Raw genomic sequence first — 144,179 nt, 5'->3', positions numbered from 1 at the left:
ACCAATTCTATTCAACATTGTGCTGACGGTTCTAGGCCAAGCAATCAGGCAAGAAAATAGAAATAAAATGCATCCATATTGGAAAGGAAGAAGTAAAACTATCTCTATTTGCATAATATAGAATCTTAATATTTAGAAAACACTAAGGAATCCACTAAAAATCCATTGTAACTAATAAACATGTTCATCAAGACTGCAAGATATAAGATCAATATACAAAAATCAATTGTATTTCTATACAGTTGCAATGAACAATCAAAAACTGAAATTAAGAAAACAAGTGTACTTCCAATTAGCATCAAAAAGAATAAAATACTTAGGAAAAAATTTTAAAAGAAGTGAAAAACTGGGGCACCTGGGTGGTGTAGTCAGTTAAGCATCTGACTCTTGGTTTCGGCTCAGGTCATGATCTCAGTGTCGCGTGATTGAGACCAGCATCAGGCTCCATGCTTGCTGCAGAGTCTGAGTTTCTTTCTCTCTTTCCTTCTTCCCCTGCTCCTCCCACCCATTCATTCTCTCTCTTTCTCCCAAATAAATAAATAAATCTTTTTTTTAATTAGAAATGAAAAACTGATACTCTGAAAAACTACAAAGTATTGTTGAAGGATATTAAAGATCTAAATAAATGGGAAAACATCCATGTTCACAGATAGGAAGACTTCCTATCATAAAGATGGCGATATTCCCCAAATTAATCTGCAGATTCAACATAATCTATCAGAATCCCAGCTGACATTTTTGTAGAAATTGACAAGTTGATTCTAACATTAATATGGAACTGCAAGCTTCCCAGGATAGCCCAAACAACCTTGAAAAAGAAAAAAGTAGGAGTACTCACACTTCCTGATTTCAAAACTTTACTAAAAACAACAGTAATCAGGACAGTATGGTAGTAGCACAGGATAGGCATATAGATCAGAAGAATAGAATCATGAGTTCAAAAATAAAATCATGTATCTAAGATCAACTGATTTTCAATAAGGGTGCCAAGACCATTTAGTTGGGAAAAATATTCCCTTCAATAAATGATGCTGGGACAGCTGGATAGTCATAATGCAAAAAGAAAAAAAAAAACCACACCTCACATCTTACACAAAATTGACTCAAAATGGATCAAAGACCTAAATGTTAGAGCTAAAACTATAAAACTCTCAGGATACATAGATGTAAGTCTTCATTACCTCAGATTTTACAAAGAATTCTTAGGACACCAAAAACATGACCAACAACAACAACAAAAAATAATGTGGACTTCATCAAAATTTAAAACTTTTGTGCTTCAAAGCATACCATGAAAACAAGCAGAAAAAAGAACAGAATGAATGCAAATATCTGTAAACTATATATTGAATAAAGACTTGTATCCAGACTATAAAAAGAACTCTTACAAATCACCAATAAAAAGAAAAATAACTCAACTTAAGATATGGCCAAAAGGGGCGCCTGGGTGGCTCAGTGGGTTAAGCCACTGCCTTCGGCTCAGGTCATGATCTCAGGGTCCTGGGATCGAGTTCCACATCGGGCTCTCTGCTCCACAGGGAGCCTGCTTCTTCCTCTCTCTCTGCCTGCCTCTCTGCCTACTTGTGATCTCTGTCTGTCAAATAAATAAATAAAATCTTAAAAAAAAAAGATATGGCCAAAAGATCTGAATAGACATTTCTCCAAAGAAGATACAAATGGCCACTAAGCACATGAAAAGATGCTCAACATCATTAGTCACTAGGGAAATACAAATTAAAATCACAATGGAACACAAAAAATAAAATTTAATTTAAAAATAAATAAAACAATAAGATATCATTTCATACCCACTAGGATGGATATAATAATAAAGATGAACAAGGGTGCATGGCTGGCTCAGTTGGTACAGCATGTGATTCTTGATCTCAGGTTTGGGAGTTTAAGCCAAAGATTGGGTAAAGAGTTTACTTAAAGATAAATCTCAAAGTCCATAGTCTCTCATTGTTCACCTCCCCTTCCAATTTCCCCCAAATGCCTTCTCCTAATTCCCCATGTCCTCCATGCTATTTGTTATGCTCCACAAATAAGTGAAACCATATGATAATTGACTCTCTCTGCTTGACTTATTTCACTCAGCATAATCTCCTCCAGTCCCATCAATGTTGCTACAAAAGTTGGGTATTCATCCTTTCTGATGGAGGCATAATACTCCATAGGGTTTGAAGAGGTGGCGGAGTGGGAGGTTGGGGGAACCAGGTGGTGGGTATTAGAGAGGGCACGGACTGCATGGAGCACTGGGTGTGGTACAAAAAAACAATGAATACTGTTATGCTGAAAATAAATTTTAAAAAATGATTAAAAAATAATAATAAATCTCAAAAAAAGATGAATAGTACTAAGTGTTTAGGAGGATGTGAATTAAGTGGAAACCTCATAGATTTCTGATGGAAATGTAAAATTGTGCAGCCACTATGGAACACCATTTGGCAATTCCCCAAATAGTTAAATATAGTAATCATATGACCCAGCAATTCATAATTATATACCCAAGAGGAACCTAAACATATGTCCACACAAAAGCTTTCAAACAAATGTTCATAGTAGCACTATCCATATAGCCCAAAAATGGAAATACAAATGTCTATCAACTGATGAAAGGATAGCCAAATTCGTATATCCATATAATGGAATATTATTCAGCCATAAAAAAGAATGAAGTATTGATATATGCTATAACATGAATCAAACTTGAAAACATTGTTCCAAATGAAACAACAGTTATATTGGACATACTGTATGATTCCATTTATATGAAATGTCCAGAAAAAGCATATTATAGATTACTAATTGCTTAGGATTGGGGCAGGGAGAAAGGGTAAATAGAGATTGGCTACTAATGGATATGAAATTTTCTTTTAGAATATGAAGTTTCTTTTAGTAGAGTGGCTACTAATGGATATGAAGTTTCTTTTAGAATGGAAATTCTAAAATCAAATTGTGATGATGGTTACACAACCCTGTGAATATACTAACAACAATTGATTGTAAAATTTAAATGGGTGAATTGTATGATATGTAAATTATATATGAATAAAACTGATATCATGAGTTGAATTGTATCTCCCCCCAAAATATGTAAAAATCCTAACCCCTAATACTGGTAAATAGGACCTTATTTATAAATTTAATCAAGATTTAATCAAGTTAAGATGAAGTCACTACATTGGTCCCTAATTTAACATGACTGGTGTCCTTATGAAAAGAAGAAAATTTTAACAAAGACACAGAGGGAAAATGCCATGTACAACAGAAGTAGAGATTGGAGTAATGCATCTGCCAGCCAAAGAACACCAAGGATTGATACCCGCCACAAAAAGACAGGAAGAAGCAAGGGATGATTCCAGCCAGAATCTCAGAGGGACCGTGGCTCACTGATACCTTGATTTCAGGCTTCTAGCCTCCAGAGATGTGAAACAATAAATTTCTATAGTTTTAAGTCACCCAGTTCGTGGAATTTTGTTATGATACCCATAGCAAAACAATACAGCTATTTAAAAATAAATAAAACAACCCAAAGTGTTTCAACTTGTAGGAGATTTCAAAAATAATTAAGAGAGCTAAATTTCTTGTCCCAATTCTCTCCTGACTCACTGGATGACATAAGGCAAGTCACTAGCTCTCTCTGAGCCTAAATTTTACCATTTATAAAATAATGCAGGAATTGGGTTACATAATCACTAATGTCCTCTCAAGGATGACAGTCCCACTGTTAATAGAACTAATTAACTTTACAGTTCTGAAATGTCAGCATGGGGCCCCAAATTCAAGTAACACTAATAAAAACTAGGGAAATATTTTGTAAACAAATCAACTTTGTCCATCTTGAAGCTCTTTTGTTCATCTTAAAATCTTGCTGGAACTAAAATCACCCCCATTTCTTCTTAGCTCCTACAGGAACATGAAATCATTCCCCAAGCCTTGTAGGGACTATGAACTGAGACATAGCATAGTTTCTAAGACACAATACAGTTGTGAATTAAACTCCATTTGTTCTCTTACACTTTATAAATGCAGAACATTCTTTCTAGCATTGTATTAATATAACTTATGTGATGCCAACAACTAAGCCTCATTTAACCAAATAAAGAGCATTGTCCTAGTTCTTGTTCTGGCTTGTATTCAAAGATACTTTATGTAGTTTGTAAACCATTGGTTTTGATATACATTAAAGAAATCTCATGCTGACATGCCCTTCGTTATTAAAAATGTACAGGATACTTACATAACACAGAATGTGTTCAAAATAGTTTCCCAATCCCCTTTCTATGTTTTAAAGATTTGGAACATAAAAGCCTTTCCTTTATGCTTCCTTTATGCTTTTTTTAAACTATTTTTATCTCTCCTGTGGTCCTTCCTCTTTGCAAGAAAAGTCACTTGACCCTCTTGACACTGGCAAACTCCTTTGTAGCTCAAGAAATGGAGTATGTATCAGTTGCTGAATTGTGCCCCAGCCATAAAAAGTGTCTTTTCTTCAATACATAGCCTCATGTGAAGTTTAAATTACCTTCCCAGATCATCACAAACCAGCAGAATGCTTTTTCATAGGCTGAATATTCAGGAAACAGTTTTTTATTTAGTTTCAAAATAATGAACTCTTCTAAGGGTCAGTCATTGTCTTTTTGGCAACTCATGATGGTTTCTATTTAATAGCCTGCCTTTGCACTTAAGGTTTTCTAACTTACTACTGCTAATATGTATCAAAACGTTTTACCCTGTAGGTTTTAATAAAATGGCATTTTTAATTTCATGCTACAGTAGTGAGTTTTAAATTTATTTTAAAGTCACTCATTCATTGAGCAAGTATTTGTTGAGTGTTGTGCAAAGCTAAAGAGATACAATTTTTACAAATTAAACCACATTTCAATATAATACATGAGTTGTTATTTAGAAGAAATTTAGAGGGGAACCTTCTGTCAAGTAAGTAATCATTTGGTAAAGAGATGCCTCTAACTTAATGTATGCTGCATTGAGTTTATTTAAAATAAGGACCTTATTAGTTGAACATAGATGGAGCATTAATATTCCTAAGGGGGCAAGAAATGTGGTCTTAAGCCCACATAAGACAGAAAACTGGAATTGAGACTCCTCTTTAAAATTAGGATCCTCAAAATCTACTCATTCTTTGTAAAAGAGATTGGAACAATTTCACCCATCATCTCAGGGAAACATCATCAAGGACACTTACGGGCTCCTGGGAGCTACAGATTGAAAATAAATTCCTCCATCAGAAGTAACATTCTGAGTATGTGGCACATTTTTGCATGGGTGTGCCCCCATTAACATTATTCACATAGAATACAACAATAAATTAACGTAAAATTTGGTCCACACCTGGTAAGATTCTTATGGTAAGGTTCTTATGGAATTGAAACCAATTACTTAGAAATACCTCCACACCACATGGTATGAAACACCCAAGAAAAGACAACCTTGAGTTTATAATAAAAACATACAGACTAGGGGCACCTGGGTGGCTCAGTGGGTTAAGCGGCTGCCTTCAGCTCAAGTCATGCTCTCAGGGTCCTGAGATCAAGCCCCACATCATGCTCTCTGCTTTGCTTCCTGCTGAATGAGGAGTCAGCTTCTCACTCTTCCTCTGCTGCTTCCCCTGTACTTGTGCTCTCTTGCTTAAACACCCTCTCTCTCAAATAAATAAAAATCTTTAAAAAAACAAACATGTTTGTATATGCATTAAAAGCTTTTTAAAAAAAAAAACAATGGGTCATAGTACTTGTTTCAGCCTATAGGTCTGATAGCTCAAGTTGACTACTTTCTGAAAATGAAAGAATTTGGGAATTAAAGATAGAAGGGCTGAAATAATGACAATTAAAATAATAGCTACTTTATATTATTTATCAACTTACACATGCCTATTTAAACCTTAAGTTACACGTGTTGATTATTGACTTTCATTTTGTGAGGTCAAATCACTGTGTTCATCTTACTGGATCAGTTTTTGCATCATCTAACACAATTTTTCAGAGCACATCATTTCAACTTCCAAATAGTAGAAGAAATATACAATGGAATATTATTCAGCCATAAAAAAGAATGAAAACTTGCTGTTTGCTAGACAAGGACAGAGCTAGAGAGTATAAGCAAAATAAGCCTGAGAAAGGCAAATACCATATGATTTCACATATATGTGGAATTTAAGAAACAAAACAAATGAGCAAAGGGGAAAAAAGAAAGAGAAAGATGTAAATCAAGAAACAGACTCTTAACGAGAGAGAACAAACTGATGGTTACCAAAGAGGAGGTTGCTGGGGAGGGGAGAGGAGATGGGTGAAACAGATGAGGGGGATTAAGGAGTACAGTTGTTGTGATGAGCACATGGTGATGTATGGAAGTGCTAAATTACTATATTGTACACCTGAAACTAACATAGCACTTTATGTTAACTCGAATTAAAATTAAAACTTAAAGAATTTGGGGGTGCCTGGGTGGCTCAGTGGGTTAAGTCTCTGCCTTCAGCTCAGGTCATGATCTCAGGGTCCTGGGATGAAGCCCTGCATCGGGCTCTCTGCTCAGCAGGGAGCCTGCTTCCGCCTCTCTCTCTGCCTGCCTCTCTGCCTACTTGTGATCTCTCTCTCTGTCAAATAAATAAATAAAATCTTAAAAAAATAATTACTTTACATGTAAACAAACTAACTGCTCCAATCAAAAGACATAGTGTGACTGAGTTGAATAAAAAAAGAAGACCATCTATATGTTGCCTGGAAGAGACTCACTTTAAACCATACATACTGAACTTAACAGAATGGAAAAACAAATATGATCCAAATGGAAGTTAAAAAAGAACCAGCTGAGGCAGCAATACTTATATCAGACAAAAGAGACTTCAAAACAAAGATTGTGGCAAGAGACAAAGGGCACTACATAGTGATAAAGAGATCAACCCAACAAGAGGACACACAACAATTTTAAATATCTATGCACCCAACATAAGAGCACCTAAATACACAAATCAAATATTAACACACATAAAGGGATAAATTGACAGTAATACAATAATAATAAAGAACTTTAACACCCCACTTACATCAATGGATAGATCAGACAGAAAATTGAGAAAAAAGATCAGTGGCTTTGAATGACACATGAGGCCAGACGGACCTAACAGAGACTATTTCATCTAAAACCAGCAGAATACACATTCGTTTTAAGTACACATGGAATACTTTCCTTACATGTCAGGCTACAAAACAAGTCTCAATAAATTTAAGAAGACTGAAGTCATATGAAATATCTTTTCCGGGGGAGGAGTCAAGACAACAGAGAAGTAGCAGGCTGAGATGACATCAGCTAGCAGGAGATCAGATAGATAGTTTATCAAACCATTCTGAACACCTATAATTCCAACAGGAGATCAAAGAGAAAAAGAGCAGCAATTCTAGAAACAGAAAATTGACCACTTTCTGAAAGGTAGGACATGCGAAGTGAATCCAAAGCAACGGGAAGATAGACCACTGGGGGAGGGGCTGGATCCCAACAAGTGGAGGAGCAATGGTGCACAAAATCAGAACTTTTAAAAATCTGCTCCCCTGAGGGACATCAGAGTCTACGCTGGAGTGAAGCGCACGTGGGGAAAGCAGGGTCTCAGGGCCCAATCCAGAGGTTAAGTGGGGGTGGACCCCTTGTGGGGACAGTGTGGTCTCAGGTCCCGTGGGGTCATAGAAGGATCGGGGGTGTCTGAGTGTCACAGACCTCGCAGGTATTAGAGCAGGGAAGCCGGCTACAGAGACGGAGCTGAGGAGTGAGCTCTCAACTTGAGGTTACCTTAAAGTGTGATCCATGGCACAGTTAGGCAACTGCTCTGTGAGCAGAGACCCCACAAGATCCAGGGAGACCCCCCTGGAAGAGTGCAGGGATATGCTGGGTTTGGAGACTCCAGGCAGGGCTGTGTGCCAGAAATAGAGATGCTTGGTCATAGGCTGGGTGAGCTCAGAGCACAGACAGAGGCCAGGAAGACAGGAGTGATTGAGCGCTTTTCTCTAAGGGTGCACTGAGGAGTGGGGCCCCGAGCTCTCGGCTCCTCCGGGCCAGAGATTGGGAGGCTGCCATTTTCATTCCCGACCTCCAGGGCTCAACGGAAAGCATTCAGGGAACAAAAGCTCCCCAAAGGGAAACTGAGCAGATTACTTAGCCTGGGCCCTGGTAAGGGCAGTGGAATTCCGCCTCAGGCAAAGACACTTGAGAATCACTATGACAGGCCCCTCCGCCAGAAGATCAGCAAGAAATCCAGCCACGGCCAAGTTCACTTACCAAGGAGAACAGCAGAATTCCAGAGGAGGAGAAAGCAAAGCATGGAATTCATGGCTTTCTCCCCATGATTCTTTAGTCTTTCAAAGTTAATTAAAATTTTTTTAATTTTATTTTTTTCCTTAAGCTAAAATATTTTAACTTTTACACTTTTCTCTTTTAACATTTTTTAACTAGTTTATCTTAACAATACCTTTCATTAAAAAAATCTTTTCTGAAACTTCATTATTAAAGTCATATTTTATGCTTCATTCTATCTAACTTTATTTTTTGTATACACATAGGGATTTTTTCTAAAAAATTTGGGATACAACTTCTTGTAATAGATCAAAATATACCCTAAAACTAGCGTAGGACTTTGTTCTAGTCTACAGCCTAAGCAAATTCCCTCCACTTTCTTTTTCTTTATTATCCCAAACAACTTATCTCATCAATTCATCTTTTAGAAATATTTTTTAAAAGTTTCATCTTTATAGTCATATTGCATCCCCTCATTGTGTTTACTCTTATTTTGTGTGTGTGTGTGTGTGTGTGTGTGTGTATTTTTTTCATTCTTTAAAATTTGGGGAGGTAGTTTCTTCTAAGAGACCTAAATACTCCCAGAATTAAGTGGGTGACTCTGTTCTAGTCACCAATCTAATATATATATATATTCTTTTTTATATTTTTTCTTTATTTTTCCTTTTTTAATTCTTTTTACAACTTCTTTTTATCCCCTTTTGTACCCCACAATTTGGGTCTCTTCTGATTTAGTTAAAGCACATTCTCCTGGGGTCCTTGCCACCCTTTTAGTATTTTATTTGCTCCTTCATATATTCTTATCTGAATAAAATGGAAAGGCTGAAAAATTCAACACAAAAAAAAAAAAAGAACAAGAGGCAGTATCAAAGACTAGGGACCTAATCAATACGGACATTAGTAATATATCAGATCTAGAGTTCAGAATGATGATTCTCAAGGTGCTAGCTGAGCTCAGAAAAGACATGGAAGATATTAGAGAAACCCTTTCTGGAGAAATAAAAGCCCTCTCTGGAGAAATAAAAGAACTAAAATCTAACCAAGATGAAATCAAAAAAGCTATTAATGATGTGCAATAAAAAATGGAGGCTGTTACTGCTAGGATAAATGAGGCAGAAGAGAGAATTAGTGAAATAGAAGACCAAATGACAGAGAATAAAGAAGCTAAGCAAAAGACAGACAAACAACTACTGGACCACGAGGGGAAAATTCAAGAGATAAGTGATACCATAAGATGAAACAACATTAGAATAATTGGGATTCCAGAAGAAGAAGAAAGAGAAAGGGGAGCAGAAGGTATATTGGAGCGAATTATTGTAGAGAATTTCCCTAATATGGCAAAGGGAACAACCATCAAAATCCAGGAGGCACAGAGAACACCCTCAAAATCAATAAAAATAGGTCCACACCCCATGATCTAATAGTAAAACTTACAGGTCTCAGTGACAGAGAGAAAAATCCTGAAAGCAGCTTGGGACAAGAAGTCTGTAACATAAAGTGGTTAAAATATTAGATTGGCAGCAGACTTATCCACAGAGACCTGGCCGGCCAGAAAGAACTGGCATGATATATTCAGAGCACGAAATGAGAAAAAAATGCAGCCAAGAATACTACATCCAGCTAGGCTATCACTGAAAATAGAAAAAGAGATTAAAAAGCTTCCAGGACAAACGAAAACTGAAGGAATTTGGAAGCATCAAACCAGCCCTACAGGAAATATTGAAAGGGGTCCTCTAAGCAAAGAGAGACCCTAAAAGTAGTAGACCAGAAAGGAACAGAGACAATATACCTAATAGTCACCTTACAGGCAATACAAAGGCACTAAATTCATATCTCTCAATAGTTACCCTGAATGTAAATGGGTTAAATGCCCCAATCAAAAGACACAGGGTATCAGAATGGATCAAAAAACAAAACCCATCAATATGATGTCTACAAGAAACTCATTTTAGACCCAAAGACACCTCCAGATTGAAAGTGAGGGGGTGGAAAACAATTCACCATGCTAATGGACATCAAAAGAAAGCTGGGGTGGTAATCCTTATATCAGATAAATTACATTTTAAGCCAAAGACTATAATAAAAGATGAGGAACGACACAGTATCATACTCAAAGTGTCTCTCCAACAAGAAGATCTAACAATTTTAAATATCTATGACCCTACCATGGGATCAGCCAACCATATAAACCAATTAATAACAAAATCAAAGAAACACATCGACAATAATACAATAATAGTAGGGGACGTTAACACTCCCCTCACTGAAATGGACAGATCATCCAAGCAAAAGATCAACAAGGAAATCAAGGCCTTAAATGACACATTAGACCAGATGGACATCACAGATATACTTAGAACATTCCATCCCAAAACAAAAGAATACACATTCTTCTCTAGTGCACATGGAACATTCTCCAGAATAGATCACATCCTCGGTCCTAAATCAGGTCTCAACTGGTACCAAAAGATTGGGATCATTCCCGCATATTTTCAGACCACAATGCTCTGAAGCTAGAACTCAATCACAAGAGGAAACTTGGAAAGAACCCAAATACATGGAGGCTAAAGAGCATCCTTCTGAAGAATGAATGGGTCAACCAGGAAATTAAAGAAGAATTGAAAAAGTTCATGGAAACAAATGGTAATGAAAACACAACAGTTCAAAATCTGTGGGACACAGTAAAGGCAGTCCTGAGAGGAAAATATATAGCGATACAAGCCTTTCTCAAGAAACAAGAAAGGTCTCAAATACACAACATATCCCTACACCTAAAGGAGCTGGAGAAAGAAAAGCAAAGAAAGCCTAAACCCAGCAGGAGAAGAGAAATCATAAAGATCAGAGCAGAAATCAATGAAATAGAAACCAAAAAAGCAGTAGAACAAATCAATGAAACTAGGAGCTGGTTCTTTGAAAGAATTAATACGATTGATAAACCCCTGGCCAGACTTATCAAAAAGAAAAGAGAAAGGACCCAAATAAATAAAATCATGAATGAAAAAGGAGAGATCACAACCAACACCAAAGAAATACAAACAATTATAAGAACATATTATGAGCAAATATATGCCAGCAAATTTGACAATCTGGAATAAATGGATGCATTCCTAGAGACATATAAACTACCACAACTGAACCAGGAAGAAATAGAAAACCTGAGAAGACCCATAACCAGTAAGGAGATTGAAGCAGTCATCAGAAATCTCCCAACAAACAAGAGCCTGGGGCCAGATGGCTTCCCAGGGGAATTCTACCAAACATTTAAAGAAGAATTAATACCTATTCTCCTGAACCTGTTCCAGAAAACAAAAATGGAGGGAAAACATCCAAACTCTATTATGAGGCCAGCCTTACCTTGATCCAAAAACCAGACAAAGACCCCACCAAAAAGGAGAATTACAGACCAATATCCTTGATGAACAGAGACGTGAAAATTCTCACCAAAATACTAGCCAATAGGATCCGACAGTACATTAAAAGGATCATTCACCATGACCGAGTGGGATTTATTCCAGGGCTGCAAGGTGGGTTCAACATCCGCAAATCAATGGGATACAATACATCAATAAAAGAAAGAACAAGAACCGTATGATACTCGCAATAGATGCTGAAAAAGCATTTGACAAAGAACAGCATCCTTTCCTGAACAAAACTCTTCAAAGTGTAGGAATAGAGTGTATATACCTCAATATCATCAAAGCCATCTATGAAAAACCCACAGCGAATATTATTCTCAATAGGGAAAAACTGAGAGCTTTTCCCCTAAGGTCAGGAACACGGCAGGGATGTCCATATCACCACTGCTATTCAACATAGTACTAGAAGTCCTAGTCTCAGCAATCAGACAACAAAAAAATTAAAGGCATCCAAATCGGCAAGGAAGAAGTCAAACTCTCACTCTTTCCAGATGATATGATACTATATGTGGAAAACCCAAAAGACTCTACTCCAAATCTGCTAGAACTCATACAGGAATTCGGTAAAGTGTCAGGATATAAAATCAATGCACGGAAATCAGTAGCATTTCTTTACACCAACAACAAGACAGAAGAAAGAGAAATTAAGGAGTCAATCTCATTTACAATTACACCCAAAACCATAAGATACCTAGGAATAAACCTAACCAAAGAGGCAAAGACTCTCTACTCAGAAAACTATGAAGTACTCATGAAAGAAACTGAGGAAAACACAAAGAAATGGGAAAATGTTCCATGCTCATGGATTGGCAGAACAAATATTGTGAAATTGTCTATGCTACCTAAAGCAATCTATACGTTTAATGCAATCCTTATCAAAATACCATCCATTTTTTTCAAAGAAATGGAACAAATAATCCTAAAATTTATATCAAACCAGAAAACCCCCAGAATAGCCCAAAGAATGTTGAAAAAGAAAGCCAAAGTTGGTGGCATCACAATTCCAGACTTAAACTCTATTACAAAGCTGTCATCATCAAGACAGTATGGTACTGGCACAAAAACAGACACATAGATCAATGGAACAGAATAGAGAGCCCAGAAATAGACCCTCAACTCTATGGTCAACTAATCTTCGACAAAGCAGGAAAGAATATCCAGTGGAGAAAAGACAGCCTCTTCAACAAATGGTTTGGGAAAATTGGACAGCCACATGCAGAAAAATGAAACTGGACCATTTCCTTACACCACACCCAAAAATAGACTCAAAATGGATGAAGGACCTCAATGTGAGAAAGGAATCCATCAAAATCCTTGAGGAGAACACAGGCAGTAACCTCTTCAACCTCAGCCGCAGCAACTTCTTCCTAGGAGCATTGCCAAAGGCAAGGAAAGCAAGGGCAAAAGTGAACTGTTATGACTTCATCAAGATAAAAAGCTTTTGCACAGCAAAGGAAACAGTTAACAAAACCAAAAGACAACTGACAGAATGGGAGAAGATATTTGCAAATGACATATCAGATAAAGGGCTAGTATCCAAAATCTATAAAGAACTTATCAAACTGAACACCCAAAGAACAAACAATCCAATCAAGAAATGGGCAGAGGACCTGAACAGACATTTCTGCAAAGAAGACATCCAGGTGGCCAACAGACACATGAAAAAGTGCTCCACATCACTTGGCATCAGGGAAATACAAATCAAAACCACAATGATATACCACCTCGCACCAGTCAGAATGGCTAAAATTAACAAGTCAGGAAATGACAGATGCTGGCGAGGATGCAGAGAAAGGGGAACCCTCCCACACTGTTGGTGGGAATGCAAGCTGGTGCAACCACTCTGGAAAACAGCATGGACGTTCCTCAAAAAGTTGAAAATAGAGCTACCCTATGACCCAGAAATCACACTACTGGGTATTTACCCTAAAGATAGAAACATATTGATCCGAAGGGGCACATACACCTGAATGTTTATAGCAGCAATATCCACAATATCCAAACTATGGAAAAAACCTAGATGTCCATCAACAGATGAATGGATAAAGACGTGGTATATATCTACAATGGAATACTATGCGGGCATCAAAAGAAATTAAATCTTGCCATTTGCGACATGGATGGAACTAGAGGGTATTATGCTTAACAAAATAAGTCAATCAGAGAAAGACAATTATCATATGATCTCCCTGATATGAGGAAGTTGAGATGCAACATGGGGGGTTTGGGGGACAGGAAAAGAATAAATGAAACAAGATGGGGAATCCCATGTGGCTCAGTCAGTTAAGCATCTGCCTTTGGCTTGGGTCATGATCCCAGGGTCCTGGGATCATATCCCACATTGGACTCCTTGCTTGGTGGGGAGCCTGCCTCTCCCTCTGCCTGTTGTTCCCTCTGCTTGTGCTCTCTCTCTCTCTCTCTCTCTCTGATAAATAAATAAATAAAACCTTTAAGGAAAAAAAAAGAAACAAGATGGAATTGGGAGGGAGACAAACCATAAGAGACTCTTTTTTTTTAAAGATTTTATTTATTTATTTGAGAGAGACAGTGAGAGAGAGCATGAGCGAGGAGAAGGTCAGAGAGAGAAGCAGACTCCCCGTGGAGCTGGAAGCCCGATGCGGGACTCGATCCCGGGACTCCAGGATCATGACCTGAGCCGAAGGCAGTCGTCCAACCAACTGGAGCCACCCAGGCATCCCCCATAAGAGACTCTTAATCTCACAAATCAAACTGAGGGTTGCCAGGGGGAGAGGTTAGTGGGGTTATGGACATTGGGGAAGGTATGTGCTACGAAGTGTGTAAACCTGGCGATTCACAAACCTGTAGCCCTGAGGCTAATAATACATTATATGTTAATAAAAAAAATTTTTTTAAAGAAACATCTTTCCAACCACAATGGTCTGAAAACAGAAATCAATTACAAGGATAAAAAACTGGAAAAAAAACACAAACTCATGGAGGCTAAACAACATGCTACTGAACATCAAATGGGTCAATGAAGAAATCAAAGAGGAAATTAAAGGAGTACGTGGATACAAACAAAAATGAAAACACAATGGCCCAAATCTTTAGGAGGCAGCAAAAGCAGTTCTAAGAGAGAAATTCATAGCAATACAGGCCTACCCAAAGAAACAAGAAAAATCTAACCTTACACCTAAAGGTATAAGAAAAACAAAGCCCAAAGCTAGTAAAAGGAAGGAAATAGTAAATATAGTAGCAAAATAAATGAAATAGAGACTAAAAAAATAAAAAGGATTAATGAAACCAGGAGCTTGTTCTTTGTTAAGATAAACAATATTGATAAACCTTTTTTAAAAGATTTATTTATTTACTTTAGAGAGCATGCACCTGTGAGTGGGGTATAAGGGGCAGAGGGAGAGGGGGAGAATCTCAAAGTCTGCCTGCTGCGTGCAGAGCCCAATGCTATGAACCCAAGATCATGACCCAAACTAAAATCAAAAGTTGGACACCTAACTGACTGAGCCAATCCAGGTGCCCCAATAAACCTTTAGCCAGAGTCACCAGGAGAAAAAGAGAGAGGACTCAAATTAGCAAAATCAGAAATGAAGGAGACATAACAATCAACACTATGGAAATAGAATTACAAGAGAATGTTATGAAAAATTATATGTCAACAAATAGGACAACCTAGAAGAAATGGACGACTTTCTGGAAACATATAATCTTCCAAAACTGAAACAGGAATAAATAGCAAATCTGAACAGTACAATTACAGTAGTGAAATACAACTGGTAATCAAAAAACTCCCAAAAATCAAATATCCAGGATCACATGGTTTCATAGGGAATTTCTACCAAACATTTAAAGAAAAGCTACGAATTCAGTAAAGTTGCAGGATAAAAAATTAATATACAGAAATCGTCAGCATTTCATACACTAATAATGAAGTGGGAGAGAAATTAAGAAAATAATTACATTTGTAATTGCATCAAAAAAGAATACCTAGGAATAAACTTAACCAAGGGGTGAAAAACCTATACTTCAAAAAGTATAAGACATTGTCGAAAGAAAATGAATACAACAACAACAAAAGAAATTGAAGACATCATAAATGGAAAGACATACCATGCTTGTGGACTGAAAGCATTAATACTGTTAAAATGTCCACACTACACAAAGCAATCTACAAATTCAATGCAATCCCTATCAAACTACCAATAGCATTTTTCACAAAACTAGAACAAATAATCCTAAAATTTGTTTGGAACCACAAAAGACCTCAAAGAGTCAAAGCAATCTTGAGAAGAAAGAACAAGTCTGGAGGTATCCTAATTCCAGATTTCAAGATATATTACAAAGTGGTAGTAATCAAAACAATATGGTACTGGCACAAAACTATATACATAGACCAATGGAAGAGGATAGAGAGCCCAAAATTAAACCCACACTTAAATGGTCAATTAATCTACAACAAATGGGGCAATAATGAATAAAAGAGGTTTTTTATTTTTTCAATAAAAAACTGTGGAATTTAAGAAGTTAAACAAATGGCATGCCTGGGTGGCTCAGTCAGCTAAGCATCTGCCTTAGGCTCAGGTGCCTGCTTCTCCCTCCACTTCTGCTGCTTCCCTTGTTCATGCACTCGTGCTCTCTTGCTCTCTGGCAAATAAATAAAATCTTAAAATAAAACAAATAAATAAACAAACAAAAAACCCAAACAGGGATGCCTGGGTGACTCCGCAGGTTAAACCTCTGCCTTCGGCTCAGGTGATGACCTCAGGGTCCCAGGATCAAGACCCACATTGGGCTCTCTGCTCATTGGGAAGCCTGTTTCACCCTCTCTCTGCCTGCTGTTCTGCCTACTTGTAATCTCTCTCTCTCTCTCTCTCTCTCTCGAATAAATAAATAAATAAATAAATCTTTAAAAAAAAAAAAAAACAGACTCTTAAATACAAAGGACAAACTGGTGGTTACCAGAGGGGATATTGGTGGGGAGATGGGCAAAATAGACAAAGGGGATTAAGAGGTACAAACTTCCAGGTAGAAAATAACTAAGTCATGGAGATGGAAAGTACAACACAGGGAATATAGTTGATAATATTGTAATAACATTGTATGGTGACAGATGATGACTGCACTTATGGTGAGCACTGAGTAATTATAGAATTGTTGAATCAATATATTATATATCTAAAAGTAATATAATACCATATGCCAATTAGTAGTAAGAATTCTTTCTCCTTAAATAAATAATGAAAATTACTTATATGATAATAAAAATTACTATACATATATTACTTATATGACATTCTGTATTTAAAAAAAGTTCCCAGGCAACAAGTATGTATAGGCATAACGTGCATAACAGTCCATTTTTTCCCACTAATAATTTAACACAGTGATTAAAATATAGTCTCTGGAGTTTAACAAGCTAACATCTATTGAGGACTTACTAAGTGCCAAACCTATTCTTCACAATAATGCTGTGAAGTAAAGTGTGACTTAGCGCCATTTTTTAGATGATGGAAACCAAGGCTCTGAGAATCTGAATTATCTACAGCTAGAGAGGTTCTGATGGTAAAGCTCAAGTGTCTCTACTCTAGCTGCTCCTATCAAGAGGATTATCTACCCAGAGACATGTTATGAAATTAACCACAAGAAGTCTGGTAGAAGGGGAATGTTGTCCACAATCCTTGTCAATGCTGTCAGAGCAAAATCTTGTTTTCAGTTCAACCAATGATTTCAAGTAATTTTGACAACAAGAATTCCAGAGAATTGAGATGTCTTTCCCTGAGCTTTTCAGATTGCTTAAATGTTCAAACTACCCAAAGCAATTGACAGATTCGTTGCAATTTCTATAAAACTTCCAACGGCATTTTTTACAGAAATAGAAAAAACAATCCCAAAATTCATATGGAACCACAAACGACCTCAAATAGCCAAAGGAAGTTTGAGAAATAAAAGCAATTTTAAATAGCATCCACAGAGAGACTCTGATATTACATCCCTAAAACAAGGACAAAATGCTATGACAAAGGACCAGAGAAAAAGTTTGTGTATACTTAAAATGTTATTTCCAGGTGTGCCTGGGTGACGCAGTCAGTTAAACATCTGATTCTTGGTTTCAGCTCAGGTCATGATCTTGGAGGTGATGGGGTCGAGCCCGCATCTGGCTCTACACTGAGCATGAAGTCTACTTAGAGTTTCTCTCTCCCTCTTCCTCTGACACTCCCTCTTATACTCTCTCACTCTCTCTCTCCTCTAAAAATAAATCAATCTTTAAAAACTAAATAAAAATAAAGTGTTACTTTCAAAATAAAATTTACTGACAAGTTTGAGCATAAAGCTGAGGAAATTTCCCAGGAAATAGAAGAGAAAAAGAGATAGGAAATACGAGCAAGAAGATTAGAGACATAGAGAATCAACACAAAAATTCCAAATTTGATTAACAGGAGTTTCATAAAAGAGAACTGAGAAAGGAGAAGGAAAGAAAATTACCAGAACAAAAAATACAAGATAATTTTATGGAACTTTGTGAAGAACAGAGTTTCTATGTCAAATGGTCCCCCCTCCCCTCAATGTTGGGTGCAATGAATAAAAAACACTCCAAAACAGGCCGCATCATTGTGAAATTTCAGAATGCCAAAAATCAAGAGAACTTGCTAAATGCATCCAAAGATTACAAAACTGTTCATCTACAAAGGTACAAGAAACACACTCACATTATATTTTTCATCGGCCACATCAGATGCTCAAGAAGACAACTGAACCATGACTCCAAATTCTGAACAAATTCTCAAATGAGAATTCTGTTTCTACAAAGTTATCTATCAAGTATAAGAATAGAATGAAAATAGTGTCTTTTTTTTTTTTTTTGGGCTTACTACTTTTTCTTGCTGGAATAGATCCTCAGGTAACTTCCTAAGAAAGAATGTGTGAGAGATAAACTTTGAGTTTTACATATCTGAAAATGAGATCCAAGTGTCTCCACCCAAGAACTTCAGTGAAGAGAAGTCCTAGGATGATTGCTGTTCTTTAGAACTGGGGAGCAATCAAGTCAGATTGCAGCAAGGTGAAGGGCTCCAGAAGTGAGATATCCATGGAATCAAGAGATGTTGTACTATCTTTAAAAAACAGGAACAACCTAAGGAGAGGATTAAGGCAATAAATGCCTGGGGATTAGGAAGGCAACCAAGCTAGCAGTAAGTAATATAATGCCCACAGACCATTCTGGAAAGAAGTACTTAAGGATACAATACATTCAGGCAAGAAATATACAAAATAAACTTATAAATAGACATTCTTGTTAAAACGTACTGGTGGTCCAGGCATTAAATCAATGTAAATATAAAGCTAAAATCAAGCAACTATGGAAACTGAGGTTATGGGGACTTCCTACCTCAGGTAATATGGTGAGTAACAACACTACATTTATTGGACTCCCCTAGAGATGGCAGGGGCCTGTGGCAGGCAATGAAATATAAATGGTATTTGGGGCTTCTAAAAGAGTCTTTTTTGGGGCAGCTGGCTGGTTTAGTCATTAGACCATGAGACTCTTGATCTCAGGGTCATGAATTTAAGACCCACATTGGGCATACAGATTACTTTAAAAAAATTAAGACTATGAAATAAAGCACATTTTGTTTAAAAGGGTCTTTCTTACCTTATTCCACCTTCTTCCTGCTTCTTGCTTGGAGTATAAACACAAGGACTAGAACTCCAGAAGCCACCTTATGACCTTGAAAATGAAAATCATATACTAAACATGGTAAAGGAAGAAGATAGAGGAAACTAAGTTCCTAATGAGTTCATGGAGCCCTGCCCATGTCATGACCCTTACCTCCAATCTTCCTTTAGATGTGAGACTAAATCTTTATGTGTTTAAGTCACTATAGTCAGGTCTCTAGTAACTAGCAGTCAAACACAATTTCTAATAAATTACTAGAACATGAAATAAATGTATAAACTTGACATTGTGATAAATTTTATTATATAAAGCATAAATTATGGAAGGGGAGAAGAAAAAACAGAGAGTCAATCAACACTATTAAAATTAAAACAAGGTGAAAAAAGTAACAACCTCTTGATGTTTTTTAACATCAATTTTTTCCCCTCAATCATACAGGGATCTATTAGAAACCGATGTACCTTCTAGGGAATAAATATTTTTTGGAAGTGTATAGTTTCTTCATTTTCTTTGTATTGCATTAATTTCTAGTAACAGTACATTGAGTAATTTTGATAAAAATATGTATAATAGGATACAAATTTTTTTTAAAAAATTGATTCTGTACATCTATCACCTATCTATCCACAATGAGATATTTAGAATGCTGTTAACCTCACATTAATGGTGTGTGTATCAGGGTGGTAAGAATTCAGGTGGTTGTAGCCCTCAACTTTTTACTTTGAACTGTTTAAATTTTTTAAAATAATGAACATGTTTCATTTTTAGAAGAACAATAAAGTCATTTTGAAATGAGATTCGGCTCAAAGGTCTCCAAAAATCTCCAAGCTCTATAAGTCTATGATGTAATATTCTGTGAAGCAAACATAGATTCATAATTCAATGATAAAAGTCTCTAGACTTTTTTAAAAAAATGTCTCACTGAATCTTCTAGCCTCCTTTGATCACTGATCTTTGTCTAGGCACAAGCCAAATAGAAAAGAACTAAAGGACCTCAAATAATTAACCTTAGAAGACAGTGTGTTCTCATCAACTAAAAACAATTTTTTGAATATAAATGAAATTTTTAAAACAGGAAGCTTCCAGAGCACCTGGCTGGCTCAGTCAGAAGAGCATGTGACTCTTGATTTCAGGTCATGAGTTCGAGCCTCATGTGGAATGTACAGATTACTTAAATTAATCTTTTTCAAGAAACTAAAAAAATAAAATGAAGCACGCTATCTAATCCCAGAACAATGAAGAAACATTAACTTACACAAAAAGTTATTCTAGTATTTAACTGTAATTATGGTAAACTGTTTAGAGGGGTTGTAAATACAGCTTCCATTGGCATCCTTTCTTCAAACAAGGAGTACAAACAAATGATCTGGCAGGAATATTCACTATTCCCCTTATCTCCCACTCCTGCATATATCTTCGTCTTTATACACATCCTATAGCTTCCTCCTTCATCTGTAATTTGGACAAATGCCATTTGCCTGGCAAAACTCAGTCCTTCCCACCATTTTAAGCCTATAGCTTTTGGCTACACTATATATTATACTCTGTTGTAACAGTTCTCAGGGCCATAGTATATAACTGTGCAGTTTGTGCACTGCATAAAGGCACACAGAGTGGAGAGTAACTGGGAGTTGAAGTCCATCCTGAGTTCAGCTGCCAAGCTAGGCTGTACCTGCCCAGAAGAAATCTTTCTTATTAAATTTGCACAAAGGAAACTTACAGGTTCACATTAACTCTTAAAACTGTTGGGTTGAAATCAGAGTTTATTCATCTATTGTTCTTCCTAGATGGTGAACTCATCAAAGACCCTTCACAGAGTAGGAATTTAACGTTTGCTTAATGGAACCTGAATAAATATAAGATATAAACAGTTCCCCTTACTCTCTTAACATCACAGTAAAAACAAGTGTCAGGCATTTTCTCTTCCTTTATTTAAGTTGAAAAACATGTTTTTTAAAACTTCTATAGAAAAAAAGGAAGAATATAAAACTAAAATTTCATAAGTAATTGTATTTTAGGAACTTCACATATATTTCACTTGATGTTCTCAATAACCCTACCAATTGAGGCTTATTCAGAGTAATAGCCAAAATATTTAACAACCGGTACTGTATGGGCATCCATCCGTCAGAGTAGACATTGGCCCAATCAGAACAGAGTCCAGCAATAAACAACTGCTCCACTCATGCTGGCTAAGTATCAGCTGAATGTCAGCCCTGAATAGATCATCCCCACCTTACTGATGGACAAATTAATGCTCAGAGAGGTTACCCCCACATAGCTTGTAAGTGGTAAGTGGAGAAACTAGGACTAGACCCTGGATGATTCTGAGTCCCAAAACCAGTGCTCTTTTCACTATACCATGATGCTTCTCCCTGTCTCCAAAGCCCAGGAGTGTGGAAGTTGAGTCTGAGTTTCCTGAGTTCTAATCAAATGTCTATTCACTAGACTACTTACTTTCCCCAAAAGGAATAACCATTGTTTATGACTCTAGAGTAATCACCCTCATTCCACAAGTCACATACAAAAAATAGTCGTGTTGCTTTAGAGTCACGCTTCATATCATAATAAATCTGAGTAAGACATTTTTATTACTTTATATATTGAAGGGGTCAGCAAAAGGAGACAATTCTTGAATAATGTTCCTGACTCCCTCTGAATTACTAAAAGTCTGCATTCTTTGAATTTGAACTACATAATGTAGTTTCTTTCAGCAAACACACTTCAACTACTGAAGAATAAACCAAATGTAATTTTGTTCTGAGAAAGTTCAGGGCAATACTTTGCATCCTACACATTTTAGTATCAGCCGAATTCTAGCTTAAGACCTAGTATGTTCTATGAACATATGTTCATTCTGAATCCTGTTATTTACTTAGTCCTTGGATCAGCACTGCATAGCATGATGGCCAGACACTATACATCATGCTAAATCCCTACCAGGAATGAAAAGATTCAACAATGCTTTGTTTACTTTTAGGTTGTTTTCCATCACAGCCCTGTAGGAGATTCTAATAAATTTGTTTCTACTGTGAAATCAGTTCTTCTCTGTAAAGGAAAGGGGATTTTCCCCCCCATAGGTCAATTTTACTAGAATATAATACTAACTTAGAGGCTACCAACTCATTCTGATTTGTGACCAAAATTAATTTTTCTGGCAATAGAAGAGTGAACCTAGGGAAAGAGTATCACTTTAAAAATGCTTTTTTAAAGACCTGATTTCTTCTTTTTTACATAATAAGTGGTGAACATTTTTAAAAATGCAAAACTTAGAGAAAGACACATTGAAATTGCTTTGAAATAAATCAACTGAACTACAAAATGTGTTACAACTATATTTACACAAGTACACAGAGAAAATACTGTACATGTGCCTTCTGCAATATGGATTTTGAATCCTCTTTCCTTGCAAGTCACAGGAGTAGCATTCAAAATATTTAATAATCACTGTGGCACTAGGCCAATCAAAATGAAAGCCAACCCTAACCCTGGGACAGAAGCCTGAAGTCCTCTGCTATACCACAAATTAACTCTTTAGTTGCTGGGTAGTAAGAAGATCTTGGCGTTCTGAGAGAGAGGTCAAGTCAGCAGGGGTGGGAGAAACACTGAAGAGGCTCAGAAAAAAAACTACTTATCACTAGGAGGTATTCAGTATTTTTTTTTGGTATTCAGTATTTTAATAATCAGTACAGCTGTACCAGCTAGAAAATAATTACCATTAATATATTTTAATGTACATTATATTTTAATATTTTATTAAATATTACTATATTATTGAAAAATAACCAGTATCATAGGTAGCATCTGAAAACTAATCCTGCCAGTCAATATTCTATACTTAAAATATCCATTAGTGCCTGCCACAACCCAAGTCACTGGCCTAACTACCCTACGCTTAAACCCTGCTGCCCAGTCTACCATGTTATATACCATATGACTCAGACATTCACTGGTTACAGCCACCAAGACAGACCATAGCCAGTGGGACTCAGTGTGGACTCACAATCCAAGGACTGAAAAACCAGAGGCCAGCCAGCAACGCTTTTTGGCCTAACACAAAAAGATAACCTGGCCAACCAATCAGATTCCCAGTCTTAGGATTTTGAGTTAGGAAACACAAAAAGACTGATACAAGCAGGAGTAAGTCCTTTCCTGGCAGGAAATGAGAATGGGAAAGATGATGACAAAGTTATCATTACATACACAAAAGAAGGGAGCAACTAGGGTTGGACAGAAGTGGCAGCAGTTAATCGCAGAAGGGAGTATGTGCATCACAATCAACACATGAAGAACGCTGGTGATCCAGGTGCCAGGAGGGACAGAATACAGAGAGACCTCTGTTTGGGGCTTACAGATGGAAGGCTTCCAACAGAACGGAAAACTCAGAAATAAAGCCACAATTATAAGGTCAATCAATCATCAACAAAGCAAGAAAGGATCTATAATGGGGAAAAGTCTCTTCAATAAATGGTGCTGGGAAAACTGGACAGCAACATCCAAAAGAAAGAAACTGGACCACTGTCTTACACCATACACAAAAAGTAAATTCAAAATGGATGAAAGACCTAAATGTGAGACCTGAAACCATAAAAATCCTAGAAGAGAACATAGGCAGTAATTTATTTGACATCAACCGTAGCAACTTTTTTTCTAGATAGGTGCCCTGAGGCAGAAGAAACAAAATAAAAAATAAACAATTGAGACTACATCAAACTAAAAAGCTTCTGCACAGCAAAGAAAACAATTAACAAAACTAAAAGGAGAGAGGGAGGAGCAAGATGGCTGAGGAGCTTTGATGATATTTAGAAATCCTAAATATCATCTGGTCCCGGAGTTCAGCTAGATAGTTATCAAACCATTTTGAACAGCTACAAACTCAACAGGAGAGGGAAGTGAAGAAGAGCATCAATTCTAGGAACAGAAAATCGACCACTTTCCAGGAAAGTAGGAGTTGCAGAGAAGTGAGTCCAAAGCAACATTTGGGAAGATAGACCATCGGGGGAGGGGCTGGCTCCTGGCAAGTGAGAGAGCAGTGGAGCACAAATTCAGAACTTTTAGAAGGCTGCTCCACCGAGGGATGTCGCTCCAGAAGCTAAGCAGGGGGTGGAGCCCTTGCAGGGACAGTGTGGTCTCAGGACCCGTGGGGTCACAGTAGGATCAGGGGTGTCTGAGTGTGCAGAGCTCCCAGATATCAGACCGGGGAAGCTGCTTGCAGAGTTAGAGCCTAGCAGTGGGCTCTCAGCTCAGGGTTACTTTAACTATGATCTGCAGCACAGTCGGGCCACTGTTCTTCAAGCAGGGACCCAACAAGCAGCAGATCTGAGGAGACTCACCTTCCTCTTCTGGGACAAGTGGCTCAGGAGCACACTGCAGGAATTTGCTGGGTTTGGAGACTCCAAATGGGGCCATGTGCCAGAGATAGAAACACTTGGTCAGAGGCCCAGTGAGCACGGAGCATGGCCAGAGACCAGGGAGACAGGAGGGATGGACTGCTTTTCTCTGAGGGTGCACTGAGGAGTGGGACCCTGAGCTCTACACTCCTACAGGGCCAGAGATTGGAAGGATGCCATTTTCATTGCTGTCCTCCAAAGCTATACAGAAAGCATTCAGGGAACAAAAGCTACTGAGAGCAAACCCAAGCAGATTACTTAGCCTGGCCCCTGGCAAGGGCAAGGCAGTTCTGCCTTGAGCAAAGACATTTGAGAATCATTGCAACAGGCCCCTCACTTAGAAGATCAGCAAGAACATCCAGCCAAGACCAGGTTTACTGATCAAAGAGAACTGCAGAACTCCAGAGCTAGTGGAATGCAGCACATAGGATTCATGGCTTTTTTCCCATGTTCCTTTAGTCTTTCAAAGTTAAATCTTTTTAATTTTATTTTTTCTTATTCTATTTTTTAAAATTGTTCCTCTTTCCTATTTTAATGTTTTTAACTATTTTATCAATACCTTTTTAAAAATCTTTTTAAATTTTCATTGTTATACTCACATTTTATCCTTTCATTGTATTTAACACATAGAGATTTTTTTTTTCTTTAAAAGTTTGGGATACAATTTTTTCTAAAAGATTAAAATGTACCCTAAATCTAACACATGACTTTGTTCTGACTCCAGCCTGATCATATTCCTTTCTCCTTTTCTTTCTTTTCGTTTCTCAACCAACTTCTTTTCTTATGAATTCTTTTTAGAATCTTTTTAAATTTTCATTGTTACAGTCATATTCCAAAACTTCATTGTGTTTACCCTTATTTTGTGTATGTATGTATATATATATATATACATATGTAGGTATATATATAAGTTTTTCTTTCTTTAACATTTTGGGAGGTAGCATCTTCTAGAAGACCAAAATACACCCCAAATCAAGTGTCTGTCTCTCTTCTATTCACCAGTCTAGTATGGTTTTTTTTTTTCTTTTCTTCCTCCTTTCATCTCCCCCCAGTTTGGGGTTTCTCCTGACTTGGTTAGTGTATATTTTTCTGGGGTTGTTGCTACCCTTTTAGTATGTTGTTCTCTCATTCATCCATTCTTATCTGGATAAAACAAGAAGGCTGAAAAACTCACCAGGCAGAAAAGAACAAGAGGCAGTACCGACAGCTAGGAACCTAATCAATATGGATATTACTAATATGTCAGAACTAGAATGATGACTATCAAGGAAATAGCTGGGCTCGAAAAAAGCATGGAAGATATTAGAGAATCCCTTTCTGGAGAAATAAAATCCCTTTCTGGAGAAATAAAAGAACTAAAATCTAAACAGGTTGAAATGAAAAAACCCTGGGGTGCCTGGGTGGCTCAGTGGGTTAAGCCTCTGCCTTCGGCTCAGGTCATGATCTCAGGGTCCTGGGATTGAGCCCCACATTGGGCTCTCTGCTCAGCGGGGAGCCTGCTTCTCCCTCTGCCTCTGTGATCTCTCTTCCTCTCACTCTCTCTCAAATAAATAAATAAAAATGTTTTAAAAAAAGAAATGAAAAAACCTATTAATGAGGTGCAATAAAAAATGGAGGCTCTTTCAGCTAAGATGAATAAGGCAGAAGAGAGAATTAGCGATATAGAAAACCAAATGATGGAGAATAAAGAAGCTGAGCAACAGAGAGAGAAACAACTACTGGACGATGAGGGGAGATTTTAAGAGACAAGTGATACCATAAGACAAAACAATATTAGAATAATTGAGATACCAGAAGAAGAGAGAGGGTCAAAAGGTATATTGGAGCAAATTATAGCAGAGAATTTCCCTAATTTGGTGAAGGCAAGAAGCCCCAAAATCCAGAAGGTACAAGAACCCCCCTCAAAATCAATAAAAATAGGTTAGGTCCACAATCCATCATCTAATATTAAAACTTATAATAAGTCTCGGTGACAGAGAGAAAATCCTAAAAGCAGCTCAGGACAAGAGGTCTCTAACATACCATAGTATAAATATTAGATTGGCAGCAGACCTATCCACAGAGACCTGGAAGGCCAGAAAAGACTGGCATGAAATATTCAGAACACTAAGTGAGAAAACTATATGGCCAAGAATACTATATCCAAGTAGGCTGCCATTGAAAATAGAAAGAGAGATTAATAAAGCTTCCAGGACAAACAAAAATTAAAAGAATTTGCAAACACTAAACCAGCCCTACAGGAAATATTGAAAGGGGTCCTCTAAGCAAAGAGAGAGCCTAAAAGTAACATAGACCACAAAGGAACAGAGACAATATACAATAACAGTCACCTTACAGGCAACACAATGGGAATAAATATATCTTTCAATAGTTACCCTGAATGTAAATGGGCTAAATGCCCCAATCAAAAGACACAGGGTATCAGAATGGAAAAAAAAAACAAGACCCATATATATGCTGTCTGCAAGAAACTCATTTGAGACCCAAGGACACCTCCAGATTTAAAGTGAGGGTGTAGAAAAAAAATTACCATGCTAATGGACATCAAAAGAAAGCTGGGGTGGTAATCCTTATATCAGATCAATTAGATTTTAAGCCAAAGACTATAATAAGATGAGGAAGGACACTATCTCATACTCAAAGGGTCTGTCCAACAAGAAGATCTAACAATTTTAAATATCTATGCCCCTAACATGAGAACAGCCAGCTATATAAACCAACCAAGAACAAAATCAAAAAAGCACATCAACATTAATAAATAATAGTAGGGGACTTTAATACACCCCCCAACTGAAATGTACAGATCATCTAAGCAAAAGATCAAAAAAGAAATAAAGGCTTTAAATGTCACACTGGACCAGATGGATATCACAGATATATTCAGAATATTCCATCCCAAAACAAAAGAACAGAGATTCCTCTCTAGTGCATATGGAACATTCTCCAGAATAGATCACATCCTGGGTCAAAAAACAGGTCTCAACTGGTACCAAAAGACTGGGATCATTCCCTGAATATTTTCAGACCACAATGCTTTGAAACTAGAACTCGACTACAAGAGGAAAGTTGGAAAGAACTCAAATATATGGAGGTTTAAGAGCATCCTACTAAGAATGAATGGCTCAACCAGGAAATTAAAGAAGAATTGAAAAAAATTCTGGAAACAAATGAAAATGAAAACATAACTGTTCAAATTCTTTGGGATACAGCAAAGGCAGTCATGAGAGGAAAGTATATAGCAATACAAGCCTTTCTCAAGAAACAAGAAAGGTCTCAAATACATAACCTAACCCTACAACTAAAGGAGCTGGAGAAAAAAACAGCAAAGAAAGCCTAAACCCAGCAGAAGAGAAACAATAGAGATCATATCAGAAATCAATGAAATAGAAACCCAATAAAACAGTAGAACAAGGGCACCTGGGTGGCTCAGTGGGTTAAAACCTCTGCTTTCAGCTCAGGTCATAATCCCGGGGTCCTGGGATCAAGCCCTGCGTCAGGCTCTCTGCTCAGTGGGGAGCCTGCTTCCTCCACTCTCTCTCTCTCTCTGCATGCCTCTCTGCCTACTTGTCATCTCTGTCTGGCAAATAAATAAAATCTTAAAAAAAAAAAAACAGTAGAACAAATCAACGAAACTAGGAGCTGGTTCTTTGAAAGAATTAATAAGATTGAAAACCCCTGGCCAGACTTATCAAAAAGAAAAGAGAAAGGACCCAAATTAATAAAATCATGAATGAAAAAGGAGAGGTCACAACCAACACCAAAGAAATATAAACAATTATAAGAACAAATTATGAACAACCATACACCAGCAAATTTGACAATCTGGAATAAATGAATGCATTCCTAGAGACATATAAACTACCAAAACTGAGCCAGGAAGAAATAGAAAACCTGAACAGAAGCACAACCAGTAAAAAGATTGGAGCAGTCATCAAAAATCCCACCCCCAAAAAAAGAGCCCAAGGCCAGATGGTTTCCCAGGGGAATTCTACCAAACATTTAAAGAGGAATGAATACCTATTCTCCTGAAACTGTTCCAAAAAATAGAAATAGAAGGAAGCTTCAAACCTCATTTTATGAGGCCAGCAATACCTTGATCCCAAAACCAGACAAAGACCCCACCAAAAAAGAGAATTGCTGACCAATATCCTTGATGAACAGGGATGCAAAAATTCTCATCAAAATACTAGCCAATAGGATCCAACAGTATATTAAAATGATTATTCACAACCAAGTGGGATTTATTCCTGGGCTGCAAGGTTTGTTCAACATCCACAAATCAATCAATGTGATATAATACATTAATAAAAGAAAGAAGAAGATCCATATGATACTCTCAATAGATGCTAAAAAAGCATTTGACAAAGCACAGCACCCTTTCTTGATTAAAACTCTTCATAGTCATACAGCAATTCAGCGACGTGGCAGGATACAAAGTCAATGTACAGAAATCAGTGACTTTCTTATACACTAACAATGAAAATACAGAAAGGGAAATTAGAGAATCGATTCCATTTACTATAGCACCAAGAACCATAAGAAACCTGGGAATAAACCTAACCAAAGAGGTAAAGGAACTGTACTTGAGGAACTACAGAACAACCGTGAAAGAAATTGAAGAAGACACAAAAAGATGGAACACCATTCCATGCTCTTGGGTCGGAAGAATAAACATTGTTAAAATCTCTATACTGCCTAGAGCAATCTATACTTTTAATGCCATTCCGATCAAAATTCCACCGGTATTTTTCAAAGAGCTGGAGCAAAGAATCCTAAAATTTGTATGGAATCAGAAGAGAACCCGAATCGCTAAGGAAATGTTGAAAAACAAAAATAAAACTGGGGGGATCACGTTACCTGATTTCAAGCTATACTACAAAGCTGTGATCACCAAGACAGCATGGTACTGGCATAAAAACAGACACATAGACCAGTGGAACAGAGTAGAGAGCCCAGATATGGACCCTCAACTCTATGGGCAAATAATCTTCGACAAAACAGGAAAAAATATACAGTGGAAAAAGGACAGTCTCTTCAATAAATGGTCCTGGGAAAACTGGACAGCTATATGTAGAAGAATGAAACTCGACCATTCTCTTACACCGTACACAAAGATAAACTCAAAATGGATAAAAGAGGGGCGCCTGGGTGGCTCAGTGGGTTGAGCCGCTGCCTTCGGCTCGGGTCGTGGTCTCGGAGTCCTGGGATCGAGCCCCGCATCGGGCTCTCTGCTCGGCGGGGAGCCTGCTTCCTCCTCTCTCTCTGCCTGCCTCTCTGCCTGCTTGTGATCTCTCTGTCAAATAAATAAATAAAATCTTTTAAAAAAAATGGATAAAAGACCTCAACGTGAGACAGGAATCCATCAGAATCCTAGAGGAGAACATAGGCAGTAGCCTCTTCGATATCAGCCACAGCAACTTCTTTCAAGATATGTCTCCAAAGGCAAAGGAAACAAAAGCAAAGATGAACTTTTGGGACTTCATCAAGATCAAAAGCATCTGCACAGCAAAGGAAACAGTCAACAAAACAAAGAGGCAACCCACGGAATGGGAGAAGATATTTGCAAATGACAGTACAGACAAAAGGTTGATATCCAGGATCTATAAAGAACTCATCAAACTCAACACACACAAAATAGACAATCATATAAAAAAATGGGCAGAAGATATGAACAGACACTTCTCAAATGAAGACATACAAATGGCTATCAGACACATGAAAAAATGTTCATCATCACTAGCCATCAGGGAGATTCAAATTAAAATCACATTGAGATACCACCTTACACCAGTTAGAATGGCCAAAATTAGCAAGACAGGAAACAACATGTGTTGGAGAGGATGTGGAGAAAGAGGAACCCTCTTACACTTTTGGTGGGAATGCAAGTTGGTGCAGCCACTTTGGAGAACAGTGTGGAGATTCCTCAAGAAATTAAAAATAGAGCTTCCCTATGACCCTGCAATTGCACTACTGGGTATTTACCCCAAAGATACAGATGTAGTGAAAAGAAGGGCCATCTGTACCCCAATGTTTATAGCAGCAATGGCCACGGTCGCCAAACTGTGGAAAGAACCAAGATGCCCTTCAACGGACGAATGGATAAGGAAGATGTGGTCCATATACACTATGGAGTATTATGCCTCCATCAGAAAGGATGAATCCCCAACTTTTGTAGCAACATGGACGGGACTGGAAGAGATTATGCTGAGTGAAATAAGTCAAGCAGAGAGAGTCAATATCATATGGTTTCACTTATTTGTGGAGCATAAAAAATAGCATGGAGGACAAGGGGAGATGGAGAGGAGAAGGGAGTTGAGGGAAATTGGAAGGGGAGGTGAACCATGAGAGACTATGGACTCTGAAAAACAATCTGAAGGTTTTGAAGGGGTGGGGGGTGAGAGGTTGGGGGAACCAGGTTGTGGGTATTAGAGAGGGCACATATTGCATGGAACACTGGGTGTGGTACAAAAACAACGAATACTGTTACACTGAAAAGAAATTTAAAAAAATCTTACCCAAAAAAAGGAAATATAAAAAGAAGAAAAAAAAACTCTTCACAGTGTTGGGGTACCTGGGTGGCACAGTGGGTTAAGCCTCTGCCTTTGGCACGGGTCATGATCTCAGGGCCCTGAGATGGAGACCAGCATCGGGCTCTGATCAGCAGGGAACCTGCTTTCCCCTCTCTCTCTGCCTGTCTCTCTGCCTCCTTGTGATCTCACTCTTTCTGTCAAATAAATATATAAAATATTTTTTAAAAATAAATAATTTAAAATTTTTAATTTTTTTTAAAAACTCTTCACAGTGTAAGGATAGAGGGTACATACCTCAGTATCATCAAAGCAATTTATGAAAAAGCCACAGCAAATATCATTCTCAATAGGGAAAAACTGAGAGCTTTTCCCCTAAGGTCAGGAACACGGCAGGGATGTCCATATCACCACTGCTATTCAACATAGTACTAGAAGTCCTAGTCTCAGCAATCAGACAACAAAAAGAAATTAAAGGCATCCGAATCGGCAAAGAAGAAGTCAAACTCTCACTCTTTGCAGATGATGTGATACTTTAGGTGGAAAACCCAAAAGACTCCACTCCAAAACTGCTAGAACTCATACAGGAATTCAGTAAAGTGTCAGGATATAAAATCAATGCACAGAAATTTAGTTGCATTTCTTTACACCAACAACAAGACAGAAGAAAAGAAATTAAGGAGTCAATCCCATTTACAAATTGCACCCAAAACCATAAGATACCTAGGAATAAACCTAACCAAAGAGGCAAAGACTCTCTACTCAGAAAACTATGAAGTACTCATGAAAGAAACTGAGGAAGACACAAAGAAATGGGAAAATGTTCCATGCTCATGGATTGGCAGAACAAATATTGTGAAAATGTCTATGCTACCTAAAGCAATCTATACATTTAATGCAATCCTTATCAAAATACCATCCATTTTTTTCAAAGAAATGGAACAAATAATCCTAAAATTTATATCAAACCAGAAAACCCCCAGAATAGCCCGAAGAATGTTGAAAAAGAAAGCCAAAGTTGGTGGCATCACAATTCCAGACTTAAACTCTATTACAAAGCTGTCATCATCAAGACAGTATGGTACTGGCACAAAAACAGACACATAGATCAATGGAACAGAATAGAGAGCCCAGAAATAGACCCTCAACTCTATGGTCAACTAATCTTTGAAGAAGCAGAAAAGAATGTCCAATGGAAAAGAGAGTCTCTTCAAAGATTGGTCGTGGAATAATTGGACAGCCACATGCAGAAGAATGAAACTGGACCATTTCCTTACACCATGCACAAAAATAGACTCAAAATGGATGAAAGACCTCAACGTGAAACAGGAATCCTTCAAAATCCTTGAGGAGAACACAGACAGCAACCTCTTCGACCTCAGCCGCAGCAACTTCTTCCTAGAAATATCGCCAAAAGCAAGGGAAGCAAGGGCAAAAATGAACCATTATGATTTCATCAAGATAAAAAGATTCTGCCCAGCAAAGGAAACAGTCAACAAAACCAAAAGACAAGCAACAGAATGGGAGAAGATATTTGCAAATGACATATCAGATAAAGGGCTAGTGTTGAAAATCTATAAAGAACTTATCAAACTCAAAATTTACCTCACACCAGTCAGAATGGCTAAAATTAACAAGTCAGGAAACAACAGATGCTGGCAAGGATGCAGAGAAAGGGGAACCCTCCTACACCACTGGGGGGAATGCAAGCTGGTGCAGCCACTTTGCAAAACAGTATGGAGGTTCCTCAAAAAGTTGAAAATAGAACTACCCTATTACCCTGCAATCACACTATTGGGTATTTACCCTAAAGATACAAATGTAGTGATCCAAAAGGGCATGTACACCTGAATGTTTATAGCGGCAATGTCCACAATACCCAAACTACGGAAAGAACCTAGATGCCCATCAATAGAGGAATGGATAAAGAAGATGTAGTATATAGATACAATGGAATACTATGCAGCCACCAAAAAAAACCTTGCCATTCTCAATGACATGGATTGAACTGAGGGTAGTATGCTAAGTGAAATAAGTCCATCAGAGAAAGGCAATTATCATATGATCTCTCTGATATGAGGAATTTGGGGGGCCAGGCAGGGGTTAGTGGGGGGAAGGAAGGGAAAAATGAAAAAAAAAATGGACCAGGGAGGGAGACAAACTATAAGACTCTTCATCTCACAAAACAAACAGAGTGTTTCTGGGGTGCAGGGGTAGGGATAGGGTGACTGGTTTAGGACATTGGGGAGGGTATGTGCTATGGTGAGTGCTGTGAAATGTGTAAGCCTGATGATTCACAGACATGTACTTCTGGGGCAAATAATACATTATATGTTAATAAAAGAAAACTAAAAGGCAACCTACTGAATGGGAGAAGATATTTGCAAATGGCATATCTGAAAAAGGGTTAGTATCCAAAATCTATAAAGAACTTATCAAACTCAACAAAACAAATAATGCAATTAAAAAATTGGCAGAAGATATGAACAGATATTTTTCCAAAGAAGACATCCAGATGGCCAACAGACACATGAAAAGATGTTCATCATCACCTACAATCAAGGAAATGCAAATTGAAACTACAATGGGATATCATCTCACACCTGTCAGAATGGCTAAAATAAAAAACACAAGAAACAACAGGTTTTGGCAAGGATGTGGAGAAAGGGGAAACTGTCATGCACTATTGGTGGGAATGCAAACTGGTACAGCCACTCTGGAAAACAGTAAGGAGCTTCCTCAAAAAGTTAAAAATAGAACTACCCTGTAGTCCTGCAATAGCAGTACTATTTACCCAAAGAATACAAAAATACTAATTCAAAGAGTTACATGCACCCTTATTTTTATATCTTTATTTACAATAGCCAAGATATGGAAGCAGCCTAAATGTCCACTGATTGATGAATGGATAAAGAATATGTGGTGTGTATATATACACAATGGCATATTATTCAACCATAAAAAAGAATGAAATCTTGCCATTTGTAATGACATCAATGGAACTAGAGAGTATAATGCTAAGTGAAATAAGTCAGAGAAAGACAAATACCATATGATTTCCCTCATATCTGGAATTTAAGAAATGAAACAAATGAATATAGGAGGGGGGGAGACAGAGAGAGGCAAACCAAGAAAGAGACTCTTAACTATAGAGAACACACTGATGGTTACCAGAGGGGACTGGGGGTGGGGGCGCGATGGGTGAAATAGGTGATGGAGATTAAGGAGGGCACTTGTGACAAGCAGTAGGTAATGTGTGGAATAGTTGGATCACTATATTGTACACTTGAAACTAATATAACACTGTATGTTAACTGACTGGTATTAAAATAAAAACCTAAAAAAAAAAAACTTAAAAAGCCAAAACAAAATTGAGGGTTCCCAATAACACGACTGACAGATATCCTAGAGAAATTCTCCTGGATTGAAACTACCAACAAAACCCCACTTCTGCTTGACAACTAAAGACCTGATTTAATCACCCTAGAATAGGGGGTTTTATTTAAAGTGTGGTTCCTGGACCTTCAGCATCAACATCACTAGGGAACCTGTTAGAATGCAAATTCCCACTGAAGCAGAAACTCTGGGGGTAGAGCTCAGTGCTCTCTGTTTTAATAAACCCTCCAGGTGATTCCAATCCAAGCTCAAGTTTGAGAACCAACCCCTCAAAGCTGGCTTTGCCCAGAGTGCCAGTATCACCTGGAAGTGGACTACTGCTGCTCATAAAGCATGTTAGGGGTAATCTTCCCAGATGCAGATTCTCCAGTTGGTCAGATTTGCTGACCAAGGAATGCACTTTTGTGCAATAATGTATGCCTACTGATAGCAGTATATAATTCACCACACCCAAGCAGCTGCAGTATGAAATATATACTCTGAATAAACAACCATAGGTAGGCCCAGGAATTGAAGATTTGAAGATTATGAACACTGGGTCTGATAAACAACATTTAATGTGATCTTTTCTCATTACTTCTAGATAAAACTGGGTTGTCTTTCTCCTGCAAGTGGGGGAGCAGGTGTTTGTGGTTGAGGCATAACTGGTAGACTGTTTTAGGCAAAGACAAATTTGGCACAGCATACAGGAGGAAGGTTAATATACCAATGGGCAAGAACCAGACTATAAGGAGATACAAATCACAGCCAGCCTGCAACCTCTGCTGCTCATGCTGCCGAGTTTAACATCACGTGACCTTGCCCTTAGCCACAGGGTATGCCTCTGCCCCAGGTGCAGTCAACTCAGTTAAACCAGTTACCTACAATGCGACCTGATGCAGAAGATGATCTATACCCCTACAATTCTCCCACTTAAAAATCTGAAGACTGTAGTTAGAAATGACAATCATCACTTATCAAAAATGCCCTGAAGGAGAGAAGGATCTATGGAGGACCATGGCAAGGCAAAGCAACAACAAAAGCAGAAATATACTGGACAGCATGGAGTTTCAAGAAATAATATCAGTAGGCCATCCAATGAGGCTAAGACACGTAGAGAAGCAGAGATACTGAGAGGGAACGACAAGGACAATGAGAGACTTCATGTAGTCCTGAAGAAAGATGGAAAGCATAACTGCCTGGATTCCTGCTGGCTGGTGTCCTTACAAGGCCTGAGGAGAGTGCTATTTAAATTAGTTTGAGTATAAAAGCAGGTGAGGACTTTAACAAGATGAAAGAAACACAGTCAATGAGGGAGACAAAGATAATGACAGAGAAATATAGATCAAAAGAGACAGAGAAAGACAGTCCTAGTGATGCTAAGCTTAAAGGGCATTCTATCAGAAAAGCGGTCAAGGCTACAATTCCTTCTCCCAGGAGTTTATCCTAACGTCCAAATAAGTGAAGAATAAGTGAATAAAGGCACACATGAATAAATAATAAATATATTTTGGATAAATACAGTAAGTTAATGACATTTGTCAGAATTTCTTTGACTCTGGTCAAAGCTCAGTGGCAGAAAGAGCAACAAAATTTCAGAGATAAAATCACTATGAGAGTAGAAAGAGATGGCACTGGTGAGCCAGCCCTTGCCCCAAGCCAGGTAGTCAGAGAGAAACAGGACTGGATCTGTGCAGTGGCAAACCCAGCAACCAATCACACGTCATCTCTTCTGGTGTCCTGAAGAAAAGTTAATGTTTCTAAAGAGCTCAAGTGTTTTAATTCCAGACCAGTTTTTGCTAGAGCACTTTTACTCAGTGGTGGTCTGGGTTGGACCACAGTAAGAGGCCAGAGAAGTGATGTGAGCGGGAGTGTTCTGCCCTAGACCAATCAATTCTGTCATAACAAGTGACAATGCCCAGTCCAGTAAGGCAATGGCAACAGGAGCAATCATGGGATCAAAAACCTTGCCAAGTTCAATGACAGTAAAAGGGGCATAAAAGCCTGTCCTGAAGCAAACAACTTAGGGTAGCCAAGGTGGAAGTCTGCAGCCTTGATAAGGCTTGCCTGGGTTCAGAGCCAGTGCCAAGAGAGGAGTAGCAGAACCAAGCCCTGAACCTGCATAAATATATAGGACTTGGGGGCATTCCCAGAGACACAGGACATTTTGCTCTCACTGCCTATTTTGACCCGGAGAACATTTTTCCTCTGTATTTTGCTCTTTCGTCCACCCAGAGTGGAGCCATTCACATTAGAACTCAACTTTGCTAGGAATTTAATACCTCTACTTCAACTTATAAGAAATTCCTTTGAATGTATAAATAGGGATTTGACACCTTGAAAGTAGCTGAGCCCATGAGAGGAAAAACACTGCATGCTGATCTTCCCACTTATAGGGTTGGCACACGTTGCATTAAGGCTTCTTCTCAGAATACTCCTGTTTTGCTAGTTTATAGCAATGTCGACCTGAAGTGTGGTGCCTGAGAAAGAAAAAAGCCATCTCCTGAAATCCAAAAGCTGGTTTGATGGTCACAGCTAAGTCATGTTATTCTCCCATTGGACATTAACGATTTCTTGTATCAACTCCGAAAAATGTTACTTTGAGAACATGAGAATATGAGAGGAAACAAAGCCACTTCATAATTTTGTCTTAAGCACAAAGTCAAGGTCACTGTACCCCCAGCAAAATACTAACCACCACTCTCCCTGGCTAAAATGAATAATCGCTACTTCTTTACCAAATACAGCTTTATCCTCTCTCTAGTCCATCCTCTCTATAGATAGATAAGATTTTACTGAGGAACCTAGTTTTAGAACCATCCCTGATTTCTGAGAGCATCCCATCTAGAAGGATCCCTCATTTCCTTAGACCCTCCCTAATCACCTAACCAAAGCTCAAATCCCATAATAGATTCTTCCTACTATCCTCTCAGTGAGAGACCCATGGTTCCCCATGGTTTGTATTTTCTCTCCCTACAAGTAATAATAAGCCCAACTTGTTAATCTACAGGTGTAATCACGGTGGACTTCAGTTGAAGGTCATTGACACACCCCTAAAATGTATTCTTTCAACTGATTTATTTTATTTCCATAGTTGTATGTGTGTGTGCTGCATTAAAGGTTGAAGGACATAAACTTTCAATATCATACTGATGATTGGGGGGGGGTGGTAACAGAGTTTTACACATTGAAAATATAATAACTGCAAAGAGTTTAATAGCTATAATTATATTATAAGAAACTGCTTAATTAGGTTGTATTATGAGTAACATTAATTATTAAACCACTTGAGTCCATTTTAATGGAAATTTGTGGTGTTTTAACAAACTTGATGTCAATTTGGGGGGTTGGGGTTTTATGACATTTTCTCCTATTTAAAGTAATGGTAGGGAAGAGTTAAGATGGTGGAGGAGTAGCAGACTGAGATGACATCATGTCGCAGGGCTTCAGCTAGATAGTTATCAAACCATTCCGAATACCTACAAACCCAAAAGGAGATCGAAGAGAAGAAGAGCAGCAATTCTAGAAACAGAAAATCGACCACTTTCTGAAAGGTAGGAAGTGTGGAGAAGTGAACCCGAAGTGACAGGAAGATAGCCTGCGGGGAAGGGGCTGGCTCCCAGCAAGCGGTGGAGCAACGGAGCACAAAATTCGAACTTTCAGACGCCTGCTCCACTGAGGGACATCACTCCAGAGGCTAAGCAGGAGTGGAGCCCTGTGGGGACAGTGTAGTCTCAGGTCCCATGGGGTCACAGAAGGATTGGGGGTGTCTGAATGTAGCAGAGCTCGCAGGTATCAGAGCAGGGAAGCAAACTACAAAACAGAGCCAAGGAGCGATCTCTCAGCTCAGGGTTACCTTAAACTGTGATCTGTGGCATACTCGGGCCACTGCTCTTTGAGCAGAGAACCCACAAGTGCCAGATCCAGGAAGACTCACCTTCATCCACAGGAAAAGCAGAGCAGCAGGAATCTGCTGGGTTTGGAGACTCCAAATGGGGCTGTGTGCCAGAGACAGAAACACTTGGTCACAGGCCAGGTGAGCTCGGAGCACAGCTGGAGAACAGGGAGATGGGAGTGATTGAGCACTTTTCTCTAAGGGTGCACTGAGGAGTGGGGCACTGAGCTCTCGGCTCCTCCGGGCCAGAGATTGGGAGGCCGCCATTTTCATTCCCTTCCTCCAGAGCTCAACGGAAAGCGTTCAGGGAACAAAAGCTCCCGAGAGTGAACCCAAGCAAATTTCTTATCTTGGCCCCTGGCAAGGGTGGGGCAATTCCACCTTGGGCAAAGACATTTGAGAATCACTACAACAGGCCCCTCCCCCAGAAGATTAGCAAAAACATACAGCCAAGACCAAGCTCACTGATCAAGGAGAACAGAGGAATTCCAGAAGAGGAGAAAGCAAAGCATGGAATTCATGGCTTTCTCCCCATGATTCTTTAGTCTTGCAAAGTTAATTTTTTTAATTTTATTTTTTTATTCTAATTTTTTAAACTTTTCCTCTTTCCTCTCTTAACGTTTTTTAAGTAGTTTATCTTAACAATACCTTTCCTTAAAAAATCGTTTTAAACCTTCATTATTATAGACATATTTTATCCTTCGCTGTATCTACCTTTATTTTTCGTATACATATAGGGTTTTTTCTTCTAAAAATTTTCGGAATACAATTTCTTCAAATAGAAACAAAATATACCCTAAATCTAGCACAGGGCTTTGTTCTATTCTCCAGCCTGAGTAAATTTTCTCCACTTTCTTTTTCTTTCTTTTTCCAACCAACTTATCAATTCCATTTTTAGATTTTTTTTTCATAAATTTTCATCCTCACAGTCAAATTCCATCCTTTCATGGTGTTTACCCTTATTTTTGTATATATATATTTTTCTTTCTTTAAAATTTTGGGAGGTAGTTTCTTCTAAGACACCAAAATACACCCAAAATCAAGTGGATGGCTCTGTTCTATTCACCAGTCTAATATATATATTTTTAGGGCGCCTGGGTGGCTCAGTGGGTTAAGCCGCTGCCTTCGGCTCAGGTCATGATCTCGGAGTCCTGGGATCGAGTCCCGCATCGGGCTCTCTGCTCAGCAGGAGCCTGCTTCCTCCTGTCTCTCTGCCTGCCTCTCTGCCTGCTTGTGATCTCTCTCTGTCATATAAATAAATAAAATCTTTAAAAAAAAAACATATTAATATATATATTTTTAAAATTTTTTTTAATTTGTTTAAACTTCTTTTTCCCCCACTTTTCTCCCCCCAATTTGGGGTCTCTTCTGATTAGGTTAGCATACATTTTTCTGGGGTCTTTGCCACCCTTTTAGTATTTTATTCTCCTGTTCATATACTCTTATCTGGAAAAAATGACAAGGCAGAAAAATTCAACACACACAAAAAAGAACAAGAGGCAGTACCAAAGGCTAGGGACCTAATTGATATGGACATTGGTAATATGTCATCTAGAGTTCAGAATCACGATTCTCAAGGTGCTAGCTGGGCTCTAAAAAGATATTAGGGAAGATATTAGGGAAACCCTGTCTGGAGAAATAAAAGCCCTCTCTGGAGAAACAAAAGAACTAAAATCTAACCAAGATGAAATCAAAAAAGCTATTAATGATGTGCAATAAAAAATGGAGGCTGTTACTGCTAGGATAAATGAGGCAGAAGAGAGAATTAGTGAAATAGAAGACCAAATGACAGAGAATAAAGAAGCTAAGCAAAAGACAGACAAACAACTACTGGACCACGAGGGGAAAATTCAAGAGATAAGTGATACCATAAGATGAAACAACATTAGAATAATTGGGATTCCAGAAGAAGAAGTAAGAGAAAGGGGAGCAGAAGGTATATTGGAGCGAATTATTGTAGAGAATTTCCCTAATATGGCAAAGGGAACAACCATCAAAATCCAGGAGGCACAGAGAACACCCTCAAAATCAATAAAAATAGGTCCACACCCCATGATCTAATAGTAAAACTTACAGGTCTCAGTGACAGAGAGAAAAATCCTGAAAGCAGCTTGGGACAAGAAGTCTGTAACATAAAGTGGTTAAAATATTAGATTGGCAGCAGACTTATCCACAGAGACCTGGCCGGCCAGAAAGAACTGGCATGATATATTCAGAGCACGAAATGAGAAAAAAATGCAGCCAAGAATACTACATCCAGCTAGGCTATCACTGAAAATAGAAAAAGAGATTAAAAAGCTTCCAGGACAAACGAAAACTGAAGGAATTTGGAAGCATCAAACCAGCCCTACAGGAAATATTGAAAGGGGTCCTCTAAGCAAAGAGAGACCCTAAAAGTAGTAGACCAGAAAGGAACAGAGACAATATACCTAATAGTCACCTTACAGGCAATACAAAGGCACTAAATTCATATCTCTCAATAGTTACCCTGAATGTAAATGGGTTAAATGCCCCAATCAAAAGACACAGGGTATCAGAATGGATCAAAAAACAAAACCCATCAATATGATGTCTACAAGAAACTCATTTTAGACCCAAAGACACCTCCAGATTGAAAGTGAGGGGGTGGAAAACAATTCACCATGCTAATGGACATCAAAAGAAAGCTGGGGTGGTAATCCTTATATCAGATAAATTACATTTTAAGCCAAAGACTATAATAAAAGATGAGGAACGACACAGTATCATACTCAAAGTGTCTCTCCAACAAGAAGATCTAACAATTTTAAATATCTATGACCCTACCATGGGATCAGCCAACCATATAAACCAATTAATAACAAAATCAAAGAAACACATCGACAATAATACAATAATAGTAGGGGACGTTAACACTCCCCTCACTGAAATGGACAGATCATCCAAGCAAAAGATCAACAAGGAAATCAAGGCCTTAAATGACACATTAGACCAGATGGACATCACAGATATACTTAGAACATTCCATCCCAAAACAAAAGAATACACATTCTTCTCTAGTGCACATGGAACATTCTCCAGAATAGATCACATCCTCGGTCCTAAATCAGGTCTCAACTGGTACCAAAAGATTGGGATCATTCCCGCATATTTTCAGACCACAATGCTCTGAAGCTAGAACTCAATCACAAGAGGAAACTTGGAAAGAACCCAAATACATGGAGGCTAAAGAGCATCCTTCTGAAGAATGAATGGGTCAACCAGGAAATTAAAGAAGAATTGAAAAAGTTCATGGAAACAAATGGTAATGAAAACACAACAGTTCAAAATCTGTGGGACACAGTAAAGGCAGTCCTGAGAGGAAAATATATAGCGATACAAGCCTTTCTCAAGAAACAAGAAAGGTCTCAAATACACAACATATCCCTACACCTAAAGGAGCTGGAGAAAGAAAAGCAAAGAAAGCCTAAACCCAGCAGGAGAAGAGAAATCATAAAGATCAGAGCAGAAATCAATGAAATAGAAACCAAAAAAGCAGTAGAACAAATCAATGAAACTAGGAGCTGGTTCTTTGAAAGAATTAATACGATTGATAAACCCCTGGCCAGACTTATCAAAAAGAAAAGAGAAAGGACCCAAATAAATAAAATCATGAATGAAAAAGGAGAGATCACAACCAACACCAAAGAAATACAAACAATTATAAGAACATATTATGAGCAAATATATGCCAGCAAATTTGACAATCTGGAATAAATGGATGCATTCCTAGAGACATATAAACTACCACAACTGAACCAGGAAGAAATAGAAAACCTGAGAAGACCCATAACCAGTAAGGAGATTGAAGCAGTCATCAGAAATCTCCCAACAAACAAGAGCCTGGGGCCAGATGGCTTCCCAGGGGAATTCTACCAAACATTTAAAGAAGAATTAATACCTATTCTCCTGAACCTGTTCCAGAAAACAAAAATGGAGGGAAAACATCCAAACTCTATTATGAGGCCAGCCTTACCTTGATCCAAAAACCAGACAAAGACCCCACCAAAAAGGAGAATTACAGACCAATATCCTTGATGAACAGAGACGTGAAAATTCTCACCAAAATACTAGCCAATAGGATCCGACAGTACATTAAAAGGATCATTCACCATGACCGAGTGGGATTTATTCCAGGGCTGCAAGGTGGGTTCAACATCCGCAAATCAATGGGATACAATACATCAATAAAAGAAAGAACAAGAACCGTATGATACTCGCAATAGATGCTGAAAAAGCATTTGACAAAGAACAGCATCCTTTCCTGAACAAAACTCTTCAAAGTGTAGGAATAGAGTGTACATACCTCAATATCATCAAAGCCATCTATGAAAAACCCACAGCGAATATTATTCTCAATAGGGAAAAACTGAGAGCTTTTCCCCTAAGGTCAGGAACACGGCAGGGATGTCCATATCACCACTGCTATTCAACATAGTACTAGAAGTCCTAGTCTCAGCAATCAGACAACAAAAAAATTAAAGGCATCCAAATCGGCAAGGAAGAAGTCAAACTCTCACTCTTTGCAGATGATGTGATACTTTAGGTGGAAAACCCAAAAGACTCCACTCCAAAACTGCTAGAACTCATACAGGAATTCAGTAAAGTGTCAGGATATAAAATCAATGCACAGAAATTTAGTTGCATTTCTTTACACCAACAACAAGACAGAAGAAAAGAAATTAAGGAGTCAATCCCATTTACAAATTGCACCCAAAACCATAAGATACCTAGGAATAAACCTAACCAAAGAGGCAAAGACTCTCTACTCAGAAAACTATGAAGTACTCATGAAAGAAACTGAGGAAGACACAAAGAAATGGGAAAATGTTCCATGCTCATGGATTGGCAGAACAAATATTGTGAAAATGTCTATGCTACCTAAAGCAATCTATACATTTAATGCAATCCTTATCAAAATACCATCCATTTTTTTCAAAGAAATGGAACAAATAATCCTAAAATTTATATCAAACCAGAAAACCCCCAGAATAGCCCGAAGAATGTTGAAAAAGAAAGCCAAAGTTGGTGGCATCACAATTCCAGACTTAAACTCTATTACAAAGCTGTCATCATCAAGACAGTATGGTACTGGCACAAAAACAGACACATAGATCAATGGAACAGAATAGAGAGCCCAGAAATAGACCCTCAACTCTATGGTCAACTAATCTTTGAAGAAGCAGAAAAGAATGTCCAATGGAAAAGAGAGTCTCTTCAAAGATTGGTCGTGGAATAATTGGACAGCCACATGCAGAAGAATGAAACTGGACCATTTCCTTACACCATGCACAAAAATAGACTCAAAATGGATGAAAGACCTCAACGTGAAACAGGAATCCTTCAAAATCCTTGAGGAGAACACAGACAGCAAACTCTTCGACCTCAGCCGCAGCAACTTCTTCCTAGAAATATCGCCAAAAGCAAGGGAAGCAAGGGCAAAAACGAACCATTATGATTTCATCAAGATAAAAAGATTCTGCCCAGCAAAGGAAACAGTCAACAAAACCAAAAGACAAGCAACAGAATGGGAGAAGATATTTGCAAATGACATATCAGATAAAGGGCTAGTGTTGAAAATCTATAAAGAACTTATCAAACTGAACACCCAAAGAACAAACAATACAATCAAGAAAAGGGCAGAGGACCTGAACAGATATTTCTACAAAGAAGACATCCAGGTGGCCAACAGACACATGAAAAAGTGCTCCACATCACTTGGCATCAGGGAAATACAAATCAAAACCACAATGAGATACCACCTCGCACCAGTCAGAATGGCTAAAATTAACAAGTCGGGAAATGACAAATGCTGGCGAGGATGCAGAGAAAGGGGAACCCTCCCACTCTGTTGGTCAGCCACTCTGGAAAATACATGGAGGTTCCTCAAAAATTTGAAAATAGAGCTACCCTATGACCCAGCAATCGCAGTACTGGGTATTTGCCATGAGAGACTATGGACTCTGAAAAACAACCTGAGGGTTTTGAAGGGGCGGGGGGTGGGAGGTTGGGGGAACAAGGTGGTGGGTATTAGGGAGGGCACAGATTGCAATGAGCACTGGGTGTGGTGCAAAAACAATGAATACTGTTATGCTGAAAAGAAATAACAATTTTTTAAAAAAAGATACAAATGTGGTGATCTGAAGGCACACATGCACCTGAATATTTATAGCAGCAATGTCCACAATAGCCAAACTATGGAAAGAACCTAGATGTCCATCAATAGATTAATGGATAAAGAAGATGTGGTATATATCTACAATGGAATACTATGCAGCCATCAAAAGAAATGAAATCTTGCCATTTACAATGACGTAGATGGAACTTGAGGGTATTATGCTGAGTGAAATAAGTCAGAGAAAGACAGTTATCATATGATCTCCCTGATATGAGAAATTGGAGAGGCACAGTGGGGAGTTTGGGGGTAGGGAAGAAAAAAATGAAATAAGATGGAATTGGGAGGGAGACAAACCATAAGAGACTCTTAATCTCACAAAACAAACAGGGCTGCAGGGGGAAGGGGGTAAGGAGAGGGTGGTTGGGTTATGGACATTGGGGAGGGTATGTGCTATGGTGAGTGCTGTGAAGTGTGTAAGCCTAATGATTCACAAACCTGTACCCCTGGGGCTAATAATACATTATATGTTAATAAATAAATAACGTAATGGTAATTACAACTTTGACTTAGGATTGCACTAAAAGAGACTGCCAGAATCAGATCACTTATATTTATAAGTATGGATGTGCAATAGCACAAATCTAGTCTGAAGAATGGGAAAATTCTGGAACATCTGAGGGGAGTTGCTCACAAATTCCTCATGGAATCACCAAGAAATTAGTATCAATTTCCAAGTCATAAAAATATATCACATAGAGGGGCGGGCGCCTGGGTGGTGCAGTTGGTTAAGCGTCCATATCTTTTTTTTTTAAAGATTTTATTTATTTGACAGAGAGAGACACAGTGGAGAGGCAACACAAGCAGGGGGAGTGGGAAAGTGAGAAGCAGGCTTCCCGCCGGGCAGGGAGCCCGATGTGGGTCTCGATCCCTGGACCCTGGGATCATGAACTCCGCTGAAGACAGATGCTTAATGACTTAGCCACCCAGGAACTCCCAAGTGTCCAACTCTTGATTTTGGCTCAGATCATAGGATAGAGCCGCACATCAGGCTCTGAACTCAGTGTAGAGTCCACTTGTCCTTTTCCCTCTGCTCCTCCCCCCACATGCTTTCTTTCTATATACCTCTTAAATAAATAAGATCTTTTAAAAATATATAGCAGGTAGAACTAACCAACACAAATACAATGGTCAATGTCTAAATATGCACATAGTAAAATTTATTAGAAACATAAAACTAAAAACTACATGTCATTTATAACATTGGCCACTCTGAAAACTGACCTGAGAAAATGTAGATTTGGTGGAAATAACCACCATAGAAAAACATGAAAAGTGGTGAAACTGCACATGATAAATTTTGTTATTGGCTGTAATTTTACAGAAAAATCACACATTCTTGAAAAAATAAGATCTGTAAATTTTGACTCAGGGAAACCAGACCTTGATGAAAATCATATCCACAAATCAAAAATTTACAATGCCAAGTAAAGTTTACTATGAAAAAGAATTTATTGATAAGGCAAACCCTTACTATAAAGTTAAGACGAAACTAAGCAATCCCAATGAAAATATATTCAGTAGAATAAAATTACAAATGGAAAAAAGTGGAAATCGTTTACCTTACAATTTAGAAAATTCATCAAGGACTTTAGTTGGCTTAAGGGAGTTTGTTTCAACAAAAGCTTGCTCAATAAAATATCATCAATACTGGGGTATTAGGATAGAGTTCCATATACTAATAACAACAAAATGTAAGACAGCGCCTTAAACAGATGGAAAACTATTTCTCAATATAAAGGAGTCTGGAAGTGGGGGCACCCCAGGACTGGAAGGCTGTTCCATGGTCATCAGGGACCCAGGCTCCTTCTATACAGTTGCTACACCATCCTTGATGTGCATTCATATAATTCAAGATGGTGGCTTGAACTCCAGCCATCAAGTCCTCATCCCAACCAGGAAGAAAGAAGAAAGGATGAAGAAAACTTCTTTTCAGGACACTTTCCAAAAGTTGCAATGTTACTTGTCTTTACATCTCATTGGTCAAAACTTGTATGTCTTAAGTTAAAATTTGTATGTTTTACCTCACTACAAAGGAAGCTGGGTAATGCAGGCTTTTAGCCAAGTGGCAGTGTGGAAAAACTGAAAATAGATGTTCTTATTACTTAGCAAGAAGATATATATTGGGAAGCAACTAGCAGTCTCTATCTCTGTTAGCATGATTGTGATAAAACTGCTTATACTCAGAAACATGGAGTCCAAATATTCTTGGGACCAAAATAGATGGGGGGTCCAAACTGCTAGATCAAAAAGACTACTAGTTTAAAACAGAGTCAAAAATAAAATATATCTGTACCCTTCAAAAACATATCAGGAAGGAAGGCTCTAAGTGATAGACTCTGGACTTTTCCACTGAGCTATGCACACCAGGACTCAAATGTTATCATTTGGGATACTACTAGAGGACTGTAAGTCACACACTAACTATAAATCAGGACACCTTAACAGAAGGAGCCTGTGATAGATTCCCTTTCACACTCATCTTATATCCAGATCTTCTGCAATGTAATTTTGCAGCATCTCCCATCTAGAAGTAGAATCAATTTCTCTATCCCTTGAATCTGGTCTGGCTTTATGATTTTCTTTGACCAAAAGAATGTAGTAGAAGGTGTGTGGAATCTAAGCCTGGGTCTCAAGAGACTTGCAAGTTTTGCTCTTTCTGTTAGAACCCTGCCAGGCTACCATGTGAACAAGGCCAAGCTAACCCACTGGACAATAAGAAATATTGTCTTACCCCCACTGACCAAGCCAACAATCAGTCAACCACCACAACCAGTGTCACCTAACTGATCAAAATTTAACCAAAGACACATGAGTGAGCCCAGTCAAGACGAAAGAACTACCTACCTGAGCCCAACCCAAATTGCCAACCCACAGAATTGCAAGTTAAATGGTTGTCTTGGGGCATGTGGCTGGCTCAGTTGGTAGAGCATGTAACTCTTGATCTTGGGGTTGTTTGGAGTTTGAGCCCCATGTTGGGCATGGAGATTACTTAAAATAATAAAAATAAAAATAAATGCTTGTTTCAGGCCACCAAGTTTTAGAGTGATTTGTTATGCAAGAAAAGTTAACTGATACAGAACCTAAATAAAACCAAGATTAGTTGTCTTCAAAGGCTGCAGCTGACAATTCTGAATATACTTCCAAATGTTTCCTTCAGTGTATTAATTCTAAAATCTGTATCCTGGGAGAGACAATCACTAGTTCCAGTTCTACAAGGCTTGGGCAGTGCAGCTTGCTATGCTCCAGCACCTACATAACATTGTGGAAGATTTCCACGTGAGGAAAATTATGGCAGGCAAATTATTCACACACAGTTTACACTGTTTTTTTTTTTTTAATTACAAAATAAAAATAGATTTTTAAAAACATAATCCGGGGCGCCTGGGTGGCTCAGTGGGTTAAAGCCTCTGCCTTCGGCTCAGGTCATGATCCCAGGGTCCTGGGATCGAGCCCCACATCGGGCTCTCTGCTCGGCAGGGAGCCTGCTTCCTCCTCTCTCTCTCTCTGCCTGCCTCTCTGCCTACTTGTGATCTCTGTCTGTCAAATAAATAAATAAACAAAATCTTAAAATAAATAAATAAATAAATAAAATAAAAATAAAAACATAATCGATGCATATTCAAATTTTAGCAGTAAATGTGCATTTATAATAGCATATGAAAAGCATCACTTTTTCTCCTACTATCATGACTGGCAAACATGACCTTTCTCCCAGAAGAGAAGACTCAAAATACTGTGACACTGTTGTATTGTAAACGATTATTCACTGACAAATTTTGTCTCACCAATAATCACAAAATATGATAGGTGATAAGAAATCCCACATAGGTGGTACGATTCTTGTTAGAAGTTACCAAGTTTGCATTCTGTAACGGTACCACTTCTGTAACAGTACCTCTTGTAATACTTTTTGTATTAGTCAATGTTCCAGCCATGTATCAACATGTATCAACCACAAGCTGTAGGACTTGACCTGACTATAGAAGTTAAGCATTGAAACAGTATAAGTATAGTGTTCATACTGGCCTCCAGGGGAAGGGGTTCAAAGCTCCTCTGTGATCCTCTCCCTATCCTCCTACACAAGTAGGAGGAGCGCTGAACTGATGGGTAAGATTCCCAAACACTTTTTGAACCAGAGTTTCTAAATGGGTAGAGCTTTGGGAATCTAAACAATCCCATAGAGAAAGAAAGCCTCTTTCTGGATTCATTCCCTCTGGAGTTGGTAGTTGTGACATTTTTTCCTCATTGGAATGGCAAATTTTGAGATTTGATTTTGGCTTAAAGGAAATGCTAAACAATTCACTTTACTTTGGTTCTGAGTTCCAGGCAGCCTCTACCCTAAATCTCCTTGTGCTCAAGCACACCTCAGTAGCCTACTAAACTGGGGTTTGGAACCAAAATCCCAGTTAATATGCTACTTTGTTTCTTTTCTTTTTATGTACATAAATCCCTTGTGGAACACACTGAGGTGGTAAGGTCAAGGCAGAATTTAAGTATTCCTGAGTCCCCCTGCCTATGACCATCATAATTTCATCCCTTAACAGTACTTGCCTCTCACCTCCACCCCTAACATGGGCATGATCTCAGCAGACAAAGCAAGTATGTGTCCCAGGAACTGACATTTGGAGAGCAAAGTCCCTCTAAAGAGACTGAGGTTCAGTCCTCCACCTTGAAGTACTGCTTCTGTAGGCCCAGAATATAATTTCCCATGTGTAACAGGCAGGTGCTGGTATTGGCGCAAATATTCACTTTAGGAGCTAGGGTAGACTTCAAATTACAGGAAGAGCAAGGTCCTAAAGTCTTCCTAAAATAAGCATCTTTGGCCTATTGGATTGGTAGATATAAATAGTCACATGGCCAACTAGATGGCAGGCCCAAACTCTCTTAATCATGTTTTAACCTGCATCCAGGGATAAAGAAAGAATGACAGCAAGATGAAATTCTGGGGTGCCTTCTCTAAAGTTTTCAGAGTCCCTTCACCACCATATGTTCTCATGTTGACTCTGATTTGAGCAATATCTAAATCCTACTCTACAAATTTGTGGAAAGAAGATAAAGGGATAGAGTAACAAAAATAACCCTTAGTCATTTGCAAGGCTTATTCAGGAGAAAATACATTCCTTGAAATGGCTTTCCTGATCTGGTATCTTCAGCGAGCTCTGGTCAAATGTCTAATTATGGTTTTGGATTTCAGAGGCTTCAGAGTGTGGATACAATCACTGCAGGTGATTTTATTTATTTATTTATTAGTGAATTAAATTAGAATTTATTTATTTATTTATCAGTGAATTAGAATTCACTAATAAGAAAGAAATTGAGGCCTTTGCTTCACAGTGAAAGTAGACTTTCTGAGGTGGAGAGGAAAATGTAGTGAAAGAAAAAAGTCAAAAAGATATTAAGTAATGCCTGTACCCAGAATGCCTTGGCTTTGAGAAATGGGTTGGCCTGGAAATAGTGGTAGGCCCTTAGTCAGCAGGTACAATAATTACAGGGTATTTTAAAACTCTTAACCAGGAGATACTCTGAGTTTTAGTTGTGATGGGGGGGCAACCTAGGAAAGAATTAAGAAATGAAGAGAAAGAATAAAACTTAAGACCTTAGAAACCAGGATAGATACATGAAGGAAAAAAGGACATACCTACAAAAACATAACCAGATGTAATTGTAATCATCTCTCACAAAGGTATGGGAGTCCATCTACCTAACCATGAACAATATACCCAACACATACTGAGAAAGAGTAGATTGAATACTTGGTGATCAGAAAAAAATGGGTAAATTATCATATTTTAGCAATGCCCTCATATGGCCAGTACAAAAACTAAATGGCATTTGGAGACTTATAGTTGGGTTCTAGGAAAGAATTGAATAAGGTATCAATCCCAACTGATGATGATGATGATCACATATCAAATATTCTAGATAAGACAAGACCTGATGCAAAGATCTTTACTGTCTTAGATATAGTAAACAGACTTTGATCTCTATCACTAAAGGAAATATATTAGCTCAAAACTGTATTCATGATGGGAGGTAGATAACTGCACCTACATGACACCATCAATTTTCCATAAATAGAAATCCTCAAAAATGAACCACAAAATTTGGTAGTACTATTTGAACAACTTCTAAAATCTATCTCATGGGAACATGATGAGAAATTAACAAAGCATGTCTTGGCAATATGGAAGACAAGGCTGAAAGCCAGGGAAAATACACAGCTTGAATCTGACCACAATGGCCTAGATGAAATTCTCCCCAGTAGGGAAGCAATGTATCAGGAAATGGACAAATCATCCGGTCACTAGGCCAACAGGTGAAAAAGCCTGGTACCACCATACTGTTGTACTGGCTATATGTCATAGTGTAGGGAGAAAGGGCAACACTTGGTCCAATTATCTAAATGGACCACTGCTACAGGAAAGGGACACCAACTAGCATGGAGAACACTTCCAGAGACCATAGACTGGGCACTAGCTTTGGCCTTACCAAAAGCTTGGGAACCCTTTAACCTCTGCCTAATGATAATTCCCAATGCCATAACTGTTGGTTATATGAGAAAGTTTCCTTTGTTTACAGAGAGAAATCAGAACCCAGCACTTTGTACCAGGGTAGAATATCTTGATGTAATCCTATCACCTACTAAGTGTCCACAGAGGGGTAGACCTTCTAAGAACAGATAAATGATATACTGTCATTACTCTCCTTAAACACTCTATACCTTTTAATGAAATAACTGAAGGATAAGAACTATGTACACAAGGTGAGTGTCTTAATTTGGGTTTCCCCAGCCTATCATACATAGGGTAGAAAAACCTTCCAAGGCCTCTGATGGAGTCCTCAGACAAAGCCCTTAGACAAAGAGATACTGGCAGTTCAAATCAGCTAGAGTACACAAAAATGATAAGGCTGAGGGATAGGGGACATGACAAACAGCATTAGCTACATGTATTTTAACCACAGGAAAAATTTTATCCCTTGTCAATTGGGGAGGATAGCTTAGGCAGACTAAATGAAGGAGACATGGAATAGAATACTGATAGAAGTTTAAAATTTGATGACAACTTGAGTTCAGGATTTGGTAAGAACAGCTACAGAGAAAGTGATGTGGACACCAGCACCGCCATGGGCCTTGAAACTGGCACAAGAATCCGAACTGGCTACTGCACCAGAGAGGAGGGACACACAGACCACAGTGGGGACCTTTGTCAGTAACTGGGAAAGAACAGCACTTTATTTTGGTGACAGTAGATAGTTTCACCAGTTGAGCTCAGGCTTTTCAAACCAAACACCCAGCACCTAAGATAGCTGCAATACCTTCTCTTGACTGGGAGGTCTCAGACAATGAATCAAGTTTGGGGGCATATTTCAAGGGAGAATTGTATAATGCAACAAGTACCCAGATTTTCCATATAGCATAACCACTCATAGGCCAGGGAGCCAGCAGATAAAGCAGCTGTGCAATTAAAGACTGAGACACAAATGGCTATTAGGCAAATGAGAGATTACTGAGCTCACCACCTTCTTTTGGTTCTAAGGAAATCAGAGCCTGAGTACCCAGTGGATCAAGACAGATGCTTTCCAAGTGCCTCTGTGGGAGGATTACTGAAAAACCTATTCACCTCTTGTCCTCTACAGAGGTCCTGAGTGAAGAAAACCACTCAGGGTCCCTGTTCTTCTACTCACTTCCATTCTTGCACATTCTGCAAATAAGGAATCAGGTAGGGTCGGATTCTCATACAATGATTGGACCATTTTTGCTGGTGGGCTGGATCATTATACATTTGCAAGACTGTCATGAAAACAGCACACTCTTCTGCTTCCCCTGGCCTCCAAGCAGCTGGTAAACTACATGTCCTGCTTTTTCTCCCCAACAGGGCAGTTAGGTCTAGGGCTACTACCCCATCAGTCTCAGTCCCTTGTTTGAAATGGGATTTCTTTCCCAGGACTTTTGAATTGTCTATCATACTTTAATTTCTCTGTGAGAACTGACAATAAGAGGTTTCAAATACAGACTCGGGACATTCTGTATCCCCAACATTGTATTATTTGGACTGTGCTATCATCTGGTGTTCACTGCATGGGCCTCCTTGGTAGGCTATGTTCAACAACAATGCTGTACATAATCTAAGATAAGGAATAGAGTAGGTGGTGAATTTTTCACTAAATATAGTACGATCTTTATGTTAATGTCCTGGATAAAACCATTTCACAAGTTTCTGAGGACGACACCAGAGGCATTCATTGAACATCCTGGAGAGTCGAATTTCACTTCTCTTTGGTCCAAGAAAGTCTCCTAAGAGTCATGATACAGATCAGGAAAATGGCCCCATGAAAAGGCTGGAAGAACTTACCTTCAGATTTTCTCTCCTAAAGCAGATAGTGACATACAGCTTAGCTATTAACCCCTCTGGGTTAACAGGGAAAGAACAAGCAGAGATTGTCAAATTTCCACGAAAGAAGTTTAAAGATCCTAATTGTATCAGCTCCCACCCTACATCTTAATTCCTAAGAAAAGAAATGCTGAGCTGATTGATCAGAGTCCACACTTCTCACTTTTCAGTACATAAAACTTGGGGGTTTCAGTAAAACCCTCTCAGGTATCATTTTCTCTAGCCCAGGTAACTACACCATTTAAATCTCATTGAGTAGAAAATTCCAAGGTTTTATTTTGGGCTTAAGAGCTCTGGATTGAAGTTTGGAGTCAAAGCACCAGGTACTGCAATATTACTTTGCTTACCTTCACCTCTTTGTGGACCTTACAGAAAGGGTAGTTAAGACAGATTTGGGTAACTCTTGGTCCCTTGACCTAGTATCATCCTGACTTCATTGCCTAATAGCAACTCAATTTCACCCCAACTTCCAACAGAGTATAAGACTCTAAGTCCTAAGAATAGAAACAGTAAAAGGAATCCAACCAGAAGCATGGCAGTAAGAAATATGAAATCTAGACAATGAATGAAGACTTGGAAGAGTCCAGCAGACAGTGGATTATCATTCTAGATCGATTCCTAGGTGTCAGAACCCCTATGAGAAGACTGAGGGTGTGAATTTCATGGCTACCCAACTTTTGCCGGAGATAGAATCGGATAGGAAATGTAAAGGATTTTGGTAGAGGGTGCGAGCAACTCTTTAGTGATCCAAACGTTGTTTTGATAATTAAAATCACTGTCCTGCATTCCCAACTTTGCTTATTTGCTATGTGTTTCACACTAGATTCCAATCCATTTTCCCTGTTCCCTTATAACCTGACCTTGATTTTGATTGATCACATGCTAACAGTTCCATGTGAGAGACACAGGTTCTTTCCTGAGCCAACAGGCCCTGTGGCAGAGGCAGTAATGTAAAACATTCCGCTTGTTCCCCTACATTTGCCAGCCATCTTTCACACACACAGGACCATGTGACTACTTTAGGACGATGAAATATAAATAGATGGGACATGTGTCACATGTCCCATGTCTGGGCCTAGGTAATGAAGAACCTACATGAGATTCTTCAGCCTTTCTCCTAAAGCAGCAGCGGAAAAGGCCACATGTTCCAGATGGTACAGCAACAATACAAAACGTTGAAGCCTCAGTCAGCCTGGAACCTTGAGTGACTGGGTGGAACAGGTCTTCTCCCATTCTCATATCCTTTTGCCCTGTGTGGAATCTGTAGTGTGAGCAAGAACTAAATTCTTGGTGTATAAAACCTCTGACACTTTGAAATTGTTTCTTATCCGAGCATAATTGTATTCCTATAGAAGCCAGACCCCCTTCTTCTACATGCATAGCACTTATTTTGTACTCTTAACTTAGTTGTTAATAAATCTACATGTTACACCCAGACTCCTCCGAACTGGCTCTATGGGACAGAAGATCATGCACAATTCAGCAAGCAAAGCTTTAACTTTCAACCAAATACACAGTAGTGAGCAATGCAATTCAATAAACACAACTATGTTTCTACTGCACAAAACACAGGAAATAATTAAATTTCTTATAGACATTTCTTTATTATATTTTCCCACTTGAATATTTAGAGAATAATTTAAATGTAATGCATACTGACAGCAAGCACAGTATCAAATATTAGGGGTTTCTTTTTTTAATATTTTTCTGTTCTCACCCTTTATTCCTTTAGGAAAAAAATATTTAGATGACCTCAAAAGAAACAATTATTATGCTAATCACAGTATGCAGTAACACATACAAGCCCATACTCAATAGAAAAGAAAGCAACAAAGAAGTGAAAAAGTCTTTCTCCTCAAATCATTTTAATTCATTTTTCCACAGCCATATAAATTTAAAGTATGAAACAACAATAATACAGCTATAGAATCTAGGTTCTCTTTCAAAGCAGCGGCATATAAAACATAGAAAAGCTAAAACCTCAGCACAAGCTTCAAAAAGAACAAGGACTGAGAGGATTTTGATGAAGACATGAAATGCACAAAATACAGTACACAAAAATACTAGAATGCATAAAATATAAAGCTACACATTTCAGGTAGAAAGCATTGTAAAATATATAAAATATGCAAGAAATCAAAACCAAAGAGATTTTTCTTAGAGTACCATGAATACACTGGAACTGGCAATTAGCATTTGAAGATGGGAACAAGAAAATAGCAGTTTCCCATTTAAAACTTTATTTCTAGGCTTTAGGATTTCACCTTCTTGACATCCTTCTTTCCAGAGCTCTCAGTAGCTGACTCTGCTTTTCTTTTCTGTGACTAAAATGGAAACAGATTTAATGTTCTGCTCCAATATGCACATTTTTAAATGGCCCAACAATGTTAAATCTAGGATGTAAATGCATTAAAAAAAAATTTTAACATGAATATTCACTTCAATGTTATACTCACAGTTAATGTTCTATATAGCCCAACAAAATATATAACCCAATGTAAAATAACCTCCAAAGATTTTTTTTTAAGAAAAGACATAAAATACCCATCAAAAATAGTCAGCAAATGTCTACTTACAGATGGTACTATAAATGTACTTTCATCTTAAAGAACTACTTAATACTTAAAGTTTTCTGGACAAAATGCTATTTATGAATGTATTACTTTTTAAAACCATATGATAGATATTAAAATACCATATTTCATATGTTCTATGATGTGCATTACTTTTTCACCTTGGCATCTCTGAAATCAGGATGCATCTTACCATTGATGACAAATTAGTTACTTGGTGGCAGTTTTACTTGGCAATACACAAAATAATGCTGTCTTAGAAGAGGAAGCCATCTTAGACTTGATGAAATATGGTAGTTTATTTAACCACACTCAAATAAAATGATCTATTAAAGAATATTTTAAATTGTAGCTATACAAGGCAACCTGACTAGATTAAAATCAAGTCATCTTATTATTCGACAGTTAATTTATGACCAAGTAAACCAAATAAAGCTTTGCTGTCTGCTCAAAGTTCTCATTTATACTCATAGTTCCACAAAGATCAGAAAACTTATTGGATCAAATCAGAACTCCCAGTTTCAGCCTCAGCCCCATCCCATCCCCCCACCCCTCTCCTACTCCCCCACGACAACCAGAGTCTCAATTCAAAGGATTTTACTTGCATTATACTTCTGCTTAAAGTCATGAGGAATTTTTTTTTTTAAATACTGAGCCCTGTTACTAGGGAGTTCCTAACCATATGTTCTACAAACAAATAGGGAATGCAGTTGTAGCATATTCTTTTTCTGTCAAAAACAAATCAGCACTTCATAAAAACAGTTTTTATAATAGGTATCATGTGGCATTAAACATAATATAGGCATTTTAATTATGTAAAAAAAAATGAGATCTACCTAAAAGTTAGGAAAATGCTGAAAATTTTACCATTGGAGTTTTAGTTGCCCGTTTCTTCTTTTCTGCTCTCTCTCTTTCCTCAATTTCCATATTTTCTTTCTCAATCAATGAAATCAGAGTATTACAGCGTCTCTGGAATTCCTAAACCAGATAATAAAAGAGTTTTAGTTTCTGCAACTGAGACATAATCTTTAAAAAGTAGTAATTGTTTAATGGCATCATTTCTGTGGTACAGAATTTCTTAAGTTGGTATACTTTAGAACAATATTCATACAGGATATTAATAGATCCCACCAAAAAGATGAGGAGGGGTAAATGTCATTCAGTGGGTGAATGGGTAAACAAAAGGTGGTCCATCCATACTACAAAATGTTATTCAGCAATAGAAAGGAAAGAACTACTGGTGCACACAACAACCTGGATGAACCTAAAGTGAATTACGCTGAGTGAAAACAGCCAATCTCAAAAGGTTATTTACCATATTATTCCATTTACAGAACATTCGTGAAATGACAAAAGTTTAGGAATAGAGCACTTATCAATGGTGGCCAGGAGCTAGCACAGGGGGGAAGAGTGCGTGTGACTATAAAGAACCAGCATAAGGGAGTCTTTGTGGTGCTGATTACACAAAACCTACATGTGATAAAACTGCACTGAAACACACACACACACACGAGTGCATGTATAACCAGTGAAATACGAATAAGCTCTATGGATTGTACTAATATGGATTTCCTAATTGTGACCCTGTAATACAGTCATGTAAGATGTTACCATTGGTTAAAATTTGGTGAAGGGTAAATAGGACTTTCCTATATATTTCTGTATAATTTCCTGTGAATCCTTTCAAAATTAAAAGGTAACAAAAGTCACATAAACAGGAAAGAGGGGAAGGTCCTATTGCCAAAGTAAGTTTTGGAAATATTCAGGTTACAAATGTCAGACAGATTTCTCTACTCCAGGGCTTCTCAGAGACTTAACTTCCTGCTGAGCACTGTCAAGCACTAGGTGGGAGATGCAGGTTGCAAGCAGTTCCCAAAGCTACTGAACCAGCAGAAATCTCTTCTTACAGGATGTCTTGAGGGATTAGAGCTCTGAGGAGCATATCTCGGAAACGCTGCTGCATTTGTTAATGCAAGGCAAACAACAGCTGAAAAGATTTTGCATTAACCTTGCCACTACCTGTATTTCACTGCCAGCAAATCAATGCATCCAAACTATAAACGGTTTTCATGAATGTATGGTGAGCATTAAACATATGATTCATTAATATAGGTACTCATACATATTAACCCTGTATACTCAGCTGTGTTTAGAGATAAATCATAGATAAATAACATTTTAAAGTGTAGTTCCTTTTCTGTATAAGCAAAAATGTCTGATACATACAAAATAGCTAAACACACGAAGAAAATGTACATTTATTGGCAATTAAGAACCCCAACAAAAATATGGGGAAAATATAAGAATAGATAAATAAAATTTTTTAAAGAGATAAGTTTAAAATCTACATTTTAAAAAAAGATGGGGATACGGGAACTCTCATTCACTGATGATGGGATGCCAATGTTACTGCCTGTTACAGATTGCATTGTATCCCCCCAAAATTTATATGCTTAAGCTTAACACTCCCACAGTGTGACTATGTTTGAGTATAAAACCTTTAAGGAGGTAATAAAACTTAAATGAGGTTGTAAGGGTAGGGCTCTAACCCAACAGGACTGGTGTTCTTACAAGTGGAGGAGGAGGCACCCAGAGATACTTTTCTCTACACTCATACAGAGAAAGGACCATGTGAGAGCACAATAAGAAGGCACCATCTACAAGCCAGGGAGAAAGACCTCACCACCAACCAACCCTGCTGGCACTGTGACCTTGGGCTTCCAGTCTCCAAAACTGTGGGAGAACTTCTGTTTAAGCCGCCCCATTTGTGGTATTCTGTTTGGCATCCCAAACGGACTACTGCGCTACACTTTCCGGGGCACCTGGCCGGCTCTGTTGGTGAAGCATGCAACACTTGATGTTGGGCTGTGGGTTTGAGTCCTACCTTGGGTGTGGAGGTCACTAAAATATTTTTTAAAAACTCTATACCTTTCTAGAAAGCAATTTGGGGATATCAACAGAGCATTTTAAAAATTTCCTCTTTTGAACAATTCCACTCCTAGAAACTTAAAGGAAGGAAGGAAGAGATGTATACAAAAATTTACAAAAGAATGTTTGGAGAACTATTATTTTTAGCCGGGAAATACTGAGAACTAAATTTCTGATCATGTCAAAGTGGAGGGGCACCAGGGTGCTCATTCGGTTAGCCATCTGTCTTCAGCTTAGGTCTGGATCCCAGAGTCCCGGGACTGAGTCCTGGGATTGAGTCCTGACCATGTTGGGCCCTGCTCAGTGGGGAGTCTACTTCTCCCTCTCCCTCTGCTCCTTCCCCCACTTGTGCTCTCTCTCTCTCTCTCTCTCTCTCTCTCACTCACTTTCTCAAACAAAATCTTTAAAAAAGAGAAAATGGAATACACAGACTCATCTTACAGTATATATGTATACAGAAAAACATCAAGAGAACAGTAACTACAACATTATGAATAGTCAGCAGCAGCTACCTCTGAACATAGGACAAGTGCTAAACTATTATTTTCATTTTCATGCTAGACTGTATTTTCCAAATTTTCTGCAATGAACATTTAGGTCCTGGGCAACCTATGTGCTTTGAAGAAATGGCAAATGGTTTTAACTTTCAAATTATAAGCCAGAAAAAATGACATACAACATAGGAAATGATACATATGGAAAGATTATCAACTATCCAAGCATTTTCTACTTTCTAAAATTTCAAGCCCAAAAGGAGGCAGAAAACCAAAGATAGTCTACCCAGAAAAACAAATTCTCCTTAATGTTTTTTTTTTAAATTACTATTTATTAATACACTGGCACATTCAAGTATCTCCTGCATCCCCAATTACCCAAGGTTAAATAATTTAGGAAAAATAACATCCTTACTTACCAAAACAATAGTGGTATCTTTAATATGCAGACCAAATACTCTTCATAGCTTCATTCAATAACACACATACAAATTAAACAGCATGTTATCCAATTTATCTATTATAAAAAGGGTTAAGTCGGCCCTGATAAGATTTGATTGTTGGTTTCTAGGGAGACTAGATAGAGTCTTTATGTAAAGCTGATTCTTGAATCATTAAGCTATACCCTCTGGCTGTTATTCTTCTCAATAAGTAATAGTTGCCAGTGACTGCAGATATCTTTAGATACATGTTCATGGTTCATATAGGACGATTCAGAGGAAAAAACTAATACTTTTGAGACTGTCTCATATTCAGGGAAGTAGAACATTTCCAAATGATTATAAATAGACTGTATAATAAGTTCTCATCTTCATTCCTTTTAACATGTCACTAACTACTCCAGACACAGAAAAATACCCTCTCAAGAGAAAGGCACCAAGGAATGGAAGAGTATGGATGTTACCTTCCTAGCATATGTAATGTCACCTTTCCTTACAGATACCAACCCCATTTTTTATTCACATGCTTAAGCACTAACAGATGGTATCATAAACAGAACACTAGCTAAAACCAGAAATTACAAGGCGAAAGGCCAGATTATCAATAAAAATGGTGACTCGCTTTTTGAATAACTCAGTGACTGAAAAATTTCATTATGTCAAAAGCACCTTCACCTTATACAATTTCTCCTTTCACACCCATATTCTTCTAAATTCATGTACATCTTTATATTCTTATATTCCTGGAGCTACAGGGAATGTTTCTTGTGGTCTCTGTTTCCACAATTCTGTGGTCTAATTATCTTTTGCCATGTCCCAATCAATGCTGGACTTAGGAATGAAGTTGGAGGAAGAAAAACAGCACACAAGAGGAAGAGAGAGGATGCAAAAAACAATAAAAAACTGAAGAGGATGGGGCGCCTGGGTGGCTCAGTGGGTTAAAGCCTCTGCCTTCGGCTCAGGTCGTGATCCCAGGGTCCTGGGATCAAGCCCGTACTGGGCTCTCTGCTCAGCAGGGGGCCTGCTTCCTCCTCTCTCTCTCTCTCTGCCTGTCTCTCTGCCTACTTGTTATCTCTGTCTGTCAAATAAATAAATAAAAACTTTAAAAAAAGAACTGAAGAGGGTGAGAAAATGACAAATGGAGGGGCGCCCGGGGGGCTCTGTCAGTTGAGTGTCTCACTTGGTTTTGGCTCATGATCTCAGGGCCATGAGGTCAAGCCCTGTGCTAGGCTCTGTGCTCAGCATAAAGTCTGCTTGAGATTCTCTACCTCTCCCTCTCCCTTTACTCCTTCTTCCTCCATGCTCTCTCTCCCTCTCATTCTCTCTCTCTCAAATAAATATATAATCTTCAAAAAATAAAAAGAAAATGACAAATGGAAAACTGATGTTAGTATCTGTGCCAAAAAAAAAGTATTGTGTTCATACACATGTGGGAAATACCGGATTTTTAAAAAGTTAAACAAATTTCTTCAGGGCAGTACTTGGGAGATACTGTACAAGGTAAGAGTGATAAAGCTAAGTTTGGATCAAAGGGCAAAGAACCTAGACACTAACAGTGAAGAACTTGGGAATTTTACTGAATTTAGCTGACAAAAGGATCTCATTAAATGATTTTTGAGCAGAACTGGTGATGTAATCAAAGATGTATTTTGTACTCAGAAATCTTCCCTTGATATAGACTCTCAATAGCATGAGTTCATAAAGTCACAGACTCTCAAGATTAGGATCTTTAAAAATCATTCAAGTTGATGCTGTATCCATTCTACTAGGTCTCTGCTAGTTAGTTGTCTGGTCTTTCTGAATTCTTCCAATGATGGCACTACCAATAGATTACCTCCCAAGGCTGTGTATTCCACCTTTGGACAAGTTGAAAATGTTCCCTAATGCAGTACTGTCTTATATTTCCCACAATGGGTTCTAGGTCTAATTTTTGTAGTCACAGAGAACAAACTGGTTCCCTCTTCTGTATGACAATCCTTCAGATATTACAAGGCAGCTCTCAGGCCACCACCACAATCACCACCAGACCTCCCAAACACCTCTCTTTTAGGCTAAAGAGCTCTCCCTTTACCCATCCTCCATTTAACCAGAGCACACATCTTTTCTGTGAAAAGCCAGATAGTACATATTTTCGGCTTTGCAGACCACACAGTCTCTGTCACAGCTACTCAGCTCTGCCACTGTAGCATGAAAGCAGCTGTAGACAATACACGAATGAGTGAGTGTGGTTGTGTTCCCATAAAGCCTTATCTACAGATACAAAAAATTTGAAATTTGTATCATTTTCACATATCACATAATAGCTTTTTAATTTTCTTCCAACCATTTGAAAATGTAAAAATAACTCTTGGCTTATAGGCCATAGAAAAACAGGTCGGGGTAGGGGTCTGTAGTTTGGCAAACCCTGTTTCAAACTGTAGTCTTTAGATTTACTTTAAACAAATTATGCTGCCTCCGTTTTCCATACCTTTCTAATTGTTTGTTATTCTACTCAACGCAAAGTCATCCAAGTTCCAACTTTTGAATACTAGGATATATATCTCTACCTTTACTTAATAAATGATGAAATGTTTGCAATAAACAGCATTGCCCCTTACTGTGGAGTGAATATCAATCATGCCAGGCACCAAGTTCAAACATCCTTTGCCCCAATACTCAGCTTCAAAACATCAATTCAAAAGGCACAGAAAGTGGGGCGCCTGGGTGGCTCAGTGGATTAAAGCCTCTACCTTCGGCTCAGGTCATGATCCCAGAATCCTGGGATCGAGCCCCACATCGGGCTCTCTGCTCGGCAGGGAGCCTGCTTTCTCCTCTCTCTCTCTCTGCCTGCCTCTCTGCCTACTTGTGATCTCTATCTGTCAAATAAAATAAAATCTTAAAAAAAAAATTTAAAAAAAGGCACAGAAAGCATCAGTAGACTTGAAGTGACTTATTGAAAGAGATTAAAGAGGCTCCACATTACATTTCCTATGTACTAAATTCCTAGACACTAAGCCTACCTAAGTCTGAATGACAGAAGGTCTGTGCCTGTTATATATAGTTCAAAGTCAAAAGCAGGTGAATGAACAAGGGCAAATAAATAAATAAATAAATAAATTGCACTCCACGTTTGCATCTCTAAATTTGTAGGTAGTTCTATAAAGTCAGAATTTTCTTCTACACTTCTTAGTAAAACAAAATGGGTGTTGTTCTCCTTTGCTCTTTTGTTAACTCCCTTAGCTTTACTTTAAGAATCAATACCTTCAACTGTATATTCTGTGGTATATTTTCCAGGTTCTTTGTCACTTTTGAACCTCTATCATACTTTAAAAAAAAGCAACAGCATTCTATATTAGAATCTTAGGACCCAAGCATGCTGGCAGTTAAATGGGAGTTAATAGCCCAATAAATATATTCTATATTTCTCAAACAAGTATCAACGTTATGATATTTTTAGTTAACTGATGCCATTTACACATCATTATTTATAAAATGTTATTGTCATCTCTTCACAAGAAAACACATAAGTAAAATACATAAAACGGACTCCCGTTAGTGCATTTATCGTATTTCAGACTGTTAGAACAGTTCAGTCTTCAATCCAATACTACAGTTGCTAATAAAAACACATATTTATAATAGGCTATTCAAGCTTATGAAATAATAAAAGCTTCAGGGATGACAGCCAAACAAAGACAATCATTAGGAAAAGGTAGATGGAAAGAAAAGAACTCAAACTCATTGCTAGATTTCTTTACTTTCTATCTAAATCTGATCCAACTGTAGGAGTTTATGAGATAGAAGCCAACTGAAGCATGAAAGTTCCATGCTCATTTATTCACTAAATGTCTACTTTGTGCAAGGTGTCCTGCTGGTCCCTTTAGATATAACTTAATTGTACTTGAAGGTTAAGAGAGCAGCAGTTAAAAAAAAAAAAGACTCTGGGGCAGATGGTGAATATATTAGCCAAGGGAAGGGGAAAACGTGGAGGAACAGAGGAAAGACAAAGATACAAATTTGGAAATTATCAGCTTATGTGGTAACTGAGGTAGACATTTGCCCACTTCCATAGAACAGTATTTCTAAAATGTTAATCTGATCATTGTCACTGCCCTATTAAAGCCTTTCAATGACTCCCTCCATTTCCTATAGACTAATAACGGAAGACTTTTGAACAGCAGCCAAGGCCCTTCATAATTTGGCAGCCCACTATTTCCTCATCTCCCAAGACTTCCCTACTCACACCCTACCATACTAACCTACTTGCAATTTCTGAATATGCTGTGCTTGCTTATACCCTTGCATATGATGGTTCCACAACCTGGAATGTAGTCCCATGGCCAACTCCTAGTTTTTCAAGACTCAGATCCAAGAAGGACCTCTTCTGGGAAGCAGTTCCTCTAACCTAACCCTCAAGGCAAAGGTAAGCACTACCTCTCCTATACAGCCTCCGTATAGAACCTTTTTTAAAATTAAGGCTCAAAAGGAACATTTTATTCTTTTAGATGCATGAGGAACACTACCCCTATGAGCATAAATATATTTTGTTTTTCATATTTTAATAATACTATAGTCAAGAATAAGCCATCAATATATTTTACAGTTTACCAATTTTACCAATAGTATATTAAATCATATTTTCGTATTTCATTGTAATGCTCTAAGATATCAACATTGGCTATTAACACACAATTAAGTACTAATATATAAAATAAAAAGTCACAAGCAGCATTCTGTATGAAACTTCCTAGACTATGTTGCATAAGCACAGAAGTGTTATTGTGGCTACAGAACAAGTTGGAAATTTTTGAATTTGACTTTCATTTTTCTAAAGTATCTATTTAAAAAATCCTCTCTAATTGGACAGATAATTTATAAAATATGTCCCAAACTAATAACCTAATTAAGATTTGCTATAGATAAATCTGTAAAAAGGAAGCAAGCTAATAAAAAGCTATAGCAATATTTTCTAAAAAGTATTTTTTTCTCCTACAGTTCTAATGAGGAATGTCATTGTCTTAATTTTAAATAAGGAACACTTTGATTAATAATAGAGTTGTGATTTGAAAACAAACAGTAATAAGGTGGAATTTTATTACACTGTATATGACCGTGTGCAATTCTTTCTCTGAGATGCTATCAGAAAAATTCATTTAAGTACCTAAGACAGGGTAACTGTAAACAATTCATTACTAATACTTTGATTCAACTCCAAGGTACATGGCTACGGGCAAATGAGCACACAGCTTCTTGAGATGGCTGAGAGGGGAAAGAAAAAACTCTTCAGAGGCTAAAAGGCAAGAATGTTTTTTGACTAAAATCAAAAGTCAAAGCAACCCTGCAAAGGATGCAATAAATGGTTATATCAAGAAATGTTCTTCATCTCAGAGAGTTAAAATTCTGCCTTTTCTCCTCTAAGTCCTTAAAAGCACCTAAGCAGGTCTAAGGAATTACTGATTAAACTTTGGGTATCTTCCACATGCCCTTTCCAATAAACTTGAATAACGTGCTAGATCTTTTGAATCTCTCAGATTCTTTTCAAATCTCCCAGTCACATTAAGTCTGTTACTAAATGAATGGAGATAATACCCTAAAACTCACTCCCTAAAAGGAATGGCAAAAAAAAATTAATGAGCTAATGTTAGTAAACAGATTGGCAAGTATTACATAAAGGATACTATATAAACACAGAGTATTATCATTTCCTAATAGTCACTTAGTAAAGTCCTTTTAATTCTGATCTTTGAAAGTCCTAAGATTAAGACCCCATTATAAAATATCTTTCTTAGCAAGAAAATGGTAAGGCGATTCACATGCTCTGAGCTTAAAAATCTAAACTGATCATATCCTTCCTACTTGCTTATGCAAGCTCAATAGCGACTGATTACTTACTTAAAGACCACACAAGTCCTCAAAGAAAAAAATCACAATCCTTTTAGCACATAGAAATAGAACTAAAACTCATTTTCTCTTTTGTATAGCCAGCATTTTTAAATGGAGAACAGCCTCAAAGAAATCTTCGTACTTTAGCTGAAGGCTTTCAAAGTGAGACATATTTAGAAGTGGAGGTTCATGCCTTTAAGCACTATAAGACTGTTAGTTAAGTCAGAAGCCACATATTCAGTACTCTGAAATGGCTGAATAAAATATAACTATCAAGGTTCTCACTTTTTCCCAAAGTATTTCACACTATTTATTGGTGTCTCTGGGAAAGAAGAGTCACCTTTAAGAAAACTATGTTTTTTAAAGACAGCTCCTTTAGTAAAGCTGTTTAAAGTTTACTCAGTAAGATTTTAATTTGAACACAGTGACACACTCACATAATGTATGAAATTACATCCTTTGTAGTTCTAAGATAGGATTTTTCAATCAAACAAATTAACTTTGGAAAATACAACTGTCTTTTTCAAGAGGAAGTTCCTCTTCCTAGACTGTGCATGTGATTCACTATACAAGAACAATTATTTAAAATAAGAGGGCAGGGGCGCCTGGGTGGCTCAGTTGTTAAGCATCTGCCTTGGCTCAGGTCACAATCCCAGAGTCCTGGGATCGAGCCCCACATCAAGCCCCGCATCGGGCTCCCTACTCGGCAGGAGGTGTGCTTCTTCCTCTCCCGCTCCCGCTCCTTGTGTCCCTATCTAGCTGTGTATCTCTCTGTCAAATAAACAAGTGAAATCTTTAAAAAAAAAAAATAAAATAAGACGGCAAAGGGATCACCTAGAATTATTAATAATCCATTCCTTTAATTCCTAAGTGACTGATAATGCCATGAAATATTCCAAAAAGTCTAACTATATGCATGTTCTAAAATATATTACCTATACTCTAAATCCAGAAATACAAACAAAACTTATCCACTAACCAGGAGGGAAATAAAAACAATATGACAGAAAAGTTAACAAACAAAAAGCTTTGGATTAAAATATTTAAATATGAAATAAACCATTATATGTTCTTACAGATTCTTTAGAAATCATAAATTCCACCTCATGGAAGGACAAAGGTATCTTCGTTATTAACAGACAAAATAAAGGTTTCACTCTGTAATCACATAATTAGTTAATATCTGCTCTTCGGAAAATATACATTGGAGATTTAAATCTCTTGGTAAAGAAAGAAGTAAATGCTTTGTAGAAGACACAGGAAAATGAGCATCTTTACAAAGGAGTTCAGAGACATCTAGTGGTTGATAATAATATACACCAGGGTTTTTTCTTAGAAAATAAAATAAAGTTATGTGTTTCTATAGCCATGTTCTTATTACAAATAATGTAAGGTTTTTCTTGCACTTTTGAATCTGTTTCATCCTCTGCTTTACTTTAATGTTTCTAGAAACTGAAAACAGCATTAAACTCTCAACCTTTTAAAAAATGAGTAAGATATCATTGAAATAATACTCAAAATTCAGCAAATGTTCTATCACATAAAAGGGCACTTATGAACTAAAACACGATTCACTGACAAACGCAGGTAGGCATTTGTCTTTTACAAGGTGTTGATGCTGCTCTACATTAGATCATTACACACATAAAACTCCAAATGGCCAAAATTTTTAAATTCACGGCTTTTCAAAGGAGTTCTCTGCTAAACATGGTAATAAATGCACTGTGCTAGAAGATACCTTAAAAGGCCAACTAGCTCACTGCCAAAGTCTTCAGTCAAAATAGAAGCTCATTTTCAAAGATAATAGAAAAGCTATTTACATTGTTCTTCAATAATCTATTTCAATCATCTAAAGTACCCTGTCAAGCAACTCTTTCCCATCTCAAACATCAGCTTTTCATGCTACAGATTATCTTTTTTATTTTTAATTCAATCTTCCTACTATATCTTATTAACATATATACCTCTTCATATTCTTTTGTGTAAGCATAGCACTTTAAATTTTGTACCATACAGTGGCTAACTGAACTAACAAACTAACTAAATAAATATTCTTCTACACATTCTAAATAAATAAATAAATAAATAAATAAATAACTTTATCCCTATTAAATGTCATGTTATGAGACTTAACCTGTCCATCATTCCAATTTCTCTAGTTCCTTTTGAATCCTGGCTTAATCCAAAGTGTTTGCTAGCTCTCCAGCATTATGTATTCCATAAACATTCTAATAATCCAAGACCACTCTAAATTTATGTTCAAGTTTTAAGAAATATTTTATCTTATAAAGTATCTACCCAAATTAGTGTCTTCAATATAGCAACTTGGATTTTTCTTTTCCTTTTATTCAGCTTGAACCGAAAATATAAAATGAATCAAATAAAGTATTAAGCACTGTTTCACACCCCTATTCACACTTTAGGCCAAGAAAACACTTATGATAGATACCAACTACCTAAAATGTCCATTGTTCAGGGGCACCTGGGTGGCTCAGTCAGTTAAGCGGCCAACTCTTGATTTCAGCTCAGGTCATGATCTCAGGGTTGTGAGATCAAGTCCCACGTTGGGCTCCAGCACTGGACATGGAGCCTACTTAAGATTCTCTCTCCCTCTGCCTTGTTCTCCCCCCACCTCTCTCTCTACCTCTCTAAAATAAAACGTCCATTGTTTAAATTGTTTGTTTCTGGTGCTTTTAATTTTTAGGCTATATAAATCTATTTTGTCTTAATTACCTCAGCTGACAAAACACTGACAATCCTAACATTAAAAATGTGCTGCACTTAAAAAAGTATTCAGTATCAATTTGAACACTGTCCAAGCAGCAGTAGAATTTAACAGGAACACAATTCATGTCAGAAAGTAATGAAGTAAATTGCACAAAGCTAAAATAGCTCTTCTATTTAATTATTCTCTGTTGTATCATATTCTTTTAAAGATTCAAGTTAAGCAAAAATTCCTTCTCATTAAAAACAAATCCTTAGGTCATTCACACCATCTCAAGTATCACCTGCCTAATTGCAAAGGGGGAAGGTACCTTTAAAGCTCTGGTGGTCATCAGATTAACCAAGTGATCAAACTTAGCATTACCAAGAGTGGACAACCTATGTCAACGTGCCTCCTGATGTGATGTGATAAGTACACATCACTTATGTACATTCTTGCCCCAAATGCTTAACCTAAATTTAACAATAAGCAAATGAGTTAATATGGGACATTCTACAACACAATAAGCCCAGGCACCTTAAAAAAGCCGCTGTCATAAAAAACAAAAAGAAAAACAAAAAGTTGTAGATTGAAAGAGACTAAAAAGAATCAACAACTAAATGCAATATGTGAACTTTGCATGGATCAATTTAAAAAAAGAGTTGAAAGACACCTTGGGAACACCTGGACAATTTTGTACAGGGACTGTATACTACATGACATTACTGAATCAATGTTAACATTGTCAGGTAGGATAAAGCTATTGTGGTTATGTAAGAAAAGGTCCTTATTTTTAGCAGATAAATGCTGAAGTATTTAGAGATGAACACTCATGATGTCTGCAACTTACTTTCAACTGGCTCAGAAATCTAGATTTGTAGATTTATGAATACCAGATACAGGTATGTATTTCTGAATATAGATATATTCCTGTATTTCTGAATATAAAATACAGATTCTATATGTATATATAGATTCTATGTATGTATGTTAAGTGCATATCTGGGCAGAGGACAAAATATTAACAATTAGAGAATCTAAATGAAGAATATACAATATTTGAGATTTTTCAAGATAAAAAGTTGAAGGAAATAAGTAAGAAAAGAATACATACCATGGCAGTTCTAGACTTGATAAACCAGTCAAATCTAAACTGAGGAGCATTCCGTACACACTGTCTTAATTCTTCATATACGTTTTCTCTATCAAAGCCCATTTTGTGTAACATACAAATCAAGAATCTATCTTCTTCCTCAGTATAGTTCTTTCCTTTGCTGGTTCCATACTGAATACGCAACTGATGAAATGGAGCCTTGTATCTTGCAATCTGTACATTTAAACAAAATAGTGATTTTAGCTAAATGTGCAATAACTCAAAGCTAATCATCCTGTCAATTAAAATAGTCTAATAATAATTTGAAAATTATGAAACATAGTACTTTGGCATCCAGGGCTTTCTTGATACTGATCCTTCGTTGAATTCTTGCTTCTCCACGTTCAATCTGAGCCATAATTTTCTCAATGTCTTGTAATTCATTGCAACGTTCCCAAAAGACAGCTGAAAAACAGAATTATTACTTTTTAGTAACTGTACTACCATCTTAAGCAAATGAATCCAAGGAGGTGTAAAACAAAGAATTAAGATTCTTAATAATTCTTTAAGATAACAAAGAATTAGGGGCGCCTGGGTGGCTCAGTGGGTTAAGCCGCTGCCTTCGGCTCGGGTCAAGATCTCAGGGTCCTGGGATCGAGTCCCACATCGGGCTCTCTGCTCAGCAAGAAGCCTGCTTCCCTCTCTCTCTCTCTCTCTGCCTGCCTCTCCGTCTACTTGTGATCTCCCTCTGTCAAATAAATAAATAAAATCTTTTTAAAAAAAAAAAGATAACAAAGAATTAATAAAAAATAAAGAATTCATGTATTTCTTTTCATGAAATATGGAATTTTTAGTCATCAACACCAAATGACTAGAATTTCAAAAGATACTACAGACACTAATTTAAGCTATGTGTTCATTCAAACGTGATACAGAAAGGACCAAACATATAAAAAGAAGAGAGGGTGACCATATAAACTTAAAGAACATAGTTTCCCAGCATGCAAAATCAAAAATGAAACCCACTGGGGCGCCTGGGTGGCTCAGTGGGTTAAAGCTTCTGCCTTCGGCTCAGGTCATGATCCCAGGGTCCTGGGATCGAGCCCCGAATCGGGCTCTCTGCTCGGCAGGGAGCCTGCTTCCTCCTCTCTCTCTGCCTGCCTCTCTGCCTACTTGTGATCTCTGCCTGTCAGATAAAAAATAAATAAAATCTTTTAAAAAATGAAACCCATTATCAACAGATCACTCAAACTTCCTAAGAATTTTGAAGAATTTCTACCAAAACTTTTGCTTTACTTTTGGAACCACTCACTATACTTACAATGACCTGTATCTTGCTTTCTAAACGTACTTAAAATAGCCTTTTCTCTTAAAAACAAAAAACAAAAACACCCAACAAAGTCACCCAAATTTTATGTATGTTTTAAATAATTTGGCTGTATTATGTCACACGTTATGACTTCAGTGAAAGACCTTTTAATACCATACTCTACCTTCTCAAACTTTTCATTTTTAGAGCCTATCATAAAAGGAATGTTAGAGCTCTCTGACTTTTATTTATTTTTGTGGGGGTGGGGCTTCAACAACAAACATTTATTTTTCACAGTTATAGAAGCTGGGATGTTCCAAGATCAAGGTGCTGGCAGATGCCAAGTCCAGTGAGAGCCCACACTCTAGTTCATAGATGACCGTATTCCCAATGTGTCCTCACATGGTGGAAAAGGCAAGAGGGCTCTTTGGGGTCTTTTTTATAAGGGCACTAATTCCATTCATGAGGGCTCTACTTTTATGACCTAATCACCTCCCATAGCCCCCATCTGCTAATACCATCACGCTGGGGGTTATGATCTCAACATAGAAATTTGAGGGGGAAACATCCAGCCAAGAGCACAGAATTGGTACATTAGTGGGCCATTTTCTTCTTTGCACTGGACATTAACCACCCATCTCAGCATCACATGAGGAACTGGCACTCTCTGACTTTCATAAGCACCTCTGTTCATTTTTCATTCTACTTATTCACTCATCATATAAATGCCTGCTATGTATAATATACCCACAAACAGCCAATTGTATTTTCTTTTATTACAACAAGCTACATAAAGTCATTCTAATCTCCCTACCCTCTGACATGACCCTAATTAAGCTGTCCTGAGGTAGTCATGCCACCAGAACATCTGACATGGTATTTTTTTAATCACTTGTTTTCTTACAATTTCATACACACTGATGCTATTTTAAAGAAAATTCTATTTCAGAAAAATCTCTCTGCACAAAATCTCTCTTAGACTCTTTTCATTCTATTCTTGCTACTAGAATTTCTCTCTCTCATCTATTTTTGCCCTCTCTAAGACCCCAAATGCCCTAAACTATATGATAAAACTTAAGAGTAATAGTAATGTTATGCTGGAATCAAGGAAAAGGTAGTTCTTAAATTTGATATTATATGAAATAAAAACTCAATATAATCAGCCTCAAAATTCCCTGGTAATCACCAGAAACCCTTTCAGATTTCTAAAATAAAAAGCATCTTTTCTCTAAGAACCTGGATTTCTTCAAGCACTAACACTCTAGATAAATTAAAAGCTATCCCTAACTTGTGTCAATTGTTGGTGTAATTATTAGTACTATAACGTTTCCTCCTTGCTATTTATCACTAAAAAAACATAGAATTCCAGTTGTTAAGCTAAATAGGCTTTGAGAGGTTAACACTGAAACCTAAACCTATTTTGTATTATTGCTTCCATAAGAAAAAATGCTCTAGACTCTAAACAGTTCATATTCAGACTAAATGTGAAAGTTCAACCTATTTGGAAGTTAGAAACTTGCTATCCTATATATAGAAAACTTGCTAGAGATAATTACCTATCTTTAATAAGATTTGTTTCAGAAGCCTGAGGTTGGATGTGCTGTGACATGGGAATTAATATTAACTCCATATGCTTCAAGACCAAAGACACAGCTGAGTAAGAAAGAGAAATGACTCTAGAGCCAATCAAAAGATTTATTCAACCAGGCTTTTTAGATCTATTCCAGCTTGCCCCAAGTTAATGGAATGTACATGACCTGCCTGGAGTTGACTGGAACTCTGAGGATATGTGTATGAGGATATAAAATGGCCTGAGAGGAATTTTCTACTTCAAGGATGACCTAGAAAGACACTAAGTCAATCCTTTGAACCTAAAGTCTCAGATTTGAATTGCCCAGAAGACCAAATTCCAGAGATGGGAAAGTGGGAAACTAAATTTTTCAACGCTCATTCAATAGCTACCTTTGTTTCATTAGGGCTTTACTTATCTCTATTAGCTAACTACTGATGACAATAGCAGTCCATTTAGATAATTTTTAGATGATTTCTAAATATCTAATTCTAATCAATAATTAGATAATTTAGATAATTAGATAATTTCCATTTTTGTGGAAATACAATTATATTTTATATTTTCACTTACACTTTATTTGTAAAAGTTTAGAAGATCTCTGAACAATGATACAATTAAATTGACACTAAAGAAATGAAAAAGGTTACAATTAAATACTATCTTTTTTTTTTAAGATTTTACTTATTTATTTGACAGACAGAGATCACAAGTAGGCAGAGAGGCAGGCAAAGAGAGAGAGGAGGAAGCAGGCTCCCCGCTGAGCAGAGAGCCCGATGCGGGGCTCAATCCCAGGACCCTGGGATCATGACCTGAGCCGAAGGCAGAGGCTTAACCCACTGAGCCACCCAGGCGCCCCACAATTAAATACTATCTTTAAGGTCACATATAAACCTGAATATTCCATGACCTCCTCAGGGGATTTGCCCTCCACTTTATTTGTAAAAGTTTAGAAGATCTCTGAACAATGATACAATTAAATTGACACTAAAGAAATGAATAAGGTTACAATTAAATACTATCTTTAAGGTCATATACAAACCTGAATATTCCATGACCTCCTCAGGGGATTTGCCCTCTACCTCTCGAGCTATATTATCAATGTCATCTCTTCCATACTTCTCATTAGCTTTAATAAACTGGTTAAAATCTCGCTTAGTCCAGTTTGTGAATCCCTGTGAACAGAAATTAAGCATTATCAATACAAGTTAAATTAGCAAACCCAACTATTGTTTTACTTTCTATACAATGATACATTAAAAATAGTTTAAAAGACTTAAAGTGCCCCCTCCTTACAAAATCCCAGGTTTTTTTTAGAAAGAGAAGTTGAGTGCTATAAAAATAACTGCTTTTCTATCATGAAGAGAATGTACTTCTCTCCAAGTACTATGAACGGATTTATAGTTCCAAGATATTGTGCAGTTTTTAATTCCATATTTAATAGATGCCTACATTAAAATACAAATGCAATGATACAAAAATGCTAATACAAATAATGAAGCCCTGATGTTCTAGTACTTAAACAGTTTTTTTCAAAGATCTGTTCCCCATGTAAATTACGAAAGGAATGTGATCGCATTAGATCAAAAAACACAGAGGAAAAAATAAGAATGCAGAAAAAAATGTGTAGCTCTTCTTCACATCATTCCAAACTACAGGTGACTCTTGAAGAACATGTGCTTGAATCGTGTAGGCCCACTTATAGATGGATTTTTCAATAAATACTGTGCAGTGCTGTAATGTATCTTCTCTTTCTTATGATCTTCTTAATACCATTTTCTCTTTTCTACCTTACTTTATTGTAAGAACACAGTATGCAATACATGTAACATACAAAATATGTGTTAATCAACTGTTCATGCTATAGGTAAGGCTTCCAGACAACAGTAGGATGTTAGGTAAGTCAAAAGTTACAGGAAATTTTTTAGCTACATAGGGGGTCAACACCCTAACTCCCATGTTGTCTAGGATCAACTGTGCTGTGAATAAATCATTTCTATTCAAAATTGTATTCATAAAGAGAATTTCTATAAACAGAATATTATTGATCCCACTCACTTTCTTTATTAAAAAACAGAACAGTTTAACCAATCATGTCCTAAATCTCTTTGGTATTATTAGTATGTCTGTGAAGTCATATAACCAAGAATTTTTTTTCCATTCCTTATATCCAAACCCATAACAATGTGATATCCCTGGCTGTTCAAGACTCTATCCCAAGCCTTTCTTTAGCTGATGAAGATTTCAGATGACCGCATATTTTGTATCTCTGCCATGATTTTTTTAGAAGATTGTTTAAGTCACCAGAGAAAGCTGTTTAAAGGTGAATTCGACTACTAGGAGGGGCAAAAAAATTGATTTTACTTCTAATTACAAACTAGAGCAATTCCTCAGTTGATATTGTATATTTACAATATAGTATACATTCACCATATACTGCAAGCCAAGTAGCATTCTAAGACCTTAGCTTTATTTCTATGTTCAGGAAATAAATTGTGAAAATAAAACATGAATATTTAAATGTTTTATTTTATTCTGCAGTAAGTCCTAACGGCCAACTGCAATTACATTTGCAAACTAAACTTTACAACTTCCAGGCATTGGCTCAAAAACTTATGAATATAATTTGTAAAAATTCATTCAGTAAAATCACACATCATAACAAAGAAAAGACCTATGTAATAAATAAGATATAAATACAAAAACTATCTCTCAATAATTAATGTGGCAACTTTCCTAGCACTGTGCCTTGCATATTGTTCAAAAGAATTTGTTGAATAAATAAATCTTGCTGGCATCTTTCTACACTAAGGTGGTTTCATACAGTATACGTGTTTGTTTACTATCTTGCAAAAGTCTTTTAAGCTATAATTTTTTTTTATCTCCTATGGATTATTCATCTTCTATAGATTATTTGTATATTATTTCTACACTCATAAGACTTATTAAAGCCACAATGACCAGAAAGCATTATTTTGTTCAAATGAAAACGTTCCCTATTTAGTAACTATTAGCTTTTAATTATACAATAATCACCTTACAAAGTTTCAGAACTCTCTCACTGTTACATTAAAGCTCTTTCCAAGACAGGATAAAAGGAATTTTGAGAATTATGAAATTAGTCCATAAATAAAAGATTAGTAGAGTATAATTTCAGAGGACAGTTTACAATCAATAAAATAAATGTAAACTTCCAAGAATATGCTAGTACTTATTGCTTATCAGGAGTCATACATGGTTAACATAATTGATAAAATGTATGTCTTCATAGAAATAACTGACACTTATATTTTGCATTTATGTATTTCCTAGCATTTCCAAATGGGTGTATTCTATAAACAGGATAAAAAATAGGAATAGCTGATGTAAATGTATGTTTACAAAATAGCCCTGTGTATTGTTGATGTGTCTAATCAGCCCATACAATAAAAGGTAAATGTGTTCTGTATTTTCTTTCTACTAGTTATTAGAAACACTTCAGTCATTTAAAATATTTTACTTGGGTAAGAAGTTTTTCTTTTTCTTCCGTCTCTTCTGGTGTAAGAGGTTCAGCTGCATCAATCTTTTTTTGCTCCTCTCTTTGAGCCACAGCTGGATTTGGAATATCGGGATTCCTTGGGACCTATAAATCAAGAGATGAATTATAAGTAAACTGTTGAGAAAAATTAATTGAGGGTGTATATTTATATATCAATCTTAGAGTTATTTCAACAGTAAACAATATAAAATCATACCAGAATGACATATAATCTTCTCCACATTCTTAGTACAATGATATCACCAAGATAAAAACCATTCTTAAACGTGCTGCATGGTATTTTAAAGATTTTATTCATTTATTTGTCAGAGAGAGAGAGAGAGAGAGCGAGCACAGGCAGACAGAGTGGCAGGCAGAGGCAGAGGGAGAAGCAGGCTCCCCACAGAACAAGGAGCCCGATGTGGGACTCGATCCCAGGACGCTGGGATCATGACCTGAGCCGAAGGCAGCGGCTTAACCATCTGAGCCACCCAGGCGTCCCATCTGCATGGTATTTTAGAGTTAAACCCCTTGCTAAGTGCCACATTATATTCTAGATTTAATTATAACTGTGGGGACGCCTGTGTGGCTCAGTTGGTTAAGCAGCTGCCTTCGTCTCAGGTCATGATCCCAGCGTCCTGGGATCGAGTCCCACATTGGGCTCCTTGCTCATCAGGGAGCCTGCTTCTCCCTCTGCCTCTGCCTGCCACTCTGCCTGCCTGTGCTCTCTCTCGCTGACAAATAAATAAATAAAATATTTTAAAAAATAATTATAACTGTGGAACAAAATACATCATTGTAATATTGTAATACAGGGTAGTAACAATAATGTCATTATGCCAACACCAACATTATATAATAAAATCTCAAGCCCAGAACAAACAAAAAGTTTTGCAGTATACAGTTGGTTGGGCAACTGCCTTCGGCTCGGGTCATGATCCCGGGGTCCTGGGATCGAGTCCCGCATCGGGCTCCCAGCTCCATGGGGAGTCTGCTTCTCCCTCTGACTTCCCCTCTCATGCTCTCTCTCTGCCTCTCAAATAAATAAATTAAAAAAAAAAAAAGAAAACAAAAAGTTTTGCAGTATAGAAAGTGCCCATATTCACCTGGCAATACAGACCAGGAGAGAGCAGTGTAATGCACCTGAAGTATGTATTCAATGCTCTCATCAGGTCAAAATGCAAAAAGAAAGAAGTGCTTTTACTGCCTGCCAGGGTATGGAAAGGGAGAGCATCTTCACATAAAATGTAAAGACTGGAATAAGTGAGAATATAATGAAGAACCAAAAAAAAATAGAGAATATATATAAAAGGGAAAGGGTAGCAGAGCACACAAACAGTTATGATGGAACCAGCAGTCAAGAGAAAAAGCTACAGTAGCAGTGACCAACAGAAACTCTAGTGTTTTAGATACAGAACTACAAATACACTGCCAACTGAGAAGAGAGCTCAAGTCCAAAAGACTGAGGACAGAAACCCAGCTCTCCAAAGAGGTAGGCAATAAGCCATTCACCTGCATCTCAAAGCTGTGGCCCCTATGTTCCATGTGTCACAGTGAACACAGACAACCATTACAGTTCAGCAATATGGAACAGCATTCATTGTAGGCAGTGACAAACTAAGTCACTCAGGCCAAAGCCTCACACCATTTCTATGTGCACCTGCAGTAACAATGTAGCACCCTTGATTTAAGATAGCAGGTACAGGGGCGCCTGGGTGGCTCAGTGGGTTAAGCCTCTGCCTTCGGCTCAGGTCATGATCAGGGTCCTGGGATTGAGCCCTACATCGGACTCTCTGATCGGCAGGGAGCCTGCTTCCTCCTCTCTCTCTGCCTGCCTCTCTGCCTATTTGTGATCTCTCTCTGCCAAATAAATAAATAAAATCCTTAAAAAAAAAGATAGCCGGTACATAACATGTGTGATATATTTTATAGGATTCCATTAAACATGAAAAGGATTGACATTAGCCTTCCACTGTTTGATATGTACACCTACCACAAACAACTCATTCCCTAGAGATATCAGATAGTCATGGTTTTACTACAATGTAGTTATGTTTCAGAGTACACTTCCCTAATTGATATACATTTTCAGAGAGTTTGAAACTATAGCATGGCAAGTTGAAAAAAAAATTTTTTAAGATTTTATTTATTTGGGGGCACCTGGGTGGCTCAGCGGGTTAAAGCCTCTGCCTTCGGCTCGGGTCGTGATCCCAGGGTCCTGGGATCGAGCCCCACATCGGGCTCTCTGCTCAGCAGGGAGCCTGCTTCCCTTCCTCTCTCTGCCTGCCTCTCTGCCTACCTGTGATCTCTGTCTGTCAAATGAATAAATAAAATCTTTAAAAAAAAAAAAAGAAAGAAAGATTTTATTTATTTATCTGTCAGAGAGAAAGAAAGAGCAAGTGAGCCCAAGCAGGGAGAACAGCAGGCAGAGGGAGAAGCAGGCTCCCCAAGGAGCAGGGAGCCCGATGTGGGACTCGATCCCCAGACCTTGGGACTATGACCTGAGCCGAAGGCAGCCGCTTAACCAAGTGAGCCACTCAGACATCCCGAAAAAAAATATTTTTTAAAACGACTGCATCCAGTAGTTTTTTTAATATAAACCCCACTAACTGGGTTTAAAAGAATTACTGAAAAAAACACATTTATTTGCAATCATAAGTACCACACAATCAAATTAATAGGTACTGATTAAATGTCTATTGTGTCCATAGCACTATGACAGGTATTCACTGGAATATAAAAGCAGTAGACATAATCCTTGCCTACAGGAAGCTCACAACCTAGTTGTGGAATTTTGAAGTCTAAGGACTTGGGGAAATGGAGAAGATGGAAACAACATTCTATGCTGGAACAGTATGAGCAAAAATGGTGAAAGCAAAGCCAAGAAGGACCATACAGGGTTTACATTGAAAAGGAGTAGAAACAAGACCAGGTTGAGATAGATTTACAGGGGCTTTTGAAATTATACAGCAGTGGGGGTATCTCGGTGATTCAGTCGGTTAAGCATCTGACTTTTGATCCCAGCTCAGGTCTTGCTCTCAGTGTTGTGAATTCAAGCCCTACACTGGGCCCCATGCCGGGCATGGAGCCTACTTTTTAAAAAAAGCTATATAGTAGACAGCAGCAACCACTAGAGATTTTTCATAGTGTTAAAACATAGTGTTTTCACTTGTAAGCTCTGTGCTGGATGGATTGAAGCAAGGAAGCAACTAGACGTAAGAGAACCAGCTAATGGTCATAATCTAGAAATGAGGTATGACCACCTGGCCTAGGATGGTAACAAATGGAAATGGAAAAGAAAGTATAAATTAAAAATGAAATGCAGGCTAGTGATAAGCATAATTAAAAATAACTTTTATCTTTTATATTTATTTTCTTGGGTAACTTTTTCAATAACTAAATTCAATTTTTAAATTAGAGGCACACCAGCAATTCCATTCCTATATATCTATAAAAAGACCTTTGCAAAAATGTTCATGGCAGCTTTACTTATAATAGCCAAAAACCATAAAACAGCCCAGATGTCCACCGACATGAGAATGGATAAGGAAACTGTGGTATAGCCTTACAATGGAATCGTACTCAGCAATAAAAAGGAATGAGCCACTGATAATGGGACATGAATGCATCTCAAAAAACATTATGTTAAGGGAAAGATATCTTGCACATAATGTATGATTCCATGTGAAATTCTAGGGAAGAAACTAATCTATGAAGGAAAATATCACAACAGTGGTTGTATCTGGGGAGTGGGTCTAGATATTGACTGGGAAGAGGCAATTTCTGGGGTGACAGAAATGTTTGAGATCTTCCTCGGGGTTCCAGTTATGTCAACATATACATTTGTAAAAATATATTGAATGAAACACTTAAAAGTTTATACATTTCATTATATGCAAATTTTACCTTAAGAAAAGAATCCAAAAAAATATTGAACTCTGGCTAATGATAGGCACATTGAAGTGTTTCTGGGTGAAATATACTTATGTCTGCAACTCTGAAATGCATTTTAAAAAGTTGGACAGGAGTGCCTAAGTGGCTCATTCGGTTGGGTGTCTGCCTTCAGCTCAGGTCATAATCCTAGAGTCCTGGAATCCAATCCTGCATAGGGTTTCACTGCTCAGCGGGGTCTGTTTCTTCCTCTGACCCTCTCCCCTCTCATACTTTCTCTCTCGCTCACTCTCTCTCAAATAAACAAATAAAATCTTTTTTAAAAAAAAAGTTGGATATCCATTTGCTAGAGGCTGGACGAATAGACAAATAATAGACAAAGCAAATACAGTAAGATGTTGATTGGAAAATGTAAGTGGTGTGTATATAGATTTCACTGTACAACTATTTCAATATTTTTGTATGTTAATAATTTTTTCATAACAAAATGTTTGGAAAAAATTATAGGCATAGCTTTAAAAGTTTAACAGACCCTTGCTGGTATGTGAAATAACTTTGGCTTCAAATGTTAACTGAAGGAAAACCTCTTTAATTTTAAGGTATTTCTCTATCAAATAGCTTCAAATACTTCATGTCCAACAAACCATATTTTAACAAAGCATTTCATAAACACTGAACTTTATGCCAGAAAACAGAGATGGACCTAGAAACATACCCACATAAAATAAACTGTTTACTCCTATGTCGATATCCCCAATACTAAAAATTGCCCCTTGAACTTTAATAAAAGCAAAATTATATTATATTATATTATACCATTAGTTTTTAGGCTCCATGGCAGACTACTACTTTCACATCCACTGCTCATATTTTTAATACAACAAAACTTTAGAATGACTTCATCAATTTATGTTAACTATTTTATTTTTTTTTATTTTTTAACATTTTTTTATTTTTGTGTGTGTGTGTTCCAAAATTCATTGTTTATGCACCTCACCCAGTGCTCCATGCAATACGTGCCCTCCTTAAAACCCACCACCAGGATATGCTAACTATTTTAATTCAAATACATAACAGGTAAAATTTCTAGAATTAGAAATGACTCAAAATTCCTATATTCCGGGGCGCCTGGGTGGCTCAGTGGTTAAAGCCTCTGCCTTCGGCTCAGGTCATGATCCCAGGGTCCTGGGATCGAGCCCCGCATCGGGCTCTCTGCTCAGCGGGGAGCCTGCTTCCTCCTCTCTGTCTCTGCCTGCCTCTCTGCCTACTTGTGATTTCTGTCTGTCAAATAAATAAATAAAATCTTTAAAAAAAAATTCCTATATTCCTGTACCTCCTCCCACAAGAAAAAAAACTTCTTAATATTCATCATTTTTAAAAGCTGTTCATTTTTTATTTCATGAGGTTCTTGTCGGCATTAAACTTCCTGGAGTGATTTCAAAGTGCTATGTAAGAATTAAGTAGACAGGGGCGCCTGGGTGGCTCAGTGGTTAAAGCCTCTGCCTTCGGCTCAGGTCATGATCTCAGGGTCTTGGGATCGAGTCCCACATCAGGCTCTCTGCTCGGCAGGGAGCCTGCTTCCTCCTCTCTCTCTCTCTCTCTCTGCTTGCCTCTCTGCCTACTTGTGATCTCTCTCTGTCAAATAAATAAATAAAATCTTTTATTAAAAAAGAATCAAGTAGACAAATTATAGACCAACAATACTAATGAGATACCTAGAAGCTATCTCAAGAATTCATACTGTATGTCTTACTGATGGCCCCCAGCAACACTTAATACAGCCACAATTTAATCAGTTACCTTTCAAAAGGAAACAACTCAATGATTACTTGGATTTCTAGTCAGACACTAAGGAATTTGCAATTAAGAGCTATGTTCCATGGAAAAGTGAGAAGAAAATTCTGGTCTTGGCTAGAACAAGTTTTAGCAAACATTTCATAGAAACATGGAAAAATGAATTAAATGTGGCAGCACACAAACTGAAATCCACACACTATACTGTTCCACCACGGCAGACAGGTGGCTCACAATGGCACATTACCCAAACTCACAAAGATTATGAAACTTCCTCCATTTGTCAAATGTTTTTATCTGTCCCTAAAGAATTTTTTTATGAAGAAAAATGTTAAATGTTTTACAACTTTCTTCGCTTCAAATATGGCAAAAGCCTTTCACTCCAGGTCTTAGATTCAAGGGACTTCTAGATCCTCTGGATTTTTAAATTCTACGATTGAAATTTCAGTTAAGTCATCCTCTTCCAATAGAACACAATGATTAGATACATTAACTCCTTTAAGTTGCAAGAGCATTAAAACTGCTAAATGTGTCTAACTTGCAACAAGGTCAAAGCTTAGACAGCCAGGAGAATTGACACATAATGCACTGCTATCCACCAAGTGGTTAGGGCAAAACAAACAATACTTCTCAGCCTCAAATAAAACAAAACTCTTTATTTCTAGATATTATCATGAGCAATATAGCTGTGACCTTGCTGTGTTAAGACATGAGGGAGGGAAAACAAAATAGAAAATAAAAATGCAAATAAGCAGGCTCTGGAGAAAAATGCTTCAAAAGTGCTTCCAAGTGCTTCCAAGTGCTTCAAAAGTACCAAGCCCAGGGTGCTTGGGTAGCTCAGTAGGTTAAGCACCTGCCTTTGGCTCAGGTCATGACCTCAATGTCCTAGGACTGAGCCCCTTGTCAGGCTCCCTGCTCAGCTAGGAGTCTACTTCTTCCTCTACCTCTGTCCCTCCCCTCAACTCCTGTGTGTGTGTGTGTGTGTGTGTGTGTGTGTGCACGTGCACGCACACACGTGCTCTCTCTCTTTCTCTGTCTCAAATAAATGAAAATAAAATCTATTTTTTTAAAAAAAGTACTGAGCCCCTTGCTGTCCCACCCAAAATCACTACAAAGTAAGGCTATGGGGACTCAAAATTGACAGAACAGTACCATACACCATAACACCCCCAGCTCTAAGACTACACCTCTCTCCTTTGAGCTAGCAATCCTTTAAGCAGAGGGTGGAAAGGAGTCCCTTTTTGAGAACCTAACTATGCATAGAGAATACCAGGTAAGTGCACTGTATCAATTCTGTTCAACTGAGAATAAACTATTGCTCCACTCACACTGTGGTTCTGGTGAGTTTTCTGGAGCTATAGTGGGAAAAAAAAAAAAACATCAGGTATCTTCGAGAAGATATGTATAACAGTTATCAATATCACATCATCCCTGAAAACAAAAAAGCAGATTTTGCAGATGACTAGCATGCCATGCTCATCTGTCTCTACTCTGAATTCAAACCCAACACCTACCTAATTAAAGCACCCACCTTAGCTCAGGTCTGCATCCGCTGATAAAAGAATGGAAGAGACAAGGTTCAGAAAGAGCCAACATCCAGAATGTACTCTTAATCTGTCTCATAAATCCTCAGCTAGATACGCATATATATGAGCACAAGATAAGTTTAAGATGATACAAAGACCACCCAAAATGAGGCTAAAGAGAACACAAGGCTAGTAGAGTGGTAGGGGGTGGATTTTCCTTCCACCACCACACCACTATACTCCAAGCCACCACCATCTTCTCTCATCTTTTCACACTTTAACAGCCTCCTAGCTGGTTTTCCTGTATAAACTCATCATTCTCTGTACTGCAGCCAGAGTGATCTTTTAAAAATATAAATCTGATCATCTTCTACCATTTAAAAGTTGTTTGACCCAGGGCAAATTACTCGACCTCTATGTGCCTCAGTTTCACCATCTATAAAACAGGGATGTCATTTCAGGGCTGTTATGAGGATAATTAGCTAATCTTTTGAAAGAACTCAGAACAGAAAGCAACACAAGTAAGGACGAAATAAGTATCTGCTATTAGTATCTTACCACCCACTCATCCATCTGCCTTAAAAAAAAAAAACCTTAGTGGTTTTCCTTTGCTCTAGAGCTAAAGTTCAACCTAATTAATGTGACCTACAATTAATGTTCAACACTTCAGATGGTCTGACCACTCACTCACCAACTTCATCTCACCCCTCTCCCTCCTTACCAACACTGGGCTGCCTTCCGTTTCCGAAGGGGCCATTGTCCTTCCTAATACAACCTATGGTCTCCCTGCCAGAGCTCTTCTCTGCCACACTTCCCTTGATTAATTCCTGTGTGTCTCTCTGATCTCAATGTAATAACACTTCCTTAGGGACCATCACCCTGATCTCCCAATCCACATTAGATACACATTGTCATGCTCCCTCATAGCACCCTCTGTAGGCACAGAAAACAAATAATGTCATTACTCTGTGGCATCAGCTTACTATCTGTCTCCTCCATTAGAGCACAAAATCCATGCACTGAGAGACCTCGTCTGTCTTCTTCACTACTTTATCACCAATGCATGGCCTAGGACCTGACACAGAGGAGTATTCAACAAGTATGGATTAAGTGAAAAACAGCCCTTGTTTCACTCATACACCCTTCTCCTGTCATGTATCTCTGGGAGGTGAGGAAGAGAAAAGAGTCAGGTGCCATCGCATAGACTCCATGTCGTCTTCCCTCTCCTCATTCATCCCTGTTCTCCCTTCTTCCACCTGCCTCCTTCTCGTCACCTTTTGCAGTTGTCCCTTCATTCCTCCCCCTTCTAAGGTTTCTCTCTCTTCCATCTCCTTCCAGTTGGCCACCATTCAACTGTGATTATGAGACCTCACCCCTAACCACAAACTGCCTGTAATGGAAGGAACTGCTTGAATTAAAACCAGAGCTGTGGCCAGGATGTAGTGGGAGCTGTCCTATGGCAGGAAACAGAATCTCAGAATCTCCAAAGAAGGAGCATAAATAGTCATATTGGCAGAGAAGACTTTTTTTATTGCTGATATTTGACTACTACTTGGCTCACCTCCCAAACAACATGTCACACCACTATAAACACAGTCCTTATTTAGGGCTGCAAAAAGAAGCAGGGCTATGTCACATGCAGAAATAGCACAGAATGTCTGAGTGGAAAGAGCATAACATTTGAACACTGAGAAACTGGAGTGGAGACCAGCATCCCTGTTAGCTATGTGACCTTGAACGAGTACCTCTCCGACCTTCAGTCTCCTCACCTCTTATATGGAGGTGATAATAACACCTATCTCACAGGGCTGTTAGAAATCAATGACGTATGTAATAAAGCATTTCATAAGTCATAAAATGCTCTACACAGATATTTGGTTGACTAACTGGACTTAACATTTCAATTTTTCTAAGTCTCACTAATAGCAATCTACAAAAGTAACAAAATAATGATCTAAACCTAACTGTATAACTTTTAGTAGGATAATACATATTTATTTATCTCATGAAATATTACTACGTTATTAACTTTTACTATTTTCATTTTTATTTTGGATCTACAATTTCCTGTTTCTTCTGGTATATGACCATTTTCACTTTCTTTGAAAGTGATTTCATTCCTGGTCTGAATGTTCAACCATGGTACTTTTATTCTTCGACAACTTCCAAAGACAGACTTTATCCAGTCATGTTGGTTAAATACATTCAAAGGTAATTGTATCTCCCTAAGAGATTATAACTAACTTATATTCACTTTCTTGTTCCTGTTTATGTATATATTGAAATTTGGTACAAAAATAGCAAGCAAACCCTTTTTTGTTCCATTTCAAATGGTAATGCTCTCACTCTGGACATAGACACTGAGAGATCCACTCTAGTTCCAAAATACAAATGAGTTAAGTACCTGATACACATGAAGCTTTTCTCGGCACATTACAGCTACTAATCAAAATATGTGGGGTTTGTTCCACTTGTGATAAAGGTTCACAAAATAAATTTTATTTTTATTTATTTATTTATTTATTTATTTGACAGAGATCACAAGTAGGCAGAGAGGCAGGCAGAGAGAGAGGAGGAAGCAGGCTTCCCGCTGAGCAGAGAGCCCGATGCGGGGCTCGATCCCAGCGTCCAATTCATAAAATAGAAAACTTCATAAAATTATAATAGTATTAATATTTTTATAATTTTGTTTTTACTACTGAATTTTACACCTTTGGTCATCCCTTCCCATTCACTGGAAAGTCAATTTCAGCATATAGAAATAAGCAGGTATGCTTAATCTCTCAGTATGATACCTTTAGGGTGACAAACATTCCCCTCACTAAAAACAGGTTCTTACCTAACTATATAAATAAGAATCTTCATTTCCAAAAGATCATTTTAAAATGATAGAACTCATTATCATACTCATCATGAACACCTAAGTGGCAACAATCAAATAACTACTAATAGGGCTTTCATCAACCCAAGAACAATAAATACAAAAGTACTGTTCCTTGGTCATTTTAAGGAAAAGGATTAAAAACCTCCTGTCATCTATCATATATTCACTTCTAATTAAACATACTCCTATTGTTCTTTCTACACATTCTTTCACTACTCAAATATTTAGCATTATTACAATAATATATGTTATTATCATGATTTTTGAAATATTGGATAATTCTCCATTAATCCCATTCTGTGATGCTCCTACTGGTGATTTAGTAGTTTAATGCTTGACTCCTAATTAAACCTCCTCTTTAATTTTTTTTAATATTTTTTAATTTATTTATTGGACAGAGAGAGAGAGATCACAAATAGAGCAGCAGGCAGAGAAAGCAGGGGAAGCAGGCTCCCAACTGAGCAGGGAGCCCGATGCAGGGTTCCATCCCAGGACCCTGAGATCACAACCCGAGCGGAAGGCAGAGGCTTAACCCACTGAGCTACCCAGGTGCCCCTCCTCTTTAGTTTTAGAAACATCACTATTTTGATTTACTTTTATGTTCTCTTACATTAAAATGGAATGCTTTCTAGTCTGGTTTATAGATTACATTAGCTTAAAAGATTATATTATACTAATCTAAAAAAAATTTTTAAATAAGTTAAATAAATAAAAACTTGAAAAATTACCTTATAGCCTATTGTCTTCCTATAATAAAAAATTTCCTTTTCCAGGAGCTCAAATAAACGTGGTGGGAAAAACTGAAAATCCTGGACATTTGGCTGCTTTGGAGGTCTTGGAGCCTATGGAAGAAAAATGCATTACATACATATTTGTTTTCAATACATGAAGTGAACATATTTCTTTTACTATTTCTTTTATATATAGAAAAATAAATACAATGACATCCCTTTATGTTGTGGGGCCACATCAAGTAATTTTATACATCACTGTTGTACTTTAAGGACTATAATGTTGCATTAATGTAAGTCAATCCAAATCACAGACCATGTTACTAGAGAATTCTGCTGTAGAACATAAAAACTGGCCTCATAATGTTTTACCTTCGGAATCTTTGGCTCGCTGACACGTAAAGCCTCTCTAAAGTAGGCATCCACTGCATAGTTCGCTTTGCGTTCTCGTTTAGGAGGTTCAATCCATTCCACCATCCCAAGCTATACATAAGAACAAGGAATTTAATTATTCCAAAACATTTTTAAAAATCAAACACATCAAGGTTGTAGAAGCATAGAAAAACTAAAGCCATTCAGAAAAAGCAAAACTTACACTTTAGAAGTCACAATTTTACATCCCAATTTCCAAACCCTGTACTGTATATGCCAAGTTTAGGTGCAAGGATGCTTTTGTTTTCTTTTTTTAATAAGTAAGTTTAGTTGTTATTAAAAACTTAGTTCTTCCTTAGTAATTGAGAAGATATGAACAATCTGGTTAGTATTTTATGGAGAAATAAATAGTATTTAATATAGAAGACTAACATTGACTCTGGTAACCGAGTTAAGTGTATGAACTAGAAAGTAGCTGAAAGGAATAAATGATGAATATCAACACAACAGGCATATGTCCCTTCAAATCAAGAGAAATTTTAAACTGAAATAAGGTCTTGGTAAGGTAGCTATGGAAAAGGTCAGTGGAATCAGAAAAGACCTGAATTTGAAACCAGATTCTGCCACTGTACCAGTTGTATAACTTGGGGAAGATTAATTCCTCCCTCTGTGAAGTGGGAAGAGTAATACCTATCTTGAGGATTAAATGTGACAACATAAGTTAAGGCATTAGATAAACTGCCAGGAGTTAAATCTAAATTATTATTAAACACCCAAAGTTGAGTGAACAATGATGATTAGGTAGCATTACAAAACTCTACCCCAATATCAGCTAGAAAATACAATTTAAAAGCCAATAGACTAAACTGACAACACAAAATTCTGGAGTCTATAAGGATGGTTTTCCAGTTCAGGTATTTTTCCTGATTTCACAGTGCTTATCCTAGTACCTGCACACAAAAGAGGCCACTAATCTACAATTAATGATCCCACTCTATTTGATCTTATCTAAGGATGGAATTCCAACCTTAGTACCATAGTTTAAGAGTGGATGATAAATTAAGATGACTAGGATGGTTAGAGACCTACACACTCTCACAGTGTCCAAAGAAGTAGACTAAAAACGGACATATCGTGGCACTCACATATGTAAAAGCGTATCAACTAGAAAAGAACACAGTTCTCTGTTGATCCATAAGGTTAAAACCAATGTGGAAAGTAGATTGCTACTCGACATAATTTAACAAATATGTCTTAAGTACCTAATTGTATTATTTACAAGTCAATGTCAGGGATACAAAGCTGAATGAAATAATCTCTTCCATCAAGGAACTTATAAGTCAAATAAGTTTTCTGAGAACGAAAAAATATAAAACAGTGAAATGAACTCTCCCAAAAGGAGGTAGATTCCCAGTATGACCATATTCAAATAGAGGCTGGATAAATGCCCTATAGATGGGATTTCTTAATTACAAAAAGGTTAGACTAAATGACCTTTAAGTTTCTTTTAACTCTAAGAATCTATGAGATAGACAGTAAAATGTGAGTTTACATAAAATAAAAAATACTCAGAGCACTGAAAGTAGTTTTGTTCCCTCCCTCAAATGGATTAATGTGAGAGGATAGAAATATAAAAGATAATTTACCAATGACCATTATGTCATTTGTCTCAACTGGAATGAAAAAAAATCAGTAATTATTAAAGTTAACTTAGTCAAATTTAAGTTAAGTTAATGTGTTGGCCATTTAACCCATACTTACGTGCAGGTCTAGGTATTCAAATTTGGAATAAGTTTTTAGGGCCAATTCTCAAACTTTCAAATACACTAAATCATGCTGAATCAGTTTGTTTTAGATAAGAGTACATTAATACAAACTAATTCAGGTTAATTTCTTCAGGATCAATGTCAGTCATTATGACTTAATTTACCAGGCATGGTTATAAAATAATGCAACTGGTTCAACAAATCCTATATGAAAATCTACCTCATTGTAATTCCCATGATTTATGTATAAACAATATTTTTGTAGGTTTCAATTCTCTTCAAAGGATAATTTGAATCTATCTTAAGAACCTATCTAGAAAATATGAAAAGCCAGAAATAAAAGATAATGTCAAGTCAGAATATTTTTAAATCTGATTTTGTCATTCAATTGTAAAAATATAAGTAATCATAATTATTACTAAAATTTCTCTATATTTGTACATTATTTTACTGGAATTGGAAGCACAAGAAACCTGCAATATTAGACATAGACAAGTATTTTAGTAAGTCTAATTTACTCTAAGAACGTAGATTAGAAGTTCCACCAATCTTTAGACTCTTCACTGTTTAATATTTTTCCACTTCATAAAACACTCTTAATACCAATAACCCCATAGAAAGAACTGTAAAATTTTAAAAATTCGTATCACACAATGAGATCTCAAAAACAATTTCTACCTTTTCATGCAAATCATCATGTTCACCTCATCAGAATAAAACATAAGCAGTCTAAATAAGGTTATAGATAGAACAACTAGATAGATGTAAGTCAAGACACTAAAAACTACCAAATATAATGATAGCAACAAAGCATTATCAGCATACTAGTTGCGATGCGAACTAAAATGGCTCACCTCTTGTTCTTCAGTAAAATCAATATCCAAAAATAAGCTTTCTTATTTTAACAAAATTCATTTCTGTGAGTTAAAAATATAACAGCTTTACAGAACAATTTCGGCAAACAAAACAATGATAAAATTGTATTATAACTCAAAAAAATAAAATAAATATCCATTGCGTCCATGCTGATATAAATGAGTAGAAAATAAATGAGAAGAGACAGGTCTTCCTTACAGAAAAATCCCAGTTAATAAATGTAGATGGAATGAAAGAAATACAAAATTACTATTAGCCAAACACCACAATAATAACTGTTGCAGGCAAATGCTACCAACACATGCTAAAATCAGTGGGTATATGTTTGAGGAATGTATTCCCCAAGATATTTATCAAAGGCAAAGGGAAAAATGGTAACTCTACAGTAAAGAAGCCCAGCAGACGTCACCTCAACTAAGTGACAAGATTACTATTTCCTGTAATACAACACAACATCTTCTATTCCCTGGTAAGATGTACTGAAGACTTAACATTCCTGCATGGCATTCTTGCCAAAAAATATATAATCTCAATCCAATCATGAGACAATGTCAGACAAACCCAAAATGAGAGACAAACTACAAACTAACTGACCAATACTCTTTGAAAGTATAAAGATCATGAAAGACAAAGGAAGACTGAGAACTAACATAAATTTCAAGAGCCTAAGAAGACACAGCCAGGAAAAAAAAAAAAAAAAACAATGTGCGTCAAGAGAATGAGAGGAAAAGTCACAGAATGACAAGAAAATATTTGCAAGCTGCATCTTATAAAGGACTGTTACCAAAATATAAAAAGAACTCTTAAAATTCAACAATAAGAAAACCATTTGATTTTACAAAAAGGGAAAAGACCTGAACAGATGCCTGACCAAAGAAGACATACAGATGGAAATAAGCAAATGAAAAGATGCGCAACATCTTATGTCAGTGAAATGCAAATTAGAAGAAGATACCACTACACACCTATTAGAATGGCCAAAATCCAGAACACTGACAACACCAAATGCTAGTGAGAATGTGGAGCAACAGGAATTCTCACTCATTGCTCATGGGAATGCAAAATGGTATGGCCATTTTGGAAGAAGTGTTGGCAGCTTCTTACAAAACTAAACACAAGCTTATCATACACGCCAGCAATCATGCTCCTTAGCATCTACCCAAAGGAGTTAAAAATCGATGTCTACCCGAAAACCTACACATGGATTTTTATAACAGCTTTATTCATAATGGCCAAAACTTGGAGACAATCAAGATGTCCTTCAATAGATGAATGAATAAATTGTGATACATCCAGACAATGGAGTATTACTCAGCACCAAAAAGAAATGAGCTATCAAGCCATGAAAAAAACATGAAAGTATACCTTAAATGCATATGATATGCCTAAGTGAAAGAAGCCAATCTGAAAAGGCTACATACTGTATGATTCCAACTACATGATATTCTGGAAAAAGCAAAACTATGGAAAGTAAGAGGCTAGAGAGAGAGAGAAATGAATAGGCAGAGCACAGAGGACTTTTTAGGGCAGTAACACTATTCTGTATGATTCTGTAATGGTGGATACATGTCATTACACATTCATCCAAACCCACAGAATATACAGTACCAAGAGTGAACCTTAACATAAAAGATGGACTTTGGGGGTAGATAATGATGTGTCAATGTAGGTTCAATTGAAACGAATGTACCACTCTGATGTGAGATATTGAGAGTGTAGTAGGCTATGTTTATTTGGGGCAGGTGGATATGGGAACTCTAATTTTTCCACTTTATTTTGTTGTGAACCTAAAACTGCTCTTAAAAATAAAGCTATTTTTTAAAATTGCAATGTGAGATCTTGGATTGTATCCCCTGGAACAGGGAAAGAATGTTAGGGAGAAAATATGTTAATTTAAATGTACTATGATTATGTAAATTGTTAACATTAGGGGAAGCTGGATGAAAAATATATGTGAACTCTGTACTATTTTTTGTAATAAAGTCATTTTCAAAGTTTATTTCTTTTAAAAATTAAAATTTTTAATTATAGCCATAATTTCAAACAAAATAAATAAAATTCCCATTTTTTTCAAAGGATCTTTGCTGTCCATGCAGTATATTACTATACCTTCCATTTGATAGTGGAAAAAAATGAGTACCCAAAGTCACCTAACTAGTGAGACAGTTGGGATTTCAGCTTCAAAATCCAGGAATTCCACCTAAATATTATCCTGTTTCTCAAAAACAATAGTAGCAGCAGCAACAGCAGCAAAAGTGATGAGAAGGATGATGGTAATCACCATCATCATCATCCAGCAAAATTTATTAAAGATAGCAACTGCATGAAATCTGACCTACATCAAATTTCACTTCATAGCAGAACATTGTAGTAGGTAAGTGCCAGTGGGGTTTTTTTTACTTTATTATTATTTTAATTTTATTTATTTATTTAAGTAATCCACCTCCAAACCCAATGTTCAAACCTCCAACATTGGGTTTGAACTCACAAGCCCAAGAACAATAGTCACACACTCTACTAACTGAGACAGCCAAGCACCCCGTCAGTGTTTTTTAATAATAGTTATGGGAAGAATTGCTAATTTGAGAGTCTAATGGCTGAGGGTAAAAAGTTACCTTCTGTTTTTCTCTATAATCTTCTCCTTCAAACTTGTACAAACTTTGTTCAGTGTCCATTCTAAAATTTCTCAGAGAAGACTCTCCCATTTTCTGCAAGCGTTCATTCATCTCTGCAGTCTACAGTTCAATGCATTGAAATAAGAAAATTATCACTGAATTACTTATAAAAATCTGTGGGCTCTCTATCTTTTTAAAAGTCAGGTTTGACATGAAATACCCATTCTGTTAATTTATAAGGTAAGAATGCAAGGCTAACATTAAATGAATATAAATTTAACTTGCTCCAAGTATTTTAAATATTTAAGTGGTTATTCAAGTATTCTCAACTAGGCTTTCTTTAAAATCTTTTATCCCTGGAGATGTAGCCATATCATATTTTCTGTCTACTTTTACTATGTTTGAAATTATCCAAAATAATTTGTAAAAAAAAAAAGTAAATTTAACGCAAAATTACAATATTCTGAAATAGTTTATTACACTTTAATAAATAACGCTTTAGTATTTCATGAAATGTTCACAAAAGATTTTCAGTTAATGCAATGTAATCCAGTATGTTGTGAAAATGTGGTCCTGATATATGTGATTGAACATGAAATTTATTTGGCTTTCAAGTAAATACCAACATTATTTTCAATAAACATGAGATATAAGGTCATTCAATTTTAAACTCTAGCTCTTAATCTTTCTTACCAAAAATTAAACTAAAAAACCCTAAACTACCTTTGAATAAAAATCTACAAATCCTTAGAGAGAATAGAAGTCATTTGAAACATGCATTTGAAACAACACAAATCCAATTAAGCATGCTGAAGTACTTTGATTTTAAAGCAATTCATCATGAAAACAAATGCCATTTTAAAACTGACCTTCTTTTCCCCTCTTTCCAGAAGAGTTGTAATGTCTTCATCTGTCAGCTCACTTTCTTTAGAAGCAAAAACATGGGTGGCTCCGTGACGTATCATCTGCAACATTTCCTCTTTTGCCAGCTTGTTAGACTGTTGGTCAATGAGTCTTCCTAATAATAAAAATAAAAGTTGTGTACATTCAATTATATTTCAGAGAAAGAATAGCATAATAGTTCTAATCAGACTCTATCACATTTAACCATAAGTAAAGCTCTATAAGCAGAGAAAATTAGTGAGCTATAAAGTTTTACTAATTGGGGCACCTGGGAGGCTCAGTGGGTTAAAGCCTCTGCCTTCGGCTCAGGTCATAATCCCAGGGTCCTGGGATCGAGCCCTGCATCGGGCTGTCTGCTTAGCAGGGAGCCTGCTTCCTCCTCTCTCTCTCTCTGCCTGCCTCTCTGCCTACTTGTGAACTCTGTCAAATAAATAAATAAAATCTTTAAAAAAATAATGAAGTTTTATTAATGAATATACCTACAAGTTTTTCTTCTACCATACCTTCTATTTCAATATGAGTTTTCTTCCATAAAATTCAGTTAAAACTCAGAAGAACAGAACATCTTTTTCATTTTCAAAATTCATTTTTCAGATCAAATTTTTTTTCTATTAACAGGCACTCTCTAGTAAGTGTTTAAAAAAATTTTAGGGGTGCCTGGGTAGCTCAGTCAGTTAAGTGTCTGCCTTCAGCTCAGGTCATGATCCCAGAGTCCTGGGATGGAGTCTCATGTCCATCAGGCTCCACTTCTCCCTCTCCCTCTGCCCTTCTCCAACCTCCACTAGCTCATGCATATGTATGTGTATATGTGTGTGTGTGTGCGCGCGCACGCGCGCGTGCACACAAGTGCCTCTCTCTCTCATAAATAGTCTTAAATCTTTTAAAAAAACTTTTTTAAGATTTTATTTATTTGACAGAGAGAGAGAGATCACAAGTAGGCAGAGGGGCAGGCAGAGAGAGAGGGGAAAGCAGGCTCCCTGCTGAGCAGAGAGCCCAAAGCAGGGCTCGATCCCAGGACCCTGAGATCGTGACCTGAGCCGAAGGCAGAGACTTAACCCACTGAGCCACCCAGGTGCCCCTAAAAAAATTTTTAACAAGATATTTTACCTGCTAAATAATATCAGGTACTTCAGGAGACATGCCACTAGCATTCAACTATAAGCTAGTGATGTTCAGCTATCTATTCCATATATTGAATGCAAGGCTTTAAATTAAACAGATCTAAATTAGCACTTTTTTAAAAACTGACTTTTTTCCTGTAAGTTTGCAAATTTTAGTCAACTTTAGAAGTAATCTCCTTGGGGCGCATGGGTGGCTCAGTTGGTTAGGCATCCAACTCTTGATTTCGGATCAGGTCATGATCTCAGGGTCCTGGGCTGCAGCCACACATTGGGTTCCTGGCTCAGAAGGGAATCTGCTTGCCTCCCTCTCCCTCTACCCCTTTCCCCGCAACACGCATGCTTTGCTCTCTCTCTAAAATAAATAAGTAAATCTTTAAAAAAATAAAAATAATCTCCTTTAAAGAAAATTCCATGTGTTTTTGGGACAAAAACACCGAATTAAGTTTACATGTATAATTACCTTGTTGTATAACAATTGAGTCAAGTCTCAGTTTTATCTCTGCTCTTTCTACAATCCTTTCTTCAACAGTATTATCAGTGATGAGACGGAACACACGTACTGGCTTCTTCTGACCAATACGATGTGCTCGATCCTAGAAGATAGAATCCTAATATAAGATATCGGGTATTTTGGATAAAATATATAGTACAGCCACAATATGCTATAAAATTCTGAATATAAAATTAGTTTCTGAGCTCTCTAGACATGCCACTTGTTAAAGAAGGATAATGAATATTAAGAATATCTATGGGGTGCCTGGGTGGCTCAGTCAGTTAAGCGTTTGCCTTCGGCTCAGGTCATGAGGCTCAGGGTCCTGGGATCAAGGCTCCTTCTGGCTCTCTGCTCAGCAGGGAGTCTGCTTTTCCCTCTCCCTCGGCCTGCCACTCCCCCTGCTTGTGCTCTCTCTCCTCTCTGTCAAATAAGTAGAATCTTTTTTTTTCCAAGAAAAAGTTATATCTAGAGGTCCCTGTGACCCAAAAAAAAAAAAAAATCTGCCAGTATTATACTATGCTAGAAATAGAAAACTTCCAGAAAGGCAACAGCCAAAGCCCCTTTAAGATGAGGACTAGAGGGAGTTTACTAAGCAACTTTAAGCCACTAAATGCAAACATCTCCCACACTATCAAGTAGTTTTGTGAGGGGCAAAGTAGTTAGCAAGTGTTGCTATGGTGGCAAAAGTTCTTTCTGCTTATGGAGGCAATTCAGGGATATATAATAAAAAGTAATAAAAATCAATGGTATATTAATATCTTTATTATATAGTGGTCTAGAATTAGTCCTATGGTTTATAGTTGGTAAAGGTGACAGATGGTAAGTTCTGATAATACAAAAAATGCTAGGGGGAGTGTTTTTAAAACACAGAAGCTGCTAGAGCAAATGGAAGAAGGGAGGAGGGCAGGTGAGAAAAACAAAGCAAAGCAGCAAGATTCAAAACAGCCTTTGAACTAAATATAAAAACACTAGAGCTCAGTAACAATTTCAACAAGGCACACTAAATGAGAATGCAACACCTCTACACAATTTAAAATTTCAAACTCAAATCAGTAAATCATGAAAGATATACTCCAACAATTTCAATGAAATGAAGTGCTATTAACAAGTTTTCCAGTTTAGTAACCCTATATCTTACTGGGACTTACTTCTACTGAGTCATATTAAACAGGTAGCTCAGTACCATGCTAAAATAATGATAAAAAATCATTTTGAGGGACGCCTGGGTGGCTCAGTTGGTTGGACAACTGCCTTCGGCTCAGGTCATGATCCTGGAGTCCTGGGATCGAGTCCCGCATCGGGCTCCCGGCTCCGCGGGGAGTCTGCTTCTCTCTCTGACCTTCTCCTTGCTCATGCTATCTCTCACTGTCTCTCTCTCAAATAAATAAATAAAATCTTTAAAAAAAAAATAAAAAAAATTTAAAAAAAAATCATTTTGATTTAAAAATGTCCTGGGATGCCTGGGTGGTTCAGTCAGCTAAGTGTCCAATTCTTGGTGTCCGCTCAGGTCATGATCTCATGGGTCATAAAATTGAGCCCCGCATCAGGCTCCATGCTCAGTAGGGAGTCTGCTTGAAGATTCTCTCCCTCTGCCCCTCACTCCACTCATGCATGTGCACACATGTGGGCACTCTCTCTCTACAAATGCAAATAAATCTTTAAAAAAAAATTAAAAAATTAAAATGTCCTGATGGTCAATGTTTTAATTCTGTTACCAAAAAAAGGGGAAGGTGGGGAGTTCCCTCCCAGGTTTCAGCACCAAAAAATATAAATATAAATATATATAAAATTTTTAAAAAGGAAGGACTTCTAAAGCTATGCCTCACTAACATATGACTTTAATTGCTTCCAAAAATAGTAATTTATCCCATTAATTGTTGAGTTTTTGAGTGCATAGCTATTTTGCATCTTTGTACTTCTGAAATTACTTTTCTTCATCTCAAAATATGAGTCACACTGGCAGAAGTTGTAGCTCTAATTCAATAAACGACAGCATGACGACAGGTAAAAGAAATAGCTTCTTCAACGGTCTTTAAAAAAAGGGTAGGATATTTTCCAATGGTGTCCTTAGATATCAAATGTTTTACTGGAATATATTCCTTTTTACCTTTTTATTTCCTCATCCAAAATGTTTTATTACAAAAGTTGAAATACCTCTCCCAATTTTAGTGCTGAGGATTTTAAGATATCTAGTTATCCAGAAGAATTAATATCAACAGGTCACTTTTTAACCCTTTTCATTAAGGCATATGTGTATGTCCTCTTCAATATTCAGTAATAGGAAAACACATTTCTGTTTCATGATAAATGCCAAAATAGACACACAAATGCTGTAGCTGGATTTGGGGTGTGTGCATTTGTTTTAGTTTCCTTTTTTGTTTTTTAATAGCACAGCATCTTTGTTTTCCAAGATAATCTATTTTAACTTCTAGAAAATCTCCCAAAAATTGTTGTTGCCCTTTTATCATAAGTTACGTCTGTGCCTCATAAATAACAGTAGTATGCCCAGCTAAAATAAATTTTTGACATAATTAAAGATTACTAACCATAGCCTGTAGATCAACCTGTGGATTCCAGTCTGAATCATATAATATAACCACATCAGCACTTGCCAAGTTAATTCCAAGACCTCCAGCTCTGGTACTCAGCATAAAGATGAATTTGCTACTATTAGGAACATTAAAGGCCTCTATTGCTTCCTTTTTTTAATTGACACAGGAAATAGAAGAAAACAAAGAAAAATAAAATTATATTAACAGAGTCCTTAAGAAAGAAGTATTTTTTAATCATTTTTTAATTTATTTACAGCATAACAGTATTCATTGTTTTTGTACCACACCCAGTGCTCATGCAATCCGTGCCCTCTCTAATACCCACCACCAATATTTTTAACATACATGTTCAAAAGCCCACTTTATGATATTCTTCCATCTCAAAAATACTTAAGCATATATCTATATACTGTACTGTGTGACTTGCTGTAGAAATTATATTACATAAAGTTCCTAATATTTAGAAGCTTACATCAATAGAGACAAACTCAGAACAATCGCATAGACAAATTTAACTAGGCAAGCAATAAATCATTTAAATTATTTAAAGCAACAACAGTGAAAATATTTTGAGGGAGAGCTGAAAAATATCTAGGAGATAAAATGTCAGCTAACTCAACTTCATTCCCTTTAGTTTACATAGGATTAACAAAGAAGGTATAGTTTGGAAGACCAACCGAGAAAGAAAAATGTTCAGAAATGTGAATGAGAGAACTGGATAAAGGGGAGGTTAAGCAGATTTATTTCCATATGGTGACAAGGGGCAAACAGGAAAGTAATGAAGAAATTCAATAAGGTAATCCAGGGATATTTAGTAAAGAGTCTTAAAATTAATGGGATGTTAATATCCCTACTATATAAAGAGCTCATAAAAATTAATTAGAAAGAAACACTAAGACCCCAATAAAAGAATGAACAAAAAAAACAGGAAAAAAGGAACAGACAATTCACAGAAGAACAAATACGAATGGCTAATAAATACAAAAATAATGTTCAATCTCACTAGTAATCAAATAAATGTAAATTAAAACATAATACCATTTTTTGAAGATTAAAAAATTATAATACTCAATGTTGACGTGGGGGCGGTGAGACGGGCACTCTCATACATTGCTGCAGGGAATGGAAATTGGTACAACCTTTCTGGAAAGCAATTTGGCAATATGCATCAAGAGTCTTAAAAATGTTCATACCCTTTGACCCAGTAATTCCACTTCTAGGAATTTATCCTAAGGAAATAATCAGAAATGTGCACAAAGATTTATGTATAAGGACTTTCACTTTACCATTATTTATAATAGTGAAAAATTGGAAACAACCTAAATGATCAACAATTGGGAGACAGATTATTTATAGTATGTCCACTGGATGTAATATATTTAAATTATTTTTACAATAAATTTTATTATTGGTATAGGAAAGAACAACATAATGCTGAGTAAAAATGTTACCAAACTTTATATATAGTATATGTAATATAATATCAGCTTACTTATATAAATTATATATACAAAAAGAGATTGGCCAGACATACTTTTATTTTGCAAATTTCCTTCAGTAATCATATATTACTTTTATGATCAGAAAATACAGGAAGTCAAATTTTTAATGAATGGAATGGCATGGTCAAAAGTTGCAGCAGAGAAGGTGACACTGCCACAGTCCATATAGCATGTAGAGGGCACAGTACAGAAAGCAGCATGGTGTAGTGAGAGGCAATTTGGTGTAGAGGAAATAGCAAAAACCTGGTGTTAATCATTACCATTTATTATATATGTGTTTCTAAGCAAGCTTTTAACCTCTCTGAGACAGTTTCAAGTAGAAAAAAATGATACTAGTAAATTATACTTTACTGAGCTGCTAGGAGAATTCAATTGGAACTATATACTGCCTAGCTTAGAGTCATTGCTTGACAAATGTTAGATCCTTTCCCTATAAAAGTGAGGAAGCCAATTAAGTAAAGGTTATAGGAACTGAGTCAGAGGATGACGAGAGACTCAGCTAGCTGAATTTAGCTGTAGCAATGAAGAAAGGGCAAATCTGAGAACTACTGAAAAGGAATTGCTGGCAAATAATTAGAGTAAGGAATCAAATGTGGCTTCCCCTTCTTACTAGGAAAATAGACAAAATGACTATGTGGACAACAGTATAATGGAAAAAGTGGGGCATTTCAAAAAAAAAAAAAGGAAGAACGAACAAAATTAAGAAAATAAAATAACAGCTCTGACTTTGCTGTACCTAAAGTTAACATAGGTAATTCAAAATCTCTGAAGGGAGAAATTATTTGAAATTTTAAGAAACCAGAAAAATTTGGGTATAATTTGGTGAAGTCCACATTGCTCATAAGCAGGGAGATCAGTCAGAAATGTAAATTGGCTATTTGAGGTCAGAAAGCACCTACTTTTCTGCCTTAGTAACATCTTCATTCCAGGAAAAAGGGTCATTTTGAATACCACGGTATGGCTTGTGCTTAATGTGGATTTGGAGAAACCCATTCTGAAGAATAAATCAGCAAAAGCCAATCAAGCTTCAAGTTACAATTTTAGATAAAGTTAACTACTATAGAGCAGGAACCAGTGCAAACTTTGAAACACCCCCTATTTGTAAACGTTATCAAAAATATTTCCCTAGGGCACCTGGGTGGCTCAGTTGTTAAGCATCTGCCTTGGGCTCAGGTCATGATCCCAGGGTCTTGGGATCGAGCCCTGCATCAGGCTCCATGCGCAGCGGAAAGACTGCTTCTCCCTCTCCCACTCCACCTACTTGTGTTCCCTCTCTCACTGTGTGTGTGTGTCTCTCTCTGTCAAATAAATAAATAAAATCTTAAAAAAAAATTCCCCAAAATGGATAGCAGGTAAACCCTTAATATGAAAAGTGCCTGTATGCCTGCTATGGACCTTATCCTATGCTACAACCAAGCTTCAATAAGGAAGCACACAAGGGACAGAGTGCTCACTGAAGTTATAGAAGGACAGGGACATGGACTGAGCCTGCGGCCTGAAATGGGGCCCTAAAGCTGAGAGGTAAAAGTCCCGTGTGCAATTTCATGACATGTAGTATATTCTGCACTACAGTTTAAAAACTGCATTCATATCTATTATACCCAATAATCCTCACAATATTGTCAAAAAAGAGGCCTAGGTATTATTATTACCCTGATAATAAAGATACTAAGGCTCAGAGAATTAAATAGCTTGCATACACTACAAAGTGTTGGAGCTGGTACTGAAATTTAGGTCTTCTGAAACCAAGTTCAATGCATTTTCCACTATACCATGAAATCACAATATTTGCCCAGAGCATGAAGATAGACTTAAAAGAGAGACCAAAGACAGAGCCTTGAAGGACCACAGAAAAGTGAAGCTAAATTAGCAAAGCCCTCCCCGCAAAAAAGTATTTAACATTAGACCCGTGACATTCGTGAGGGATAATCTAAAGATCTGTAAGCACTCCCAAATTTGAGAAAGACACTGGGTGCTAGGTAGCCTTTCTCACTGGCTAAGTAACTCAGTCCTATACACCAGCCTTTTGGTATTCCAAGATACAAATGCATGATAAGCACCTATACCTATGTTGTCCAATTTCGGTTTTATAAAAATCTAACACTGAGATTATTTCCTTTACAAATTATTGTTTCATGAGTCTTTAGGGTTGCTCATAAACTGGAAAAATCTCAACTGTTAAACTCCACAAATGGCGAGGGTCTACTGTAGGAAGCAAATCAAGAAAAGAAAATGGCAGAATCAGAGATTACAGAGTAGAATGAGAAACAGTAACCAGAAGGTCAGAGATAGCAGTGGTTAGAAGAGTTAAGGGTCTAATGGTATAGTATCATTTAGATAAGTAAGGGTGTCTTTGAAGACCTTGAAAAGGATGCTTTGTAAAGAGTCAGTATAATGCAAGCCAAACTGAAGAACTGAGAGAGACAGAGAGGGGTTAGGGAGAAATTCAACGCACCTAGCTATTTTATTAAAAGGCCAAAGTTCAAAACTACGTAATAATGAGAAACATGGCTTAAGTGAACTCTAATTTTTGAAGTTTTATTTTCTTTTCCTCACCTCTCTTTCTTCATGTGGGGTTTGTCCATCCAGTCGACAATACTCATAACCACGCCACATACAATAATCCTCCAAAATGTCCAGCAAGCGAGTCATCTGGCTAAAAATGAGAACCCTTGAACCTAAAACATTTCCCCCAAAAAAGCAAGTTATTCAACTTGTATAAAAACTAATCTGAAAATTACAAACACATAAGCAAACTTCACATGTAATATAAATATATAGTACATAACACTTCATGAAACACATACACATACACCTTCGAGGAAAGCTATACAGAATTATACATTGCTGAGTTGTGCATGTTTAAGGATTTCAAAACCTTCCACACATACTGAGATGATTTAAAGTCTGCCTTTTCTCTGTCCTGAGGATGTGATCGGTACACACAACCTTTCACTAGACTACTGCAATAGTCTCCCAACTAGTCTCCTGTTTCTCAACTCTCTTCTTCAGTAGAAGTCCCGTACTGCTTCAAAGGTTCTCCTCCAAACATACAAGTCTGATTGTGTCAGCTGACACAGCAAAATCTTCTATAACAAACCTTCCTCCCCACCTTCTAAACAGTCCACACTTAAAGCATGTTGAAAAGGCCTTTCATAATCTGGCCCCATCCAGCTTTCCAGATTCATCAACAGCCACTCTACCCCAAATACTATAAACTCCGCATTCCCTTTTTTCACACTTCTGTTTCATTGTCCTGTGAAATGCTTCCCTCTCATTCTTCCCATGATTTACTCCTAGACATTCTCCCAGGCTCACTTCAAATGTCGCTTTTTTGAAGATTTCCCCAACTCTCAGTTTCTCAACATATGGCACTTATCACAACAAACTACAACTGTTCCTCCTCACTACACTGTGAGTTTGTCCAAGGCAAAGACGATTCCTAGCAGATAGTAAGTACTCAATATTTGCTGAAGGAGTGAATGAATGAAAGAATGATGATATGGAAAATGTTATTCATATACAAGGCACTAATATAAAAAGTCATTTCATGTTAATGTATAGATTTGTAACTCACCCTGTTCCTTGAGTTTGGCCAACAGTTTATCAAGAACTACCATTTTACCACTGTTGCTGACAATGTGCTCATCAGTGGTATAAGGTGGACCAGGTTCAGCACCATCAAACAAATAAGGATGGTTACAACACTTCCGAAGCTGCATCAGAATGTTTAAGAGTCGCATCTTGTCCATCTTGCCAGCAGAGTTTAACACATCAATATCTTTCATCAGGATTTTTGTATACCTAAAATTTTTAACTATAATTAATCATTTGCTATATGTAGTTGATGAATCACTAAATTCTACTCCTGAAACCAATATTATACTATATATTAACCAATAGGAATTTAAATAAAAATTTGAAAAGAAAAAGTAAAAAAATAGTTTTGGAGAACATGTGGTGAAATAGGAAGATCTTATAAACTGACATGGATATGTTAGTACACTCTTTCTGAAGGGCAATTTGGCAAGATAGATAAAAAGTTTTAAAATGTGAAAATTCTACATCTGCAACTTTGTCCTTTGTAGATAGCAATGTAAGTGGAATAATGTTCATCACAGCACTGTTTGTAATAATAAAAGTTATAGCAATCTAAAAAAAAGTTCAGTGCCATCAAGCAACATGCCTTTGGTGATCAGCATAGAGTCCTATTTAGGATAAACAACAAATTCAATTTTGAGACTAAATCTGATCAGCAAAACTAAGAAACTCTTGAACATTTTAACTTGTATGTTGCCTACAAACCTGTTTCTTCCTGCTTTATTCATTGCTACAAATTGCTATCAACTGATTAACTATTCAGATAACCATATCTGATAATTAATTATTCAATAACTAAATATTTGCTGAAAGCTAGCATCCAACTTTTACTTGTTTGAACTAAAAATAGTCACAATTTCTTATACCTAATTTTCATAAGGCATTTTTTTCTGATCCATAAACATTTTTCATTCTCTTTTGTTGACCTTTACCCAGGTAAAAATAGACCTATGTATCCACCTGAACAGTGATTAATATTTAATTATAATAACTGCCAACTTGTATTGAGTGAAAGTGCCAGGTACCATGTGAAGGGCTTTATATAAATCATCTTGTTAAATCTTCACAACAACTCCCAGGTATGTACTAGAATCACCCCCACTTTACGAATGGAAATTCAGGCAGTAGTAAGAGAAGTAAAACAACCTACTCAGGGCCACAGAAAGGGAAAAAGTCAGAGTTTGATCTTATGTCTGAATTTAGAGAAATATACTCTTCACCACCACCCTATACTGGTTTCAATAGTAGAGAAGTCATTACATATTATAAGTGATCTAATTTTGTTTATATCAGCAACATTTTTCTTCTTTTTTTTTTAAGTAGACTCCATACCCAACACAGTACTTGAACTCATGAGTCTGAAATCAAGACCTGAGCTGAGATCAAGAGTCAGATGCCTAACCAACTGAGTCACCCAGGTGCCCCACAACATTTTGCTTCTTTTAGCAGCATTATTACATAAGCATGTCTAATTTATGATTCCTTGTATCTACTCTTGTCATTTTCCCGCTTTGCCTGTATTTATCAAACCAATTCAGCGTCTATTTTTATAATATCCACAATCACTACTCAATCCACACCATCTTACTGATGTTTATTATTATCGTTATTACTACTTGCACTGATGGAAAAAGCAAGAATACCAAAAAAATGTGCAAGTGACATTAGCCTCTTTAACACTAACATTGACTCCACAAACTAAGTACTATTATCCCCATTTTATAGAAGGGAAACTGAAGTTATATAATTTACCCAAGCTAAATAGCTACAAAGGAGCAAAGCATGTGATTCAAATACAGGTCTTATAATTAACGAGGGCATGTGATATAATGAGCACTGGGTATTATGTAAGACTGATTAATCAATGACCTCTACCTCTGAAACCAATAACATGTAATTAATTGAATTTAAATTTAAAAATATTTTAAAAATACAAATTACAGTTCTATAGACTCAAAGCCCATGCTCCTTCCCAAAGGCTGAATAAAATGAATATTTTTGGTGAATACCAATATTTTATCAAAATATTTGAACTACTTAACTTGTTATTTAAATAGAAAATGTAAATTTTGATCTAAAGGCACAACTAAAATTTTTTTTAAATTTAGCTTTGGAGAAAGCTACAAAGCTAGATTTTAATAAATCCTTACACATAAATGAATTCCAGTAGAAATAAAATAGCTTACCATTCTCGTTGCATTTTACTCAGTCCCAAGTAAATCTTTATTTCCTTTTTAGGAGGCAGGCTCTTTTCTACATCAGTTTTTATACGACGTAACAAAAATGGTTTTAAAACCTAAAAAAGTGATAGTTTTTATAAAAGTTTGTAAGATATTTAATATTTAAACCACAGCACCCTAATGCAAAATTTACTTCCCAATGCATAACCTGAAAAACACTATCAATACCAGTTGCCAATTTTCTCAATAAAAAAGAACAAATGGCCCATTAAAAAATCAGAACAGGGGCCCTAAATTAGATATTCATAATTTGATGGCACAAAATACATTAAAATGTAAGACAACAAGATAATTGAGTATTGAATAAGCACGAAAGCATCTTTTAAAAAAAAAGGTTACTGTCATACAACATTTGCTTCTTTATTCTGTATAGAAATAATTTTGATGGTAACAGAAATTTTTCCAAAAAAGACATCCAGATGACCAACAGACACATGAAGAAAAGATGCTCAACATCACTCATCATCAGGGAAAGGCAAATCAAAATTGCAATGAGATATCACCTTACATCTATCAGAATGGCTAGTATCCAAAAAAAGACAAGAAATATCAAGAGCTGGCAAGGATGTGGAGAAAAGAAACCCTCATACACTGTTGGGGGAAATATAAATTGGTGCAGCTACTGTGGAAAACAGTGTGGAGGTTCCTCAAAAAAATAAAAATAGAAATACCATGTGATCCAATAATTCCACTCCTGGGTATTTACCCATAGAAAATGAAACCACTAATTTGAAAACATATATGCACCCCTATGTTTATTGTAGCATTATTTATAATAACCAAGATATAGAAGCAAACACCTAAGTATCCATTGACAGATGAATAAAGAAGATATGGTCTATATATATATATACGTTTGTATATATATATTCATACATACACACATGTATATATATGTATACATGTGTATATATGTGTGTATGAATATATATTATATATACACACATTACATACACACACACACACACACACACACACACACAATGGAATGTTACTCAGCCATAAAAAGGATGAGATCTTGCCATTTGTAACAACATGAATGGACCCAGAAGGTATTACACTAAGTGAAACAATAAGGTTTTTGAATCTTAGAGGAAATCTAAGTCAGAGTATGGATCAGAGAGTCTCTATAAGTGAGATAAAAATGCAGGCCATTTCAAAATAGTTAAACATATGAATTAAGAGATAATGGTTCAATATTAAGGAAGATATGGATGACTAGAGAAAAAAGATGAAATAATCAGTATATACCTGAGAGACAAATTCTATCACAGGAAAATAATAGAGCTACCATCACCTGTAGAGTATGTGCAGTGTGGCAAACGGTGCATTATGAACTTTACAATCCAGAGTACTAAATCCTTACAATAAATCTTTAAGGGAAATGTGATTATTTTAATTTTATTTCTTTTTTTAAAGATTTTATTTATTTCTTTCTTTTAGAGGGAGAAAGAGAGAGCACAAGCAAGGGAAGGGGCAGAGGAAGAGGTAGAGAATCTCAAGCAGACTCTGCACTCAATGAGGAGCCCAAAGTGGGGCTCAGTCTCACAACCCTGAGATCATGACCTGAGCTGAAACCAAGAGCCAAACACCCAAATGACTGAGCCACCCAGGTACCCTTCAATTTTATTAATTTAACTGAAGTCATTTTGCTAGTAAGTGGTAGAAGTCAAATTCAAATCAGATCAAGCTGATTCTACAAACAGCTCAGTCCCTGGTTAGCTGTTGTGAGCCTGGACAAGTTCCTGAACTTTTCTGAGTCTGTTTCCTAATCCATTCATTAAAAAAAAATTATGGTATATGTCTATTACAAGCATTTTAAAATGAGGATAATGATACCTATTTCCAAAGCTGCTGTGAAAATTTATGGTAGTATTTGTGTAGAGCTTAACCACAGTAGACATTAGTAAACAGTAGCCACTATATTAGAGATCTATAGGAGGTAAGGAAAAGGAAAGAGTGAAAGACAACTTCTGATCTCTGGTTTGGGCCTCTTAAAATTGTCCAAGAGAGATTCCTTATGAGTTAAACTGCCTGTGAGATATTTAGAGAGAAAGACTTAGAAGGCAGTAGGATATACAGGAACCAGGCAAGAAATAATGGAAAGATAAATTAGGGAGTTATAAGTAGATAGGTGGTAGCTGTAACCATAGGAGTGGATCCCCAGGGAGAGCACATATGAAAAAGAAAGTCAAAGACAAAGCCCTACAAAACACTAACTTTTCAGGGGCAGACTGAAAAAGAAAAGCCCATAAAGAGGAATAATATGAGTGGCCAAAAAGGTAAGAGAATATCCAAGAAGAGAATCCAATTCCTACCAGAAACTAGGTAAGAAAGGGTTTCATGCAGGAGAAGTTAGAAGTGCTAACCAGTACAGAGAAGCCAAAATACTGAGCAAAAAGTGTACCCTGAATTCAGCAACTGGAAAATGATTAAAGACCTTCCAAGATAAGTTTCAGTTGTGTAGGATGGATAGAAGCCAGTGGTCAATGACGCAAGAGTAAATAGGAGATCAGGTAGTGGAGATGGAGAAAATAAACCACTTCTTCAAGAAGCTTAGCTATCAAGGGAAGACACCAGAATCACAGCTAGAGACACACAGTGTGAAGAGAGTACTATTTTGTACATGCATGAGGGTGGGTGTGTATAGGTATGAGTTTGGATTATAATACAGCACATACTTGAGCATGTTTACATGTTAGTACAAAGAGTGAATATAGAGTGAGAGCTAGAAAAATCAGTCAGTAAAATGGATAAATTATGGGGAAAGGTCCCGTAAGGAAACAGGGAGAAATGAGATCCAGGGTTCATGTCAGAAGACTTAGCTACTGACCAAAGAAAATACCTCTTCCCTTCAGAAAGAAGGTAACACAGAGGCATATATCCTTGGAAGCTGGATTTCCTTGAAGGAGTTCCTACCTAATAACTTTTCCTTTTTCTTTGAGAAAATAATGATGTAACTTACTGAAAAAGGAGGGGTGACAGAGAGTATCTGGGATGGAAGTCTTGGGGTGATTGGGAAAGGTCTGAAGCAGCTGTTACTGGAATTGGGAAAGAATGCTGTAGAAGGCCATGTTCAAGGATTGCTGACACCATCAAACACCAGCTTATGTTATAGAATGTGAAACTGGAGTTGTTCCAACATGTACAATTGTATACTCTTCTTTATCAGTGTTGAACAGCCTCAGTACAGAACAAGTCACTCTGCTAGTAAGTGGTAGAAGCAGAATTCTAACCCAGATGACAGAGACGTTACAGTATTATGGTTTTGGGCTTCCAGGAAGAAATGGCAGATGGACAAGAAAAAAAGAAAGTTTGGGAGTATTGGCAAAAGCGTGGTTCCAGTGATAGAAAATGGACTCATTGATAGAGAAGAAAATAACAACAGGAGCACCTGACTCACTCAGTTGGTATAGCCTGCGACTCTTGATCTTGGGGTTGTGAGTTCAAGCCCTATGTTTAGTATAGAGATTACTTAAAAAGTAAAGTCTGAAATAAGGTGATGGATGAGAAAAAGCAGGGATCCAAGGACTGGAGGTCTCTGTAAGGTAACAGAATAAGTACAGAAGGGAGTAACATGAGTGAAAGAGCTAAAAAAAGGAGACAAGAAGTTGTTATCAAAGAATTGAAAACTGGTATTTAATGAATGTGAGGGGTCACCTGGAGAAGAGTGGATGACAGAGAAGAGGGTGGAAGGGGGACCTGCAAGATAACTTCACCTTAAAGGACGAGTTCTATGCATGATGGTGGAGAACTAGTGGCTTACAAGTGGCACTGGGGAACTAGGAAAATACGGATGCCATCTTAAGGACCTGTGGGGTATGGGAATATGAACAGCCTCTACTGGAGAGGACCACATTATCCATGCAGGAGAGCTAAAGCAAAAAGGCTATTTCCTAGACAGGCTAAAAAGAGAGCAGAATTCATTTCCCAAAGAGGCTGTCAGAATGACTGTGAGGGAGACACAGTGAGACTGAGCCAAGAGGTAAACCTACAAGTTCAGATTCTATGGCAGTTTGTTTTCTAGCTTGGAATATATATTTAATTACTAAATTTTCTTATCTATTACTTACTGTGTGAAGTCTTTCCACAAGTTTTTGATCACCAAGACAATTTTTAGTGTCAAACCAAGAGTCAAAGTCCTGTGGAAGAGTGAAAATGCTGCAGTAAGCACACAGGTGGTTGGTTGGTTGGTTTTTTGTTTTTGTTTTTGTTTTTGTTTTAATAAACTCGATACTGTATAAATTCCTGTACAATGATACAACAGTATTTCATTTCAAAAACACTTTCAAAAATATGTTTACTGTGATGGTCAATATTATTTATTTCTCAAAAATAGCTAAAATACTGAGGGAGTTAAAATTTGAACTCCACCAGCACTGTTTCCTTAAAAGACTTTTATTAGGCTTCCGCATACCATAGTACCATTACATCTAGTTAAAAGTTACTGTATAGTGACTAACATGCCATAATAATTTTAAAAAAAGAGTTTGGAGTAGGAGTAAGAATATATGCACATAATGACAACAAAAATTTTAAACAATAAAAATAAATTAAAGCAAGATAAGGTATATAAAGCAATGGATAGCTGAACTTGGTACTTTTTATTACCAATTAATATCAGTAATGAGGAAAATAAGGCTCCAAAGTCCTTACATCATTCAATTCAGTTTGCTGCACTAACTTAACCTTATTTTAATGATAATGTGGTCACACATTTACAAAATGTTGTTTTTTGAATCATTAATTCAATCATTAAATCATTAATTATGAGCTCTTTAGTACTCACCTAATATTAATGACTACAATAATCAAAGACCATTTTAAAGACTCCACCTGCCAAACTAGTATATAGAAAGCCTTTCCAATTTAATTAAAAGAAAATTTTGAATTTACAATTATGAACTCAGCCTATCTCATTTCAGAAGTTGTGACAGTAGTGCAATATAGGCAAAGTTTAACAGGCAGAATAATCTCAAAGAAAAGAAATATTATTCCTCTAAATAACCCCATTTAAAATATTTGTGCTTAAGAGTTCTTTTTTCTGAGAAAACTGAAGCACACAGATAAAGAATTAAAAATGAAAAAGAATTATAAATTTCAATCTACATTCTATGCTTTGAAAACAAATGTCTATGAACATAAGAAAATTATATTTAAAACATATGACTTAAACTTACATCTGCAGAATTAAAAACATCAGGCAATAAAAAGTTGAGTAAAGCCCAGAGTTCATGCAGGTTATTCTGCAAAGGCGTTCCAGTTAGGAGCAAGCGGTTGGTTGACTTGAACTCACGAACAATCTCTGAAAGCTAGAAAAATAATAGTTATGTTAACATTACTTTATTTATTAGAATTCTCAAAATTCAGTTCTTTATCCAACCATGTTTTGAATAAAGCAAAACTCGAAAATTATTTTTCTATAGAAAAATATCCTAGCTCAGGTGACACTGCCATAATGAATCACAACTAAACAAAATATTCTAGGCATTTCTACACCTACAAGAATGCAAATCATAGTCATACCTGAGACCCCTCCCTCACTTCAAAAAATGTATTTCTCCATTTTGGGTCCACAGAAACAGTCAAAACTCCATGGAATCCAGGCTAGTCACTTTACACAATAATATCTCCTTCTCCCTGCCAATCATGTTCATCTACATACCTAGCCAAGTTCTAACTTGGCCTGGTGACAGTTTCTAAACACCAGAGCTGCACCCATTTTTCCTATCTTAGATTAACTTTCTAAATATGAGACTATGAAAATCAAAGCACAAAAGCATAAACGAACAACAACCTTATCAATAAAAATGCACATTTTTATAACACTCAAACAATTATTCTCTAACATGCATCTTTTTTTATTGGGTATTATTTTCAATTTGAAATTAGTATCATCCACCTGGTGGTTTTCCTCCAGTTCTGTCCCTGTTTCTCCCAAAGTAGCCCAGTGATCCAAAGAGAGGTTCATCGTAATAACTGATGCTTTTCCTACTGTTGATGGAGTTGAATGGCAAGAAATATTGATATTTTTCAAAATTAACACCATACTCTAATTCACAGAAATCAGATAACTCCAGGAATGATTTTTTTCTAATCCTTATGAATACACATAAGCTGGTAAGCTCCTCAATAAAGGCCAAATCAATGCAAATAACTTTTGTACACCAAATATTACCAAAATATTAAAATACTGTAGCACAACAGAGTTAGGCTGCAACAGATATAGCAAATGAACACTTAATTTTCTTTATGTTAAAAACTGTGCTCAATTTTCATTTGCCTCATATTCAATAATTTAAACTTTAAAACATTTTTTAAACTAATTTTCATTCACATTCTGTGAATAAAATCACAATCTTCCAACCCTTTTTAATTCTGAATACACAGAAGTAAACAAACAGACATGGTAGTTAAAAGAAAACTTTAACAATGATATTGAAAACTGGCTTACCTTAGATTTTTCATTCTTTATTCTATGAGCCTCATCAATGACTAGGTATCGCCAATGAAACTTTTTAAATACAGATTTTTCTTTAATTACCATCTCATAAGAAGTAACACAAACATCCCATTCTCCTGGCATCATTTCATCACGAATAAAAGCAGCCTAATGCAAAACAAAGTTCCTCATATTAAAACACACTGATAAGATGGTCACAGAATTAAAACATCAAGAGAATATTAATAATTCTAAGAGACTTGGGAATCATTTAGTCTCATCCATTTTAAAGATAGAAAAACCGGGGCGCCTGGGTGGCTCAGTGGGTTAAAGCCTCTGCCTTCAGCTCAGGTCATGATCCCAGAGCCCCGCATCGGGCTCTCTACTCAGCAGGGAGCCTGCTTCCTCCTCTCTCTCTCTGCCTGCCTCTCTGCTTACTTGTGATCTCTGTCAAATAAATAAATAAAATCTTTTAAAAAAAAATAAAGATAGAAAAACCAAGGCCCAAAGACACATCTGTGGGCAATTATCTAGATGACATGTTAATATATTCATTAACAAAAGAAGCAAATGCTTCCCTAAAATGACTACAGCATATCCAATGAACCAGAGAAAATCTTAGCACCAGAAGAGGACTACATTACTAGGCTCTCTTCATAGGACAGAGAGTCCAAAAAGAAATGGGCAAAGTAAACTGCCTTCTGAAAACCATGTTCTTACCAAGAGCCAAGCATTACCAACGATTACCAACACAGATTTAACAAATGAAAGGAACTTAATATACATGAGTGATTTCAACCTTTTGAAATCTCTTAATATGTTCCTTCCCTTTCTAGCAGGAATGAGTCACATATTTTGTTAAGGTTATGAAAGCCCATCAATGCTTTTGTGAACTTCTTGATGTTGTTTTGAGGCTACAGATATGATTTTATAAAGGGGACTTGCTCTATCTAGTACAGGAGACTATTTAAAACAGTGAGACTATTTAGAACTATTTTTAAATCTTCACAGGCAGTGGCCAACATAGTAGCCAAGCTGACTGAGCATTTTCAACTTGTACAAACTGAATTCCAGATGTTACAGGTCAAAATAAAACCACAGAAGTTAACAGGGAGCAGCCAAATCTATATTGAGAAAGTTCTGATTAGTACTGTAAATCTGAAATTACAGTGCATAAACAAAATAACTGTTCACTGCAAACTCATTATTTCATAAAGTCAGTTACGCACCAAACACACTGTGGACTCATTCAACAAATATTTACTGAATGCCCATATATATAAAAGGATCACCTGGACTAAAGTAAAGAACAAAAAAGGTCTTTCTAGAGGTCTCAGTTGCACTCTGGGAAGTGGTCATATTTAAAGAGCTAATTAAGACATTAGGGAATTAGAAGCAACATAAAAAGAACCAGGGTGCCAGACTGTAAAGTCTTGCCAACATTTTATCTTTCTTTGATTTTGCAAAACACTCAGTTTAATGGTTCCTCCTATAGTTTCATGAAACATATGCATACTTTTAATTTAAATTACCCCTACTTTGAATTTGTGTGACAGAATATTTAGTATCATATAATCCAAAAGCTCTCACTTATGACAAAATTAAGGCCCTTCAAGAGTCACTTAACATCACACAGTCAATGGCAACTCTAGAACTAAAACCAGATCTCCTGTTTCCATGTCCAAGATCTTTGATGCCTCTGGAGTAGAAAAGGAAGGGGCCAAAACTCAAGTTAGGGGGTGCCTAGCTGGCTCAGTTGGTAGAGCATGCAACTCTTGATCTCAAGGTTATGAGATCAAGTCCCATGCTGGTTGTGGAGCCTACTTAAAAAATATATAAAAACCTTACTTGGGATTCATACCTCTATATACTTCAGGACTACATTAGCATCAAACTGGATCAACAGTTTTACTAAGAATTACCCAACTCAATCAAATACCTGTTATAATCTACATCAATTTTAATAAAATATTGACCTCATAAAATGTTTACAAAAGACCAGGAACTATAAAGACCCAATATATCTATCCCATATGGCACCAAGATTCAAAATCTGTCTATAAGTAATAATCTGGATTTTCCCTATACATACTGACATCAATCTCTAAATGTTGAATATAGTACATTATTTATGTTATTAATAATTACCAGTTTACAAACTCTTTTGCCCATGGCCCACAGTCAAATTATAGTTTAGGTTGCAATCCTTAAAAAAAGGAGCAGTACATATCCCCACCATGTGTGAAACACTGTGCCATTTTCCATTCTATTGTATCTCAATGTTTTAAAAAATTGTTGTCGGGGCGCCTGGGTGGCTCAGTTGGTTGAGCGACTGCCTTCGGCTCAGGTCATGATCCCGGAGACCTGGGATTGGGTCCCGCATCGGGCTCCCAGCTCCACGGGGAGTCTGTTTCTCCCTCTGACCTTCTCCTTGCTCATGCTCTCTCTCACTGTCTCTCTCTCTCAAATAAATAAAATCTTTTAAAAAACAATAAAAAATTGTTGTCACCACCAACATGAATTCCCGATATTAACAAGTGGCAATATGAAAAACACTGACTTTGAAGATTGGTTTTCAAGGTTAAAAAATTTTGAAGCTGCCAGTAAAATTCCAATCTCCCCTGGGGTAGAGATAGGACAGCCACAAATTAAATACATCCACTCTTTCTTCAAAACTCACAGAGGTATTTCATGAAATCCTTGGATTCCATATAATGTAGTTGAAAACAACTGACAATTTTACTGAGACACATGAAAACACAAGCATAGCACATTTCTCTTTTGTTTATGATCTTCAAGAAATAATTTCAGCCAAAAATCAGTACTTTAGAAATGTAAAGTTTTATAAGGAGTGGTATTACATCAAAGAACAGCAGTGAGGGGCACCTGAGTGTCTGCCTTTGGCTCAGGTTGAGATCTCCAGGTCCTGGGATAAAGCCCTGTTTCTGGCTCTCTACTCAGCAGGAAGTCTGCTTCTCTTACTCCCTCTCCTTCTGTCCCTCCCCCTGCCACTCGTGTTCTCTTTCTCTAATAAATAAAGAAATAAAATCTTTTATTTTTTTTTTTTAAGAAAAGAGGGCGCCTGAATGGCTCAGTTAGTTAAGCAACTGCCTTCGGCTTAGGTCATGATCCCAGAGTCCTGGGATCGAGTCCCACATTGGGCTCCCAGCTCCAAGCGGAGTCTGCTTCTCCCTCTGACCTCCCCTCTCATGCTCTCTCTCACTGTCTCTCTCTCAAATAAATAAATAAAATCTTAAAAAGAAAAAGGAAAAAAGAAAAGAACAGCGGTGATAAGAGCGAGCTCTGAGTGACTAATTCGCCACTGAGAAATATTAGGCATAGGGAAGAATCAAGCCTGTAATTCTAAATTTATGAGCTCATTATTTCAATATTTAAATTATTTATAAGTTAAATTTAAATAAATTTAAGTAATTTTTCTTCAAACAAAATGATAAGAATAAAATTACATAATTCATTATGTTACCATTCTTTTTTTTTAAAGATTTTATTTTTTATTTATTTGACAGACAGAGATCATGAGTATGCAGAGAGGCAGGCAGAGAGAGAGGAGGAAGCAGGCTCCCCGCTGAGCAGAGAGCCCTGATGCGGGGCTCGATCCCAGGACCCTGGGATCATGACCTGAGCCGAAGGCAGAGGCTTTAACCCACTGAGCCACCCAGGCACCCCTATGTTACCATTCTTTTGAGGATATCTTTTGATAACCTATCTAAATATGTAAAAGAGAATAAATCTTTAAACTATGTCCTCTGGAGACAACATAAAGGCAAAGTTTAATAATATGCTTTCTAAGCTGATTATTCATTTTGATATTTTTGCATAATTTATTTCTTTTAGATTAATTCTACAGTCCTAAATAATTGTAGCCTACTAGATTGACAAATGGATAATTTAAGCAAGAGCCCAGAATTTCTAATATCTAAGAATGTATGCAGATATGTATTTTTCTATTCAAAGACCAAAACTGAAAGTTGTGTCTATGCATAAACACAAAACACAAGGCTCTCTGTACAAATAGAAAAGATTCCAAGCACACTACAGGTATACGTATATACCAAGTCAAAGTCAAAAGTGAAAAATTTAAACATAAATTAAGTGATGCAAATTTACAGTTTTGGTGTCAAAACAGCACAAATGATAGAGTCACTGAAAAGACACACCGTAGATAAAGAATTTTTTTATAAAAAGTTATTCAAAATGCAACTCAAAAATGCTGAGGTTAATGACCTAGTTGAAATTAAATGCAGATAAGCATAGTAATGGATTGTCTGGGGGCACCTGGGTGGCTCAGCTGTCAAGCGTGTGTCTTCAGCTCAGGTGGTGATCCCAGGGTCGCCTGCTTCTCCCTCTAGTCTATTCTAATGTCAAAGTCGTTTTCTTAGACTCAAGTTAATTCTGTTTCATTCTGGCTTCCAGTTACTGGTCCTAGTTCTGGAGAAACTCAGCTACAAAGACCAAGTACCTAGGGTGCCTGGGTGGCTCAGTTGGTTTAACAATCTGCCTTCAGCTCAGATCATGATCCTAGAGTCCCCAGATCAAGTCCCGCATCGGGCTCTCAGGGAAGCCTGCTTCTCCCTCTGACACTCCCCTTGCTTGTGTTCCCTCTCTCCCTGTGTCTCTCTCTGTCAAATAAATAAATAATTTTTTTTAAAAAGTAATGGATTGTCTGTTATTAATAAGCAACACATCTACTTCACAAGAGTGTTGTGAGAATTAATTAATATATAAAAGGCACTTACAACAGAGCCTAACATAGAGTTATTTACTAGTAGCAGTCAACTTCAATGTCTTTTATGGTTAATAGCATACAACTTAACCCCAGAAATGATGTTATTCTTGATGGCCTCTTTAAGCCTATTTCTCACTTACTCTCACATCCTTGTCTCCGACGAAACAAATAACACGGAGGGATGGGACCCATCGTTTAAATTCATTCATCCAGTTGTATAAAGTAGACTTTGGAACTAAAACCATGTGAGGTCCGGGAATGTTTCGGTAATGTTTCAGGTAACCAAGCAAAGCAATCGTTTGTAAAGTCTTACCAAGACCCTGCATTATCATTTCAAAGAAAAAAAATCCATGTTTATTTAATGAAAACATTTTATTAGTAATAACATTACAAAAGACATTTGTCAACTATGTCACATAGGGAAAAATTTAAAGACTTTTGTTTTTTTAAGTGAATAACAATTCCAATTTGTTCTTACTGTGTGTACAAAAAGAAACCAGGGGACTTGCAGTTAGAAAGCTCTTGTTACTCCTCTTAAAGGAGCAAACAGTCTACTTTATAATTTTTTCTAGAGGCAAAATTAGGAATTTTGTGTATATGTTTCACACTCATTTCCTTTACCAGCCTGCTTAGATATTAGTTTTTCTTTCCCATTGTTCCCAACATTATTGTATCCCAGGCATGAAATATTCAGACTATGCATTTCAAGGGACTTGTGGCTCTCTGTACTTGTACCTCACACCCTTGAAGACCTATGGAACCATAAAAGAATAGAACATAAAAGAACTCTGCAGCCAGAAAGGGCCTTAGAGATCACCTGGTCTGGTGAACTTTTTTAAAAAATAGCATACTGAACGCCACAAACCCACCACCTAACTGATAAGAAAGGGAATGATGTTCTATGATGTGTGGCCTTTTAAAAGAGTTTCTGGCTTTATCTCTATGCAAGGTATATATTTGCTTTTATAAACCCAGACTTAAACTATTTTTATAGGGTTTATCCCATCTAATGTTTCACTTAATGAGATGCATCAAAACCTTAAAATATTTAAAATTCTTTTACCATGTAATTCCATTTTTCGGAATCCTCTGGAAATAATTTGAAAGGTGCAGGAAAACTAAATTACAAGGGCTCTCAAAACAGTATTATCACATACCATATGTACATATATATTAACCCATATATATTAAATATACAATATATATACTACACATCCATCCAAATGACCTGCAATAAGGGAGAAGATGAAAAGAACTATGGTAACTTCCCAAGATTAATTATTATAGAATTAACAATTATTTTTACAAATATTTGAATTATGTAGAAAATATGTGTGAATGTGAAGAAATTAGAAGATCATATTATATGTAAAATATGATCTCAACTATAAAAAATAAATACATTTGGACTTAAAATACTAAATGAAATATGCCAAAATGTCAACTGTGATTATTTCTATGTAGCATAATTATGATTTACTTTCAATTTTTTTCTTGATTTTTTTCCAAATTTTCTATACCCCTTATTAAAGTCTCTTTCCCTTTTTCAATAATTAAAAAGTATCTGGTGTCAGCATAATTTCAGTATGAAGGATCTTTAGATCCTTTAGACAGCCTGCAGCCAAGAGGAGCTTGGGGCAAGTAATCACAGTCTTTCTGTTATCCAATTAACCAAGCTCCTCCTCCTCTGAGCTAATTGTAGTCTCCAACCCAGAATACTAAATATAAGGACCTACAGACCCTTGATTTAAAGGACCTCCTGCCACACATCTAACAGTTCCTCAGCATCTATGGGATCAACTACTACACTACATGTTATAGACCATAAATTTTCATATGGCTCTTCTGGATAAGAGTAATTGCAAATATGGCTCCAGAGTCACATAAATATGAGTATCACTGGGTCATAAAGATCTAGAACTCCTCCCCCTTAATCCTATCTTATTCATTTGGCCTTAAAATACCAATCTAGGCCTTCATGTACTCCCCTAATCTGCTGAATTAGCATCTTAAATGCCTTACTTTTTCTCTTTGGTCATTTTGTTTATATACCCATCATTCCTTATTTCCCAGGTCCTACCTGGTAACTCTGCTATATCAGGACTCAACATTGCACTTTACTTCTTTTTATTCTATCTATTCACTTTCTGACTGCTCACATATTGAGGTGCTTATATTCATTCATTCACACTTTCATCATTTATTGTTTGGTTTATTCATCCACTCATTTAGTGTTTGGTTTATATACCCCACCTCATTACCAAAAGGCTTTCAGGTCACCTACAAAGAAAATAGGTTTCAGGTGGCCTACAATGAAAACATGGAACGTTAATAATAAAATAGAAATAAAGAAGGGCCAAGGCAAGATTAGAAGGTATAGAATAGGAAAAGACACAAAGGCACAATGGGCTGGCCATTATGTCACACAGGGTCTCCATTTTGGCATTCATTTTGGCTCTGAGTTTCCTGGAAGCCAAAGTGCAAACAAAAACAAAAGTACAAGGAGGTCTTTTAAACCACATGGGGAAAATGCACTAAGAATTTTGTAGCCTGTGAAAGTACACGTTCTTGAGGTTACTTAAAGAAACAATTCGAGACATTACAAATGCCTTTTACATTGTAACTAAATAAAGCAGTTAGCCTTCAGGGCGGAGGCAGGGTGGGGGGGCAGGCAATACAGCTCAGGTATTTCAAATTTACTTAAAAATTGAAAACCAATATTGTGCTTTTAGCTATCGACTCCTTACCATTTCATCTGCCAAGATACCATTGACTCCATTTTCATACAAAGAGATCAACCAGTTCAGCCCTCGAATCTGATAATCTCTCAGTGGACCTCCTTTCACATCTGAAAAAGAAATCAAGATGTCTCATACTTTCATTAATACAGTCAAGTACAGGGGTGCCTGGGTTGTTCAGCTGGTTAAGCCTCTGCCTTCAGCTCAGGTCATGATCCTGGGGTCCTGGGATTGAGCCCCCTTTGTGGCTCCCTGCTCAGTGAGGAGTCTGCTTCTTCCTCTGCCTCCTTCCTCGTGCTCTCTCATGCGTGCTCTTTCTCTCAAATATATAAATAAAACATTTTTTTAAATACAATCAAGTATAATTTTTCTAAGACCAAACTAGAAAAAAAACACCAACATAATGAGATACTTACATGAAGGTGACACCTCAAATCTAACACACACATTAGATGTTTTCCGACTCTCTGAGAGTAGCTCTTCATCTTCTTCTTGTTCTGTGCGTCTGTGGCGGTAGCTGAAATGAAAAAAATACCTTTATATTCATCCCAAATATTAAGCTGTCAATTAAGTCACTGTTAATGTCTGTCATGAAAACAAAAGTGAGTTCTAAGGTCTTGCTTAGAAGTTGATAGACCCAGCATACATTTTTATTGATTTCTAGTGATGAAAAATTGTTGCTTCCAAAACTTATTTATACTGACAATAACCTTATTTTTTAAATACAGAATTATACTGAATAAGAAAAGAGGGAATGAGAATATAAGAGGAGGGACAGGTGGGAACAGGAGAAAGAGAGGGAATAAAGTAGAGAGAGATGCCAACATACTCTCCAGCAGAAATTAAGCTCTGCTTGTCATCTTTCTTTATTCGAGGACGTCCCAATTTCATGTTCAGAGGAGATGTTGGAGATTTCTGTGCTGAAGGTTGAATGAAATGTGCAAAAAGCTCTGTCTGCTTTAGTAAAAATTCAAATCTCTTTGCTCGGTCTGCTTTCTAATGTACAAAACAAAAGAACAAGTAATGATTCTCTTTCTTATTCGAAGTTATTTAACAAACACTTATATTGCCCTGCTACTTTGTACTATGTTCTAAGCACTTTAAACATACAGCTCATTTAATTTTCTTAGTAAACTTATGAGGTGGGTACTAATATTATCTCCATTTTACAGATGAGAAAAGTAAAGTATGGAGAGGGTAACTAACTTGCCCAAGTTCCCATAGCTAGTAAGCAGAATTTGAAAATGACATTTTCAGATAGTTTGGAGAGAAGCCAAGTGATCTAACAGCAGTAAATGTCCCAATTAAAAGTACCCTGCTTAAAGAATCAGGACCAAAAAGCAAATATTCTTTCCAAAACATAATGATTTTCTTTTCCTAGGGAACAAAATAAAGCATCATAATATAAACTATATTCTAAATACAGAAATATAAATTATTAGCTATGCATCTAGGAATAATTAATATCTTAGAATACAGCATCATCTTATCTCAAAATACTGTGAATGCATGGTAAAATAATGTAATAAATATTTCTCCCTTCAATTACAGTGATCTGGAAAATTGCACTTTCTTAAAGATTTTATTTATTTGAGAGAGAGAAAGAGAGTGCAAGAGTGGGGAGAGGGGCAGAAGGACAAGCAGACTCCCCACATGGAGCCCAATGTGGAGCTTGATCCCAGGACCCTGAGATCATGACCTGAGCAAAAGTCAGACATTTAACTGATTGAGCCACCCAGGTGCCCCTGGAAAATTGTACTTTATGCTAATAATATAAAAAGCAGAATTTGGAGGAAAAATATATACACACATGTAAGTAAAAATAGTTAATATATATTAACTGTTAAAAATTGGTATGTTTTATAATTTCTCAATAAATTATAAAAGGACATATAACTTGTACCACATTAATGAAATAAAACTTCAATAAAAAATCTTAGAAAACCAAAAGATATATACATCATTCTAGATAAAGAAAAAAATGAAAATGATTTTTTAATTCCCAATGACTTTCTGACCACAGGAAAGAGAATATTTGATTGCTAATGAAGGCTGCATAATTAATAACACCAGAAAAGTACAAGAGTTCTTTAACATAAACACAAGAATTAGACAAGTACATTCAGACCAGAAGTTGGAAGGAGGCCAAACTTTTCCATTTTATGTTACCCTCACTGGAATGTTGTTTTTAGAGTTGTTAAAACATTAACTGTCTGCATTAGACATGACCTTAGACATTTAGGCATGGAGTTTGGTAAAATCACTATGAACAGCCAAAAAATAGACTTCATTTCAACTTATTTTTATAATATTATTGCAAAAACAACCCCTCAACCAAAACGTTCAGTTCCAACTAAAATGAAAGCTAAAATATGGATTTTATCTTTTAAGATTTTACTTATTTATTTGACAGAGAGAGAGAGAACACAAGTAGGCAAGAGGCAGGCACAGAGAGAGGGGGAAGCAGGCTACCCACTAAGCAGAGAGCCCGATGCAGGGCTCCATCCCAGGATCCTGAGATCATGACCTGAGCCGAAGGCAGAGGCTTAACCCACTGAGCCACCCAGGCACCCCTAAAATATGGATTTTAATGAATAAAATTTCTTTTAATTAAAAACTAAATTAAATCTATGGTAAAGCAGTAGGTGGGCAAAACTGAGATTATACTGCTTAAATATGTAATGTTTCCAGGTATTGGGCTAATCTCCTTTCCTCCAGAAATTGTATTACTATATTACATGCTTTACAATGTGTAACATTAATATATCCAAAGCAAGAAGAGAAGAAGAAAAAAAAATGTCTGGCTTTGTGACCTGCTTTCTTTCAGCCATACTGATGGTGCCACTGATTATGTTCACTTAGTGGAGACAGTATTTTTAGCATAAAACAACTTATGATGGAGGTGGCAGGGTGGCACAGTCAGTCTGACTCTTGATTCAGCTCAGGTCATGATCTCAGGGTCCTGGAATGGAGCTCACACCAGGCTCTGGGCTCAGCAGGGAGTCGGCTTGAGGATTCTCTCCTTCTCCCTCCCCCAACCCTCAAATAAATGAAAAAATCTTTAAAAAAATATCTTGGGGGCAGCTATGTGGCTCAGTTGCTTAAGCATCTGCCTTCGGCTCAGGTCATCATCCCAGGGTCCTGGGATCATCTCGGATGGGCTCCCTGCTCAATGGGGAGTCTGCTTCTCCCTCACCCTCTCTCTCCTCTGCGCCCTCTCACGCGCTCTTGCATTCTCTCTGAAATAAAATCTTTTAAAAAATCCTATTATGGGATAAAGAGCACTTAACAAAAGTGAAGAGATGTGACTTCTATTCCCAACTAGTCCATACAGTTTCTCTGATCTTTATTCTCTCATGTGAAAACAAAGAGATTCATTTATTCAATAAAAATCTATTATGATGGGGCTGTCTAGGTGGCTCAGTTCATTGGGTGTCTGACTTTGGCTCAGGTCATGATCTCTGAGTCATGGGATCAAGCCTCAAGCCCCAAGGCCAGCATTAGGCTCCCCACCCAGCAGGGAGTTTGCTTGTCCCTCTCCTTCTTGCTCTGCCCCTCCCCCTGGCTTGTGCTCTCTCTCAAATAAAAAAATAAAACATTTTTTTTTAAAAATCCATTATAATTGATTATATATTAAATTACTTTCCAATTCTAAAATCTAGGACCCTGTATTCATTATACATACACTGGTACTTTTTCAATCTTTCACATCTCCTCTGTAAAAATCAACTACGGTGAAACTAATTTAAGACTGAGTTTCTTCAATAAGGAAAAAAAACAAATATGGTAATTCACTATCCTACCCAAGAATATATTTACCATTTTCTCTTCATATTCTGGGTCCATTTCCTTTTCAGATTTAGAAGCTTTAGCAGCAAGTTTGAGTTGAAATGAAGAAACATTTTTCTAAAATTTCAAAAAAAATAAGCCATCAAATTACAAAGCAAGATCTTAAAAGTGGTCAACATTTGCATCTGAAGAAAGCGAAAGTAATTAAATAATAAATAAATGAAACTGGACAACACATAGACCAAGGATGAGAGCATGTCATGAAGCAGGGCTTATAATTAATCCAGTTCTGTGCAGCTGAGGTCCAATGAAAAAATCTGAATTGTTAAAGCCAGAGAAATAACATTAATTAAACACCAAAAGGTGAAACACTGACCTTTTTCACCTTTTTTTAATTTAAAGCATAAAAAAGCCTATGACCATTGAATAGAAGATTCAAAATCTAGAATATGCTAATATTATCAACCACAAACCAAAAAATTCAAGGAAAGTAAATATTAATTCTCAGAAACACTTCTTTATGTAACGGAAACAAGCCAGACTCTCAGAAGAAGGCTGTGGTTTCTGTTCCTGAAAAGACACGTTTTATTGTTTTCATATTCCAATCAGAACATTTAAACTTTTTAATGTAATGCAATGTGTTCATTCCTATTTAAATAATAAAACAGTACAGTTTCTAACTTTTGGTTTATGTTAATTTTCTCCAACTGGAAAGAAAAGTATTTTCAACCATATTACATAAGCATTTCATAGAAGCAGTTTCTCAAGGCTATCAACTATTAACTTTTGATATTTAAAAAGTTGTAATTTAGTGAAAACTGACATAAATCAGCTTCTTAAAAATACTGGAATTATCTGGAGGGTTATTTCATGCACGCCATCCTTTGTAAAGATAAATTTGTCCTTGTAAATACAAATAAGCATATAAAATAAACCTCCTTTCCTGTAAGAAATGGAGAAATAAAATAATAAAAACACGAATCTACCCCTTAGTACCAGAACCAAGAGCATTTGTTTTAACACAGACTGCACAAATCAAAACACAAATCTATCTGTGAACACTAAAGAAATTCTGTCCATTTTATCATGACTTTTTGTCGACCAGTTTCCAAAAATTTAGGTTCTAAATCAACAGAATGTGATCTTAAATGTAAGAAAGACATGACTCCGATAGTTAATGAGTATGTCTTCCAACATTTACTGAAATTTCTATTTTGAGAAAATCCAAACAAAGATTATGGAATTTGACCCTTGTCAGAGTTCTACTTTGAAGCACTGATCAGGTACTGTTCAATTATTCTTAACCCAAATAATAGCCATCTTGATTTAAGCACCTCATATGTATATATCGTCTATGTGGGGTGTTTTTAATATAATCCTGGATGGGCAAGAACAGAAAACTGCTAAAATTCCCTCAACCCTACACTTTCAAACTGTCACATATACTCTAAATCTGATTTTATTTTCAAAGCAACAAGTAAAGAAAAACTGGGTAAAAAAAAAAAAAAAAAAAACCACACACACACACACCTTTACCATTACTTGAAAAGCTATATAAAGTCCAGTTTTCAACTTTTAAAACAGTCAAAATTACTTCCCCTCATATACACAAGTGTATATCTAATAATGTGGGACATAGATTTTACTCATAGAAAAATTAAAGCTTTAATTAGAAAAAATTTCACTCAATACTCTTGCCTACCTTGTGGTAGAATACTATAAAATTTAATTATATGCTGATTAAAATTCCTAATCTTGAGCAGTGCTATTAAAAGCTGTAGGTAATTACTTAATTGACACTATCTTCCACAACAAATTTTAAAATACCTACCTTCTAAATCTCCTTTGTACATTTTCAAAAGTACACTTCTCACACAAGATAAAAAGTGACTAAAATAATCTAATGAATTTCTTATGGATTTTATTATCTGGTAGTTTAGATGCCATAAGAATATACCACAAGGTCATCAAGATGCCCTGTCTTAAAGACCATGACCATTTTCCTGATGCTTTCATTACCAAAAACACCAACTCCAACTTTCAGAGTTAGGTTATCCAACTCTCACTTAAACCAAGTAAATTCAAGAACCAGAAGGTAAGCAAAAATACCTTTCTGCAGCTGAATGTCACAGGTCAATCTACAAAATCTCATCTATATTACGCATCACAAGATGCACTTCTTCAGAGATATTTTCTTTATTTGATATGTAATTCTAGCAAGTTTGATAATCTGGCTTGCCATACTACCGAGAATAAAAGCAGCAGCAAATGACATGGGAAAGACCACTAGAAGAAGGCACAATGTAAGAAGCAAGAAGGGATGGCAGAAGCTCAGGACTAAAACATGAGTCCACCACAGTAACATCCCTTTTCCTTATCATACAGGGGTAATGATTTCCCTCTACCTACTGCATCGCTTGTACTTTTGTCTCTGTGTATTTTTACAGTTTTAAATGGTTTTATGGTTTTGTAACATCTATGTCCTTTATTATAAATTCTTTCCGATCAAGTAGATGAAGTGTTTAAAGAATGATAGCTAACAGCCTGACAATTGGAGGAGAGAGAAAAATCGTTAAGAGAATCAACACAATACTGGAAATGTCTGGGAAATGGTTATTTAATTGAGGGGAAACAGCCTCCTGCATCTCAAATGCCTTTATATCACTTCCAGAGCACAATAACTAATGAACATGAGGAACAGGTTAATCTGCACTTTCAGTACATCACTTAAGGAGTCAAGGGAGTGAGCAATCTACTCAGATTTGGGGGGCATGTTTGCCAAATTACTTTATTTGAAGGAATGATTCAAATGAAAGAACTTAAGTAGATGTTTTAGTAGTCTTTAGCTTTTTCAGGAAAAATAAAAAAGATTTGGTGGCTAGAGTAATAAACTTCAGGTACTCAGAAAGTTCCTGCCATGCAACACCTCATTTCCCTAAGCCGAGCAGACGAATGAGGTATTATCAGGGCAATTTCTGACGAGGTTACCCAGCTCATGAATAGATATGTATCAGTTCAGTGTTTGTTACACGGGTTTTTGAATGACTCCCAATCTTTTCACAATTCAAAAAATTTACACAATCTGGAAATTCAGCAACCTTCACTGCCATATTAAAGACAGTTTAGCCCCTACATCTGCCCAGTCTAGGGAATAAAAAGCACCTAGACTCGTGTCTGAATTCTCCGATATGTGATTTTGTATTGACACTTGGCATTTGACCCATCCTTACAATATTGTCTTATTGATCCAAGTACCACATAGATCTTAAAACGTGCATGTTTCCTATGGTTTTCACTTAACACTACAATTGTCTTTCTGTTTAGTCAACCTTCTAACAGTAAAATATGTCACTTAAACAACTGCTGCATTTAAAATCACTCTAATTCACGGCAAAAAGGTGTTACTTTCCCTCAAAAGCTTTTCATTTGGTCGTATCTTATCAGATAATGATTCAGACAAAGCCACTTGAGATCTCTAAAGCATAATTTTAATTACCTACCGTTTTTTTCATTGTGATATGTCTATTCATAAACGGAAAGAAATCCACCCATAAACGATCCATTCCACAATTTTATTATACATCAACAATCCTTATGTCCCATCCTATTTTTTATTTCAAATTCTGAACGTGTTTCATAGTTCCATTTGAATGTCTTGGTCCACATGAGATATGGCTTATGGAAATAATACATATTTTCTGGATTTGGCTTTAATAAGGTGTCTGAGCGATTCCCTTACGTATGTTAGAAGCAGCTCATCCTAACGACGCTGGGTTAAAGAAAAATAAAAAAATAAAAAAATAAAAAGCCTGCGTGTGTCCAGGAGCCAGCAGCGCCCACTAGGAGAGGGAGGCGGAAGCCTGGAAGGCTTGAGGCCGGATTGGGGGACCATTTGGGTGGCCCTGGAGTGAAACACTATACCGTCGGGGGCGGGGCAGGAGAGGGTGAGGGTGCACACGTTGGAAATTTTCCTAAGCCAGCGTCCACGATTCCTCAGTTTGGGGTTTGGATTGCGGGGGGGGGGGGGGCGCTAGGACGCGGAGAGCTCATTTTCTCGGGGTGACAGCCCCGCTTCAGCAGGCGGGGACGAAACGAACAAGGGATGATTTTTTTGCTGCCACCTAAAAGGCCGACATTACCATTCAAAAAAACAAGCCTCTCCTATCGTCCTCCCCCTCCCAACCACCAGCACCTTAAAATTCAAATTTAAAAAAATAAGCCCCAGCAGAACCCCTTTTGCGCAGGTGTGGGATTGAAGGGCCCAGATTTCCCAGGCAGAGGCCGACGGGAAGGGGGGGAGAGGGAGAGAGCGAGAGGAGAGGGAGAGGCGGAGGCTTTTTCCTGCACAGCCCCATCCCCCACCCTGTTACCCCAGTTCCGGGAATGTGAATGGGGCCGGGGGCTGTCGAGGGGCTCCAAACCCCCAGCTCCAGGGATAACGGGCACCCTCCACCCCGCGCCGCGCCCGTGCCCAGCCCCGCCCCCGCCCTCCAGGCGGCAAGGAGGAAAGGGGGAGGGGAACGAATGCTAGACTGTTCCGCCGCCCCCCACCCCCAGCGCGCCCTCGGCCCCCATCCCCGCGGAGCTCCGCCGGTACCTGTCGGCGCCGAAAGGTCAGGGCTTGGGCCCCTCGGAGGGGCCCGACTCAGGATTTGTTTAACACACACACACACACACCCCCTTCCTATTTACCTCCTTCTTCTTCTCGCCCTTCTCCGTGGCCACGGTGGCTTCGGTGGCCGCGGCGGCCGCTCCCTCCTCCTTAGAGGTGGATGGCCCCGGCTGCTCGTCCTCTATGACCACGATTGTGGCGGTCGCATTAGCGGGTGCCACGGTGGCTGCCACTGCAGCGGAGTCCGGCTCCATGGCGTTGGAGCGGGAATGAGAAGGGGGACGAGGAAGGGGACGAGGGCTCCTGGGCGGCGGCAGTGGCTGCACTGGAAAGAGCTAGATGGAGCAGGGGTGGGGAATCACTCCGCTTCCAACCCCTTCGCTCAGCCCCCCCTTCTTTAAATAACCCTCAACCCTGCCCCACTTCCGTCCACCCACCCTACGTCATGGCCTCCCCCCGTCACCCTCCCCCCTTCCTCCACCCCCCCTCAACGATCGCGAGACTCCCCCTCCCCACCCAGAGCCTGGGCCGGCCCCGCACGACCAACTGTTGCCTGAGTGTGGGGCGCGGACTGGGGTGGAGGCGGGAACCCACAAGCCCGCGGCTCCCTAAAAATCTCCTTTTCCACACGCCCCCAACAGTCAGCCTGAGCTCCCCTCGCAGATGTGTGCAGAAGGAATCCTCTTTCCCTTAAATCTGCTCTTTGTACCTCGAGGCGCTCTCATCTTCTTGCACAAAGAACTTTTCCTCTGCTAGTAACTGCACTGCAAAAGGTCTTTCTCACCATTTGCAAAGCCCAGAACCCCTCCGGGGACTGCCCTTTCCCAGGTCTCCAAAGAGGGATTGGTGGTGCTATTCCCACCTTTATAAATTCTGCAGAAGAACTCCTTGAATCTCCTAATTGCAGCTGCAAACATTCTCTTACAAGGCAAAGCGTGACTTTCCGGTTTTATGTATATTGCTCTATTTGCAACTCTGATACTTCTCAGATGGCCAACGTGCAGGAGCCCTTCTTTTGCCTTCACTACTGAATTTTAAAACTCCTGCAGGGAGACAAAGTGAAGGGCCTCACAGAACCTGGGGCAAATCATGGTAGGTACCCAATATTAGTAATTGGATTGAATTACTGTGAGTTTATTGGTGTGTGTTCCTTTTGTACCCCTGTTTTTAAGTAGTAATTAAACACCAATAATATGCGTGATCATGGATATGAAAGAATTTTGTAAAGGGTGGAACAGTATGCAATGTCAATTATTAAATATTATTGTTTCTATTTCTATTTATTTTGATCAAAAATGGGAAGATTTACATCTTAGTTTTTAATATTCAGTCATTAGGTAGGAGAGACAGAAAACACATCAAAAATAGCAGACCAAACAAGGATCACAAAATCTGTAATTTCCAAAATGAACCAAATGCTTTTCAAAGTATAGAGAAATCATGATTAATTTCCCTCAACACAAATTACCAACTAAAATCAAGTATGATTTCTGTGAATGGGAGGAAAGCACACAATTGTCCCCCAAATATCTCTTTTTCCTGGGGATAGTAGCCTAAATTCTTTTTTGTTTTAAACCTGCCACTCCTTAGTATGCAAAATCCTTGTGACATTTTAGTTTCTATCGGTCATTTAGACCTTAGCGTGAAGGAGTGTGAGGTCCCATCCAGGGACTGGTTTTACCCAGAGAAGTTTTTAGAGGAAAAGAGCAAGACACTGGTGACTGAAGGAGTGTGTCACTGAGAATGGTGGTGCTAGCTTTGCTCTGATTTACTTTTATTATGTTCTTATCATTTGCCCTTGTTTCCCATCCTGAAGTACACCTGTGTACTATACAATGGGTATAGGGATTCTCCATATAACAATGGTTCATATTTCTGGAACATCAACCTTAGTCAAAAAGTGGGATGGAATTAAGTCACTTAACTGATCACTTAAAACACTGTTTTTTCTATTAAATGTGCAGATGTATTAAGGAATGAGCTACAGAATTTGAACTGTCTCCAAACAAAAGCTTGAGACTTCCAGTTAGATGTCCTACCCCATCCCCACCACCTGTTCTGTCTCCTCAGTCATTAAAAGTCATTAATTCCGTTCAGGAAGGACTAAAAGAGAAGGATGCTGCAATGCGTGCATCTACCTGACTTGAAAAGGATACTTTTAGACAAGCAGGATGGAAGATTTCTTTTTCACCAAACTGTAGCTATGAGGGATAGAATTCATCTTTCCTTGCCTGGGGCTTCAAATGAAAAGGGGGTCAGTAAATACTTGTTATGTACTAGTGTGTTCCTGCTAGTGAAAATACTTTGTTACATTGTATTTCTCATTGCCAATCCTAGGGTATTTTGGTTACATCCTGAGCTAAATGTACTTTTACGAGGACATCTGGGAAACTCACATTTCTTTATAATAGCTTTTCTGTGGAAATGTGTTACAAGTTCCAAAAAAAATTTAGAAATTAATTTGGGGGACAGAACATATTTGTATTTTGGCTATTTTCCATGTATGTATAATGTGATCCTTCCTTTTGCACCATGACATCGCTGAAACAGCTACCAAGTAGTGCGTTTGGTTGGAAAGGTCAATGCTTGGTCCATAGACCTTGCTTCAGGATTCATGTAAATATTGCCCTTTGGCTTGTGGCAACAGCTGCTATTTACAGAGCATGTGCTATCCTTATTTGCAAAACTGCCTAAAATTCATGATCTATAGACTCTGTTCAACAAGAGTCACCTCATTTCTGAACCTACTCAACACCTTGCTCTATCTGCTACTACTTCCTCCTATTTTGTCTTTTCATTTGAAATTGCTATACTCCAGGAAGGTAGGAGAACAAAGCAAACTTTTATAGAGGACGTTGGGGCCATATTTGAGAACCTCAAGACCAATCTTACTCTACTGAACAATATATCCATTCTGTCAGGTTGTGAATATTGCAGAATTTATTCAATAGTCATTTTTGTATAGCCAAACTTGTCAGTAGCTGCCAGAATGCATGTGCAGTGGTGATTTAAGTACTTTTATAAAGTTCATGAAGGCAAGGTCAAAGACGTGGTGTTCATTCTCTTACATTGAAACCACAGTATGACTTAAAACTACATTGTAATTCCACTTATCAATGTTGTTCAGAAGCTGGTACAAGGGATTCTGGTCACAGTATCTTGCTTACAACTATAGTAACAATTCTATTCACAGCAGTAAGCTTTCTCACCATTTTTCTTGAAGACATTTATGATAGTGGAATTTCTGAAAATGTGATATTTCCTTGGTGCTCTGTGTGTTAAGGAAAAGGTAATCATAATGGCTAGTGTGCATCCACAATTTCTTAAGCACTGTGCTAGGTTCCTCACGTAGGATATTGCTAATCCTCCTGGTGATTTTATTAAATAAATGTTATGATCCCTGTTTTACAGATCAGAAAATGGACACTGAGGTTATATAACTTATCTAAGTTCTCACAGCTAGTGAGTGACAAACCCAGATTCAAATCTCAGACCAGCTGGCTCCAAACTTCATCTTTCTACTTCACCTTTATTTTTTTTTAAAGATTTTATTTATTTGTCAGAGAGAGAGAGCAAGAGAGAGAGCACAAGCAGTGAGAACAGCAGGCAGAAGCAGAAGCAGGCTCCCTGCTGAGCAAGGAGTCATGTAGGACTCAATCCTAGGACTCTGGGATCATGACCTGAGCTGAAGGCAGACACCCAACTGACTGAGCCACCCAGGCGCCCCTCCACTTTGCCTTTATTAAGTTCTCTGTTCTTCACAGGGCTTCCTCCTTGACAGTAGAAATCATATTGGGAAAATTACTGAAAAATATTTCTGCCATCTGTCTCCATAGTGTTCCCTCTGGATTTATGAGGAGACACTGTCACTCTTAAGGCTCTGGTAGTATGCACAGCCAGATAATTGCTTTAGCTCCACAGAAAAGTTGCTATAAGGCGGAGGTTAGAGAATAACTTGGGATTCTTGCATGGCCTGTACCCAAAGTAAAATCTCAGAAGAGTGATGAGACTCAGGACACAGTGCAGGGTTGGGGAAAACCTAATTGAAACAATAGAAATGTGCAAGAGGAATTGTTTGCAAAATGTTGTGCAAAACATTCATAAATGGAATACTATGCAATCATTATGAAGGATTATGGAAATACATATCTGTTGGCATGCAAATATGCTGCTAACATCTTTTTTCCCCATTTTTCTAGTTTTTCATTTTATTTGTTTCATTATGTGTATATAAAGTATTTGAAAAAAATAAAGTATTTGAGTCTTAATAGTCGAAATTATGTTAAAATATATATTCATAAAATCTCTACTGCACCACTGCCTTATCTTTTTCCTGCTCCTAACAAGTAGCCACTTCAGTATTCTTTTTGGCTGTATTTCCCATTTTTACACCAAAAAGCTGGCTATGTCATATTCTCCACATTTAGTGGAGATCACTCCATATTATATTAGTAGTCTTTCGGATTTTTATAGCTTCACGTTATATAATCATGTGTCTCCCCCCATTTTCTAGGTTATTTTCATCAAGGCAAGTCAATATGGCAAATTCTCAAATTAATTAATTTAATTAATTAATTAATTAAATTCTCAAATTAATGTCTCTCTCTTAGGCCAGTTGTGTAAGAGCCAATGTGTGACCTTCTTGCTCCCTGTCCCTTTGCAGTCGTGATGACAGAGGTCCCTAATATACTGTCAAGTGAAAAAAGCCAAGCAAAAAAATAGAATGATCACATTTTTGAAGAGAAAGAAAGAAAGGAAGAAACTGTTTACACAAATAGATTTCCACAAAGGAAAAGGTCTCAAAGGTTCTACTCCAAATGTTAACAGTAGTTGTAGGAAGGTGGTGGGATTATGGATGAATTTTTTTCCTTATTTTTGTCCCTCTATTATTTCTAATTTTCCTTGATGAAGGTGTTTATACTTATACAGTGAATAAATAACATTTTAAAGATTAATTGAAAAATATTGCTCAAAACTAGACAGGTTGAAATAATCTCTAACAGATGGAGTAGGAACTAGTAGACAGGATGAGTCAAAAAAGGGAAAGAACAGTTTCATACCAAAGACACAAGGTAGTTATTTAATGTGTAAAATAAGAGAAGGAATATGAATTACTGGGCTATTTACAATGTTACCTGGTTAAGGAGCTATTTTTGACTTTATCATTTTAAATTGTATATAAAAGAATTCTTCTACTCTTAAATATTATCACACAGGGGCGCCTGGGTGACTCAGTGGGTTAAAGCCTCTGTTTTCGGCTCAGGTCATGACCCTGGGGTCCTGGGAAGGAGCCTGGGCTCTCTGCTCAGCAGGGAGCCTGCTTCCTCCCTTCTCTCTCTGCCTGCCTCTCTGCCTACCTGTGATCTCTGTCTGTCAAATAAATAAAATCTTTAAAAAAAATTAAAATTATTACACAAATCCTGGCTCTGAAAAAAGACATAGTCGATCTTTTAAACACTTCCCAACCTGGAATTCTGTACACCAAAGTGTGCCCTGAAATATGTAACACATGCTAAGTAATCTGATTTGGGTTTGCTAAAAGCACGTGGTGAATATTATTAGAAGCAGAATAACATAATTATTACCAACTTAGGCCTCTTGAGTCAGAAAGACTTGGAGTTCAAAGGCTACCAAATTATTTAACCTCTCTAAGCCTCAGATTTACATCTGTAAAATGGATATAATATGTAACTCAAAACTAACTGGAATTAAAATAACAATTAAAAAACTAATTCAGAGTGACTTTATGAGGATTTAATGTAAAAATACATGTAAAACATTTAACATTGTCTTAGCATGTCATTTGCATGCAATGGATGGTGGTTAACAAGAAGAAAAAAAGCAAGGTGATGCATTGAGCTTCAGACTGAGCCAAGGGAAAAGCTAGGACATAAGAAAGTCAGTCTAGAAGTCAGTCCTGAACTAAAGTGAGAATAAAGCAAAACTGTTGTTCGCCAAGTTAATTTTTTCTGTTCATTACCATCTATTAGGGTCAACAATTTGGTGCAATTACACTTCATCAAAGGTAAGTTTTGAGGAGAAGCAGTAAATGAGGGAGAAGAGGATCAGTACACTTCCCTACATAAAACATGACCTCCTTGAGGACAGGTACCATACCTGATTCATGTTTGTTAAAAGGCTGCATGAAATGAGGTGGAAGGAAAGAGGCCCCAGGGCTGGTTCCCTAGCCTTCATTGTGCCCTTCACCCTCCACATATATCCTTCAGGTTTTATGTTGCCCTCTGTGGTTTCTCCCACTTTTCCTCCTCTAATTTTGACTTAGTGTCTATTTTGGCCAGATTTCACATGCACAAAAATATATTTATAGAATACTTTTGAAGGCATATATATATATATATATATATACTTATAGCTTGCCCACTATGGGTAGAACAAAACATGAAGGACTATGATGGCTTGCAAAGAAAATGGATTAGGTCCTTGTCCAGCGCCTAGACCAATTGTCTCAAACTTGAACACATCAGCATTACCTGGAGGGCTTGTTAAAACTCAGGTAGCTTGCCCCAATCCCAGAGTTTCTGAATCAATAATTTCGGGTTGTGGCTAGGAATTTGCCTTTCTTTTTTTTTTTTTAAGATTTTATTTATTTATTTGACAGAGAGACACAGCAAGAAAGGGAACACAGGTAGGGGGAGTGGGAGAGGGAGAAGCAGGCTTCCCGCTGAGCAGGGAGCCCTATGCGGGGCTCCATCCCAGGACCCCGGGTTCATGACCTGAGCTGAAGGCAGATGCTTAACGACTAAGCCACACCAGCTTTGTCAGACTTATATCACAGTTCATCTTCTTCCTCTGCTCAATCCTACTTCCTTCACCTTTCTTCCACAAGTGTTAGTCCCTAATAAACATCTTGCACTCAATACTCCATCTCAGCTTTTGTTTCTGGAGAGCCCAGCTTGCAACACCTTGACCTAGTAATTCCACCAGGATAATATATCCTAGAAAATAATCATATGTGCACCAAAACCCATATACAAGAGTGTCCATAGTAAGTTTTATTTATAATAGCCAAATACTTGAAATCATTTCAATGTCCATCAACAGGAGAATGAATGAATTGTGATGTATTCATACAATGAAATATTATGCATCAATGAAAATGATAGTTATATACAGCTACATGAGTGACATAATATTGAGTGAAATGAGCAAGACACAAAAGAGTGAATACTGCATGAGGTCATTCATAGAAAGTTGAAAGACAGGCAAAGGCATTTATGGCTGCATCTGTAATTGGCAAAACTATAAAGAAAAGCAACAAAAAGGGTAACACAGAAGTCAAGATAGTGGTTATGTACAGGAATGATCTTCAAAAATTTTAACAGCTGTTATGACACAAACCTTGGCTAATCCAAATAGACAGAAGCTTTTATACCTCATCAGAGTATGCGGGCTCAATACCAGCCCTGGTTTAATTCTGGGTGGAAGAAGAAGAGGTGGTCGAGAGAAAGGCTTCTGGTTTGGAGGTGTCTTCCAAACCGCTAACAACGTTTGCTTTCTTTTCTTTTTTCTTATTAAAGGTTTTATTTTTAAATAATCTCTACACCCAACATGGGGCTCAAACTCATGACCCTGAGGTCAAGAGCCACATGCTCTACCTACTGAGCCAGCCATGCTCCCGAACGGTGTTTGATTTCTTGACCTGGATAGAAGTTACATGGGCACTCACTTTATAATCATTTGTTAAACTGTACATATATATTTTATGTTCATTAAAAGAAGGAAAAATAGGGGCAGCTGGGTGGCTTTGGCTCAGGTCATGATCCCGGAGTCCTGGGACTGAGCCCCACATCGGGCTCCCTACTCAGTGGGGGGCCTGCTTCTCTCTCTCTCCCTCTGCCTCTCCCCCAGCTTGCGCTCTCTGTCTCACCCTCTCTCTCAAATAAAAAAAAAATAAAAATATTTTTAAAATTTTTTAAAAAGAAGGAAAATAAGCATACTATGGAAAAATGTAAAAAAAATGTTTTGTAAACATTTACTTAAAAAAGTATAACTGTAAAGTGCTGCAGAGGTGGCAGGGAAGTGAAGATAACAATGATCAGAGCTCATCCTGTGCTTATTTGTTCTGTAACAATATGATACAAGGTGGACCTTGAGAAGTTCTATAAGAGATACACAGAGACGGTTGTTCAGGAGAGGGAGAATTCTTTTCCAGCTGAGGACTGAGAGAAGAAAAGCTTCAAAGACGACCATCTGAGGTGAGCATTGAAGAATAGAGAGGATTTCAGCAGGTATAGTTGCAGGGAAAGTTGGAGAAAAGACACCATTAATAAGATGGAAGTAGTAGGATGTGATCAAGAAATTAAATAGTCAAATATTTAAAGCAGTATTTCACAACTTGTTTTGATGCTTAACACCCTTAGGAAAATTCCAAATCACGCATTATTTTCTGCAAGGGATGATTATATGTTCCACAGATACCTATCAAATAGCTACAGTGCTTGGTGCATAGCCATAGCCAGACAGACAAGCTTCTGGAGCTTACACTGCCTATATCTGGACTTACGTCTAAGTTACCATTCTTCCTGAGAGCAGAGAATAATCTAGCCTTATCCACATGAACTCAGTCAATTCAATGGTGTGCGTGTGTGTGTGTGTGTGAGAGATTTCATGTTAAACTCAGATTTCAGAGTTATCTCTTCCCTTCTTCATGCCCCTCATGTTGATTTGGAACTGTAGAGTTTATGCAAGACTGAAATAGCAGTGGTGGGGAGGAGGTGTCTACTTCTTGGGTTCTTAATATATTCTGCACCAGCCTCCCTTAGGTTATACAGTCACCCTCTCATCTGTCCCTACTGCCATTCATTAAGGGGGGGGTGGCAAGTCCCCAGCAGGCCTCTAATGGCATAGTCCCTACTGTGTCCCTAATGGCTACCCAATGCTGCTTCCCCTCATCATGACCACAAGATCCCATCTTCTGTTTTTTTTTTTAAGGTTTTATTTATTTATTTGTCAGAGAGAAAGAGAGAGCACAAGGTAAGGGAGGGGTAGAGGGAGAAATCGACTCCACTGAGCAAGGAGACCAACCTGGACTCAATCCCAGGACCCTGGGATCATGACCCGAGCTGAAGGCAGATGCTTAACCAACTGAGCCACACAGGTGTCCCAAGATCCTATCTTCTAAGTTCCCTTTTCTACTTGCCTTCTTCTTCTCAGTTCTGAGGCTCTTATCTACTAGGGTAGAGGGATGGGTTAAGTAACATATCACATCTTGCCCAAAAAGATTTCTTCCTAAATCTCTTACACCCTGGACTGAGACATAAAACAATAACCTGAAAAGCAATAGTATGTTCTGCCCTTGTTTCATGACAACTGTGTTGGAGGCGGGACCAGCCTCATGTGCCACTGCTTGCCTTGAGAAGGGTCACAGGATTGAGGATAGAGGGGAGCTTAGGTAATCTTCATAGATCATCCCACTAGATCTATCACAGTGTAGATTAAATGTCACAAATAGACAAAAACTCAGTTGAATTTAGCCATAACTCTACTTTCTCTTTTAGGGTTTTTGAAGTGTGTACTAGAGAAATCTTTACATGCCATGTAAGAATTTTGATCAGATAAATGCTGCTTATGGGTCTGATGAGTATCACCTTGAGAACTTGTAGAATTTTTATCATTTTTATGGTCTGTATTTCAACATCAGCATCTCTTTGATTTTTTATGGATATATATTAAACAGCTTATGACCATTAAAAAAATTGAACACTCTATAAAGGTCAAGACCAAGATAACATGTCAGCAGTATTCAGCCGAATGATCAGTGGAGTACCTGAATCACAAGCATACCCGTCTGATTGCTACTAACTGCTGCATGTGTTCAGTTCTTAAGGAAAATGCTGGGTAGAAAATAAGGTTTGTAAACAGTGATCTTGGGAAGTGACTGGAAAGATATGTTCAGGGCAGAATCCTTGGAGCCTTAAATGCCAGGCTAACTCCATATTCTTTCGGTTCAGCATCTCCAATTTCTGAGGGGAGAAGGAAAGTAGGCCTGGGTGCTCAATGCCAGAGCTGACTATGAGATTCTTTTTTTTTTTTTTTAAGATTTTATTTATTTATTTGACAGAGAGAGATCACAAGTAGATGGAGAGGCAGGCAGAGAGAGAGAGGGAAGCAGGATCTCCGCTGAGCAGAGAACCCGATGCGGGACTCGATCCCAGGACCCTGAGATCATGACCTGAGCCGAAGGCAGCGGCTTAACCCACTGAGCCACCCAGGCGCCCGACTATGAGATTCTTGAAGCAGAAAGGAGAGTCTGACCTCAGAGAATGAAATAGAGGTGGAGGTCAAAGGAAATGAAGAAACCACCTAGGATAGGAATTAAGTAGCAAGTACCAAATTCTATAAGGAACGAAAAGTATAAATGGAAATATGTAAAAAAAAAAATGAACTCTTCTTTATGCTGCTTTTTATGGAAAGCAGTATCTGTATTGGATTTGTGTATATGAAAAGTGAGGCTTTTCAACTAGTGGTGACTTAAAAATCTGTGAATCATTTATACCTCTGCCCAGCCTGCCTTTCAGCCTCTGGCTGCTGACTCACTGATGCGAAATCTTCCCGGGCCTCATCTGTGTTAGGCAGGCCTGTTTCTGCCTTCACAGGCCCTAAGCTTTCTCACTTGTGAAGGCTTCAGCCAGCCTCATATTAAACATATTAAAATGCATCCACATTCTGCATTAAATATTTATATTTTTGTTATAAATTTTTGAAAGGGCTTTTGTAATTTTGCTCTTGAAATTATTTGTCTGTGCATAACTAATTTAATTTATGATGGCTGTGATTTCTCCATAATCATTATGCATATTTGGACATTCTTGGGAAGTGAGAAGATCCAACCTAAAAGTTGTTTTCAAAGACTGAATTTTTTAATAAATAGAAAATTTAATAATTAATGAACTTGATATGTTATGTTTTGTAGCCTTTAATTAAATGATTATTTTTTAGTTTTCCCATTTTCTTTTAGTATTTTATACTCTCCTTAAGATCTCACTTTTTAATTTGTCTCTAAAAAGCCTTTAAGTTCTAAGCTCTTAGTTACAGTTTTCTAATAAAAAAATAAGCACTGTGCACTGACTTAAGTGTGTGTGTGTGTGTATGTGTGTGTTTTGTGTTTGTGGTGGTGGTGAAGGTGGTGAGACTCGTGTTTTCTTGAAGCTAGAATTTCGCTTATTTGAATTTTATTCAACGACCATTCAACTCTTTGCACTGCATGTTTCTTGTATGTAAATACAAGTATAGAGGGGCGCCTGGGTGGCTCAGTGGGTTAAGCCTCTGCCTTCAGCTCGGGTCATGATCTCAGGGTCCTGGGATCGAGCCCCATGTCAGGCTCTCTGCTCAGCAGAGGAGCCTGCTTCCTCCTCTCTCTCTGCCTGCCTCTCTGCCTACTTGTGATCTCTCTGTTAAATAAATAAATAAAATCTTAAAAAAAATACAAGTATAGGGTATAAGACCTTTAGTTAGGCAAATTGTCATCTAATGATGATAGGTGAGAACAATCAGAGGTATACATTCAGGAATTTACTATAGAATTGACAAAACTTGAGTTAGTAGGTACTGTAGATGAAGGTAAGCAAGTTCACCAATAAACCTGAAGCTTTAAACTGGGGTGACAAGTTAAACAGTGGTACCATTAACAACTGTAGCTAAGTCAGAAGGTGGTTGTGGATAAAATAATGATTTTAGCCAACTTACAAAAATTATTTAACACCTACATAAGCTCTTAAGTAAGCATAGTCCCTGAAGTGAGACTTCAAATATACAATAATTTGCTGCTGGGTCAGACGTAGGCATGATTACATTGGTCAAGTTTGCCTTCCTTCTGTCTGCTGACCCTAGGCTGAGGGGGTACATATTTTTACCTCACTTTGACTCCAGGATCAGCTATTCCAGCATATCACAACTACCGCTTCAGACTCCCTCACTCCATGACTTCTGCTTTGCCTGCTATACTAATTCCCAAGCTTAGTACACCTTTTCAGTATATCTTTTCTACTCTTGCTTTTCATCTGCCAAGCATTGACAAAGAAAATTACAGACCTTTGCTCATTTGGACAGCTACGGAAATTCAGGTTATTTGCCTCCAACTGGGCTCGCTCTGTTGCTCTAAAACCCCTTATTTTTAAAAAAAGATTTTATTTATTCATTTGAGAGAGAGAGAGAGAGTGGTGCATGTGTGCATGACTGGGGAAGGAGCAGGGAGAGAAGAAAAAGCAGACTCCCCACTAAGTGGGTAGTTGGAATTTGGGCTTGATCTCAGGACCCCAAGATCATATCCTGAGCCAAAGTCAGACACTTAACCAACTGAGCCACCCAGCACTCCTCTAAAACCCCTTAATTTTTCTGGATTCACTGTCATTCTCCAACAGTGCCTGTTCCCTTTTCCTCCACCTTGTTCAAGTTCCCAACCCCTCTCTCTCAACTTCAGTTTCATTAACTTAAATGTGATAATTCAGGTAGAGCAGTTACCATAATGCCTGACACACAGAGGGTTCTCAATGAAAACTTATTGTTAGTAATGTTAATACTGAATGAACAGCATATTGTGTTTGGTTAAAAAGTTCTGACTTTGGGGCTGCCTGGGTGGCTCAGTGGGTTAAGCCTCTGCCTTCAGCTCAGGTCATGATCTCAGGGTCCTGGGATCAAGTCCCACATTGGGCTCTCTGCTAGGCAGGGAGCCTGCTTCCTCCTCTCTCTCTCTCTCTCTCTACTTGTGATCTCTCTCTGTCAAATAAATAAAATCTTTAGAAAAAAAAAGTTCTGACTTTGGAGTCAAACAAACATTAAGTTTGAATGTTAAATTTGACATTTACTAGTTAATGGGCAAGTTGCTAAACCTCTCCAAGTCTCAGCTTTCTCACCTTTAAAATGGAAACAATAATATTAGTATTTTGCAAGGATTTAGGGAGGATTGAATGAAAGTGTGTATGTAAATCCATGCAGAGAATGTCTGTCACACAACTATTGAACATCAGCCACCAGGATTATTACTGGTATTAGTATTATAACACTCATTACTTTTTTTGGAGAAAGTCATCTGCCCTGTGAGGGACCACAGTTTTTAGTGTCCTCATCTCAATATATTTCCGTTTTTTTCACAACCTCTTATTCTTTACAACAAATATTTGAGTACCCCACTATATGTCGGGCACTGTTTTAGATGCTGAGGATACTGTAGGTTTGGAGGAAGAAATCTCTCTCTTCTTCCCTAAAGTTGATTCCTCCATCTGTACCTTGGATCCTCGTCTTTCCCAATCACCAGGAAAATTTTCTTTCTTTTTTTTAAGATTTTATTTATTTCTTTGAGAGAGAGAAAGAGATTGAGCATGATATGGGGGCCGAGCTGAGGGAGAGGGAGAAGCAGGCTCCCCACTGTGCAGGGAGCCGGAAGCAAGACTGGATCCCAGGACAGAGAGATCATGACCTGAAGGCAGATGCTTAACTGTCTGAGCCACCCAGGCGCCCCTGAGGATTTTTCTTAGAACTTTTCTGTTTCCATCTTCTAATATCTTAAATGTTTCCCTCTTTCCTAGCCCCTTCCCCTTTGCTTTAAAATGGCTTCAGGTTTTGTCAAAAATTTCTGACTCTGGGGCGCCTGGGTGGCTCAGTGGGTTAAAGCCTCTGCCTTCGGCTTAGGTCATGATCCCAGGGGCGTCGGATCGGGCCCTGCATCAGGCTCTCTGCTCAGCGTGAGCCTGCTTTCACCCCTCTCTCTCTCTGCCTCCATCTCCGCCTACTTGTGATAAATAAATAAAATCTTTTAAAAAATAAAAGAATTTCTGACTCTTCTAATTAATTAAATTAAAATTGTATTTCACTCCTTTTTATTTTCAAGCCTCTTCAGTACCTGGAATCCATTCCTCACAATATAGTCCCTTCTCAATTCCCTATCATCTTGTTCCCATCCTCACTACTTACTGAAGCCACTTACATGGTGGTCTCCAGTGACTTCCTTGACACATCTAAAAAGTCTCTCCATCCTCATTTTTCCATGCAACATTTGACACTGCTAACCTTCCCCTACATATTACTTCTTTGTTTTTAATTTTCATTGATTGCTAACAATTTCAAAAACAGGAATGTGCATAATATAATATAACCAATTTATGTACCCTCTACCCGGTTCTATTGAATCTTGCAACATTAACTTTCAGAATGGGTTTAAAGAAATAAGCATTATAGATATAATTGATATTCCCTGTATGCCTCTCCCCAGTCTCAATCCACTTGAATTTGGTGATGATTATGCCCTATCATGTTTTATATACTATTACTATTATATCTATGTAACCATAAGCAACAGATAATATTTTCAGATTTTATATAAGTAGACTACTGCACATGTTCTGCTCTTTTTACTCAACATTGTATTTTGAGATTTAACTCTGTTAATACATAGCTCAGATTATTCATTTGAATTTCAAAATAGTATTTAACTGTATTCATGGTGATTTATTTGTCCATTCACCTGCTGATGGACATTTAATTTGCTTCCCTTTTTTTTGAGAGAACATATAATGCTATAATGAACATTCTCTTTAAAAACTTTATTTATGGGGGCGCCTGGGTGGCTCAGTGGGTTAAGCCGCTGCCTTCGGCTCAGGTCATGATCTCAGGGTCCTGGGATCGAGTCCCGAGTCGGGCTCTCTGCTCGGCGGGGAGCCTGCTTCCCTCTCTCTCTCTCTCTGCCTGCCTCTCTGTCTACTTGTGATCTCTCTCTGTCAAATAAATAAATAAAATCTTTAAAAAAAAAAACTTTATTTATGGGGGCGCCTGGGTGTCTCAGTGGGTTAAAGCCTCTGCCTTCGGCTCACGTCATGATCCCAGGGTCCTAGGATTGAGCCCCGCATCAGACTCTCTGCTCAGCAGGGAGCCTGTTTCCTCCTCTCTCTCTGCCTGCCTCTCTGCCTACTTGTGATCTTAGTCTGTTAAATAGATGAATAAAATCTTTTTTTAAAAAAACTTTATTTATGTATTTATTTGAGAGAGAGAGAGTGCATAAGCACACATGCCTGCAAGTGGAGGGGGGAGGGAGAGAGGGAGAGAATCCCAAGTAGACTCCGCACTGAGCGTGGAGCCTGATGTGGGACTTAATCCCATAACCCTGAGATCCTGAGCCTGAGATCAGGATATAGCTGAAACCAAGAGCCTTTGCCCAACCGACTGAACCATGCAGGCACCCCTTCAATGAGCATTCTTTTTCATGTCTTCTTGTGCATAAAGGTTAGAGTTTTGCCTGGGTCTATACCTGGAAATTGAATTTCGGGGTTGAGTTGTATTACATATTCAACTTTATTAGGCCATGTCAAATTTCTCTTCCTAGCAGTTCTAACAGCTTATGCTCCTTTTAGCAATGGATCAGAGAGTTTCATCTGTTCTATGTCCTCAACAACACTTGGTGGTATCTGAATTTTTAAAGTTTGCCATACCAAGGTTGTGAAATACTACCTCATTGTTTTAGTTTTCAATTTCTCTGAATAGTAATGAAGTGAAACATCCTTTCATGTCTTTTTAAGAAATTTTTATTTAAGTAATCTCTACACCCACCATGGGGCTCATGGGGTTTAAACTCATGACCCTGAGATCAAGAGTCAACATGCTCTTCTGACTGAGCCAGCCAGGCACCCCCATCCTTTCATGTCTTTATTGGCCATTTGGGTTTCTTTGAATATGAATTGCTTATTCATGTATTTTATCAATTTTTCTTTCCTTTTCTCGCTGATTTATAGGAGGTCTTATACATTCTGAACACTAATTCATTCATTAATTAATTTAATCAAAATTTCTCTAGTATATATTTTGTTCCAAGAATGGTTATATGTTCTGGGGCTGTAGCTATGAACTAAACAGACAAAATTTCTGCCTTCATGGAACTTACATTCTTGTGGGGGAAGGAAGGTAAATAACAGACAACATCAACAAGTAAATAGATAAAATAATGGATAGTGATAATTTTTATGGGAAAAAATGAACATGGAGGATGAATGAAGAGGCATGTTTTTGTGAAAGTGGTTAAGGAGATTGTTGAATGGCAATTTTAAATAAAGTTATCTAGGAAGTCCTCACTGAGAAAGTGACATTTGAGCAAAGACCCAAAGGAGGTGAAATTGCAGGTAAACAGCAAGTGCAAAGGCCCTGAAGCAGGGGTGTGCCTAGAAAGTTCTAGGAATAACAAGGAGCAGTGTGACTAGGCAGAATATGTTGCAGAGAGTGGTGGGAGACAATTCTGTAAGGTGATGACAGCTAGAAGTATAGAGCCTCATATTTTGTCCTTTGTCAGTTAAATGTATCAAAAATATCTTCTCCTAGTCTGTGGCTTGTCTTTTAACTTGTTTATGTTGTCTTGAAGTACAGGCATTTTGAAAGTTAATGTAGTTAAATGCATCTATCAATTCCTTTATTGTTTGTGCTGTTTGGTTTCTTAAGTAGTCATTCTTATTCCTTATTCCAAGCTCATAACGATATTCTCCTATTTTCTTATGAAAGTCATGAAGTTTTGATTTTTCACCTTTGGATCTTGAATCCACTTGGAATTGAATTTCTCCTCTATGGTATGAGGTAGGGATCTAGTTTGATAATTTTATATATGGATGAATAATCCATTCTTTTCCCACTGATTCGAAATGCCACAGTATGTTGCATATCAACTTTCCATATTTGTGTGTGGATCTGTTTGGGGCTCTGAATTCTGTTCTATGGGTCCGACCAGCTCTACATCACATGCTCTTAATTACTACAGCTTTAAAATCAGTCTTGCTATCCACTCCACTATAGAGTCTTTTTCTTTTTAAAGATTTGTATTTATTCATTTGACAGAGAGACACAGAGAGAGAGGGAACACAAGCAGAGGGAGTGGGAGAGGAAGAAGCAGGCTTTCTGCTGAGTAGGAAGCCTGAGGTAGGGCTAAGTCTCAGGACCCAGGGATCTTGACCTGCGCTGAAGGCAGATGCTTAATGACTGAGCCACCTAGGCTCCCCTGTAGATTCTTGAGCAAGTAAAAAATGCAACTGAAACATTATTCCGGGAAGAATGTTCTTATGATTATCAACAGAGTAAAATGGTCAAAGGAGAGATCACAAGGGGTACCAGTAAAATGATGAGGGTGCAAGTGGAGAGAAAACAAGGAATCTGAAAGTAATTCCAAAGAAAATATTAATAATGCTTGTTTGTTGACCAGTTCGATACAGAGAAATTAGGAGTAAGGAGGAAAGCACATGGCTTAGAAGTTTCAAGCCTGAGTGACTGTGTAAAATGATGAGTTAGTTTTGTGGTCCAGTATTGTGTTAACCAGTGGGATATGTTGGGCACGGGGTCTGGACCCGGGAAGTGTATTTGGTCTTTGC

General features: G+C 37.4%; 1 protein-coding gene across 6 annotated transcripts; it reads right to left on the bottom strand.

Annotated features, from left to right (window-relative positions):
• Positions 1-54,986: 54,986 nt before the first annotated feature.
• SMARCA1 (SWI/SNF related, matrix associated, actin dependent regulator of chromatin, subfamily a, member 1) lies at positions 54,987-127,244 on the bottom strand. 6 transcript variants are annotated; one of them, XM_047716273.1, is made up of 25 exons: positions 126,906-127,244; positions 122,244-122,330; positions 119,254-119,420; positions 118,841-118,941; positions 118,434-118,534; positions 115,827-116,006; positions 110,952-111,107; positions 109,678-109,809; positions 108,571-108,639; positions 104,444-104,553; positions 102,235-102,461; positions 101,214-101,335; positions 98,349-98,384; positions 97,150-97,302; positions 94,571-94,703; positions 92,956-93,104; positions 92,087-92,206; positions 86,830-86,940; positions 86,455-86,568; positions 75,614-75,736; positions 73,157-73,289; positions 69,582-69,700; positions 69,257-69,469; positions 56,551-56,692; positions 54,987-55,534 (listed from the first exon to the last, which is right to left on the bottom strand). In XM_047716273.1, the coding sequence occupies exons 1-24, from the start codon at positions 127,077-127,079 to the stop codon at positions 56,558-56,560; spliced, it is 3,165 nt and encodes a 1,054-aa protein (XP_047572229.1). In that variant the 5' UTR covers positions 127,080-127,244; the 3' UTR covers positions 54,987-55,534; positions 56,551-56,557. The 6 variants fall into 6 exon arrangements, with proteins under 6 accessions (XP_047572229.1, XP_047572230.1, XP_047572232.1 ...); XM_047716274.1 differs by having other exon boundaries at positions 54,987-55,465; XM_047716276.1 differs by having other exon boundaries at positions 56,582-56,692.
• Positions 127,245-144,179: the final 16,935 nt, after the last annotated feature.

This window comes from Lutra lutra, chromosome X (genome assembly GCF_902655055.1).
Source record: "Lutra lutra chromosome X, mLutLut1.2, whole genome shotgun sequence".
Classification (NCBI taxonomy): Eukaryota; Metazoa; Chordata; class Mammalia; order Carnivora; family Mustelidae; genus Lutra; species Lutra lutra.
Note: the sequence above shows the minus strand (reverse complement) of the source record. Positions and strands in the feature narration are given on the sequence as shown.

Bases quoted from the DNA above. Each gene is read 5' to 3' on its own strand.
- SMARCA1 (XM_047716271.1), bottom strand. From the start codon at position 127,079: ATGGAGCCGGACTCCGCTGCAGTGGCAGCCACCGTGGCACCCGCTAAT. The intron at 104,554-108,570 runs GTAAGTAATAGA...TCACTTTTTTAG, and splicing joins TTGTGGAAAGACTTCACACA to GTTTTAAAACCATTTTTGTT. The intron at 97,303-98,348 runs GTATGAACATTT...AATTAAAAAAAG, and splicing joins TGGAATTACTGGGTCAAAGG to GAAGCAATAGAGGCCTTTAA.